Here is a 144,179-nt window from a genome sequence, read left to right as displayed (position 1 = left end):
GATCTCTGAATGCATAATAATCTGGCCACTCAGTGTATATCCTATATAATAAAATGCTAGGGAGAAACCAAGATGGAGGCAGAGGTAAACACCTAAACAGCTGCCTTGCACAACAATTTCAAAACTACAACTAAAAGACAAAACGGACATCATCCAGAACCACAGGAAAGCTGGCTGAGTGGAAGTTCTACAACTAGAAGGAAAGAGAAAAGCACACGGAGACTCAGAGCTGCAAAAGGCTGAGGTACGGAAACGTGCGTGCGTGGAGAGGATGGGCAGCTGAGTGCCTGGCTGGCTTTCTCAAGCGAGAGGGAGACAGAAGCTCCCAGCTGCACTGAACCCCAGTTCCGGGCCAGACCCTGGGGACCAAGACTCATACGGGGGAAGTCTGGACTCTCAGGAAAAGAGAAAAGCATACAGAGACTCAGGGGAGCTGCAAAAGGCAGAGGTCCAGAGACACTTGCGCTCGCACCAGCAGAGAGGATTGACTACTGACTGTGCCACTGGCTTTCTCAAGTGGGAGGGATATGGAAGATCCCAACTGCGCTGAACTCCAGTTCTGGGTGAGAATCTGGGAACCCAGACTCATTTGGGGAGAAACTGGACTGTCTGGCAGTGGGCAAAACTTGAGGGCAGCTTTCTCTCAGAGGTGCTTGCGGTGATTACAGAGGGACACGGAGACCCAGGGGCCAAATAGGGCAGGACAGACGGGAAGCCAAGGCTGTCTGCTCAGCCCTGAGACTCTGCCCCATCCAAGCTGAGCACAGAGGCTTTTGCAATTTTCAAGTCTTGTCTCATAAGGGCGTCTCCAGCACAGAAGTTCTCCCAGCATAGACACAGCTGATCCTCACAGTCAATTGGCCTGGAGGTCAATTCTTCGCAGTGATACCAACAACAATCAAGGCTTAACTACAACAAGACTGTGCACACAGCCTACAAAGGGGTGCACCAAGAGTGTCCACCTCAGGTAACTGGGGAGGCTGAGCCACTGGGCCCTATAGGACACCTAGCACACAAAGCTACTCTACCAACTCAGGAAAGCAGCGAAAATGTGGAGACAAAGAAACAGATCACAAATGAAAGAAATGGAGGAAAACAAACGACTGGATATAGAGTTCAAAACCATGGTTATAAGGTTTTTCAAGAATGTTCTAGAAAAGGCTGATAATTCAGTGAGACCCTCGAGAATATGAAAAAGGACCAACTAGAAATTAAACATACACTGACTGAAATAAAAAATATTATACAGAGACCCAACAGCAGACTAGAGGACCGCAAGAATCAAGTCAAAGATTTGAAATACAAAGAAGCAAAAAACACTCAACCAGAAAAGCATAAAGAAAAAAGAATCCAAAAATTTGAAGATAGTGTAAGGATCCTCTGGGACAACTTCAAGTGTACCAACATCAGAATTATGGGGGTGCCAGGAGAAGAGTGAGAGCAAGATACTGAAAACCTATTTGAAGAAATAATGACTGAAAACATCCCCCACCTGGTGAAAGAAATAGACTTACAAGTCCAGGAAGCACAGAGAACCCCAAACAAAAGGAATCCAAAGAGGACCACACCAAGACACATCATAATTAAAATGCCAAGAGCAAAAGACAAAGAGAGAATATTAAAAGCAGCAAGATAAAAACAGTTATTTACCTACAAGGGAGCACCCATACGACTGTCAGCTGATTTCTCAACAGAAACTATGCAGGCCAGACAGGAGTGGCAAGAAATATTCAAAGTGATGAATAGCAAGAACCTACAACCAAGATTACTCTACCCAGCAAAGCTATCATTCAGAATTGAAGGTCAGATAAAGAGCTTCACAGATAAGAAAAAGCTAAAGGAGTTCATCACCACCAAACCAGTATTATATGAAATGCTGAACAGTATTCTTTAAGAAGAGGAAGAAGAAGAAAAAGGTAAAGATAAAAATTATGAACAACAAGTACATATCTATCAACAAGTGAATCTAAAAATCAAGTGAATTAAAAATCTGATGAACAGAATAATCTGGTGAATATAATAGAACCAGGGGCATAGAAAGGGAGTGAACTGACAATTCTCAAGGGTAAATGGTTGTGGGGGGTGCGGGAAGAGACTGGACAAAAATTGTACACCTATGGATGAGGACAATGGAGGGGAGGTAAGGGCAGAGGGTGGGGTGGGAACCGGGTGGAGGGGAGCTAAGGGGGGAAAAAGAAGAACAATTGTAATAATCTGAACAATAAAGTTTTATTAAATAAAAAAAATAAAAACCTTAATCCCTGCTTTAAGGGAATATGATAATATATAAATTATATAAAATAAAAATAAAAAGCTAATATGAAAATTTTCCCCTCAACCAGGAGTTCAACCAGCAGGCAGGCCGTCCAACCATCCATGTCCTCTCCCCCTGGCCAGGCTGGCCGGACCCTACCCATGCACGAATTCATGAACTGGGCCTCTAATATGTATATATTTACACTGATTGGCCAGATTATTATGCATTCAGAGATCATAGTAATCTGGCCACTCAGTGTACATGTAGCATTGAAATGGATAATCTACCTTATAATGATCTGTTAAGAATCATGACAGCCGAAACCGGTTTGGCTCAGTGGATAGAGCGTCGGCCTGCGGACTGAGGGGTCCCGGGTTCGATTCCGGTCAGGGGCATGTACATTGGTTGCGGGCACATCCCCACTGGGGGGTGTGCAGGAGGCAGCTGATCGATGTTTCTCTCTCATCGATGTTTCTAGCTCTCTATCCCTCTCCCTTCCTCTCTGTGAAATATCAATAAAATGTGTTTAAAAAAAAAAAAAAAAAGAAGAAGAATCATGACAGATGCCTCAGTGTTTGAGGGTTCCCACTTGAAACATCATTGTAGTCATATTTTGGCTCCAAAATTGTCTCTGTTTTTATTGATAAACTAGAGGCCTGATGCACGAAATTCGTGCAAGGAGCTCGGCCCCTGCCAATGCAGTGGCTGCCTCTGCCTCAGCCCCCGCCTGCTGTGGCTTTGTTCGGAAGGTCATCCTGAAGGACACCTGGTCTAATTAGAATATTATGCTTTTATTATTATAGATTGACTAGAGGCCCAGTGCACAAAATGCATGCACGGGGGTGTGTGTCCCTCAGCCCAGCCTACACCCTCTCTAATCTGGAACCCCTCAAGGGATGTCCGACTGCCCATTTAGGCCCGATCCAGATAGGATTGAGCCTAAATGGGCAGTCGGACATCCCTCTCACAATACAGGACTGCTGGCTCCCAACTGCTTGCCTGCTTGCCTTCTTGATTGCCCCTAACCACTTCTGCCTGCCAGGCTGATCACCCTCTCACCACTCCCCTGACAGCCTGATTGATGCCTGACTGCTCCCCTGCCAGTCTGTTTGTCCCTAACTGCCCTCCCCTGCAGGCCTGTTCATTCTTAACTGCCCTCCCCTGCCAGCCTGGTCCCCCCCAACTGCTCTCCCCTGCAGGCATGGGTCCCCCCCAACTGCCCTCCCCTGCAGGCCCGGTCGCCCCCAACTTCCCTCTTCTGCCGTCCTGGTCACCCCTAACTGCCCTCTCCAGCAGGCTTGATCACCCCCAACTGCCCTCCCTTGCAGGCCTGGTACCTCCCAGCTGCCCTCCCCTGCTGGCCATCTTGTGGTGGCCATCTTGTGTCCACATGGGGGCACCCATCTTGTGTGTTGGAGTGATGGTCAATCTGCATATTACTCTTTTATTAGATAGGATTGAAGAGCACTTTTATTTTCTCAGCTGCTTCGTGGAGTAAAGACAATGATGGCAAAATTATCCTAGAAGCATAAAAGATTTGACTCTTTGGTATTTTTTTTAAATATATTTTATTGATATTTTACAGAGAGGAAGGGAGAGGGATAGAGAGCTAGAAACATCGATGAGAGAGAAACATCGATCAGCTGCCTCCTGCACACCTCCCACCGGGGATGTGCCCGCAACCAAGGTACATGCCTTTGACCAGAATCGAATTCAGGACCCTTCAGTCCGCAAGCCGACGCTCTATCCACTGAGCCAAACCGGTTTCGGCGACTCTTTGGTATTTTTAATCTTCTACCATCAACAGAGATAAACAAGTAAGCAAGCCCTTTTCAAATTGATGCTTTTGATACAAACTTAGAAAAAAAGTTAAGTTAACACTTAATAAAGACTAGAAAAATTAACATTATTTTCACAAAAGTTACAAATTATTGATGAGATTATTTGTGGGTATTGCATGGCATTAAATGCAAAAAGATAGACTGAGTTTGGAAGGTCAAGTTCAAAATTCTGGTGGAGGTTGTACACACAGAAATAAACATTTATACTTTCAGGGAGACAACCATAGGATCCTCATGAACTGCACATGGTTGTTTTACAATAAACTGAGTAATGTTTTGATGTCATGGAGATAAAGACACTGTGAAGGTTAAACTAGTTTATTCAGATTTGAATGTAGGCAATGGACAGAGCAATGGAATTGAGTTGGTGAAAGGAATATGATGAAACAAATTTGTTACACATATCCATTTTCCCTTTTTTTCCTCTCCTATTCTATATTGACACAAAGAGCATTAACAATTTCTCATTTGTTTTAATAAAGCCTGTGTTTTTTTCTTTCTGCCTTTTAAAATAAATGAACTGCAATTTACTTAGCAGGAAAAATTGCTTGATTATATTACTCTATCCTTGTGTTGCCTCTTATTTTTTTTAGGGAAAATACTAAAATGTAAAGAACGATTTACAGTAATGCACACATCTTTGCTTTCAGACAACTGGAAGATGTTGGTTTTTAATTCATCCTAGTTAGATTTATTAATGAACAATTATAAGATCACATATCTCTGTTGAACACTTACTCTTTTTTTTCCTTTTCATTTGTGCATTAGTTCCACAGATGACTAAGCATATACTTCAGTTCTTCACAAAACATCCTCATATTTTCTTGCATGCTTTCTTTCTTGCTTTATTTTCTTATTTACTTCTTTATCCGTAATCCCATTTCCATTGCTGTCTATTAGTGAGCAGTTACTTCAACACTGAACAAACATGAGGGCTTGAAAACTGAGGTCTTGTAAACAATATATTACTTACTTTATGTTGGTTGTTTTTTGTTTTTGTTTGTTTTTTTGTCTCATCCAGAGGCATGATGGGTGAACCCATGTTTTGGCAGCACAAAGTTGATTTTATTATATAGTATATGAGGATTCAATATGGCATTATTATTGTGGCCATTTAATTGTCCCAACTTCATCTATTATTTTTATATCCAGTTAGCTATCACTTGCTATGGTTAAATCTTGTAAAGTATACCAAAGTAGAAAATAGCTGCATACACCACACACACACACACACACACACACACACACACACACACACACACAATCACCCTTACTTGTATCTATGGGTTTTTGCCCTCTGAATAATTTTTTTCATTTAAACTCTGCACTTTATTACATAATCCATGTACTATCTCTCACAAGTGATTCTAGACATTTTTTAACTTTTTATTTTAAAATAATTTTAAAGCCACAGGAAGCTACAAAAACTGTAAAGGATGTTCTATGTACCACCCACCCAGTTTCTTCTAATGGTTACATCTTACACACCAGTAGTGCAAAATCGAAACAAGGAAATTGGCATTGGTACAATGGGTCTGTATAGTTATTTGCCATTTGTCAGATATGTCAATTAATACAACTATGGCTATAATCAAGATACAGAACTATTTTTAATATGTTCTTATTGATTTGAGATAGAGAGTAAGAGAGAGGAGAGAGAGAGAGAGAGAGAGAGAGAGAGAGAGAGAGAGAGAGAGAGAGAGAGAGAGAAATGTGAGAGAAATGTGATATAGAGAAACATCAATTGGTTACCTCCTGCCCAAACCCCAACAGGAGACCAAACCCAAAACCTGGACATGTTCCCTGACTTGGAATTGAACCAGCGACCTTTTGGTGCATGGGATGATGCTCAATCAACTGAGCAACACTGGCCAGGGCAAGATACAGAACTATTTCATTATCACAAGGATTTTCCTGTCTATTCCTTTATGGTCACACCCACCACTATCCCCTCCACCATTCCTAACCCCGACAACCACTGATGTGTTTTCCATCTCTATAATTTTGTTACTTCTAGAATGTTATACATGAATCAGACTAGATGACTTTTTAAGGTTGTCTTTTTTTTACTAAGCATAGCATCTTTCAGATTGAGCCAACATGTGTATCAATAGTTTATTTATTTTATAAAGTCAGATCCCATGATATGGATATGCCATGATTTGTGAACTATTCACCTACTATAGAACATTTTTAGTGTTTCTAGTTTGGGGCCATTACAAATAAGCTGATATGAAAAATCATGTGCAGGTTTTTGTATGGATTTAAATTTATTTCTGTGAAATAAATGATAAGGAGTGAAATTTTTGGGGCCATATGGTAAATATTTATTACAACTTTAATGTTTATTTATCTTAGGTTTATCCCATTTTTCTTTATGTGAAATTCTGTTTAAATCCCTTCTTATTTATGGATTAATTTCATGGGATAATCTAATGTGGGCACATGAAAAATAAAAAAGAAAAAAGCTTGATCAATACGATTTGCAAACATAAAGTCCACAATATTTGCCTTGGAATTTAAGATCATCCATAATTATTTCTTCTAATTTGGGAAAACTGGATTCCAGTCTTAGCCCCACCCCCTAGTTCTTTGGTTGACTAACTTGATAGTTTATCTTGCTAATATACATATTACTACTCTATTTTTTAACTCTTTATTGTTTAAAGTATTACATAAGTCTCCATTTCCCCCCCCCGCATTGACCTCTCCCTGGCCGCCCCCACCTCCCAGCACATGCTCTCACCTCCTTACTGTCTGTGTCCATTGGTTATACTCATATGCATGCACACAAGTCCTATGGTCGATCTCTTACCCCCTTACCCCCACTCCCCCTCCCCGCTTTACCTCATAGGTTCGACAGTCTATTCAATGCTTCTATGACTCTGGTTCTATTTTTTTTCATCAGTTTATGTTGTTAATTATAATCCACAAATGAGTGAGATAATGTGATATTTATATTTCTCTGACTGGCTCATTTTGTTTAGCATAATGCTCTCCAGTTCCATCCATGCTGTTGCAAATGGTAAGAATTCCTTCTTTTTTATAGCAGCATAGTATTCCATTGTGTAGCTGTACCACAGTTTAATCCACTCATCTGCTGATGGGCACTTAGGCTGTTTCCAAATCTTAGCTACTGTAAAGTGTGCTGCTATGATCATAGGGGTGCATATATCCTTTCTGATTGCTGTTTCTGTTTTCTTGGGATGTATTCCTATAAGTGGAGTTACTGGGTCAAATGGAAGTTCCATTTTTAATTTTTTGAGGAAACGCCATACTGTTCTCCACAGTGGCTGCACCAGTCTGCATTCCCACCAGCAGTGCCCAAGGGTTCTTTTTTCTCGGCATCCTCTCCAGCACTTGTTGTTTGTTGATTTGTTGATGATAGCCATTCTGATAGGTGTGAGATGGTACCTCATTGTTGTTTTGATTTGCATCTCTTGGATGATTAGTGACTTTGAGCAGGTTTTCATATGTCTCTTGGCCTTCTGTATGTCCTCTTTCTATTCTAGTCTATTTTCTAAATCTTGACTTAGTCTTTCATGAATTATTCTCCCTCTTTCTTCCAGATTTGGCATCATATCTGTTACTTTTGATTTCTAAAATTAAGCTAATACTCAAAATTCTGGTTTGACTGGCTCCAAAAGTTCCATTCTCAATTCAAACTAACTTAGAAAAGCAAACTTGTAAATTATTCTCTCAAAGTCAGTTCTGGGGATATGAGTCATGTCCCAGAAAGTTAAGGCAGCATAAGATTCTGTATCACCTCAAGCAATTTAGCTAATATTTCTGGACTTCAATTTCCTCATCTGTATGTGGTCTCTTCAGTTAAAGTTAATCTATTATTTTTTCATTAAAAGTTACCAAAAGACTAAGAGATTTTGTGATTATTTCTCACCCAAATCTTAGTCCAGACTGTTTTTTTTTAATTTATTTTTTTGAACAAAAACTATCTCTGCCTTGGTACCCAGTAGAATTGATTCAGCCTATTTTCTGTGTGTTTTCCTCCTATACACTTTGCTTATATAATCTTTCTATTCTACATGGATTCTCATCAGTCCTCAGAGTGTTTAACCACTATCTAAAATCATCACATCAATTTCTTCATGCAATGCCATAACAAGAATTAATCATTATGCTTTATCAAGCTCTCTGCAGTTATAGTGCTTTTTTGAACTCTAAATTTTCATTTTTTTTTACCTACCAGCATTACATGTGCACCTAGTGACACATAGCTGCATATGCATTCCCAAGTTGCACTGAGTTCTTTAGGAAACCAATATAGAAAAAAAAGCTTTCTGGGTGATGAAAATGCATGAAGCAATGGAATGATATGTGGAGTATTTGTGAAGGTGATTATTATGGTTATATAATACTTTATAAAAATTTCACTCAAACTTAGTGATTTAGGACAATATTCATCAAGAATTCAGGAGCAGCTAAACTGAATGTTTCTTGTTCAGGGTATCTCAAAAAGTTGAGGTCAGATAGTGGCTATGACTAGAGTCATCTTGCAGGCTTCTTTACATCTGTGGTTAGTGAGTGGGACAGCTGGGATGGGAAAAGTTGGGGCTTCTCAGCTATCTCTATGTAATTTCTATGGATTATCTGTATAACATGGTGATTTCAGGGTAGTTGACACTTTTACCTATTGGTTTAGGGTCCCCAAAGCAGAGAGAGATAGATATAGAGATAGGAGGAGGAGGAGGAGGAGGAGGAGGAGGAGGAGGAGGAGGAGGAGGAGGAGGAGGAGGAGGGAAAGGTGGTTGGGGGAGGCGGAGAGGTTAGGGGACCAGGCAGAAGCCACATATCCTTTTATGACCTAGCCTTGCAATTCATGCATCATCACTTTTGCCAAATTTTATTGAACTAGGCAGTTATAATAGTCAACATAGGTTCATGGGGAGAAAAACACTCTACCTTTTGATGAAGGAATGTTGACTTCAAATTATAAGAAGAGCATTTAGGATGAGATAATAGCCATATTTGAAAAGTACAATTTGCTAATAAGGTGGCATTTAGATTAGGTATTGCAGGATGATGTGGAGGTGATTTTTAAAAATTCTTTCTGGACTTTGGTTACCTTTCACTTTGAGGAAAAAATGGCAGTATCTGGGAGAATTTTGTATATGATATTGATGATAGACAAAATGGCAGTTAAAGTAAATATGTTTGTATTTACATGTTGAATATAGAATGTTTTCTTTTAAAATTAGACTTCCTTTGAAATAAGTCTCATGCTTGAAGTTCATGGTCCAGAGGCCAGTTTACATGGGTAAAAATTTCATTTGAAGTTCTCATGTCCACATTATATAAACTCTCCATACTGAGTTCTTCATTAGTACCTAGGACTGCTTTGAAAATCAAATAAAGTTCTATGGCAAATGTTTAGTGCCACAACTAGCCCATAGAAGCAAATATATAAGATTTGGGAGAAACCAAGATGGCGGCATAGGTAAACACCTAAACTGCTGCCTCGCACAACAATTTCAAAACTACAACTAAAAGAACGGACACCATCCAGAACCACAGGAAAGCTGGCTGAGTGAAAATTCTACAACTAGAAGGAAAGAGAAAAGCTCACAGAGAATTGCAGGTACGGCAAAAGGGCTTTGTGCGCGCAGAGAGGAAGGGCGGCTGAGAGCCTGGCTGACTTTCTCTGGCGGAAGGGGGAGGGAAGCCTCCGACCGCACTGAACCCCAGTTCTGACTGCACTGAACCCCAGTTCCGGGCGAACCCCTGGGGACCCACGCCCTTACGGGGGGAGTCTGGACTCTCGGGCGGAGACTCGAGCTGGGAAAGGCAGAAGTCTGAAGGCGCACGTGGGCCAGTGCGCACAAAGGCTGCGGAGGTTGCCACAGGCTTTCCCTAGTGGAAGGGAGTCAGAGGATCCTGACTGCACTGAGCCCCAGTTCTGACTGCAGTGAACCCCAGTTCCAGGTGAGCCCCTGGGGGCCCACGCTCTTGTGGGGGGAGTCTGGACTCTTGGGCGGAGACTCGGGAGCCGGGGAAGGCGGAGGACTGAAAGTGCACACGCGCGCGCGTGCCAGTGCGCACAAAGACTGCGGAGGTTGCCACAGGCTTTCCCTAGTGGAAGGGAGTCAGAGGCTCCTGACGGCACTGAGCCCCCGTTCTGACTGCAGTGAACCCCAGTTCCAGGCGAGCCCCTGGGGACCCACGTTCTTGTGGGGGGAGTCTGGACTCTCAGGCGGAGACTCGAGCTGGGGAAGGCGGAGGACTGAAAGCGCACATGCGCGCAAGGGCAAAGCTGACAGGAAGCCAAGACTGAGACTCCACCCCATCCAAGCTGAGCACAGAGGCTATTGCAATTTGGCAAGTCTAATCCTATAAGGCTGTCTCCAGCACCGAACTTCTCCCAGCATAGACACAGCTGATCCTTACAGCCAACTGGCCCGGAGGTCAATTCTTCCCAGTGATACCAACAACAATAAAGACTTAATTACAACAAGGCTGTACACACAGTCCACAAAGGGGTGCACCAAGAGTGTCCACCTCAGGTTAACTGGGGAAGCAGACCCACTGGGCCATATTGGAAACCTAGCACAAATATCTACCTTACCAACTCAGGGAATCAATGAAAATGCGGGGTCAAAGAATCAGATCACAAACGAAAGAAATGGAGGAAAACAAACGACTGGATATAGAATTCAAAACCACGGTTATAAGACTTTTTAAGAATATCCTAGAAAAGGCCGATAAATATAACGAGACCCTCGAAGATATGAAAAAGGACCAACTAGAAATTAAACATACACTGACTGAAATAAAAAAATATTATACAGAGACCCAAAAACAGAATAGAGGAACACAAGAATCAAGTCAAAGAATTGAAATACAAAGAAGCAAAAAACACTCAACCAAAAAAGCAAAAAGCAAAAAAAAAAAAATCCAAAAAGTTGAAGATAATGTAAGAAGACTCTGGGACAACTTCAAGCGTACCAACATCAGAATTATGGGGGTGCCAGAAGAAGAGAGAGAGCAAGATACTGAAAACCTATTTGAAGAAATAATGACCAAAAACTTCCCCCACCTGGTGAAAGAAATAGACTTACAAGTCCAGGAAGCCCACAGAACCCCAAACAAAAGGAATCCAAAGAGGACCACACCAAGACACATCATAATTAAAATGCCAAGAGCAAAAGACAAAGAGAGAATATTAAAAGCAGCAAGAGAAAAACAGTTAATTACCTACAAGGGAGCACCCATACGACTGTCAGCTGACTTCTCAACAGAAACTATGCAGGCCAGACGGGAGTGGCAAGAAATTTTCAATGTGATGAATAGCAAGAACCTACAACCAAGATTACTTTACCCAGCAAAGCTATCATTCAGAATTGAAGGGCAGATAAAGAGCTTCACAGATAAGAAAAAGCTGAAGGAGTTCATCACCACCAAACCAGTATTATATGAAATGCTGAAAGGTATTCTTAAAGAAGAGGAAGAAGAAAAAAGTAAAGAGAAAAATTATGAACAACAAATACATATCTATCAACAAGCGAACCTAAAAATCAAGTGAATTAAAAACCTGAGGAACAGAATAATCTGGTGAATATAATAGAATCAGGGGCATAGAAAGGGAGTGGACTGATAATTCTCAGGGGGAAAGGGGTATGGGGGGTTCATGAAGAGAATGGACAAAAATCATACACCTATGGATGAGGACAGTGTCGGGGAGGTAAGGGCAGAAGGTGGGGTGGGAAATGGGTGGAGGGGAGCTATGGGGGGAAAAAGGAGAAATAATTGTAATAATCTGAATAAAGATTTATTTAAAAAAAAAGAAGCAAATATATAAATACTAGATGCCTGGTGCATGACATTTGTGCACTGGCTGGGGGTGGGGTGGGGGGTGTTTCTCATCCCGGCCTGTGCCCTCTTGCAGTCCATGACCCCTTGGGAGACGTCCTCCTTCAGGCTGAGGCCTGCTCCCACCACTGCCTCTGCACTCACCAGCTGTGAGCCTGGCTTGTGGTTGAGCGGCACTCCCCCTGTGGAAGTACACTGACCACCAGGGGGCAGCTCCTGCATTGAGCATCTGCCCCCTGGTGGTCAGTGCATGTCATAACAACCGGTCGTAGGATTTTATTATATAGGATTAGGTGTTATTCAGTTATTGAAATTTGTCTGAGAAAAAGTAAATGAACTATCTCAGACCCAGGAGCTTTCTGTTTATAAATTTACTAGAGGCCTGGTGCATGAAAATTCATGCACTGGAGGGGGGGTCCCTCATCCCAGCCTGCCCCCTCTCACAGTCCGGGAGCCCTCAGGGGCGGGAGGCAACCTGGCCATCAGGGGAAGGCAATGCCCCATCACACCTCTGCTGCTGCCACTGCTGGCAGCACAAGCCTCGGCCAGCCCTAGTTACCTGAGCCTCAGGCAGCCCTGGGTGGCTGGGCAGCTCCCATCCGAGGCTTGCCAGAGCCTTGGGCTGGCCCTGGGTGGCTGGGGGGCTGAGGGGCTGAGGGGACTGGGGTACTCTGGAGGCAGGTGGGTGGTGCGGCCAGGCCCACCTAGGGTTGGGCCAGGCCCCTGCCGCCTTGGCGGGACTGAGGGGACTGTGCACTGCAATCTTGTGGCTGTCGGCACTGCCATATTTGAGGGTGGGGCAGTCAATTAGCATATTCCCTCTTTATTAGATAGGATAACAACAAAGCAGTAAACAAAAGAATTCACAAACTGAAGACATAAAAAAATGACTAAAAGTTAAGCAAGGGATTCTTATTTACACATATTAGTATAAATCCTTTATAAACAGTGGGCTATGATTTTAAAGTACATTTGTAACATCCCATCTCAGATTTTTTTTGAGAAGTAGAAATTCAGTGTGATGAATGTAACATATATTTTAATTTTTATTTCCCAACTTTAGAGCACTCTGTTTATTGGATTCATTTTTTTCTGGAAAATAAATGGAATATAGAGAGTTAAGTCACAATAAACAGCTGGTCAGATTTTATTCAGAGGTCAGTTAATATGTTTTAGGCTATAAGCACTAAAAGACTATCATTTGCCATCCACTTTCACTCCTTACTACCAACATGCCACTATGAGGTATTAAAAAGTTAAACCATAAAATAAATGTATAAGTCTCTAAAAGTGTCTAACCTTTAAATGAATGACAATATTGTAATGTTAAAATATATCACATACCATATAATTTTCTAAAATTTTATTATTTTGAGGGTGCCTCTGCTTTGCAGGTATCCTCAAATACATACTTAGCCCACTGGTTATCTAACAACATTGCATTTTGTTGAGCATAGATAACTTATTCAGTTTGACTTACAGGTCACTTATAGTATTAGTTTTGTAAGCATAGAGCTTAAGTTGTACCATAAGCAAATTTTTCAATTTCATGGAGACCATTGTAAATAGATTCTGCTTTCTTATATTAGAGATATAAAACAAGTATATGTGTATGTTTATGTATATATGTATATTTATTGCTTATTAGTTCTATTACTTATTCCTTTGATTTCTTATGATAGTATGAATATATGCAGATAACAGTAAAAAACAAATATGTGAGGTCATTTTTTTTTACTTTTTATTTTACAAAAGATTAAAATAAATTAATGGCAGGAAGGCAGGAATGATGAGCTCTAATATCAAACAGCCTCAAGGGAAGCAACCTATAATAGGTAGTAAACAGACTTATCTGTTGGATTTCCTTTTTTCTACTCTAAGACTCTAGAAAAGTGAAACCTTTATTTTTTATTTTCTAAATATATTTATTTTATTGATTTCAGAGAGGAAGGGAGAGAGATAGAGAGATAGAAACATCAATGATGAGATAGAATCATTGATTGGCTGCCTCCTGCATGCCCACTACTGAGGGGGATCAAGCCTTCAACCCAGGCATGTGCCCTTGGCTGGAATCAAACCTGGGATTCATTAGTCCGCAGGTCAATGCTCTGTCCGCCTAGCCAACCCTGCCAGGGCTAGAAAAGTGAAACCTTTAAAACAACAAGTCTAAAGGCTTACCCTCATGACTAAAATTTAACTGGAGTGCCCACGGCATTAACATAATACTCAGAACCAAAACAAATTGAGCTACACAAGTCACTCTGGGGCTAGAGTAGTAGAAACAGACGTGAAAAAATCAGGCTGATATTCTAAAATGTCTTAGTAACAATAAAAACAAGAAGAAGATTTAGAGAGGTCAAGGTGAAATGATTATTGGAGCTCAGGCAAACATCAGCCTCCAGGCAATTCTGGAGAACCTTCTTTATGCAGGACTCTATTCTTTATAACAAGAAACCAATAATTTCTAAAGTTTCTTTCATTAGGATAAAAAAAAAAACTAAGGGTAAGAATTAATCACATTTTTGGCAGTTACATGCAAATACAATTACATATTTTTCTCACTCTAATTTTTGCTGTGTATGAAGCTCTTTAAGAGTTATCCTTTTGTCCCAATCACACTTCCAATGAGCTGCCAAATTAATTTCCAAAACATGATTATGATGGATGTATTAAAATGCTGAAAGAAGTGTATGGACACTTCCAGAAAAAGAGCAGATGCAAAGCAATGGCTAGTTTCAAATGAGCTTAGAGGACATAGTGCAGATAAAAGGTGATGGAAAAAAAATTAAATTAAAAACAATGATAAGCCTCCATACATGGCTACAATTTATAGCTAGGTAAATAGTACAAAAAAACACATCTGTCATAAAAATATATTGCACATGGAATTGGAATAAGTATGTTGTGCTACCAAAAAAATATAAAAAATGAGTAATTAATGTATTGATGTGTATACTTGTTTCTCAAAGGGACTGAGAATGCTTTATGTGCATGGCTTCTATAGTGCTCATAAAAAAATATTGAGTTACCTATACCCATATGGCAGGTAAAATATATAAAAAGAGAAAAACAATTAAAGGGGAAGATAGAAATGAATGGATCCCCTATGATAACCATCATCTGTATCTTTGGCTCAAGCTGGCTCTCCAAAATTAGTAACTGGATATCACTCCAAGTTTTGAGAATTGTTTGAAATAACTATGGTGATGGCAAATTGTAAAGTTAAAATAGTACTTCACTCATATATTTAAGAGGCTCAGTCTTTCTTTGAGCTTTATTGAGATAAAATTGGCATATAATATTGTATAAGTTAAAGGAGTACAACATAATGACTTGATATATGTATTTATTACAATATGATTACCACGATAAATTAACACATTCATCACTTCACATAGTTACAATTTGTTTTTGTGATGAGAATTTTTAAGATCTATTTTCTTAGCAACTTTCAATATACAGTACAGTATTATTAGAATTATGTTACATGAAAGAAGTCAGAGAAAAAAAAGACATCTTGTATCATTTTACTTATATGTGGAATCTAAAAACACCGAACTCATAGAAACTGAGAACAGATTGGTAGTTGTCAGAGGAGAGGGCAGTGTGGGTGGGGGGATAAATGAAGGTAGTCAAAAGGAGGCTCATTTTTTGGAGAGAGGTTGGAGCATTAATTAAATCACTACTTCTCATAAAATATGTAGATTTTTTATCAACATGGAGACAATCATGGAGAAACAAGTTGAGACCTAAAGGAAAAAAAATCTCAGTTTGATGTTAATTTATTGTGCCTCCTATCCCTGAACAGTGAAACTCTTGTGAAGCATTGCTTGGTGACCTTAACAGTGATTCTCAAACTTGAGTGTGTATCAGAGTCTCCTGGAGTGCTTGTTAAAACATAGATTCCTGAGCCTCAACCCTTAAGGAGTCTAATTTTGCAGATGTGTGGCTATGGAGAATTTTCTCTTTGTATAAGCCCTCAGTTGATGCTGATACTGCTAATCTGAGACAACTCTTTGGAACCATTGCTTTAGATTAAGAGCATTTCACAATATTTTCCAAGGTCCTCACATTGAAAAGAGGAACCAGCAAAATTATTAACTTCCTCCCTTCTCCATTTAACTTTTAGTATTCCTTTTATTATAAGGAAATCTACATTATCATATCAAATCTCCCAATTCTGTAATACCTCACTGCCTATGTTCCTAAGAACATCAAGAAAATTATTGTGAGACACGGACATGAATTTCTCACCAGGTCTATTGGCTGAATTTTATTCAATGCTTCTAGTTAACTATAAGATTTAGTTGTTTAAACAGATTATAAAGAAGCAATATTTTAATACTTGTATTCCTTTTTCTTTTCTTCATAGAGTGCATGTCAGGCCCATGATTCATTTTTATACTTTTATATTAATTATAGCTATGTGCCACTTAAATAAAAATAGAAAAAAAGAAAAATATATATTTAACTAATGTACAGAAAAATGTTAAACTAGTCTCAAAAATAAAGCTACATATAAATAAAGTATATATTATAAAAGGTAATAAGTAAAACACTCATTGTTTGTGTTTGAGTTCCAATGACTGCCTTTAGCTTGTCATTACTTCTATCTGTTCAAATATAGTGGTCAAAATTAACTAAATCAAACAATATTTTAATATGCCACTGATATGTTTCAGGGCTTCATGTAGCTCTCTTTTTGTTTATCTTGTCCTCCCTAACATATTTTTTTCTTTCACAGGTCAAAATAACCAGCAAAAGACTGCTGAGCAAAGATGTGGCCTAGTATAAAGATTAATGTTCATCTTACTCAAAATCCTTTCAAAAGGAATGCGGAGCATGGAGTGAAAAAACACAGAGACACTTGGGTTGTGGTTCTCATTACCAAGAGAGAAACCTGCAAGAAATAAGAATGAATATCATTTTTAGGTAAATTCTTTTGATTTTTTGAGAGATGAGAATAAACTGCAATATTCCTGAAAACAGTAGAGAGGACTTCCTCCCCAAAATAGAGACAATAAGAGTGACTATGGTTTGCCTATTTAACACTATAATAGAGACTAATACCTCTTTTAAAGCTCAGGATTTATATTTTAATTCAAGAAAGTTAGTACTGGTTATAATTTGTTTATAATTTGAAATGAAATCATTTGCCCTCACTGGTTTTGCTCAGTGGATAGAACATCGGCCTGTGGACCAAAGAGTCCCTGGTTCGATTCTGGTCAATGGCACACCCTGGTCAGGGTTCCTGCAGGAGGCACCCAATCTGTGTGTTTCTCTCGCATCAATGATTCTCTCTGTCTTTCCCTCTCTCTTCCATTCTCCCCGAAAATCAATGGAAAACTATCCTCGGCACTTGGAGATTGAAGATGACTGCCAACAAGAAGGAAGGCTGCAAGATAGTGTGTGAGTGAGAGAATGAAAGGAGAGTGTGTGGACATATGGGGAGTGTCTATTTGTGAGTGAGGGACAGCTATATTCCGAGGGACTGTAGGGGACTGCCTGACCAGGCTCCCCTGACCAGGCAGCCTACAGTGCTGCAAAAATCTCTCCCAGAGAGACCAGCTCTGTTGCAGAGACCTTGCCATCTTAAAGAAAAGAGTGGCTGTAATCAGAAGCCTAGCCTTACCTTCAATCAGGAAAAATTGGATACCTCCTGGGACCTTAAAACCACAACATCCAGGGACCAGCTGTGAACCCACAAACACCAGGTCTCAAGCAATGAGAATACACAGACTCAGACGAGCTCTGCACCTTCTCACGGAAAGGTCAGATTTCGCCCAGAGAAAGGTGAGGTCTGTGATCCAGGCTAAAGGGAGAAATGCACGCAATGGTATCTAGAGGTTCAGAGGAAGTCTGCACCCCGCAAAATGCACAGATATTGGGGCCAGCATAGTCCATGAATGTGGAAGGGGGTCTGCTGCTGACAGAGAGGAACTTTAGAAATCAACCCATAGCTGGGCTGGGCACAAAAAGTGAGCCTGAAGCTTTACCAGTAAACTGGCTGCATTGTGCCAGTGGAAAAAGACATGTACCAAAACATGAGCAGAGTAGCTCGCAGTGCCCTGGTGGAAAAGTCACAAGTTTGCACACTTACTCTGGCTCTTTTTTTCTCTTTAAATCCTTGCTTTTGATTATTAAGCCCAGTACATAGGATCACCCAATTAAAAACACTCTCAGAGACTGCAGGGCAAAGTTGTTTTTGTGGATCATGGGGATCAGAGCAGGGAGAAATGATCAGAAAACCAGCTCTTGGGCAGTCCATAACCCCAAACCAGTATTAAGTGCAGCAGGGAGAACAAATTCTAAATACTGGGTAGAGAGGACTTATAGTCCCATATGTCAATACAGAAACACTGCCACCCAGGGTTTGAATCACAAACTGACTCTTGTATAAATACAACCACAGGCAGGCTGAGTAACAAAGAAATACTGCCTGCTTGAAAACAAGATTGTGGATTATGACACAGAGGAGCTGTGGAACACAGGGAACTTCAATACTGTCCTAATTACCTGACAGGAAACAGACATGCCAAACAGAACAGTAGAGGAAGTGAATGACATTCACTACTGCACATTTTTATTTTTTATCTTTTACTTAAGAAACTAATTTTTTTTCTTACTTGATGTTACCTTTTTAATTATTATATTTTATTTTTAATCAGTCTTGTTACTACCTTTATTTTACCATTTTTAAGTTTCATTTTATTTTCTCTTTATTTTATTTTATTTTATTTTATTTTGGGATTAGTGTTCTACATTCTATTTTCATTTTTCCTTTACCATCATTTTACTCTATCTCAACTTTACCTTTATGCCAATACTCTCTTCCTCACTTTCCCCCTTTTTTTTGTCCTATTTCTCTTACCCTATACCTGCTTTACATTTTCCTTATTCCTTCTTTTTACCCCCTGTTAAAAATTCATCCTACTTATATATCTAATTTCTGATCCCCTGTAATTTATGTTTTTTTGTTTTATTTTGTATTGTTTTGCCCTTCTTTCTTTCTGTCCTATTGTTGTTGTTAGTTTGATTGTTGATTAGATTGTTTTTTTGTTTGTTTTGTGATTGTTTTTCTTTTTATTTTTGCTTCTGTTTTTCCTCTTCTTGCTAGCTATTAGTTGTTGTTTAGAGTTTGCATTCATATCAGGGTGTTAGTTGTTTGCATTTTTTTATTAGTTCTTGTTCTATTGGATTTTTCTCCCATATAAATAGTTTTTCCCCAATCTTTTTTATTCTCTTTCTTTTCTCTCTTACTTTTTCCCCTTTTTTTATTATGATTTTTGCAGTTTTTTACCCCCTAATTCTCTTTTCTCTGGTGGTTACCTTTATTTGTAGTTTTTAGTATTGTGAATACATTCGTGTTCAGTGCCTTGTGTGTTGTGCCTTGTTGTGTTGTATTTTGTACCTTTAAGTCAATGCAGGAGGGAGAGAACACATAACCAGAGACCCAGAGAGGGGAGATCATGGGGAGACAAAGAAACAGCCTGCATACTAAAGAAAAGGAAGCATCACCAGAAAAGGAAGTAAACAAAATGAAGGCAAGGAATATGTCAGAGAAAGAATTCAGAGAAATGGTCATAAGGTCGCTGAAAAGGTTGGAAGACAAATTCAACAATATGTGTAAGAACCAAGAGGAAATGAAGAAGAACCAAGAAGAAATGAAAAATGGCATCACTGCTATAAAGAACTCATAGAAAGCATCAACAGTAAACTAGAAGAAGCAGAGGACCGCATCAGTGAGCTAGAAGACATGGTAGGAAAAAAATACCCAAGCAGAACAGCATCTAGAAAAAAAAAGCTTAAAAAACAAGAGGAGAGCCTAAGAGAACTTTGAGACAACACAAAACGAAATAAGATCTGCATAATAGGGGTGCCAGAAGGAGAGGAAACTGAACAAGGAATAGAAAACCAGTTTGAAAAAATAATGACAGAAAACTTCCCTGATATAGGGAAGAAAAAAAATCACACAAGTCCAAGAAGCTCACAGAATCCCAAACAAAATTAACCCCAAAAGACCAATGCGAAGGCACATTATAATTAAATTGGCAAACACCAACAACAAGATAAGAATCTTAAAAGTGGCCAGTGAGAGACAGAAAGTTACCTACAAAGGATCCCCCATCAGAATAATGACTTATTTCTCAACAGAAACACATCAGGCAAGAAGGGAATGGAATTAAGTGTAAAAAATCATGCAAAGGAAGGGTCTGAATCTAAGAATACTGTACCCAGCAAGGCTATCAATCAAAATTGAGGGTGAAATCAGGAGTTTCACAGACAAAAAAGGACTAAGGGAGTTTATCACCACCAAACCAGCAATGCAAGAGATCTATGCTAAAGGGTCTGCTGTAAAAAGAAGAAATAGGAAGCAAAGAAGAAACACAGGCATAAAAAATAAAATTGCAACAAACAAGTACTTATCAATAATAACTTTAAATGAAAATGGATTAAATGCCCAATCAAAAGACATAGGGTAGCTCAGTGGATAACAAAACATGACCTATATATCTGCTGTCTACAGGAAACCCACTTCAGAAGATATATGCACCCCTATGTTCATAGCAGCACAATTTACAACAGCTAAGATTTGGAAACAGCCTAAATGCCCATCAGCAGAGGAGTATACATCTATACAATGGAATACTACGCTGGTATGAAAAAAGAAATTCTTACAATTTGCAGCAGCATGGATGGAAATGGAGAGCATTATGCTAAGTAAAATAAGCCAGTGAGTGAAAGAAAAATACCACATGATCTCAGTTATTTATGGATAATAAAGAACATTATAACCTGATGAACAAAAAGATTGATAAAGAGGCAGAGAAGCATCAAACAGACTGTCAAATTACAGGGGGAAGGCTGGAGAGGTGGCGGGGAGGTAAGAGATCAACCGAAGGACTTGTATGCATGCATATAAGCATAACCAATGGATGCATTGGGGGTGGGGTGAGGGCATGTGCCAGGGGCTAGGGGAGTTCTGGGGAAGGTCATTGGGGGGAAAAAACGAGACATATGTACTACTATTTATAATACTTTAAACAATAAAAAAATAAAACTATCCTCCAGTGAGAATTAAAACAAACAAATGAATAAATAAATAAATAAATAGATAAATAGATAAATAATAAAGTGAAAGGATGGAAAAATATTCCATGAAAATAGCAACAAAAAGAAACAGGGTTGACTATACTAATATCAGACAAACTAGACTTTAAATTAAAAAAAATATATATATATATATATATATATATATATATATATATATATATATATGCATGCTATCAGTGGATCTCTAGTAGACAACCATCTGCTTGAATACTAGTATAAGTAACTCCTTTACTATCTCATGAAAAAAACAACTATGTCATTGTTGAATGGCTTTAACTGACTGTTCATCATAGAAACTTTGTTTCTGAAAACTAATCAGTTTAATTATATATAGTAGTTTAGAGTCTACAGAAGTTATTCTGCAAATTTATATTGGTTAAACAGCATTTCCTAATGGTTAAGTACATTTTCATTGTCATATATAAAATTTAAGTGGAAATGTTTGATAATGGTGCCACGTTCAGAGACATTAGTGATTGGGAGGACGTTGGGAGAAGGCTTTTTGATTTACTAAAGGAATGCTCCTTGGGTGCCTTTAAAATGCAATTCTGAGAAGCCAAGGAAACTTTTTTGACTTTCTGTTGGATGAAGTAATTAGTTTTGCATCTTAAACCATGCAGCATCATTTACCTACTCCTGAGAGTGCTACACAGAACAAACTTGCTCAAAGAGGTGGCTGTTTCACAAATTTAATTCTAACTGTTATGTGCTGCCTAAATTGCCCTAGCACAGTCACAAAATAAATATGAATAGAATTTGATGAAATAATTGTTAATTTTTTATGTAATTATCTACACCAGTGGTTCTCAACCTTTCTAATGCCGCAACCCTTTAATACAGTTCCTCATGTTGTGGTGACTCCCAACCATAAAATTATTTTCGTTGCTACTTCATAACTGTAATTTTGCTACTGTTATGAATCATAATGTAAATATCTGTGTTTTCCGATGGTCTTAGGCAACCCTGCTAGCGGTTCTTAACCTGTGGGTTGCGACCCACAGGTTGAGAACCACTGCTGTAGAGCCTAAATATATATGTTCAGAATATTTTACTTATTATACTTATTATACATAAGTATATATGTTCAGAATATTTATTATACATAAGTATATATGTTCAGAATATTTTAATATATAGTATTATATTGAACCACTGGCTATAGTTTCATGTTTATTATTGAATAATTTTGTGCTGTCCAAGCAGTATATTTATTTACATGTAAATTCATGTAAATGTACATTAACTTTTTATTGGGACACCCAAATAAAAATATATTAGAAATTATGAAGACAAATTGATAAACTACATTCATAATTTCCTTTAAGTATATTTTTAAAGTATTTCTTTTCCATCCTTTATGGATATATCACATTCCTTCTGGCCACTCCAAATAAATCAATAAATTTAATTAAAAAGAAAGAAACAACAGACAAAATACAGTTGAAAGCAAATATTTTTATATAATACTTGGTAAATCAGCACAAATATCTACTTTATCCTTTCATATTGATTATGTACATGACAGATAAATTGCATTTTATATGAGTTATTTTTGTCTTTCCCAGGTGTACCTAACAATCATTTATTTCTAAAGCTCCTTTTACCATATAAGCCAATAGCAGTGAAATATGGTTTTATTGATACTTTTCATAATTGAGATTTATTTCCATTTTTAGATGAGATTATTTACATAAATATAAATTTGCTTATGATATCACATATTAGCTGATTTAAGTAACTAATAAATGCTTATTAATTAGCATCATCTTCAAAAATTAAACGACTAAATAAAATGTTTTGACCTGGGCTGCAGGGATTAGACTTATGCATTACATCGTTAATGCTTCATCAATTTAATATACTTTAAAGTTAGGTCAAATACTTTGCTTATGTAAAGTATTTAAAATATTTGCCCCCCTCTTTTAAAGAATAAAATTTTATCACTATATGGTCTTCTATCAGCTTGATGGATTGCTTAGTACAAGACTTGCTTGTTGCCGAAACCGGTTTGGCTCAGTGGATAGAGCGTCGGCCTGCGGACTGAAGGGTCCCGGGTTCGATTCCGGTCAAGGGCATGTACCTTGGTTGCGGGCACATCCCCAGTGGGAGGTGTGCAGGAGGCAGCTGATCGATGTTTCTCTCTCATCGATGTTTCTGGCTCTCTATCCCTCTCCCTTCCTCTCTGTAGAATATCAATAAAATATAAAAAAAAAAAAAAAAAAAAAAAGACTTGCTTGTTTCCTAACAGAAAACACAATGAGTTTATCTCAACTTACTAAGAGAAATGCTTCTTTGGAGAATTCACATTAAGTCCTGTGGTTTGGCTTGTCTCAATTTTGATGGATGTCCAATTGCCTACAGTCCCATAAGTAGAAGAATTAAAATAAAATGGCTATACTCGATGTTTAAGGTTATCATGGCATTAAATAGTCACTACTGGCATTTTAAAAAAGGATTAAATTACAGTTTAAAATATAATGATGTTAACTGATAATGAATGAAATAATTAAACTAAGGGAATCTATTATAACACATAACTTCTAACATGCCTCAAGATATTCAGATATTTTTAAAGTCGAGCAAAAAGGGAATATTCTGTAAAACTAGCCTATTGAACAATTAGTGTCTTATTTTGTGTGTTTGATGAAGGTATCTTACATAACAATGCTTTATGGTGAAGAAAAGTTCCTGAGTACCTAGAAGATAAAAAGCCTCTGGGGAAATTGTGATTCTAAATGTTCACTGATCCCTGTGGGGTTCTCAAGTCCAACATTTTTCAAATGTCTGTAAAGGACACACATGCCCACCCATATTAGAATTGTGATCAAGCTCTTAGTCTGTAGCAAAGATTAGTATTGTCATTTGGATGAATATGTAGCAAACATTAGTATTGTCATTTAGACCAGTGATTTTCAACCTTTTTCATCTCATGATACACATAAAGTAATTATGAAAATTTTGCAGTACACCAAGCCTCCATATATATATATATATATATATATATATATATATATATATATATATATATATATTGATGATCTGACAAAAATAGGTATAATTTTAATTCATTCACACATGACAGCTTTTATTGTGTTGGCAGTTGTCTTTTATTTTATTTGATAAATTAAGGAAATAGAGGTCAGTGCCCTCAACTAAATAGGCATTGCATGTTTAAATTTTTTATTTTTGTGGCACTCTGGTTAAAAATTGCTGATTTAGATGGATGTACTAAAATGAGAAAACACAAGTTTAGTTAAAGATTTTGTTTTCTTTAGAATCCATCCCTGGTGTGTGTGTGTGTGTGTGTGTGTGTGTGTGTGTGTGTGTGTGTCATATGAACTTGAAGGGCTTGAAGGGGGGGGATAAGTTTACTTTTTGTTTTTATGATTTGTACTAGAGTAAAGCAATATTTAAATAATTTATTGTTACTCTGATTTTTTCAATATTCTTATTTAAAGATATATTTTTCTATTTAGAATTATTTCAAATTTATTAAAGAATAAAATGAACAGAGATTATTCAATTAGGAGCAAAATAGCAAATACAGTAATTTTCATATTTCTGAAATAATTTGTATTAATATAAAGTAAAATATTTACAATGTAGAAAATAAAATATTTCATGAAGATCAAATATTTCCCCTTTAGAAAATGTCCTATATTCTACAGTACATTGCATTTAATAGTTATTAAATAAATATTTGTCATAGATGAATAAAAGCATTATCATTATATTTGGGTAGGTTTGATAGAAACCAAAGAGTTTCTTTTTCTCAAGCTGTAGTTAGGTGTAAGAAACTGTACATTAATCATTCACACCCAAACAGAAGAAAGAGTTAATTAGTTAAAACTGTGCAGCATCTGTGTGTCACTAAATAAATTGAGTGGAATCACATGAGAAAATACATTATCCAGGTAATGGGCTTATCCTAATTCAAGGGGGGGAAAATCATAACAAGAAAAACATACCACTTTACTGGAGGATATGAGGTCTACTTAAAGTGCTTGATTTCAAACTGATTTACAGGGAACACTAAGAGTATGTAGACAACTCAAGAGTTGTGATGATTGTCAAGGCTCAGTTAGATGCTCTTATTCTATATACTTTAATCAAAAGAAGTTTTCAGCATATTGGCATTAAAAGTTGATGAAACTAAAGGAAAAATAGCTAACATAAACTTGAAAAACATGGAGCAAAATGGTAGGTGGAGGCACAAGTATACATAAGTATAATTTTGCTCTACAATTTTCCGAGACAATAGATATTATATATTTTTCTGAATCAAATAAGTCTAGAACCCACTAGTGCCACATAGAGGTCCTAGATGGCTTGAGCAGCATGAAAAATAACACTAGTTAAAAATTTGGCCCCAGTTAGTTTGGCTCAGTGGATAGAGCATCAGCCCATGGGCTGAAGGGTCCCAGTTTTGATTCGGTTAAGGGCACGTACCTTGGTTGTAGACTCAATCCCCAGTCCTGGTCTGGGCACGTGTGGGAGGTAATCAATCAATGTGTCTCTCATATCAATGTTTCTCTCTGTGTCTCTTCATCTCTCCCTTCCACTCTCTCTAAAAATCAATGGAAAAACATCCTTGGGTAAGGATTAACAACAACAAAAAAAGAATTTGGCTCCACCAGTGTGGCTCAGTAGTTGAGTGACCTATGACCCAGGAGGTCATGGTTCAATTCCCGGTCAGGGCACATGTCTGGGTTGTGGGCTTAATCCCCTGTAAGAAGTGTGCAGGAGGCAGCCAATGATGATTCTCTCTCATCATCGATGTTTCTATCTCTCTCTCTCCATCTTCCTTCCTCTCTGAAATCAATAAAATTAAAAAAAAATTGTATGGAGGAGAGGAAGGAAGATGGCTGCTGATGAGAAGGCAGACTGCAAGATAGTGCGTGAGTGAGAGAACAAAGGGACAGTGTGTGGTCCCACGGGGAGTGTTTGTTTGTGAGTTGAGGGACAGCTATACTCCAGGGGACAGTGGGGGATTTCCAGATTGGGTTCCCCTGACCGAGCAGCCTCCACTGCTGCTGGATCCCTCCTGGAGTGACCAGCTATGACACAGAGACCATGCCATCTTGAAGAGGAAAGTGGATGTTGTCAGAAGACTGAAAATCCCAGGAATATACAACTGCACCCAGCGAACAGCTGAGAACCTGGGAACACTGGTCCCCAAGTGGCTTGAGCACGAGGATTCAGAGGAGCTCTGCACCTCCTCATGGAAAGGTCAGATTTTGCCTGGGATAAGGTGAGGTCTATGGTCTGGGCAGGAGAGAGAAATGTGCACTGCAGGAGCTGGAGGATCCGGGGAAGTCTGCGCCCAGAAAAGTCCACGGCCATTGAGGCTGGCGTGATCCATGAATGTGGAAGGGGATCCTCAGGGCTGCTAACAGAAGGGAACTCTAAAAAGCAACCCATAGCTGAACTGGGAGCAAAAGGGCAACCTAAAAATGTCAACAATGCGCCGGCTGCTTAGACCCAAGGAGAAAAAAGACTGCATAGACTTGTGCCTCAGCGCTGGAGTTCGCGCACTTACTCTGGCTCTTTGATCTCTTTTTTTTTTTCCTCTTTAAATCCTTGCTTTTGATTACTAAGCCCAATACATAGGATCACCCTATTTGGGGACACTCTAAGAGAGTGCAGGGAAAAGTTGTTGTTGTAAAAGCCGGGGATCAAAGTGGGGAATAATGATCAAAGAACCAGCTCTGGGGCAGCCCATTCCCCCAAACTGGTATTAAGTGCCACAGGGAAAACAAAATTTAAACACTAGCTAGAGAGGACCTATAGACCCAGAGGTCAATCCAGAAACACTGCCACCCAGGGGTTGAATCACAAATTGACTCTTGTGTAAACACAAATAAAGGAGTATAAGAAACAAAGAAGTACTGCCTGCTTGAAAATCAGGACTGTGGCTTACAACACTGAGGAGCAGTGGAACGCAGGGACCTTCAATACTGTCCTGACTAGGAAACAGGTGAACCAAACAGAACAGTAGAGGAACTGAATGACCTTCACTTTTGAACAATTTTTTTTTTTTCATCTTTTAGTTAAGAAACTAATTTTTTCCTCACTTGATTTTACCTTTTAATTATTACATTTTTATTTTTAATCAGAATTATTACTACTACTATTTTACCTTTTTCAAAAAGTGTCATTTTATTATCTCTTTATTTTATTTTGGATTAGTGTTCTACATTCTATTTTCGTTTTTCCTTTACCATCATTTTACTCTATCTCAACTTTACTTTTATGCCAACAATCTCTTCCTCACTTTTCCCCTTTTGTTGTCCTGTTTCTCTTACACTATTACTGCTTTACATTTTCCCTATTCCTTCTTTTTAGCCCCTGTTAAAATGTCACCCTACTTATATATCTAATTTCCAATCCCCAGCTCCAAGTCCATACACACCTCTCTCTTCTCTTTCTTCACTATCCATTTTTTTTCTCTCTATCCTTGTGTTGTTGTTTGCTTGATTGTTGATTATATTGGTTTTTTTATGCTTGTTTGTGAGATTGTTTCACTTTTTCTTTTTGCTTTTTTGTTTTGTTTTTGTTTAATTGTTGCTTCTGTTTCCCCTTGCCTCACTTGATATTAGTTGTTGTTTGTAGTTTGCATTCATCTCTAGGTATTCGTTGCTGGCATTTGTTGGGGATTAGTGGCTGTTCTATTAGAGTTTTCTCCCCATATAAATAGCACCGTCTCCTCTTCTTTTTTATTCTCTTTCTTCTTTCTCTTACTTTTTATTTTCCTTTTCCCAATTTCATTTTTGCACTCCTTTTTTTTCTATCTGTTTTTCTTTTCTCTTATTCTTTCTTTCTTATCCCCTAATTCTCTTTTCTCTAGTGGTCACCTTTATTTGGGGTTATTAGTATCATAAATACATTTGTGTTCAGTGCCTTGTGCATTGTGCCTTGTTGTGTTTTATTTTGTGCCTTTAAATCAGCACAGAAGAGAGAGAACTACATAACCAGACACCCAGAGAAGAGAGATCATTGGGAGACAAAGAAACAGCCTGCATATGAAAGAAAAGCAGTCACCACCAGAAAAGGAAGTAAACAAAATGGAGGCAAGCAACCAGTCAGAGAAAGAATTCAGAGAAATGGTCATAAGGTCGCTGAAAAGGTTGGAAGACAAATTCAACAATATGTGTAAGAACCAAGAGGAAATGAAGAAGAACCAAGAAGAAATGAAAAATGACATCGCTGATATAAAGAACTCAATAAAAAGCATCAACAGTAGACTAGAAGAAGCAGAGGGCAGCATCAGTGAGCTAGAAGACAAGGTAGAAAAAATACCCAAGCAGACCAGCACCTAGAAAAAAATTAAAAAGCAAGAGGAGAGCCTAAGAGAACTTTGGGACAACACCAAATGAAACAAGATCTGCATAATAGGGATGCCAGAAGGAGGGAAACCGAGCAAGGAATAGAAAACCTGTTTAAAGAAATAATGACAGAAAACTTCCCTGATATAGGGAAGAAAAAAATCACACAAATCCAAGAAGCTCATAGAGTTCCAAATAAAATTAACCCCAAAAGACCAACACCAAGGCACATTATAATTAAATTGGCAAACACCAAAAACAAAGTAAGAATCTTAAAAGAAGCCAGAGAGAGAGACAGAAAGTTACCTAGAAAGGATCCACCATCATAATAGCGACTGATTTCTCAACAGGAACACGGCAGACAAGAAGAGAATGGAATGAAATATACAAAGTCATGAAAAGGAAGGGTCTGAATCCAAGAATACTTTACACAGCAAGGCTATCACTCAAAATTGAGGGAGAAATCAGGAGCTTCACAGACAAAAAAGGACCAAAGGAGATTATCACAACCAAACCAGCAATGCAAGAAATGCTAAAGGGTCTGCTGTAAAAAGAAGAAATAGGAAGCGAAGAAGGAACACAGGAGTTAAGAATAAAAATGGTGACAAACAAGTACCTATCAACAATAACTTTAAATGTAAATGGATTAAATGCCCCAATCAAAAGACATAGGATAACTGAGTGGATAAGAAAACATAACCTATATATCTGCTGTCTACAAGAAACCCACCTCAGAAAAAAACACGCACACAGACTGATGATGAAGGGATGGAGAAAGGTTTTTCAGGCGAATGGAAATTAAAATAAAAGCTGGGGTAGCAATACTTACATCTGATAAATTAGATCTCAAAGTGAAGGACATAAAAAGAGACAAGGAAGGCCACTTCATAATGCTAAAGTGAGCAATCCAACAAGAAGAAATAACTCTGGTAAACATATATGCACCCAATATAGGAGCACCCAAAAACCTTAAAAAAACTTCAGGAGGATATCAAGGGAGAGATTCACAGCAATATAATCATAGTTAGGGGACTTTAATACCCCACTATAACCATTGGACAAATCCTCTAAACAAAAAATCAGCAAAGAAACATGAATCCTAAATGACTCACTAGATCAGATGAATTAATTAACATATTAAGTACATTTCACCAAAAAGCCACAGCATATATATTCTTCTCAAGTGCACATGGGTCATTTTCAAAGATAGACCATATATTGTGTCACAGGCAAAGTTTCTTCAAATTCAAGAAGATAGAAATCATATCAAGCATCTTCTCAGATCAAAATGGCATAAAACTGGAAATCAACTACAATAAAAACAATTCAAAAAAATCAAACACCTGGAGACTAAATAGCATGCTATTAAACAATGACTGGGTTACCAGAGAGATCAAAGAAGATATAAAAAACATCAAGGCAACAAACGACAATGAAAACACAACAATCCAAAATCTATGGGACACAGTGAAAGCAGTCTTGAGAGGGAATTTCATAGCTCTACAAGCCTACTACAAAAAAAAAAAAAAAAAAAAAAAGAAAAGAAAAGAAAAGAAAATAAACAATGTTAATAAATTACCTAACCCTACTACTCAAAGAGTTAGAAAGAGAGCAACAAGAAAAGCTCAGTGTAAGCAGGAGGAAGGAAATAATGAAGTTCATATTAGAGATAAACGACATAGAGACAAAAACAAAATAAAACAAAACAAACAAACAAACAAACAAAAAAACAATACAAAACATCAAAAAACCAAGAGCTGGTACTTTGAAAGGATAAACAAGATTAATGAATCTTTTGCCAGGCTCACCAAGAAGCAAAGAGAGAGGACCCAAAAAAACAAAATCAGAAATGAAAGAGGAGAAATAACAACAGAACCCACAGAAATACAAAGGATTGTTAAAAAATACTATGAACAACTCCATTCCAACAAACTGGACAACCAGGAGGAAATGGACATATTGAAAAATACAACCTTCGAAAACTCAATCAGGAAGAATCTAAAAATCTCAATAGGCCAATAACTATGGAAGAAATTGAAGCAGTCATCAAAAAGCTTCCAGCAAACAAAAGCACAGGGCCAGAGAGCTTCACAGGGGAGTTTTACCAAACATTCAATGAAGAACTAAAACCTATCCTCCCCTGCCTATTCCAAAATATTCAAGAGGAAGTAACACTTCCAAGCTCATGCTATGAAGCCAGCATCACCCTAATAACAAAACCAGATAAAGACACCACAAAAAAGAGAACTTTAGGGCAATAACCTTGATGAACATAGATGCCAAAATACTCAACAAAATTCTAGGAAATCGGATCCAGAAGTACATCAGAAAGATTATACACCATGACCAAGTAGGATTTATCCCAGGGATGCAAGGATGGTACCATATCCACAAATCAATAAACATGATAAATCACATAAACAAATTGAGAGATAAACACCACATCGTCATATCAATTGATGCAGAAAAAGAATTTGACAAAATCCAACACCCATTTTTGATAAAAATTCTCAGCAAGGTGAGAATAGAAGGATCATACCTCAACATAATAAAAGCCATATATGACAAACCCACCGCCAACATCATACTCAGTGGGCAAAAACTAAAACCATTTCCCCTAAGAACAGGAAAAAGACAGGGATGCCCACTCTCACCACCCCTGTTCGACATAGTAATGGAAGTATTAGCCATTGTGATCAGACAAGAAGAAGAAATAAAAGATATCCAAATTGGAAAAGAAGAAGTAAAACTGTCCTAATGTGCAGAGAACATGATGCTGTACATAGAAAACCCTAAAGACTCCAATAAAAAATTATTAGACTTAATAAATGAATTTGGCAATGTAGCAGGATACAAAATTAATGTCAAGAAATCTATGGCATTTCTATACATCAATAGTGAACTTACAGAAAGAGAGACTAAAAAAGCAATCTCATTTACCATCGCACCAAAAAAATTAAGATACCTAGGAATATACTTAACAAGGAGGTAAAAGACCTATAAGCAGAAAACTTCAAGACATTGAAAAAAGCGAGAGAGAAACACATAAACAGATGGAAGAACATACCATGTTCATGGATTGGTAGAATTGACTAATTAAAATGTCCATACTACCCAAAGCAATCTATAGATTCAATGAACTTCCCATTAAAATAGCAATGGCATATTTCACAGACCCAGAAAGAACTCTCCAAAAATTCATCTGGAATAAAAAAAGACCCTGAATAGCTGCAGCAATCCTGAGAAAGAAGAACAATGTAGGTGGAATCTCAATACCAGATTTCAAGCTGTATTACAAAGCCACTATTCTCAAAACAGCATGGTACTGGCACAGGAACAGACATATAGACCAATGGAATAGAATAGAGAACTCAGATATCAACCCAAACCACTATGCTCAATTAATATTTGACAAAGGAGGCATGAACATATAATGGAGTCAAGACAGTCTCTTTAATAAATAGTGTTGGGAAAATTGGACAGATACATGCAAAAAAAATGAAACTAGACCACCAACTTACACCATACACAAAAATAAACTCAAAATGGATCAAGGACTTAAATATATGATGGGAAACCATAAAAATACTAGAGGAATCCATAGGCAGCGAAATTTCAGACATATGCCGAAGCAATTTCTTCAATGATACTGCCCCTAGGGCAGTGGTCGGCAAACTCATTAGTCAACAGAGCCAAATATCAACATTACAATGACTGAAATTTCTTTTGAGAGCCAAATTTTTTAAACTTAAACTTCTAATGCCACTTCTTCAAAATAGACTTGCCCAGGCCATGGTATTTTATGGAAGAGCCACACTCAAGGGGCAAAAGAGCCGCATGTGGCTCGCGAGCCATAGTTTGCCTACCTCTGCCCTAGGGCAATAGAAACTAAAGAGAAAATAAACAAATGGGACTACATCAAAATAAAAAGCTTTGCACAGCAAAAGATACCATCAAGAAAACAACAAGAAATCCCACTGTATGGGAGAACATATTTGCAAATGTTATCACCGATAAAGGTTTAATCTCCAACATTTACAGGGAACTCATACAACTTAATAAAAGGAAGATAAATGATCCAATAAAAAAAGTGGGCAACGGACCTAAATAGATATTTTTCGAAAGAAGACAGAAGGAAGAGCAAGAGACATATGAAAACATGCTCAAAGTTACTAATTATCTGAGAGGTGCAAATCAAAACAACAATGTGGTACCATCTCACACCTGTCAAAATGGCAATCATCAACAAATCAACAAATGACATGTGCTGGCGAGGATGCGGAGAAAAAGGAACCCTCATTCACTGCTGGTGGGAATGCAGACTGGTGCAGCCACTGTGGAGAACAGTATGGAGTTTCCTCAAAAAACTAAAAATGGAACTCCCATTTGACCCAGTGATCCCACTTCTAGGAGTATATCCCAAGAAACTAGAATCACCAGTCAGAAAGGATATATGCACCCCTATGTTCATAGCAGCACAATTCACCATAGCTAAGATTTGGAAACAGCCTAAATGCCCATCAGCAAATGAGTGGATTAGGAAACTATGGTACATCTGCACAATTGAATACTATGCTGCTATAAAAAAGAAGGAATTCTTACCATTTGCAGCAGCATGGATGCAACTGGAGAGCATTATGTTAAGTGAAATAAGCCAGGCAATGGAAGAAAAATACCACATGATCTCACTCATTTATGGAAAATAAAGAACATTATAACATGATGAACAAAAAGATAGATACAGAGGCAGTAAAGCACAAAACAGACTGTCAAATTACAGCAAGAAGGCTGGGGAGTGTTGGGGAGAGGGGGATAGAGATCAACCAAAGGACTTGTATGCATGCATATAAGCACAACCAATTGACACAAGACACTGGGGGGGGGTGTGTTGGGATGAGGTCATGCGACAGGGGGTAGGGGAGGCTGGGGGAAGGTCAATGGGTGAAAAAAAAAGGAGATATATGTACTACTATGTGTAATACTTCAAACAACAAAAAAAATTAAAAAATTGTATGGAGAATTCTGTCTTGTGTTCAAGCTATTGTAGCCCTCCCCAGATGATTTGTGCAAGTCTTCATTAGCTATCTGCTCACTGGCAATTAGTTCCACTATTCCCTGACCACACTTGACCATTGGGAATCTTATTCTTTAAATTAAACCATATTTGATATTCATATCTCAGACATCTACCCATTATCACATTAGAAACCAGGCCACATCCTGGGTTGATTTGAAGCAGAGCACAAATGTCCTTCACCATAGTCCTCATCATGGAAGCCACAGCCACGCTTGAAACCTTCAGCCTCTTAAACTCGAAAGTTTAGTATTCTCTTACACCTTAGGGCTGAAAGAGTTTATTTTGTCTAATGATTCTAAAACATAAATTCTATTCACTGGTTGTCAGTAGGAGTGGGAATAAGGAGCTATAAGGAAAACACAGATTTCTAAAGATTTCTATTTTCCTTCTTGATGTGTAGGTAGAAAACATATTTGTTTTGCTTTCCCCTGGTAAATCTACAAGTGATATGAACCAATACAGAGGTATTTTTTTCATTCTCCTTGCATATATAGTCATTTTCATTATTTATGATAGTTATGTTCTAAAGATCTCTGCAAACACTGAATCAGTGAAGACTGAACCATAGTTCCTAGACAAAATACAGAGTTAGGTTCCTGCAAGCCTCTGCTCACTGGATTTTTGTCCATCAAACAATACAAAACTTTATTTGAACAAATATTTAACACTAGAGGCCCAGTGCACGAAATTTGTGCATGGAAGGGATCCCTCAGCTCAGCCTGCACCTTCTCCAATATGGGACCCCTTGGAGGATGTTTGACTGCAGTCATCAGTCAGACATCCCTCTCGCAATCTGGGACTACTGGCTCCTAACTGCTCACCTGCCTGCCTGCCTGATTGCTCCTAACTGCCTCTACCTGCCTGCCTGATTGCCCCTAACTGCCCTCCCCTGCTGGCCTGGTTGCCCCCAACTACCTTCCCATGCTGGCCTGATCTCACCCCCAACTGCCCTCCCCTGCTGATCTGGTCTCGCCCCCAACTGCCCTCCCCTGCTGGCCTGGTAGGCCCCAACTGTCCTCCCCTGCTGGCCTGAACTCGCCCCCAACTGCCCTCCCCTGCCAACTTGATCTCGCCCCCACTGGCCCTCCCCTGCCAGCCTGATTGCCCCCACCAGCCTCTGCTTTGGCCCCCACCACCATGGCTTTGTCCAGAAGGAAGTTGGATATCTGGAAGATGGCCGGGCTACCTGGTCTAACTAGCATATTACCCTTTTAGTAGTATATATAGATTTTATAGGATAAGATTGCTTAAATGGGGTGGGAAGCTTTTTTCATCAGGAGGAGATGCTCTTGGCAGAAAAAATACATAATTCCTATATCTGGACTTATAGCCAGCCATATGCACTATACTGCCAAACTGGTCATTAAAAAATTGAACCACTTTCTACACCTTACACCAAACAGCTGTTGCCCTTAAAATACCTCCTCAGCCCCCCCTACCCCCCCCCCCCCCGCTTAGGTTCTGCCTTCATGGTTCACCCAGATTAGGTTCTGATTGGTCTGTTTCTATGCCAGTCAGTGTCAATAGCTCCTTCTCTTAGGCAGCCATTGGCTCCTGGCACTTCATCCAGATTTGGTTCTGATTACTAGGTTTCTATGCCAGTCAGCATCTTTGGGCCTATCAACGGGCCTGATCAGAGAGGCGGGGCTGATCAGCAGCCCCAGAAGAGGCTTGAGAGAAAGAGAGGCGAGGCTGCTGGCTAGGACCCGAGAGAAAGAGAGAGGCAAGGGCTGATCAATAGCTGCCACTGAGGCTATGGATCAGACCCTGCTTCTCTCTCCAGGCCTCTCTTCGGGCCTGATCTGCAGCCCCTTCAGCAGTCAGTGCTGGGTCGAGGTGCCCGCAGCTGCAGGCAGTCAGTAGAGCCTTCAATCATTTTGGATGTTACAGACCCTGTGTTTTTATATATTAGGATTCCCTGTTCTGCACTTTACATCACCAGGACTATTCTGTAACTACTAATTTGTACTTAATCTCTTTACCTTTTTCACCCATTTCCCCAATGCCCCTCCCATATGGTAACCAACATAATGTTCTGTGTATCTATGAGTCTGTTTCTGAGGAATTTTTTAATGGTACTCTGTACATGCTCTGGGAGAGAAATATGTGATACTTTGTACATTTCATCATAGCGATAATTAATTCAAGCACATCTATACCAAGCCAAATCCTCCAACACTATTTTAGAGTGATCATGATCTCTCTCTCTCTCTCTCTCTCTCTCTCTCTCTCTCTCTCTCTCTCTCTCTCTCAGTTAATCCTTACCTGAGGATATTTTTTCCATTGATTATTAGAGATAGTGGAAAGGAGGGAGCAAGCGGGGAGAGAGAGACAAAGAGAGAAACATTGATGTGAGAGAAACACATCCATTGGTAGCCTTGGGCACAAGATCTGACTTGGCCCGAGGATCAAACCTGAAACTCAGGTATTTGCCCTTGACCAGAAATTGAACACATAACCCTTCAGTGCATGGGTCGACACTCTATCCACTGAGCCACACCGACCAGGACTAGAGTGATCATCTCTTGATAAATATCCAACTACATCCCAAGGCCATATTTTATTTTATTTTAAATTTGCATTGAATTTATTAGGGTGATATTGGTTAGTAACATTAAATAGGTTTCAGGTGTACAATTCTATAATATATCATCTGTATATTGTACCGTGTGTTAATCACTTCAAGTCAAGTCTCCTTCCACCACTATTTATCTCCCCTTTATCCTCTTCTATTTCTGCCCATCCTCCCCATTTCCCTCTGGTAATCACCATACTGTTGTCTGTGTCTATGAGTTTTATTTTGTTTTCTAAATCCCTTAACCTTTTTCACCCAGCTTCCCAACCCTCTTCCCATCTGACAGCTGTCAGTCTGTTCTCTATGAGCCTATCTCAATTTTGCTTGTTAATTTAATTTGTTCATTAGATTCCACATGTGGGTGAAATCATATGGTACTTGCCTTTCTTGGACTGGCTTAGCATAATACACTCCAGGCAAGGCATCCTACTTTAAACAATTACACATATAATCCTAAAATTGCAGAGTTTTTCTTTTTTTACTTTGATTTCAAAACATTCTTATGTAAAAATTTCTTGCCAGCCTGCTATACCTTTTACATGCTTGTGATAGCTGTCCTTCAGCAGGCACTAAAGTATTTCATTTGTGAAGAATATAAATTAAACTATTTATTGTTATTAGCTTAAATTCAACTGTTAAGAAATAATGTTTGACTCAAATATTTTAAGAGAGGTTCAAATTTGTGAAAATATTTCATAAGATATAGAGAGTAAAAGCATTTCTATTGAAAACAATGAACATGACAAAAAGCAAAATCAAAGAACTTTATTAAAATATAGTTTTGAGCTTGGGTTTAGTGATAACTTTTTAGATATAATACCATAAGCAAGATCCATAAAAGAAAAAAAAATAGTTAAACCTCATTAAAATTAAAAAAAAAAACTTATGCTCTGCAAAAGACACTGTTAAGGGAATGAAAAGGCATCTACAAACTAGGAGAAAATTTTTGCAAATCAGATATCTTACAAAGTAATTTATTCAGAATATGCAATGAATACTTTTAACTGAACAACAAAAGCATAAACTTCCCAATTTAAAAATGGGCAAAAGATCGGAACAGACACTTCCCCAAAGAAGATATATATATATATATATATATATATATATATATATATATATATATATATAACATAAACATAAGAAAAGATGCTCAACATCATATATTTTTAAAGAACTGCTAATTAAAACAACAATGAGCTATCACAGCATAGTTATTAGAGCAGCTAAAATCCAAATCAATGATAATACCAATCGTTGCTGGTGGGAGTGCAAAATGTTAGGAAGGAAGGCCTACTCTTGCACAAATTTCATGCATTGGGCCTCTAGTAGTTATTATAAATATGTATACACAGTTTTTAAAATAAAGTCATTTTGAATGGCCAGATAAGGAAATATAGATATGGAAAGTACAAAAATGACCTAAATAGAAAGTGTAGAACTAAAAATTCCAATATCTATAATGGAAATTATACTGCATAGGCAAGATGGAAGTAGAAAAGGCTATCTGTGCACTCACATACATAGTAGTAGAAATAATTCAATTAATTTTCTTACTACTGAGGAAAAATGAACTTTAGTAAGATTTAGGACAATTTTAAGTGGTTGAATATATGCATATCTGAGTCTCTTATAGAAAAGAGAGAGAAATTGGGAAGAATAAAACATTTGATGAGGTAATGGATACATTTTTTCCATATTTAGTAAAAACATGAACTTACATTTCCATGAAGCTCCATGAAATCAAAGCAGGATAAGAAAAATAATTAAGGCCAGGATGATATGGCTTAGTGGTTGAGTGTTGAGCTATCAACCAGGAGGTCACAGTTTGATTTCCTGTCAGGGCGTATGTCAGGGTTGCAGGATCAAATCACAGTGGGGGTTGTGCAGGACACAGCTGAACAATGATTCTCTCTCATCATCGATATTTATATCTGTCTTTTCCTCTCCCCTCCTCTCTAAAATCAATAAAAATATATTAAAAGTAAATAAATAGATAGGCACATAATTGCTAAACCACAGAAAACTGAAGATAAAGAGAAAATTTTGAAAGCAGTCAGAGTAAATCAAAACATTATTTACAAGGGGATAGCTTGTGATTCTCATCAGAAATAATGGAATCCAGAAAACAAGGAATTGATATATTTAAAATACTAAAAGAAAAAAAGTCTAAGGACATACATTAAATGAAGAAATGTTTATTCAAGAAAACATATTAAATCTCAGTAAGAACAGATAGACTGTGGCACTTGAGCCACAATCTGTTTCTAACTCCCCTCCAGCTCAGCACAATGGAAGCTTCCCTCTGTGGGGTGTGGCCAAGAAAACTCCTTTTTCCCTAGCTGTCTTTCAAATGCTGCAGTATCTCCCTGGCATGATAGGACATTAGTATTTCTTATCCATTGTATTCCATGATTTAAAGATGAAATCTAATATTATTGTTGTGAAGAACTCCCTTCCTCCTCTAAGCTTCCCTTGTAGGTCAAAGGCTATACCCCAGATGTGGCAAGGCAAGAATACTACATTCAGTCTATAATGCCTTGGCCCCTGCTCACTTGTGGGGCAGAAGTTCCAGGCCAGGACAGGCCACCTGAGAAAAACACTATCTACTGTTCCTGTCTAGCATCCTGTTCATAAATCAGGGTTGTCACTTCAAGAGAAGCATGCTAGTGTTCCTGCCCTAGCTGCATAACTGTCACTCATAGATTTGTCTAAGGAGAGAGGTGGGCCATAAGAACAGAGAACTCTGAAGTTGTCCCCAAAGGAGCTGGGTTTATTTGGAAGAGAGTATGGGAAAGTTCAAGCCTATGAATTATCTAAAAAACAATGGATATTTGAGTGGTAAGCAATTAAGAAAAGGCTGGTAGCTCCATAAGGGCAACTAGGTTAACTGTAGGCCAATAAATTTACCAGCAAGAGTCAGGAAAAAAGACAGCTAAGGAAAGTCCTTATTGTGAATAAAATTCAAAAAATGATACAAAAACTATCCCTGAAAAGGGACACAAATGTAATTTGATCAGATTAGTGAACAATTTATGCCCCAGGGCATTCTAGAAAACAATAGAGTGTTTAGTATACTTCTCGAGATAAACAGAACCAATAAGAGGTATACATATACAAGAAGATTTATTATGGAAAATTGGCTGACATGATTATGGAGGCTATAAGTCCCAAGATCTGGAAGGTAAATTGATAGACTGAGACCCAGAAGAGCTGATGGTATAGTTCCAGTCGAAAGACTGGTAGTAGACCTGAAACACAGGAAGTGCTGATATTTCAGTTCAAGTCCATAGTCAGGAAACAGCTGATATTTCAGTTTGACTGCAGTGAGGCAGAAAGAATTCTCTCCAGCTTGTGGCAGGATCAGCCTTTTTGTTCTATTCAGACCTTCAGCTTATTGGATGAGGTCCGTGTACATTAGGGGAGATAATATACTTTATTCAGTCTCCTAATTTTAATGTTAATCTCATTTTTAAAATTATTGCAGAAACAGAATACTATTTGACCATATATCTGGGCACCTCATGACACAGTCAAGTTGACACATAAAATTAATCATCATCAAGCAATCAAATGACAATTTGTAGAGTCTAACAACTGAATGTGATAAGGGTTGAATACAGTAACCAGAAAGGATTCAAAGAAAGCTCTGCAAAAAAACATGGTCATGTCAAGGTGGTTGTAGGCATGCTCAAGGCTAAACCCTCTAAGGAACAACATTAGAAAATTTTCAATATAGTGGAAGTAGATGTAACTAAAAATTCAGCCAAGTCACTAAACAAAGAAATTTAGCAAGACCTGTGGAGGAGATATATACAGATTTGCTACAATATTTATTTAATGTGTCCTCTTTTCAAAAAAAATTACAAGACATGCCAAGTATCAGGAAAGTATAACCTATACATAAGAGGAAAAGCAGTAAAATAAATTTCCCAGGATAGGGTCCATTTATTGAATTTAACAGACTGATTTCAAAGTGGCCATTATAAATATATTCAAAGGTCTAAATGAAATGAAACACAAAAAAATATAGGAAGTTTTGATGACAATATCTCATTGAATAGACAATATCATCATTATAGAGTTTTCAAAAAATAACCAAATGGAAATTTATGTTGTAAATAAAAATAACTGAAACGAAAAATTCACTAGGGTCTCAACAATATATTTGAACTAGGAAGAGAGAAAATCAGTGACACAGACCCAAGATTGATAGAGATTATAGAATCCTTTGGATAAAAATAAATGAATAAACAGAAATTCAGTGAAATATGGGAAACCATTAATCACACCAGCATTTGCATGATAGAAATATCAGAATTAGAAGAAGGAAAGAAACAAGCAGAAAAATATTAGAAGAAATAATGGCTGAAAACATAACAAATTTGTTGAAAACACAGGCTACACATTCAAGATCTATATATATAAAAGCCAAGCAACCAGAACGATGGAACGGCCAGAATGACTGGAACGACCAGTTGATATGACGAGCATTGCAGCAGCCAACCGGCCTGATTGGGGCCCGAATTGGCCCTCCAACCTCCCACTTCCCCGCCTCCATCCACCAGCCCAGCCTGATCAGCCCCCATCTGGGTGGGCTGACCAGACCTCACCCATGCACATATTCATGCACTGGGCCTCTAGTAGATGTATAATATGCAAACACTTTCTCCTCTTTTGTGGGTTATTTTTTCACTTTGTTTATGGGGTACATTAAATAGCAAAACTTTTTTTAAATAATTCTTTATTGTTGGAAGTATTACATATGCCCCCTTCCTTCCCCCATTGACTGCCTCCAGCCCACCCCTGCCCACCACCCCAGGCCTTCACTGCCCCATTATCTGAGTCCATGGGCCATGCATATATGCATACAAGGTCCTTGGTTGGATTACCTCCCACCCAACCTCCCTCCCCCGCCTTCCCTCTGAAATTCCACAAACTGTTCCGTGCTTCCATGTCTCTGGATCCACTCAGTTCATCAGTTTATTTTGTTACTTAGATTCTATATATGAGTGAGATCATGTGATACTTGTCTTTCTCTGACTGACTTATTTTACTTAGCATGATACTCTCCAGGTCCCTCCATGCTGTCTCAAAGGGTTAGAGATTCTTATTTTTTTATGGCTGTATAGTATTTCATGGTATAAATATGCCACAGCTTTTTTTATCCACTCATCTACTGGGCTGTTTCCACATATTAACTATTGTAAATTGCGCTGATATGAACATAAGGGTGCATAAATTCTCACTGATTGGTGCTTTGGATTTCTTATGATATATTCCTAGAAGTGGGATCACTGGGCAAATGGCAGTTCCATATTTAATTTTTTGAGGAAACGCCATACTCTTTTCCATAATGGCTGCACCAGTCTGCATTCCCACCAGCAGTACGTATACTAGGGTTCCCTTTTCTCCACATCCTCACCAGCACTTGTCATTTGTTGATGGTAGCCATTCTGACAGGTGTGAGATGATCCCTCATTGTCATTTTAATTTACATCTCTCTGATTATCAGTAGCTTTGAGAATTTTTTCATATATCTCTTGGCCTTCTTTATGTCTACTCTGGATAAGTGTCTATTTAGGTCTTTTGCCCGTTTTTTAATTGGATCGTTTGTCTTCTTTTTGCTAAGTGGTATGAGTTCCTTATATATTTTGGATATCAACCTTTTATCAGATATATCATTGCTAAATATATTCTCCCATAAAGTGTACTGCCTTTTCATTTTGTTGATGGTTTCTTTTGCTGTGCAGAAGCTTTTTATTTTGATGTAGTCTCTTTTGTTTATTTTTTCCTTAATTTCCATTGTCCTAGGAGATTTATCAGTAAACATATTGCTATAAGAGATGTCTGAGATTTTGCTGCCCACAGTTTCTTCTAGGATTTTTATGGTTTCAAGTCTTATCCATTTTGAGTTTATATACCAATAATGAATTCTCAGAAAGAGAAACTAACAAACAATCCCATTTAAATTGCAAAACTTTAATATTTATGACATATAATTTTTCTATCTTTTCTTTGCTTGTGCTTTTTGTGTCTTATGTAAGAAGGATTTGCCTTATTGAAATAAAAAATAATTTATTCATATGTGTGATGTTAGCTATGGCATCTTCATAGATGCCCTTTAACAGATTGAGAAATTTCTTTTTGTTTCTATTTTATGAGATTTTAAGAAGGGGTTTTCAATTTTTTCAAATATGATTTTTTGTTTGTTGAGATGATTATGTGACCTTTGTCCTTTTTCTAAGTTGTATTATATTAATTTATATACATTTGAATATTAAACCACCCGTGCATTTTTAGAATAAAATCTACCTGGACTTGGTGTATAATTCTTTATATATTTGCTGATTTGGCAAGTATTTTGTTGAAGTTTTTTTGTACGTATATTCATAAGATATATTGGTCTGCAGGTTGCTATTTGTGTGTGTGATGTTTTGTCCAGATTTGGTATTAAGATAATATTTGGAAGATTTTTGAAGAATCAGTATTAATTTATGTTTAAACATTTGGTAGAACTAACCAGTGAAGGAATCTAGGCCAGGGTATATCTTCGTGGGAAGTTTTTATATTTATTTTTTTCTTTATTGTTGAAAGTATTACAGATGTCCCCTTTGCTTGTTTGTTTGTTTTTCCCATTGACCCTCTCCACCCCCCACCTTCACCTACTAGGCTTTCACCACTCTATTTTCTGTGTCCATATAAGAATATAAGTTCCCTGGTTAATCATTCCCATCCACCTCCCACCTACCCCCATACCTCTGTAATTTGTTAGTCTGTTCCTTGCTTCCATGTCTCTGGATCTATTTTGTTCATCAGATGATTTTGTTCATTAGATTCCACATATGAGTAAAATCATGTGATGCTTATCTTTCTCTGACTGTCTTATTTCACTTAGAATGATACTTTCCAGGTCCAGCCATACTGTTGCAAATGGTAAGAGTTCTTTCTTTTTAATAGCTGCATAGTATTCCATTGTATAAATATACCAGGACATTTTTATCCACTCATCTGCTGATGGGAACTTGGGCTGTTTGCAAATATTAGCTATTGTAGATTGTGCTGCTATGAACATAGAGGTGCATATATTCTTTCTGGTTAGTGTTTCTAGTTTCTTGGGATATATTTCTAGAAACGAGAATACTGGGTCAAATGGGAGTTGCATTTTTAATTTTTTGAGAAAGCTCTATACTGTTTTCCACAGTGATTGCACCAGTATGCATTCCCACCAGCAGTGTACAAGGATTCCCTTTTCAACACATCCTTGCAAACACTTGTCCTTTGATTTGTTGTTGATAGTCATTCTGACAGGTTTGAGTTGATAACTCATAGTCATTTTAATTTGTAGTGTTTGTTCTTGATCTGTGAAATGTACCATTGGTATTTTAATATGGATTGCATTGAATATATAATTTTCTTTGGGTAGTATGGATATTTTAATTATATTGAGTCCACCAATCTATGAACACGTACATTCTTCCACTTGTTTATATCTTTTCTTTTTTCAAAATCCTGTTGTTTTCCAAGTACATGTCTCTTATTTCCTTGGTTAAGTTTAATTCCTAAGTATCTTGTGTGTATGTTTGTTTTTGCAATGGTAAATGGGATTTTTTTTGTTTCTCTTTCTGAGAGTTTATTATTGGTATATAAAAATGCCATTGATTTCTGGGTGTTAATTTTGTATCCTGCTACATTGTCAAATTCATTTATTAAATCTAGTAGTTTTTGATTGACTCTTTAGGGTTTTCTATGTACAATATCATGTCATAAACAAATAATGAGAGTTTTACTTCCTCCTTTCCAATTTTGGGTGCCTTTTATTTTTCTTCTTGTCTGATCACTATGGGTAGGACTTCCAGTACTATGTTGAACAAAAGTGGTGAAAGCAGATACCCCTGTATTATTCCTGTTCTTGGGTGAAATGGTTTTAGTTTTTGCCCACTAGATATTATGTAGGTTTATCCTATATTGCCTTTATTATGTTGCCTTTATTATCCTATATTGCCTTTATTATGTCCCTCTATCCCCACTTTGCAGAGAGTTTTATAAAAAATAGTGGTGGATTTCATCAAATGCAATTTCTGCAACAATTTGTATGATCATGTGATTTTGGTCTTCTAATCTGTTTATGTGATGTATCACAGATATCAATTTGAGTACATTGCACCATCTTGCACCCCCAGAATAAATCCCACTTGATCATGGTGTATAATCTTTTTAATGTATTGCTGGATTCGATTTGTTAATATTTTGTTTAGGATTTTAGCATCTACATTCATCAGGGATATTGACCTGTAATTCTCTTTCCTGGTAGTGTGTTTATCTGGCTTTGGAATGAATGTAATGCTGGCCTCCTGGAAAGGACTTGGAAGTGTCCCTTCTTAATTTTTTTGAATAGTTTGATGAGAATGGGTATTAGTTCTTCTTTGAATGTTTGGTAAAATTCCCATGTGAAGCCATCCATGCCAGGACTTTTATTTGCTGGGAGTTCTTTAATTACTGCTTCAATTTTATCAGTAGTTATCGGCCTATTCAGTTTTTCTGACTTTTTCTGGTTGAGTTTTGGAAGGTTATATTTTTTAGGAATATGAACATTTCATCCAGGTTGTCCAGTTTCTTTGAAAATAGTGTTTCATAGTATAGTTAATGATCCTTTGTATTTCCGTGGGTTCAGTTGTTACTTCGCCTCTTTCATTTCTAATTTTGTTTATTCAGGGCCTCTCAATTTTTTGTTGATGAGGTTGGGTAGAGGTGCATCAATCTTGTTCATCTTTTCAAAGAACCAGCTCTTGGTTTCATTGATCTTTTATATAGTGTGTTTTTTAGTCTCTATATCATTTATTTTTTCTCTGATCTTTATTATTTCCTTCCTTCTACTTACTCTGGGCTTTTCTTTTTGTTCTCTTTCTAGTTCTTTAAGGTGTAGGGTTAGGTATTTTATTAAAAGTTTTTATTGTTTTTGAGGTAAGCAAGAATGCTATGAACTTCCCTGTTAGGACTACTTTCATTGTGACCCATAGATTTTGGGTTGTGTGTTCATTTTTATTTATTTCCAAGATGTATTTTATGTCTTCTTTGATATATTTGGTAACCCATTCATTGTTTAATAACATGCTATTTAGCATCCATGTGTTTGAATGTTTTTGAGTGTTTTTATTGTAATTTATTTCTAATTTCATAGCATTGTGATCCAAAAAATTCTAGATATGATTTCAATCTTCTTCATCTTGTAGTGACTTAGTTTGTGTCCTAACATGTGGTCTACTTTTGAAAATGTCCCATGTGCACTTGAGAAGAATGTATATTCTGTAGCTTTGGGATGAAATATTCTGTAAATGTCAACTAAGGATGTCCAACTGCCTAAGCCATTCGTCGGACATCCCTCAAGGGTTCTCGGACTGCGATAGCGTGCAGGCCAGACTGAGGGACCCCTGCCCCTGAGTGCATGAGTTTCATTCACTGGACCTCCAGTTCACTGATAAAAAGAAATAACCTGTCAAGCCACGAAAAGACACGGAGTATCCTTAAAAATGCATATCGCTAAGTGGAAGAAGCCAATCTAAAAAGGCTACATACTATATGATCTCAACTATATGACATTCTGAAAAAGGTGAAACTATGGAAACAGTGTAAAGATCATGACTGCCAAGAATGGAAGTGGGTGAAGAATAAATGGATAAATAGTTGGATCACAAGAAAATTTTAGAGTAGGGAAACTATTCTATAATACTTTAATGGTAGATACATGTCATTACATTATACATTTCTCAAAATCTGTAGAATGAAAGTCCCAAAAAAGAAAAACTCAGGACCAGATAACCTCACTGGAGTATTCTACCACACATTTAAAGAATTAACACAAACCATCCCAAGATCTGCAACATTTGAAATGGAAGAAACACTTCAAGTTCATTCTATGAGGACAGCATTACCATGATACCAAAGCCAAAGACACTATAAGAAAAGAGAACTATACACCAATATCCCTGATGCATAATGATACAAAATCCTCAACAAAATAATGGAAAACTATATTCAACAACATATTAAAATGATCATATAACCTTATCAAGTGAATTTATTTCTGGAATGAAAGGGTGGTGTAACATACAAAAAATCAATCCATGTAATACACTATCTACATTAATAAAAGAAAAACATGCAAATTGACCATCCTTCCACTATGCCCACCAGTCAATCAGGAGCTAGTATGCAAAATTAACCCAACAAAGATGGCAGTGGCCACGGATTTGGAGCAAACAAGAGGCTTGGGTTGCCCCTGGCAACAGAGGAAGCCAAGCTTCCAGCTGGCCCTGGCCTCTGCTCAAGGAGTGGCTGGAAAAAAAAAGAGGGGCTGGGAGCCTTGGCCACTGGGGGACGTGACCAGCCTGAAAACGACCCTCAGCCCCTTACCCAGGCTGTCCAGGCACCCCAGCGGGAACCCCACCCTGAAGAGGGTGTGGCCAGCTTGAAAACAGCCCTCAGTCCCTCACCCAGGCTGTCCATGCCCCCCCCCCCCAGCAGGGACCCTCACCCCATGGGGGAGTGGCTGGCCTGCAAACCACCACAGGCCCTTTGCCCAGGCCTCCCCATGCCCCAAGGGAACCCCAACCCTGATCCAGGATACCCTTCAGGGCAAACCAGCTGGCCCCCACCCATGCACCAGGCCTCTATACTAATAAAAGGGTAATATGCTAATTAGACTGGGAGACCTTCCCTGCACCCACCAAGCCTTCACCACTCTCTTGTCTGTGTCCAGAGGTTATGCATATATGCATATGAGTTCATTGATTGATCTCTTTCCTCTCTTCCCCTGCCTTCCCTCTGAGGTTTGACAGTCTGTTCAATGTTTCTATGTCTTTGGGTCTATTTTTGTTCATCATTTCTATGTATATTTTTACAGAGATAATAAAACAAATGGAAAAAATAGAAATTATTTGCAAATCTGGATGTTATATAGCTGTGGGTTCCTTGCATTATTCTTGTAATTTTTGTACATTTGTAAAATATATGACACTTTAGACAAAATATGAATGATGGCAAAGCTGGTCATACCAAAATATATTACATGGCCTAAAATTTTGCACTAGATTTTTACATGTAAAGCATGGGGAAATTTTTAAAAATCTAGTGCAAAATTTTAGGCCATGAAAGCAAATAATAAAGAGTCATTGGAACTCAACAAAATGAAGAAGACTGGAGGAAGCAGGGGTTTGTGTGCTGGGAAGGAACTCTCTCTATTCTGGACATGTTAGATCAGGTAAAAATCAATACAGAGATCATACATTTTATTTCTTTTCATACATTTAACTTTATCTTTTCATTTTATGAATGCATTGTAGGGGCATTGAAAACATGAATTGAGGATATATCATAGGTCATCTCACAACAAATATTTTTATCTTTTATCACCTATCTCAGTACCATGCTGAAAAAATACACTTAATAAACAATTATTGGTTCATTGCTTGGTATTTCTTATTTCAATTTAAACCAGGTCATTTGTCAATGAAAGTTTTACATTTTTTAGAATATCAATCAAATAGTTAAAATTTCAGTTAGGCAATCCTTAATCTTGGTTAATAAAAATAAAGTAGTTGATGTCTTCTGAGGTAAACATGATGTGGGTAAACAATTGCATTACTACATCATCTGATACTAGTCATTGGGTCAGAATAACAATGGTGTTAAATGCTATCATGGGAAATTTGCTCTTTTTTATAGTGAGAGGAAAAGAGAATAGAGTTTGAAGCATCATCTTTGGACTATATAAACATTTGCTTGAACTTTACATGTGTTATATTTTAGTTATTTTATAAAAAATTTAAAAGTTTGTAATTATTAGTAGATATTTTTGTCTTTTAAATATTCACTACATTTGCTTCAACAAGAAAGATTAAGTAAATGAACTAATAAGAAGTATAGTCTAGAGAAACCAAGATGGCAGCATAGGTAAACACCTGAACTGCAGTCTCACACAACTTCAAAACTACAACTAAAAGACAAAACGGACATCATCCAGAACCACAGGAAGGCTGGCTGAGTGGAAATTCTACAACTAGAAGGAAAGAGAAAGCACACTGAGACTCAGAGGAGCTGCGGAAGTAAAATGCAGAGGTACAAAGGTGCGCGCACAGAGAGGGCTGGCAAGTGAGTATGTGGCTGTCTATTTCAAGCGGGAGGGAGACAAAAGCTCCCAACTACTCTGAACTCCAGTTCCAGGAGAGACTCTGGGGACCCAGACTCATTCGGGGAGAAACTGGACTGTCTAGCATCGGACAGAACTCGAGGACGGCTTTCTCTTAGAGGTGCTTGCAGTGATTATCAAGGGACACTGAGACCTGGGGGCCCCTTAGGGCAGGGCTGACTGGAAGCCATTGCTGTTTGCTCTGCCCTGAGACTCCGCCCCATCCAAGCTGTGTGCAGAGGCTTTGCATATGAATGGCCTGGTCCTTTGAAATCTAAACTTACCTAACAAACTGCAGCTGAGTCAGTGAGACCCAGAACATCTAAAAGAAGGCCCAAGGCCCCACAGCAGCTTGCATTGCTTCACAGCTGGGCCTCATCTGGGCACCTCCAAAACCCAAACAAAGAAGAGGAATCTGCAGATCTCTCCATAGCTCCTGCTGGGTGGCCTCAGGCAGAGGCTAAATTTGCACCTCCTTGGAAATCCAAGAGCCAGTGTACCCAAGGGTCAAAGTAGGACCGTCCAGATTACAGCTCCTCAGATACATAAGGGACACACTCAGGGGGCAGACTCAGTGAGCACCAAAGCCCCACTGAAGCAAGTCTTGCCTTGAAAGGGTGTCTCCAGCACAGAAGTTCTCCCAGTGTAGACACAGCTGATCCTCACAGCCAATTGACCTGGAGGTCAATTCCTCCTAGTGATACCAACAATAATCAAGGCTTAACTACAACAAGACTATGCACACGGCCCACAAAGGGGTGCACCAAGAGCGTCCACCTCAGGTAACTGGGGAGGCTGAGCCACTGGGCCCTATATGACACCTAACACACAAAACCACTCTATCAACTCAGGAAAGCAGCCAAAATGTGGAGACAAAAAACAGGTCACAAATGAAAGAAATAGAGGAAAGCAAATGACTGGATATAGAGTTCAAAACCACGGTTATAAGGTTTTTCAAGAATTTTCTAGAAAAGGCCGACAAATTTAGTGAGACCCTTGAGGATATGAAAAAGGACCAACTAGAAATTAAGCATACAGTGACTGAAATTAAAAATAATATACAGAGATCCAACAGCAGACTAGAGGATCTCAAGCATCAAGACAAAGTTTTGAATTACAAAGAAGCAAAAAACACCCAACCGGAAAAGCTAAAAGAAAAAAGAATCCAAAAATGTGAAGATAGTGTAAGGAGCCTCTGGGACAACTTCAAGCGTACCAACATCCGAATTATGGGGGTGCCAGAAGAAGAGAGAGAGCAAGATACTGAAAACCTATTTGAAGAAATAATGACTGAAAACTCCCCCCACCTGGTGAAATAAATAGACTTACAAGTCCAGGAAGCACAGAGAACCCCAAACAAAAGGAATCTAAAGAGGACCACACCAAGACACATCATAATTAAAATGCCAAGAGCAAAAGACAAAGAGAGAATATTAAAAGCAGCAAGAGCCGCCGAAACCGGTTTGGCTCAGTGGATAGAGCGTCGGCCTGCGGACTGAAGGGTCCCGGGTTCGATTCCAGTCGGGGGCACGTACCTTGGTTGCGGGCATATCCCCAGTGGGGGGTGTGCAGGAGGCAGCTGGTCGATGTTTCTCTCTCATCGATGTTTCTAGCTCTCTATCCCTCTCCCTTCCTCTCTGTAAAATATCAATAAAAATATATTTAAAAAAAAATGAAAAATAAAAGCAGCAAGAGCCGAAACCGGTTTGGCTCAGTGGATAGAGCATCAGCCTGTGGACTGAAGGGTCCCAGGTTTGATTCCGGTCAAGGGCATGTACCTTGGTTGCGGGCACATCCCCAGTAGGGGGTGTGCAGGAGGCGGCTGATCGATGTTTCTCTCTCATCGATGTTTCTAACTCTCTATCCTTCTCTCCCTTCCTCTCTGTAAAAAATCAATAAAATATATTTAAAAAAAAATAAAAGCAGCAAGAAAAAAACAGTTAGTTACCTACAAGGGATCACCCATACAATTGTCAGCTGATTTCTCGACAGAAACTATGCAGGTCAGAAGGGAATGGCAAGAAATATTCAAAATGATGGATACCAAGAACCTACAACCAAGATTACTCTACCCAGCAAAGCTATCATTCAGAATTGAAGGTCAGATAAAGAGCTTCACAGATAAGAAAAAGCTAAAGGAGTTCATCACTGCCAAACTGGTATTATATGAAATGCTGAACAGTATTCTTTAAGGAGAGGAAGAAGAAGAAAAAGGTAAAGATAAAAATTATGAACAACAAATACATGTCTATCAACAAGTGAATCTAAAAATCAAGTGAATAAAAAATCTGATGAACAGAATAATCTGGTGAATATAATAGAATCAGAGGCATAGAAAGGGAGTGGACTGACAATTCTCAGGGGGAAAGGGGTGTGGGGGGTGCGGGAAGAGACTGGATAAAACAGAATACCTATGGATGAGGACAGTGGGGGGTAAGGGCACTGGGTGGGGTGGGAACTAGGTGGAGGGGAGCTATGGGAGGAAAAAAGAGGAACAATTGTAATAATCTGAACAATAAAGATTTATTAAAAAAAAGTATAGTCTAATATCTAATGAGCTCACTTTAAGTGTTAGTAAGCCAATAAGTATTAAATCTCCTTTTGTGGTCACAATTTTGATGAAATGGACCAGCATGGAATAGGTCCCTGCTAGTCTTGAAAGAAGCAGTGCTAAAAAAAAAAATCTGTGGCAAGATTGGACACTGGGCACTGACTATGGTAGCAGGATTGGTCATCTAATTTTTCTAATAATACTTTGAGACATGACAGCTCTCCAGAATATCTTTCTAAATTAATGCCTTAAATCAGGATTCAATCACAGTAAAGCCATTCTCCAAAGGAACAAACAAACAAAAAAAGTTGCAACCATCTATAACTATTCTAAACAACTATAGTCTCACCTATAACTACAACCACAACTATTCTAACCACTGTATTCTAACCAGCTATTATTATTCTGAGGAAGGATTCTAAGGAACGTCTAGGAACTTTGCACAGGATGCTTTGAGATCACTTTGAAACACAGAAGAATGTCAATTTCTGACCATACATTTTTCTTCTCTTTCATTCCATTAATATATCACTAGTTAATAAAGTTATTGATTTTCAATTCACACATCATGAAAGATTATTTGACTTTGGGTGATTAGCACACAATGCAATGTTCAGGTCATGTATCATAGAAATGTACATTGGAAACCTATATAATTTATTAACCAATATCACCACAATAAATTTAATTAAAAATTCTAGATAAATGAAATAAACATATTTTCCATTGACTAAAATGAGTTAAATATTTCCTAAGATTTCCGAATTGCTAACTGCATAGTTAATACTTTACCACAAATCTTCTGATAGCTAGTCTTGTGTGCTTTTCAAAAGATTTAAAATTGAGTTTTTCCTCACTTAAGTCATTAATATTCTGGAATTTATATTTGTATATAGTGGAAAGTAAAACCCTATTATTCCTTAACACATATAGTCATTTTTGCCATCATCATTGTTTGGAGTATCCATAATTTTCCAATGATTTCCATGTGACTTTTGTTGTAATTTGAGCTTCCATGTGGCTTTTGGATTTGCTTACAGGTGCTTTATTCTGTTTGTTAGCAAGCATTACAACCCTTGTGCTATTGGCACATGGTTTTTATTACTATAACTTCATCATAATTCTTACTAATATTAGAATAGTATCATTTGTTATTCTCCATCAACAAATTAACTGTGGCTACTCTTAGGCATTTATTTTACCCTTATTCCATTTGGAATACATTAGTCGAGTTCCATAAACTTCTTGTTGAAATTTTAAAAGAATGAAATTACATTAAATTTAGAGTTTAACTTAGAGTTGGCCTTCTTACATTGGTGTCACAATGAACATGACATAGCATTCTCATTTAATAAGCACCTCTATTTTCCAAGTAAGCTTTCTCATAATACATAACAGACTGATCTCATTTCTACTTCAGTAATGATAATGGAAAACAATAAAATGTATATGAATGTTCAGCCAGTGTGGTTCAGTGGTTGAGCATTGACCTATAAACCAGGGTATCATAATTCGATTCCCAGTCCAGGTCAGGGCACATGCTGATTTTGGGTTTGATCCCCAGTGGGGGACATGAATGCAGGAGGCAGCCGGTCTGTGATTCTCATCATTAATGTTTTTATATCACTCTTCCTCTCTCTGAAATAAATAAAGATATAAAAAATGTATATGAATAATTTCAATGGGGTTTCTTGAAGTAAATACAACAGTTATAATTTGGCTTACTTAGAGAATATATAACTTCCTTTCTCAAATTAATGAGAATCAATTGTTGTACTCTTGGTTATTTGTACTTAGTTCCCCAATCCTTTTGATACTTAGTGATAATTTTTATTAAAATAGGACATGATTTTCCCTGAATATGTGGACTTTATATTTCCCAAACTAAAATATCATTTATGGAATATATATTTTATATATAATTTATCTTCAAAATACCCCACAGATTTTATATACAGGTGCATGTGTATGTCTCTCTCTCTCTCTCATATATAAATATATATATATTTAATCACCAATAAACAGTTAAGAGTACTTATTAGGAAAACACAATTATAGAAAAAAATCACATCTTATATACTTTCAGAGATAGACTTTGACATTAAAGTGATTGTCCCTTATATCTGTACCATATTTTCTATAGATTTATCATTTAGACTGTATCATCATGATATCACCAACCTGAGAATCCTGTAGAAAATATCATTTCCAAGCATCACACAATAAAGCAAACCATCCTTCAATTATAATGCATGATTTTCTATTAAGACATACTCATAACTGTTTTTTATTTGTTTTCTTGGATGCTTTTAATGTTTAGATTGCTAAGTTATATTCATTAACTTCTTTAATCAATAAAAATGATATGAGGCATTATTCCAATTATGTAAATAAAAATTTTGGGCTTAATGATTAAGTAAGTAGCCCAAGGCAATACAGCTAATAAGTAGAAGACACTAGAAAACTTTTATGTCTGACATTAAAGTTTTAAATATTTTTCTATACCTTTGCAAGAATAATGAGGTAAAAATAATCCTAATAAATCTATGGCTAAATGCTGACTGTGTACTTACTGATTTTAGAGACTATTTGAAGCTTAAATTGACATTTTAGTTGCTTGCATGAGTCTGTTCACTGACACTGAAAGACCTTGACAAAACTTGAGGCTTTCAGAGCCATCACTATCCATGCATTTCTTAAACCAATGTTCACAGGTGTGGAGAGAGAAAATATCCCAACAGACAAGTAAAAATTTATGAAACCAGAAATATTTAAAACTAATGACCTCAATGTGAGTAACATACTTGAGTGTCTTTGAGTTAAGCATACTTTGGAGCATTTCAATTATTATGTTTTTATATAGAGAAGGAAGACTTAAAATATATTTCATTAGTTATGGAACATAATGTGAGTAGGTAGACTTAAAGGTCATAATTCTTACACAAGAAGAATCCATCAATTTAATTACAGACTGAAGTAAGGATACAATAATTCTAGTTATTCCTGAAGAATTAGAAGTAATTACTAAAACTAATTACATTTGTCTGGCCTGAGGTTAACAGCTGGCAATGAGTGACACTTGGCTCTCTACAAAAGACAAGCAATTATAAATGTTTGCTTGAACTCATTGTGGATGGAATTTATGAAAATCAAACTTAAATTAATATGCACAGAGTTCTGAGTACTAACTTCAATGGATAATATGTGAAAGTTTAGGATCAGGGTATCAGATGTGTTATGGATTGGTAGGAACCAAAATCATACCTCCCCACAGAATAAAAGGTCAACTTTCCAATTTAAGTTTTTCATGGTACAAAATCTTATCAGATGTGAAGTGGTAGCTTAGGGTAGAAGCAGATGCAGCAATTTTCAGCATAATTTATCTTGGTCCCCAGAGTCCCTAACAAGAGGAACACAGATGCTTGTGACATGGACTATGCAAGGTAAGATCAATTCATGTTATCAAACTGCCCCTTTGACTCAAGTCTTCAGTAACCAGACAGAAATAACTTCAACAAATGAAGCACTTCCATTTAAGGAAATTTTTATTAACCTTGTACTCTCCCTGTTCTTGGATCAAATTCAGCATCAGAAAAGGAAAATACAGTTGACCCTTGAACAACATGGATTTGAACTGCATGGGTCAGCTTATACACAGATTTTTAAAGTAAATACATACAGTACTGTAAATGTATTTTCCATATGAAGTTCATCTAGACATTTTCTTTTCTCTAGCTTGTTTTATTGTAATAATACAGAATATAATACATATAACATACAAAATATCTGTTAAGAGACTGATTATTTACATTATCTATAAGGCTTCATGTCAACAACAGGCAATTAGTAGTTAAGTTTTTGGAGGGTCAAAAGTTATACATGGATTTTTGACTGCACAATGGGATAAGGGCCCCAAACCCCTGTGTTGTTCAAAATCAACTGTTCTTTTCTAAAGGAAGAAAGCAGACTTTCCCTGAGCAATATTCCTAACCTCAGCTTTCCAGTGTTCAAAAGCCTAGCTTTCTAATGTTGAACACCTTTCCTATCTTATTGGCCTCTCTTGTATATTTTTTTTGAGAAATGTCCATTCATATCCTTTGCAATTTTTAAATTGCCCAGTTTGTCTTTATTATTAATGAGTTACATGGGGTTTTTATATAGTCTGTACTTATGTTATTTATGTTTTTAGAATATTGTTTCCATTCTGTGGGTTGCCTTTTCACTGTCTTGATGATGTCCTTTGGAGTATAAAAGTTTTTAATTTTTATGCTTATTAAAATTTCTATGAATAATATCTTGTAATTTAGAGGATACAAGTTTTATACTTTTTGTTAAAGTTATTCCTGCATATTTTATTATTTTGATGCTATTATAAATGAATTTTTTTGAGAAATTCATTTTTATTTTTAATTGATTTGTGCTAGCATTTCTACTTCACTTGGTGTAACTCCAGAGAACTCCAAACTTCTAAGAGTCATGTTAGTAGCAAGTTAGTACTTTTTCCAGGGTCCTTCCTATGGTGTTAAATTCCATACTCTAGAAAACATATTCTTTCTTATTCAAGTTTATGTCCATATCTCCTATTTTCTTCATCCAGGACATTCAGGATCCTATTCAAGAAGTGCTTTTTTTTGCCTCTTGCTGGTATATTTTGGCTAGATCATGCAACCATGCAGCTCCTTTGGGATATGCTCTCTTTCTTGTTGAGGAGGCCCAACATTTCTCTGGCCAGGTCATAATGAAACTTAACACCAGTTTTTGAAATAATGTCTAGGAAGAGTGGTAGAGATAAATTCTAAAGGAGATATCTGTTGCTTTCAAGGCAGAGACCTTTGTATCATCTTCAAGGAAAGTGGGACTGCTAGACTTTAACAGGAAAGAGTGGGCCTCTTCTGCAAGCCCAAAGGATTCAGAAGAATATGGAAGTTCAACATTCTCCAGTGCATCAGTTTAGATGTCTTCCATATCATACTCAGAGTCCAACTTTTTCCAATAGGGAAATGACCCTGACATGACAACATGCTTTGGTTAAGAATTAAAATGTATCTCAAGCTCTGTTACTCTGGGCCCTGGGCTTGATCCTCAATTTCTTCTGCCTTCCTCTAGCAGAAAATGAAACACTTTTTATGCTGCTAATTGCGCCCTTTTAGTTTCACACTTATCCTTCATTTGTGATTACTCTGTTTTTCATTGTCTTTTTCAAGAATTTTTGTTGCCAGAAATAAACATCTAAGACCATTATCACTAGTATTTCCCCAATACTTATCATATGCCCGGTATATTACCCTAGCTAGTGCAAGTCCTTCCATGGTACACTATTCCAGTTCACCATGGGTGAAAGTTTTAAATATTGGCATTCCATCATGTGCTTTCAGGGCTCCATCTTCCTCAGATAGTGAAGTTCTCATTGCTAGCTGACCCACAGGTGATTATTTCCAAAGTGTCATCTTAATATCTGCTTTCTGGAAACAATCCAGATACTTACTGTTGCAATTAAGGTGCCCTAGAGAGAAAACTCTGAGCTGGAGATTACTACTCAGGAACTACTTTTAATATCATCACTTGTAGAGGGTTAAAGAAAGTAGCATTTAGCAGATGAAAAAGATGGGCTGTGATGAAGTCACAACAAAGGACAGCCAATTTCACAAGGAACTCTGAGATTTAGGATGATCCTGTAGGGTAGCTCCAAACTTGGAACATAAACCAGGCATTTACTGTATATTTTGCATTGATCAGTCATTGAATTTGGGTGTGACCTCAGACTAGGCAACACTCTTCATTTCAGGGCAATAATAAGGAGAAGGTCTGCAAGCTGTTACCTACAATATTCCCAACAGCTGGGGAATGAGGGTTTCAATACCGGCATACCTTGTTTTATTGCACATGGCTTTATTGCACTTCACATGTGCGTATTTCTACAAAATAAAGGCAAGAACCCTCCACCAGCAAAAAATATGACTTGCTTTATTGGGTTGGTCAGGAACCAAACCCACAAAATATCTGAGGTACGCTTGCATTGTAGACGAAGGATCTGGTGGAAGCACCCAGTATCCACTAAAATACACATTCACAATTGTTATATTTTCCTAGAAAGTTTTATTCTCAAAGGTTATTGTATTTATATACCCACAACAGCTTTTTGGGTGAGCAATATCTTACTATATCTTTATTTTTAAACATGCAAACTCTTCATTCTCTTTGGGTTATTTGTGTCTCTTTTAAATAACATACTTTTAAAAATGACCTCCCTTGCTGGGCCTGCTTGGCTCAGTGGTGGACCCTCTACCTATGAACCAGGAGGTTATGGTTTGATTCCTGGTCAGGAAACATGCCCAGGTTGCAGGTTCAATCCCCAGTCTGGGGCATGTGGGAGGCAGCCAATCAATGATTCTCTTTCATCATTGATGTGTCTATCTCTCTCTCCCTCTCCCTCTCTGAAATCAATACAAAAATATTTTTAAAAACTGATCTCCCTTAAAAGCTAAGAATTTTCTTGTGTTCTTTACTCACCTCTCATACTGATACTATTTTAATATTTTATAAATTTTAAGGCTGATTTTTAAAATATATACTGTCTCTTTTTTCTTAGGTATGTACATATGTATATTTTTATTTCTTTATTTTTAAATACACAACTTTATCAAGATACTTGTTCAAAAGTACTGCTATATGTCATGCAGTATTACCTGGAGATTTTTTCCCCTTCTTCATATTTGAATAATTTACTAAAAATTTGTTTTGTTTTATGGGGGTTTTACATGGCAAATTTTCTATGGACTTGTGATTCCTAATAATAATTTATTATCTTATGTTTTAATGATAATTTCATTGAAAATTACAAATTTCATGTTCAAAAATATGTATCCTTTAAATAATTAAAAATTATACTCTATTCCATCTTGCTCTGTATGAGAAATATTATTTTTCACTAAAAGATAGTTATAAAATTTCCTTTGTCTTGGATATTCTTTTTTTCTATATAATATAATGCAGATATCCATTTGCTTTTTTTTCCTAAAACACTCACTAGAAAAAAATAAAGTGGTGCTCTGTGGGCAGAGAGAGAATTCAGGGACAATTAAGGAGGTGAATTCTGAATACAATAGACTTTGATATCATATAAATGTTTAACATATAAGCTTTAAAACATTTAAGACAATCTATAAAATTGAAAAATAAAATCTGAAATGAATGAACCTAATTGCCTTGATTAGCAGCACCTGAAAGGAAGTGGGGGGGAGGGGAAGAAATCCATATTACATCCACATCAGTTTCATTTAGCATGTGGTTAATTAAATGCTTTAGGATACATGTTCACATATAAAATGATTTGTTTACTAAGAAAAAGGAGGAAATGTTTGTTTTCTTTATTTGCTGCCAAGTGCTAAAATTCATTTTTACTTAAACATCTTTATATATAAAAGCCTAAGCGACCAGTCAATCAGACGACCAGCTAACCAGCCGGTAGCTATGATGCACACTGACCACCAGGGGGCAGACACTCAACACAGGAGTAGAAAGCAAAAGCATGGAAACATGGAACAGAGTGATGAATCTCAGAAGGAAGAGGGGAGGGAGAGGGTGGAAAGAGATTAACTAAAGATAGTATATGCATACTAGAGGCCAGTGCATGGATTTGTGCACCAGTGGGGTCCCTCGGCCTGGCATGTGGAGATCAGGCCGAAACCAGCTTTCTGACAACCCCCAAGGGATCCTGGAATGCAAGAGGGGACAAGCCAGGCCTAGGGACCCCACCAGTGCACGAATCCATGCACTGGGTCTCTAGTATCAATAATAATAAAAGGGTAATATGCTAATTAGACTGGATGCCATTCTGAATGTTCTTCCTAACGAAGCCGGGGCCAGAGGGTAGCCAGCTCAGATCCCAGTTGCCTGCAGGTGGCCTGAGGGAAGCAGCCCAAGTCCCGGGTTCCTGCCAGCAGCTGGAGGAGGGAAGCCTGGGTCCTAAGTGCCTGAGGTAAGCCAGTGCTGGCACCTGAGTCCCAGGTGCTGGAGGGAAGCCAGTGCCGGCAGCTGGGGGAAGGAATACCTACTCTTGCATGAATTTTCATGCATCGGGCCTCTAGTCTATATATAAAAGCCTAAGCAATTGGCCAACCAACCAACTGGCTGGTAGCTATGACACACAATGACCACCAGGGGCAGATACTCAATGCAGGAGCTGCTGAGTGACAGCAACTTTACAGAGTGCCCTCTCACACTCCGGGACCCCTCGGGAGATGTCGGACTGCCGGTTTCAACCTGATCTCCCACAGGCCAAGGGACCCCACCTGCCAGAGGCACCCCACTTACTCTGCAGATGCCCTTCAAGCCCTGGTGCCACCCCAGGTGTGACTGGCTTGGGAATACCATGGGAGGTTGGCTCCAGGACATGTCCAACCTGTCTTGCACAGTCCCACCTCACCAGCCACCTTCTAATTAATTAACTTTCAATGTGCAGGAATCTGTACACTGAGCCTGTAGTATACTAATAATAAAATTTAGGATTTTTAATGTACAAGAATAAAAAGAAAATCACATTTAATGTTTTGCTTATTCTTAAATTTTACTAATTTTTGGTTTTCTTTATAATCTTTGTCACTCAATAAATTATTTCAATCTGACATTTTTATTGTTCCTTATGTCTATATATTTATTTCAGAATTATATTTTATGAGACATGGATCCAACATTTCTTCAAATATTTCTATTTCCACATTTTTGTATTTCTTTATCCAGGACTCCTATTACTTGGGTTTTGGAATCTCTATTTCCATCATCCATATGTTTTTAACTTTTGTTTTATAATTTTTATTCTTTTATACTTTTTCCTTCCAGGGCAGTTTCTCAGCGTAGGTGTCAAATTGACAAATGTTTCTTTAGCTGTGTACATTCTACTGTTTCTCTATCATATTGTTAATATATTTCCTAATTTCTTTTACTGCAAGTATCTTGCTGTTTGTATCCATTTTACTCCTCCAATGTTTCATTGTTTTGGATTGTGAATGATTATTATTATCAGGTGTGATAAATGGTGTAGATGAAGTGCTGAAGGATCTACAGCTCAAGCACTTCAGGAGTAGAAGACTATAGATTAACATTAAAATTATAGATACATACTTATTTTATAACATTCGCAGAAATTTCTGATTTATCTTACCAAGGATTCTAAACTTTACTGGTAGGAAGATGACTACAGATGCAGGATAATTAGCAAAGCCACTTTTGGCTTCTAGCAGAACTGAGAGGACACAGTTTCCAGTGATTCAATTGTGCAAAAGAGCATCTCACCAGATCTGGTGAACTCAATGATTATTTTTATACTAGTGTCCCAGTACATGGATTCATGCACATTGAAAGTAAATTAATTAGCCCCTCTGGTACAGGGACTAATGCAGGTGGTCTTGGGTGGTGGCTGGTGGGGCGGGACTGGGAGAGACAGGCCGTACACACCCTGGAGCCAACCTCATGTGGTCCCTCCCTGGCCGGCTGCACCTGGAGCACCTGGACTGGCACGGCGGCTCAAAAGGGCATCTGTGGAGTGAGCAGGGTCCCTCCAGCAGGTGGGGTCCCTCAGCCTGGCCTGCAGGGATCAGCTGAAACCAGCTCTCCAACATCCCCCAAGGGGTCCCGGAGTGCAAGAGGAATTGTGAGGAATTGGGCTCCCTCCTTTCTGGTTCCAGGGTGCAACACTGCTGCCAAGTGACTGCAGCTCAGTAGCTCCTGAATGTCTGTCCCCTGGTAGTCAGTGCACATCATAGCTAATGGTTGGTAGGACAGTCATTTAGCATTTTATATATATATATATATATATATATATATATATATATATATATATATATATATTGCCATTTTGTATTTAGCATGTGGATGTCCATTCAGGCAGGACTTATATGAGTAATACAGAATGTTTGTTGATAGTTGGGCTCTTCCAGGCTTGGATGCAATTTAGCATCAACAAGGGAACCTCTTTATGTGGGAAAACAGAAACTGTACCTAGATGCCCCTAAACAATATTTTATATACTGAATGCCATGAATATTAAATGGTCATTGCCCCTCAGTAGCAGTTACTAGTAATTTTTGTTATTTCTGACATTCTTAAAGTAATAAGATATTTTTATTGATCTCTGATTGTTTCTATTTAAAAGTGGTAATTTGAATGCCATTATTATTAGTTAAATTCTTAAATAACCTGATTATCTTATTTACAGAAAAAATGTAATCTTCTGTAAAAGCTATTCTTAATTAATTGTAAGAAAGAATATTTCTCATATAAAATAATAACTTACTAATAAAATGTAAATATTATTCAGCATTAAATATGAACTGTGGTTTATTGCAAAAATAATCAGCTTAAAAAATTAGGATATCTGTATAGTACAGTAGGTATTCTTTTGTTTGTTTGATAGTATTTTTTAAAAACAAATATGTAAAAACTTTATACTTAAAGGCTAAAAAGTGATCACTGTACAAAACTTTACACATATTACAGCAAAGATTCTATTCTCAAAATAATTTGTGAAATTTCTCATTTGAACATAATGGAGCAAGCCAGTAATACATTCTTTGGAAGGGGCTCAATGGTCACAAACTCTCATTTCCTGAAATTAATCTGATTCATAGAAATAACATAACAACACACAAAACTTTGCCTCCTAAAAATGTGAATGACAAAGGTAGTACAAGTCAATGATTTAGAGGGCATTTCCAATGAATTAAAAATATATTTTGAACAAAATAATTTTCTTTAGAATGGGTACAGAACCTTGAAATATGGCCTATTTGAAGTACAGAAATATATATATACCAGTGACCCAGTGCACGAAATTCATGCACATTAAAAGGGGGTTAATTAGAGGAAATTATTTAATATTGCTATTTGCCCTTTCTCTATACTAGAAGTGTCAGAGATGAAAGAAAATTAGTAAAATGTATATGAAAACTTTCCTCCTGTCAGAGTCTGGGGCGCACCATGGGACCCAGAGTCAAGTCCCCGCCCACCCACATGCACCTCAAAATCCCGTGAGACCCAGACCTGGCTGCCCCCCTCATTAGACTAGATCCAGACCCGGCAAGTCCCACCCTTGTCAAGCCCTGCCGGGCAGGGGGCATAGCCTCAGGTCCCCTGGCCTGGTGCCAGGATGGGGGGCATGGCCTGAGGTTCCCCAGCCCAGACAGGGGCGGGGGGACAGGCCTTGAGGTCCTCCATCAAGCCCCGCCAGGTGGGGGACACGGCCTGAGATCCCCTGTCAAGCCCCACCAGGCAGGTGATGTGGCCTCAGGTCCCATGGCCTGGCACTGGGGCGGGGGGGCGCAGCCTGAGGTCCCCTGTCAAGCCCTGCTGGGTGGGGGGACACATCCTGAGGTCCCCTGTCAAGCCTCACAGGGGTGGGGGAGGGTGTAGCCCAGGGGTGGGCAAACTTTTTGACTCAAGGGCCACAATGGGTTCTTAAACTGGACCAGAGGGCCGGAACAAAAGCATGGATGGAGTGTTTGTGTGAACTAATATAAATTCAAAGTAAAGGAGTGGAGGGGAGAGCAAGAGAACCCTCTGCTCTTTCGGCTCCGCGGGCCGGATAGAACAGCCGAACGGGCCGGATCCAGCCCACGGGCCATAGTTTGCCCACGGCTGGTGTAGCCTCAGGTACCTGCTGATTGCTCCTTAAGGCTCCTTATGGAACTTGGCCTCAGCTGTGGGTGCAGCCATCTTTGTGATGGATTGATGGCCAATTAGCATATTCCCTCTTTATTAGATCATATATATATATATATACACACACACACACACACACACACACACACACACACACACATACTGAGTGGCCAGATCATTATGACCACCTGACGTTTGTAGGCAAATTAGCTATAATTTCACACTGAAATTGCTAGCGGGCCAGACCATTATAAATAGGAAAGCAGGTTGTTTACCACAACGGTAGAAATGATTTTTTTCTGAAGCTATGGGTAAACAATGCGATTTAATAGCCTTTGAACGTGGGATGGAGCAAGTATCAGCAAAACAGCTGAATCTGTTAAATCAGTGGTCGGCAAACTGCGGCTCGTGAGCCACATGTGGCTCTTTGGCCCCTTGAGTGTGGCTCTTCCACAAAATACCATGGCCTGGGCGAGTCTATTTTGAAGAAGTAGCATTAGAAGAAGTTTAAGTTTAAAAATTTGGCTCTCAAAAGAAATTTCAATTGTTGTACTGTTGATATTTGGCTCTGTTGACTAATGAGTTTGCCAACCACTGTGTTAAATGTTCAAGAGCAGCTGTTGTTAAAGTGTTTAAAGACTGGACTGTCGGCTGAAAACCTGGGTCTGAACGTGCGAATTGTGGCCTTCAGCAACTAGTCAATGTTAGGGCAGAACAGAGAGTGGCAAGACTGGTACAAGACAACAGAAGTGCAACAGTGCATCAGATTACTGAAGATTTTAATCAGGGATCCTCTCAAATGATCTCTGAACACTCTGTTCGCCGTACACTGCATCGTATGGAATATGGAAGGCCTGTTCAAACACCTTTGCTATCTGCAGTTACCAAGATAAAAGTCTCCAATTCGCACAGGAACACAAGGAGTGGACAGTCAAGCATTGGAAAAAAGTCATGTGGTCCGATGAATCACGTTTCCAGTTGCATCAAGCAGATGGCAGAGTAAGAATTTCATGGAAACAGCATGAAAGCATGAATCCCACATGCATGAGTACAGCCCTTCAAGCTGGTGGGGGCAGTGTTATGGTTTGGGGCATGTTTTCCTGGCATGATTTGGGCCCTTTATTTTTAGTTATATATATATATATATATATATATATATATATATATATATATATATATAATTTTATTGATTCTTTACAGAACGGAAGGGAGAGGGATAGAGTGTTAGAAACATTGATAAGAGAGAAACATCAATCAGCTGCCCTTCTGCACACCTCCTACTGGGGATGTGCCTGCAACCAAGGTATATGCCCTTGACCAGAATTGAACCTGGGACCTTTCAGTCCACAGGCCGACGCTCTATCCACTAAACCAAACCAGTTAGGGCGATTTGGGCCCTTTAATTCGTGTGGAACAATGTCTGAATAGCACAACATACCTAAGTATCGTTGCTGATCAAGTTCATCCTATCATGTTGATGGAGGATCCCAATGGATATGGCTTCTTCCAACAAGACAATGTGCCATGCCACAGTGCTTGTATTGTGCAGGAGTGGTTTCAAGAACATGAGGGAGACTTTACCTTGCTTAGGTGGCTCCCACAATCACCAGATCTCAATCCAATTGAGCATTTGTGGGAGAAAGTTAAAAGATCCATCAAGCAGCTGGTTCCACAATCATCAAATCTCACAGAAATGGACAGTGCTATTCATCAGGCATGGTGTCAGATTCCTCACATCACTTTTCAACATCTCGTGGAGTCTATGTCAAGAAGAATCGCAGCAGTATTAAAGGCAAAAGGTGGCCTAACAAAGTACTGTGGGGCAGTGGGGTGGTCATAATAATCTGGCCAGTCAGTGTACAGATATAGATAGATAGATAGATAGATGATAGATAGATAGATAGATAGATAGATAGATAGATAGATAGATATAGATATATGTATAATTATATTTGCTTTATGTCTTTATGATTATACTTTACATATACCCAGAATGAAAAAAATAATTAAGGAAAACTGTCATTGTTTTTCTGTTCATCTGCTTGGTGTTTTTTTTTTTTCTCCTTTCTTTCTTTGGTGATCTGAATTATCCAAGTAATCTACTTGGATTTGTTCTTTTTTTTTATTAACACTGCTCAATTTTGCTAATGCAGACAAAACATAGATTTTGAAAAAGTTATTCTATTACCATTTTTTAAAAATTGAAAGAAGATGTCATACATTTAATTGATAGAGAAATAAATTGATAGAGAACCATTTTAAATTGTTTCAAGTATTTAAATTACTTGTCATCCAGGAAAATGTTATCTATTGAAATAAAATAGAATTTAATAAATGCCCTTTAAAATATCCTTATTAACATTGGTTATTTAGAAAAAAATACATATTTTACAATGTTTTATAAAATATTGATTAAGTGTACAAAAAAGATATATTATTTATCTTTAATTACAAAACATTGTGGGACTTCCAAGACAATAAGGAATGCAACCCTTCAATGAATAAATGAAATCACTTTATATGCTGGAGATTGAGACCAGATGCCTTTTATGACCTTATATTACACAATTATGATTCTGTGTTTCCATATTTTGTGAGCACCAGACCCACTAATTTCCTGAACTGAATTTATGCTTTACCATATTAGCATGGTAAAATTACATTTTCCATTAGGTATTGCTAACTATTATTTATACTGCTTATACTGCTGTTTAATAAGATATTAAGGCATGATTCAAAACAAAACAAAATTAAAGTCATCCCCAAGAAATAGAAAATAACTTTGTTTTTCCTTGGTTTAAGATTCAGAAATCATATATTCTCTATTTTATCCCTGTCTTTCAAAAAACACAAGCTTTCTATGTTTTACTCTACTCTAAAGTTCATGATGTGAATGTTGTTTTCCGTGTTCTTGATTTTGCTTTTATTTTCTTCACTTTTTTCAATTCATTATATTGATTTTCAAGTTCATTAGTTATTTTAGCCCTCCTACTGTGTAGTACTATGGGCCTTTAAGAAACTGAAAATGTTTTGCATAGCAATTGTTCTAAGGAGTCACACCATAATGTTAATAAGAAAATCAACTGCTAAATAAATGCAGAAAGTATCACTTTAATCCTGAATGATTTTCAGAAACTCTGTGCATGATTTTCAGAAACTCTGTGCATGTAAAAATTCATTTCCAAAATAAATTTTAACAAGAAAGACTATTGTGTTTCTGAAAATTTTATTTTATATCATCTTATAATTTTGATATTTTATAACACTTATTGTCCTATTTTTTTAAATTGTATCTTACAGATAGCAATTTTAAATATTTGATACTTTTTATTGAGTACTAGAGGCCTGGTGCACAAAATTCGTGCACTGGAGGGGTGTCCCTCAGCCCAGCCTGCACCCTCCCCAATCTGGGACCCCTTGGGGGATGTCCAACTGTTGATTTAGGCCTGATCCCTCTCACAATCCAGGACTGCTGGCTCCTAACCACTCGCCTGCCTGGCTACCTGATTGCTCCTAACCACTTGATCACCCCTAACTGCTCCCCTGCTGGCCTGATTGACACCTGCCTGCTCCCCTGCTGGCCCGATCACCCCCAACTGCCCTTCCCTGCAGGCCTGGTCTCCCCCCCCCAACTGCCCTCCCCTGCAGGCCTGGACTCCCCCAACTGCCCTCCCCTGCAGGCCTGGTTGCCCCCAACTGCCCTCCCCTGCAGGCCTGGTCACCCCTAACTGCCCTCCCCTGCCAGCCATCTTGTGACAATGTGGAGGCAGCCATCTTGTGATGACGTGATACATTAATGTTGACTATGATCACTAGTTGTACATTAGATGTCTAGGACTTATTTATTTACTACTTCTAAGTCTGTACCCTTAAAAAGCATTTCCCCTACCTCCCTACCCCCAGCCCCTTGTAACTATCATTCTATTCTCTTGTTTTTACGTTTGACTTTTTTAAATGTCACATTTAAATGATATCATATGGTATTTTTCTTTTAAAATGTATTTTTAATTAAATTTATTGGCCATCTTGTGACACGAGGGCATGAGGGCTAATTTGCATATTACCTCTTTATTATATAGGATTCTCTATATTCCATAATATTCTCATCAAGAAAATATTCTAGCTATAGCTGCTACTGTATCTGTTACACTCAGAGCAAATTCTGCTGAATAGAACATATTCACAATTCTGTTTTTATATTTAAATATATAAGCAATCCTATGTCAATGTTTCCAGTTATTGAATTATCACCTCAATTTAGAATATTTCTTTTAAAATATTTTACATATAAAAGTCAAACAGTTTGTGTCTATTTACAATTATTTTGAAGTTTTCCCAATTTAGATGCTGCAAACTTCTCTAATTTCCTTCCATTGCAGCACAGAATATAAATGTAACCTATTAAAAATAGATGGTTGACCAAAGGATTGATCCCACAAGTTGATATATTCCACAGCAGCATTATCAAATTTCTGATTAGATCATGGACATTTGCATCTTCATTATTTTATTTGTTCATTTCTTTCTTGCTTTAGCAAGAAGCAATACTACTAATTTTGTAAGTGTGTTTTCAATAATTTTATTATGCTTATAGGTTCAAAATATGGACTCTTTGTGATTCATTCATTGAATACTCTGATTAAAGGTTTCCAAATTATTTTGAACAAAAGGAACCTAAATTTTAAGAATACTTTTACATATTTGCATATAAGTCCACAATCACTGGAGAATACTGAAGTTGATTTTCAAAGGGTTTAAAATATCAAACATTACTTAATTCCTGTCGATACTAAGCAGCAAGGGCAGAAAATATTCCCATGCTGAATAATTTTTGAGCAGTCAACATAAATTTTTACAAAAAATTATCCCATTACTTCAATTGTGTATATAAGTAATTTCTGAATATTGACAACTGAAGATTCTATTTTGATCAGTAGAATCATTCATCTTGTTTAGACCGTTATAAATTAGGTTTATACTACTAACCATCCACCAGAATAGCTAAACTGAAAAAGAATAATAATGTTATTTTAAAATTTATTGATTTGTTGAGATATAAATGACATACAATTATATAAGTTTAGGTTGTATAACTTATTGATTTGATACATTATGTATTGCAATATGATTACCACCATCGCTTTAGCTAACACCTGTATCATGTCACATAATTACCATTTCATTTTTGTGGTAAGAACAGTTAACATCTAGTTTCTTAGGAACTTTGAAGTTTATAATACATTAATGTTGACTATCATCACTAGTTGTACATTAGATGTCTAGGACTTATTTATTTACTACTTCCAAGTCTGTACCCTTAAAAAACATTTCCCCTACCCCCCTACCCCCAGCCCCTTGTAACTATCATTCTATTCTCTTGTTTTCACTTTTGACTTTTTTAAATGTCACATTTAAATTATATCATATGGTATTTTTCTTTTAATGTATTTTAATTAAATTTATTGGTATGATATTGGTTAATGAGATCACATAGGTTTCAAGTGTATATTACTATGATACATCATCTGTATATTGCATTGTGTGCCCACCACCCATGGTCAAATAATCTTCTGCCATCACATATTTGGCTCCATTTAACCTTTACTACCCCTCGAACTCCTTCCCTCTGATAACCACCATACTGTTGGCTGTGTCTATGAGTTTCAGTTTTATAACCTACATATGAATAAAATCTTACAGTTCTTATTTTTTTCTGACTTATTTCACTTAGCATAATATTCTCAAGGTCCATCCATGCTGTTGCAAATGGAAATATTTCATCCTTTCTTTCTCTGTCTGACTTACCTTACTTAGTAGTCCCTCAATTTCAAAGTTTTTAATATTCATTTCCCTGATGACTAATGGCATTGAACATGTTTCCATATATTTATTAGCAATTTGAATGTCCTGATTTTGGAAATACCTGTTCAAATCTCTTGGCCATTTTTATACTAAGCTACATTGATTTTTAGTGGACTTTTAGGAATCTTCATGTATTTTAAATACAAGTCACTGTGTTTGATGGCATTACAAATATATATTTTTCTATTCTGTGACTTACTTCAATTCAAAGGAATAATATGTTTATTTTTAAAAAATACTATGAAAAAGTAAGTCACAGAATAGAAAAATATATATTTGTAATGCCCTCAAACACAGTGACTTGTATTTAAAATATATGAAGATTCCTAAAAGTCCACTAAAAATCAATGTAGCTTAGTATAAAAATGGCCAAGAGATTTGAACAGGTATTTCCAAAATCAGGACATTCAAATTGCTAATAAATATATGGAAATGTGTTCAATGCCATTAGTCATCAGGGAAATGAATATTAAAAACTTTGAAATTGAGGGACTACTAAGTAAGGTAAGTCAGACAGAGAAAGAAAGGATGAAATATTTCCATTTGCAACAGCATAGATGGACCTTGAGACAGTCCACAAATGGGTGCACCAAGAGTGTCCACCTCAGGTTAACTGGGGAGGCTGACCCACTGGGCCATATAGGAAACCTAGCATACAAATCTACCCTACCAACTCAGGGAAGCAATGAAAATGCAGCATCAAAGAAACAGATCACAAACGAAAGAAATGGAGGAAAACAAACGACTGGATATAGAATTCAAAACCACGGTTATAAGGCTTTTCAAGAATATCCTAGAAAAGGCCGATAAATATAACAAGACCCTCAAAGATATGAAAAAGGACTAACTAGAAATTAAACATACACTGACTGAAATAAAAAATATTATACAGAAACCCAGAAACAGAATAGAGGAACACAAGAATCAAGTCAAAGAATTGAAATACAAAGAAGCAAAAAACACTCAACCGAAAAAGCAAAATGAAAAAAAAAAAAAATCCAAAAAGTTGAAGATAGTGTAAGAAGACTCTGGGACAACTTCAAGCGTACCAACATCAGAATTATGGGGGTGCCAGAAGAAGAGAGAGAGCAAGATACTGAAAACCTATTTGAAGAAATAATGACCAAAAACTTCCCCCACCTGGTGAAAGAAATAGACTTACAAGTCCAGGAAGCGCACAGAACCCCAAACAAAAGGAATCCAAAGAGGACCACACCAAGACACATCATAATTAAAATGCCAAGAGCAAAAGACAAAGAGAGAATATTAAAAGCAGCAAGAGAAAAACAGTTAGTTACCTACAAGGGAGCACCCATACGACTGTCAGCTGATTTCTCAACAGAAACTATGCAGGCCAGAAGGGAGTGGCAAGAAATTTTCAATGTGATGAATAGCAAGAACCTACAACCAAGATTACTTTACCCAGCAAAGCTATCATTCAGAATTGAAGGACAGATAAAGAGCTTCACAGATAAGAAAAAGCTAAAGGAGTTCATCACCACCAAACCAGTATTATATGAAATGCTGAAAGGTATTCTTTAAGAAGAGGAAGAAGAAAAAAGTAAAGATAAAAATTATGAGCAACAAATACATATCTATCAACAAGTGAACCTAAAAATCAAGTGAATTAAAAACCTGAGGAACAGAATAATCTGGTGAATATAATAAAATCAGGGGCATAGAAAGGGAGTGGAATGATAATTCTCAGGGGGAAAGGGGTATGGGGGGTTCAGGAAGAGACTGGACAAAAATCATACACCTATGGATGAGGACATTGGGGAGGAAGTAAGGGCAGAAGGTGGGGTGGGAACCAGGTGGAGGGGAGCTATGGGGGGAAAAAGGAGAAACAATTGTAATAATCTGAATAAAGATTTATTAAAATAATTAATTAATTAATTAATTAAAAAATAAATAAACATATTATTAACTTTAATGTAGTCCATTTTGTGTTCTATGTTAAAAATCGTTCTACCACCAAATAAGGAAGACATCCTAATGTAGTTTTCTCTTAGAAAATTTATCTTACCTTTCCTATTTAGATGTACAATGCATCAGATATTAATTTTTGTGAATGATATGATGTAGGGATCAAGTTTATTATTTTTCCTATATGAGTATTCAACTAACAGTGTCATTTATTAAAAGCAAAAAACAAAAATTACAAATAGCATTTTCTTGTGATCTGCATAAATCTTTGTCATTAGCAAATGTTCATATGCATGTCCATGTTTTTTTCTTGACACTACATACATTCCATTGACCTACATTTTATTTTTGGACCAAGGACACACTGTATCAATTGTAGAAGCCTTGTAATAAATGTTGGTATCTTATAAAATGAATTCTCCCATATTCATTTCCATTTAGATTTTTTGTTTGTTTGTTTAGGCTTCATCCCTTGCATTTCCATATAAGATTAAGAATCAGCTTTTAAGTTTCAACAACAAAAATGTCCTTACAAATTTAATTGGGATTTCATTGAAAGTATATATAAATTTGTAAGAATTGACTTGTAGTCAGTATCAATTATTCTAATATAAAAACATAATATATCTTTCTATTTACTTATATTTATTAAAAAAAATTAGAATAGTTTAAGATTCATGTCAAAATTGAGAAGGTCCAGAGATATCCCAATATACTCTCTGTCTCCACACATGAATAGCCTCCCTTATTATCAATATCTCCCACCAGAGTGGTAAATTTGTTACAAATGATGAACCTACATTGATATATCATAATCACTCAAATTTCATATTTTACATTACATAGTTCACTCATGGTGTTGTACATTTTATGGGTTTAGACCATGTTTCTCTCATTATGATATCATATAGAGTATTTTTGCTGCCCTAAAAATACTCTGTGCTCTGCTTATTTATTCCCAGCTCCTGGGAACCACTGAGAATTTTGCTGTCTTTACAGTTTTGTTCTCTCCAAAATGTCATATGGTTAAAATCATGAAGTATTTACCCTTTTTTATATTAGTTCCTTCTACTTAATAATAAACATTTAAGTTTCTTCCATGTCTTCTTATGTCTTGAAAGCTCATTTATTTTAATTTAATATTTTAATTATTTTTTTTCAGTTTTGTTAACATAAAATTGACGATTACACTGTGTAAGTTTAAGGTATACAATCTGTTCAGTTGATATACTTATATATTACAAAATGATTCCCACCATAGCATTACCTGACACTTCAATCCCATCGCATAATAACCATTACCTTTTTATGGTGAGAACATTTAATATATACTCTCTTTTCAAGTTTCAAGTATATAATTATCTCTTATAATCACCATGCTGTACATTAGAACCCTAGGACTTACAAATCTTATAGCTGTAAGTTTGTACCCTTTGGCCAATATTTCCCCACACCTCATCCTCTGGTAACCATAATTCTACTCTGTTTCTTTGAGTGGAGCTTTTTAGATTCCAAATCCTATATAATAAAAAGCTAATATGCAAATCAACCAAACTGCTGAACAACCAATCACTATAATGTGCACTGACCACCAGGGGACAGATGCTCAATGCAGGAGCTGCCCCCTGGTGGTCAATGTGCTCCCACAGGGGGAGCGCCACTCAGCCAGAAGCCAGGGAGTGGGCCTAAGCCATCAGTTGGACATTCCCAGAGGGCTCCCAGACTGTGAGAGGGCGCAGGCTGGGCTGAGGGACACCCCCCTCCAAGTGTACAAATTTCGTGTACCGGGCCTCTGGTATAATTGATAACATACAGTATTTGTCTTTCTCTCTCTGACTTAGTTCACTTAGCATAATGTCTTCAAGGTTCACCCAGTTGTTTTGAATGCCAGGAATTCCTTCTTTCTCATGGCTGAATAATATTCCATTATATGTATTTACCATATCTTCTTTATCCATATATCTATTGAGAAACAATTTTGTTGTTTTGTGAATAATACTGCAATGAACATGGAACATATGCATTCAAGATCTTGTTTTCATTTCCTTTGGATAAATGCAAAGAAGTTGGATTGCTTAATTATATGGTAGTTCTACATTTAATTTTTTGAAGAACATTCATAGTGTTGTACATAGTGACTATACTATTTTCAGTCCCCATGGCCAATGGATAAAATTTCATTTTTCTGCATGTGATTATCCAGTTTCACAGTACCAATAATAATAATAAAAAAAACTATCATTTCCCCATGAGGTATTGTTGGCTCTCTTGTTACATATTAGTTGAATGCTCATGCAAGGGTTTATTTCTGGGCTATCAACTCTGATCCATTGGTCAATGTGGCTGTTTCTTTTTGTTTGTTTGTTTTTAAGTTCTTTATTGCTTAATGTATTACATAAGTCTCTTTTTCCCCCATTTACCTGTCCCTGTCAGAATATGCCCTCACCCCACCTCCACGCCCCCAACCCCCATCTGTGTCCATTGGTTATTCTCTGGTTCTGTTTTCTTTCATCACTTTATGTTATTCATTATATTCCACAAATGAGTGAGATCATGTGATATTTATCTTTTTCTGACTGGCTTATTTCGCTTACCATAATACTCTCCAGTTCCATCCATGCTGTTGCAAATGATAAGAATGCCTTCTTTTCTACAGCAGCATAGTATTCCATTGTATAGATGGACCACAGTTTTCTAATCCACTCATCTGCTGATGGGCATTTAGGCTTTTTCCAAATTTTAGCTATGGTGAATTGTGCTGCTATGAACATAGGGGTGCATATATCCTTTCTGATTGGTGTTTCTGATTTCTTGGAATATATTCCTAGAAGTAGGATTCCTGGATCAAGTGGAAGTTCCATTTTTAATATTTTGAGGAAACTCCATACTGTCTTCCACAGTGGCTGCACCAGTCTGCATTCCCACCAGCAGTGCAAGCAGAAAAAGTTTCTTTTTCTCCGCATCCTCTCCAGCACTTGTCCTTTGTTGATTTGTTGATGATAGCCATTCTGACAGGTTTGAGATGGTACCTCATTGTTGTTTTGATTTGCATCTCTGGGATTATTAGTGACTTTGAGCATGTTTTCATATGTCTTTTGGCCTTCTGCATGTCCTCTCTCAAAAGGTGTCTCTTTAGGTCCTTTGCCCATTTTTTGATTGGATTGTTTATCTTCCTTTGATAAGTTGTAGGTGTTCTCTATAAACTTTGGAGATTAAATGCTTATCAGAGATAACATTGGCAAATATGTTCTCCCATGCAGTGGGCTTTCTTTTGTTTTGTTGATGTTTTTTTTTTTTTTTTTTTTTTGCTGTGAAAAAGATTTTTATTTTGATGTAGTCCTATTAGTTTACTAGAGGCCCGGTGCACGAAATTCATGCACAGGGGGCTGTTTGTACCTCAGCCCAGCCTGAACCCACTCTAATATGGGACCCCTTGAAGGATCAGGCCTAAATGGGCAGTCAGACATCCCTCTCACAACCCAGGACTGCTGGCTCCCAACTACTCGCCTGCCTGCCTGCCTGCCTGATTGCCCTTAACTGCTTCTGCCTGCCAGCATGATCGATGCCTAACTGCTCCCCTGCTGGCCTGATTGCCCCTAACTGCCCTCCCCTGCCAACCTGGTCTCCCCTAATTGTTCTCCCCTGCAGGTCTGGTCACCCACAACTGCCTTCCCCTGCTGGGCTGGTCACCTCTAACTGCCCTCCCCTGCCAGCCTGGTCACCTGTAACTGTCCTCCCCTGCAGGCCTGATTGCCCCCAACTGCCCTCCCCTGAAGGCCTGGTCACCCCTAACTGTCCTCCACTGCATGCCTGGTTCCCCCCAACTGCCCTCCTCTGCTGGCCCAGTCACCCCCTAACTGCCCTCCCCTGCTGCCCTGATCGCCCACAACTGCCCTCCCCTGCTGACCATCTTGTGGCGGCCAACTTGTGTCCACATGGGGGCAGCCATCTTTGACCACATGCGGGCAGCCATGGTGTGTTGGAGTGATGGTCAATTTGCATATTACTCTTTTATTATATAGGATTTTCTCCTTAGTTTCCATTTCCCTAAGAGCTGTATTGGTAAAGATATTGCTAGGACAATTGTCTGTTATTTTGCTGCTGATGGTTTCTTCTAAGATTTTTATGGTTTCCCATCTTACATTTAAGTCCTTTATCAATTTTGAGTTTATTTTTGTGTATGATGCAAATTGGTGATCTAGTTTCATTTTTTTTTCATGTATACATCCAATTTTCCCAGCACCATTTATTGAAGAGACTGTCTTGACTCCATTGTATGCTCTTGTCTCCTTTGTCAAATATTAATTGAGCATAATGTCATGGGTTGATTTCTGGGTTCTCTGTTCTGTTCCATTGGTCTATATGTCTGTTCTTGTGCCAGTACCAGGCAGTTTTCAAAACAGTATAGCTTAATATTTGGTATTATGATTCCTCCAATTTTGTTCTTCTTTCTCAAGATTGCTGCAGCTATTCAGGGTCCTTTTTTATTCCAGATGAATTTTTGCAGAGTTTGTTCTAGATATTTCAAGTATACCATTGGTATTTTAGTAGGGATTTCATTGAATATATAATTTTCTTTAGGTAGGATGGATATTTTAATGATGTTGATTCTATCAATCCATGAATACAGTATATTCTTCCATTTGTTTATGTCTTCCTCTATCTCTTTTTTCAGCATCCTATAATTTTCTAACTACAGGTCCTTTACCTCCTTGGTTAAATTTATTGCCAGGTACCTTAATTTTTGTGTTGTAATGGTAAATGGGATTGGTTTTCTTTTAGTATCTCTTTCTGTGAGTTCATCATTGGTATATAAAAAACCCATAGATTTCTGGGTATTAATTTTGTATCCTGCTACATTGCTGAATTCATTTATTAAGTCTAGTAGTTTTTTTTTTTTTGATGGAGTATTCATGGTTTTCTAAGTACAACACAAAGTCATCTGCGAATAAGGACAATTTTACTTCTTCTTTTCCAATGTGGATGACTTTTATTTCTTCTGCTTGTCTGTTCACTGTGGCTATCATTTCAAGTACTATGTCAAACAAGACTGGTGAAAGTGGGCATCCCTGTCTTGTTCCTGTACTTAGGGGAAATGGTTTTAGTTTTTGCCCATTGAGTATGATGTTTGCTGTAGTTTTGTCATATGATGCTTTTATTACATTGAGGTATGATCCCTCTATTGCCTCTTTGCTGAGAGTTTTTATCAGGAAAGGGTGTTGGATTTTGTCAAATGCCTTTTCTGCCTCAATTGATGTGATTAAGTGATTTTTGTCTCTCAATTTGTTTATGTGATGTATCAGATTCATTGATTTGCTGATATTGTACCAGGCTTGCATCCCTGGGATAAGTCCCACTTGGTCATGGTGTCTGATCTTTCTAATGCAATGCTGGATCCGATTTGCTAGAATTTTGTTGAGGATTTTACCATCCATGTTCATCAGGATATTGGCCTATAATTCTCTTTCTTTGTAGTATCTATATCTAGTTTTTGAGATTATGGTAATGCTGTCTTCATAGGAAGAGCTATGAAATGGGCCTTCCTCTTGAATTTTTTTGAAATAGTCTGAGAAGGATAGGTTTTTCTTCGTCTTTGAATGATTTGTAAAACTCCCCTGTGAAGCTGTCTGGCCCTGGGCTTTTGTTTGCTGGAAGTTTTTTGATGACTGCTTAGATTTCCTCCTTAGTTATTGGCATGTTGAGTTTTTTAGATTCTTCTTGATTTAGTTTTGAGAGGTTGTATTTTTCTAGGAATATATCAGTTTCCTCTAGGTTCTTTAGTTTGTTGGAGTAGAGTTGTTCATAGTATTTTTTACAATCCTTTGCATTTCTGTAGGGTCTGTAGTTATTTTGCTTCTTTCATTTCTGATTTTCTTTATTTGGATCCTCTTTGCTTCTTGGTGAGCATGGCTAGAGGTTCATCAATCTCGTTTATCCTTTCAAAGAACCAGTTCATAGTTTTGTTGATCTTTTGTTTTGTTTTGTTTTTTTGTTCTCTATGCCATTTATCTCCACTCTGAGCTTTATTATTTCCTTCCTTCTGCTTATGCTGGGCTTTTCTTGTTGCTCTCTTTCTAACTCTTTGAGTTGTAGGGTTAGATAATTCATTATAATTGTTTCTTGTTTTTTGAGGTAGGCTTGTAGAGCTACGAACTTCCCTCTCAGGATTGCTTTCACTGTGTCCCATAGATTTTGGATTGTTTTGTTTTCATTGTCATTTGTTGCCATGATGCTTTTTATTTCTTCTTTGATTTCTTTGGTAACCCAATCATTGTTTAATAGCATGCTGTTTAGCCTCCAGGTGTTTGATTTTTTTCAATTGTTTTCATTGTAGTTGATTTATAATTTTATGCCATTGTGATTTGAGAAGATGCTTGATATGATTTCTATCTTCTTGAATTTGAAGAGACTTTACCTGTGACTCAATATGTGACTTATCTTTGAAAATGTCCCATGCGCACTTGAAAAGAATGCATATTCTGTATCTTTAGGATGAAATGTTCTGAAAATGTCAATTAAGTCTATCTGATCTAGTGCGTAATTTAGGATTGCTGTTTCTTTGCTGATTTTTTGTCATGAGGATTTATCCAGTGATGTCAGTGGGGTATTAAAGTCCCCTATTATGAATTTATTGCTGTCTATCTCTCCCTTGATGTCTTCCAGGACTTGTTGTGTTTTTTTTTTTTTTTTTTTTAATGTATTTGGGTGATCCTGCATTGGGTGCATGTATGTTTACCAGAGTTATATCCTCTTCTTATATCATTCCTTTTAGTATTATGAAGTGGACTTCCTTATCTCTTGTTATGGTCTTCACTTCGAGGTCTATTTTGCCAGATATAAGTATTGTTACCCCAGCTTTTTATTCATTTCCATTTGCCTGACAGATAGTTTCCATTCCTTCACTTTCAGTCTGTGTGATTATCTTGTTCTAAGTTGGGTCTCGTGTAGACAGCAAATATATGGGTCATGTTTTCTTATCCATTCAGCCATTCGATGTCTTTCGATTGCAGCATTTAGTCCATTTATGTTTAAAGTTATTATTGATAGGTACTTGTTTGTAGCCATATTTTCACGCACTCATTCAGCAAACATCTCCAGCGCTTTCTCTAGCCCTGACCACTCTTTCTGTGGGTTCCCAGGTGATGGAATTTCTACCAATGACTCCCGAGGGCCACTGTGTCTGACATGCTAGACTTGGACCTTTTCACATTGACAAAAAGATCTGCATCTCTAGACCCCCAAGTAAGACAGCCTCTACAAGGCTCCTGGGAGATCTGACAACTGCCCGTGGGGATCATGGAGAATGGACCTGTCGTCTCCTCAGACCAACAGTTGGCAGTAGTCACATGTTTCCCAATATTTAGGATCTAGGCAACACTGTGACAGGGTCCAGGGTGACTGGTGTTCGTGGTGGGCAGACCCCAGTGGCCCCAATGTCCTGCCTCATGTGAATGTTTCCTCTTGAGTGTGGGAGAGGCCATGGCTGCTCCTAACAGCCCATCCAGGGAGCTGGGATGTGGCTCCTGTGGCTCCCTGGGGCCTGTCCTGCTCTGTGGTGGCAGCCATGGAGGGAGGCCCCCTTGGGGACTGGAGAAGCCATGGCAAGGAGCCAGGGTGGCCTCTAGGACCTCAGCGGGTCTCTGTCCACAGCCAGCACGCATCTGGGCCTCTAGTCTCCAGGACGGTTCCTGCCAGCATTCCAATGAGCATGGGCCAGAAGGCTCCCCGCTCACCACAGTCTTGCATAGTGTGTAAGAGCTGGATCAGAGAGTCCACTAAGCTTCCCTCCTCTGACCACAGGACCTGTGAGACCCAGGCCTGGTGTTGGCTGGGTCCACGGGGGTTTTACTGCCCCAGCTGCTCTCTGCCACCACCTCCCCTCTCCTGCAGCAGTACTGTCTGCCTGCCCAACTCCCATGTTCCTGCACCTCTCAGTGTCCCCCCCTGTATTCCTGAATGCACCTCGCTTTCTGAAGTGCTGGCCTCACCCTCCCCACCACTTACTCTCTACTTGCTCCCTCATTGGCCACAGAGCCTCAGACCCCATTTCCCTGGGGGCCATTTTTCATCCTCCTATAACAAAAGACCACCCACATGGGCTGACAGCACTGCACACTGATGGACTTGCAGTTCTGTCAGTGGGGACACAGCAGCAGCACTGGGTGTGGCAGGTGTGTCTCTGCCCAGGGGTTCAGAGAACCACTGGCTGCGGAGCCTCTTCCTTCAGAAATAACAGCCGAGCCCCTCACACTTCCTCAGGTCCTCCTTCTGCCTCCCTCGGCCCATGCAAGGACTCCCGCGATCACAGAGGCCCAGGGACTCAGGGCACTCTCCCGCCTCAGTCAGCTGAGACACCATCACAATTACACCCATTTAGCTTTGTGTGTCGCCCTGTAACACCTGGGGACGGGATGCAAATTTCACAGCTTGTTTTCCTGCCTTCACACATTGTGGGAGCTGTAAGTTCAGACAATGGTCTGAGGCCTCTCTGAAGCCTGGGGTTCACCCTCCAGGGGATGTACACTCTCAGGAGATCCTGAAATGCACAGAATGCTTACATCTAAGGGCTCCGCTCCCCATTCGCTCCCTAGCACTGGGCACACCCTGAAGATATATTTTAAGGGGGTAAATTTAATAGTTCACAAACCACATCATAAAAATGACGGTTGGGTCCGCCTTCTTGTGAAAATGTCTCCCAGTTTAGCCTTCACAGTTCACACCCTCTTATTCTCCTCTCACAACCTGAAGGGGTTGGAGGTGCAGCTGTGATGATGAGCTGAGCAGTGAGAGTGCTAGAGCTCCTCAGAGCCAGTGCAAGGCCTGCAGGTTGGGGAGTAGAGGGCAGCTACTGCATCACAGCCCCCAGCAGCAGTCGTTTCAGGGGATCCACTGGGTGACTCCCCTGCATGCATCAATGATCTCAATGGGAGTCCCAAATTTCCTAATAAATCTCCAAACAAAATTAACTTTAATGGCTTTAATTAGCCTTAATGGACTATTTCTATTAGTATCTGCTCTTTTTGTGAGGTTGTTGAGGAAATACTTACAGAGGAACAAACCAACGGGAAATGATTGCTCCAAAATCTTTTCAAATTAATTGTCTGTGTGCTATCTACTCACATCTCCTTCTGTTTGCAGTGTGAACACTTCATCTGGAGCAAGGTGGGAGACCTGGAGGAAGCACAGGGAGAGCAGTAACCGCTGGTCACTCCTGGCACTGCTGGTGATATCCTTTCTTCCTTGTGGAGTGTCTAGGGCCAGGAAGCATCTTCAGTGCCTGAAGTCAAGTTCCAGGAGGCCAGCAGCGCTGTCAGGATCATGCTGGCGGCACTGGCCCATTGGTGACTGGCCTCTTCTCTGGAGATTGACCCTGTAGGACTACTAAGGGAGCCAGTCCCCAGTTCTGCCCTGCCTCCATCACTAATTGGAGTCTGAGGGCCGGGAGGCGGGACCAAGTGGTCTGCCTTCCACCCACCTGCTCACCTCACCAGTCTCTGCTGCCAAGGATTCATCAGTGCCTGAGGGACCCTGGTTCCCCCGTTAGCCATCCCCTGATCAATGGAGCCTAAGGGCTGGGGGATCTGGTCATCCATTCGGTCGTTACGGACCCTGGGTTTTGATATATTAGGACTAGAGGCCCGGTGCATGAAAATTAATGCACTCAAGGGGGGTCCCTCAGCTTGACCTGCCCCCTCTCAGAGTCCGGGAGCCCTCAGGGGTGGGAGGCAACCCAGCAATCAGGGGAAAGTGATGCCCCATCACACCTCTGCTGCTGCCACTGCTGGCAGCACAAGCCTCAGCCGGCCCTGGTTACCTGAGCCTTGGGCGGTCCTGGGCAGCTGGGAAGCTGCCATCCAAGGCTTGCCTGTCACTCAGCCCAGCCCTGGGCAGCTGAAGGGTCTGAGGGGACTGAGGAACTCTGGAGGCAGGTGCATGTCAAGGCCCCGGCGGGGCTGAGGGGACTGGGTGCTGCCATATTGTGGCTGTGGGCACTGCCATCTTTGAGGCTGGGGCAGTCAAATAGCATATTCCCTCCTTATTGGCTGTGGGTGCTGCCATCTTTGAGGGTGGGGCAGTAAATTAGCATATTCCTCCTTATTGGCTGTGGGTTCTGCCATCTTTGTGATGGTCTGAGGGTCAATTAGCATATTACCTCTTTATTAGATAGGATATCACTCTTTATTTCTTCTTGGTTCTTACATATGTTGTTGATTTTCTTATTCATCTGGTTTATGAACTGCATGACCCTTAGTGTGAATTCTTTTTCTGACATATTGCATGCCTCCATTTCATTTAGTTCCTTTTCTGGCGATTCTTCCTTTTCTTTCCTTTGGGGGTTATTCTTCTGTCTCCCCATTTTTGCTCTTACTGAAGGATCTAGGAGTTGAATCGTACAGGGCCTAAGGCTGCAGCGGAAGGCCTCGCAGTGATCACACAGTTGTGGGAAGTGGCTGCTCTTCTCATGGTCACAGGTCGGCAGCTGCTCCTCATGCAGTTGCAGGTGGCGGCTGCTCCTTGGGCAGCTGCAGGTGGGAGCTGCTCGTCAGGTGGTCGCGGGCAGTGGCTGCTCTCCACATGGTCACCAGCTGCTCCCAAGGGGTTTCGGGACTGCTGCTGGCTTCCTGTGCGGTTGAAGGCAGTGGCTGCTGGCTCGCTGCACATGCGCATGGTTGTGGGCATTGGCTGCTGGCTACCCACATGGTCATGGATGGCGTCTGCTGGCTATTCATGCATATGTTTGGTCTTAGGCAGTGGCTGCTGGCTTCCCATGAGGTCGCAGTCAGGGGCTGCTGGCTCCCCTCGTGGTTGCGTGCAGTCACGGGTGGCATCTGCTGGCTCCCCATGCATGTGCGTGGTCTTGGGCAGTGGCAGCTGGCTCCCTGTGAGGTTTCGGGTGATGGCTGCTGGCTCCACCTGGTCATGGGCAGCATCTCTACGTGTCTGTTTCTTCTGCCAGAACCACACTGGTTTGATGATTGTAGCTTTAGAGTGTAGTTTAAAAATTAGGAAGTGTGATACCTCTGACTTTGTTGTTATTTTTCAGGGTTGCTTTGACAAAGTCATTTTTAGTTCCACACAAATTTTAGGATTGTTTTTTCTATTTCTGTGAAAAATGCCATTGGCATTTTTATAGGAATAACATTAAATCTATAGATGATTATGGGTATTATGAACATTTTAACAATATTCATTCTTCCCATCCACAGACATAGAAAATCTTTTGATTTGTTTGTATCTTCTTACATTTATTTCACCATGTCTTGTAGTTTTCAGTGTATGGTTTTCACCACTTTGGATAAACTTATTCGTAAGTATATTATTGTTTTTTATGCTGTTTTGAATGGACTCTCTTCTGTATTTTTTCAGATGTTTTGTTGTTAGTATATAGAAATATAACTTATTTCTGTATGTTTATTTTGTATCCTGCAACTTTAGTAAATTTGTTTTTAGTTCTAAGACTTTTGGGAGGGGGTAGTCTTTTAGCTAATTTCCTTTTATCACTGAATATTTCATTTTCTGGATATACCACAGTTTATTTATCCATTTATTAGTACTTACTAAAGCACATCTTGGTTGCTTTCAAGTTTGGGCAATTATGAACCAAGATACTATAAACATCCTTGAACAGGTTTTTGTGTAGTCATGAGTTTTCAAATTTGGGGGTACCAAGGAGTGTGACTGCTGGATCATATGATAAAAGGATGTTTGGTTTTGTAAGAAACTGCCAAACTGTCTTCCAAAGTAGCTGTACCACTTTGTATTTACACTTGTTGATCCACATCCTGGACATAATTTGGTGTTGTCAGTATTCTAGATCTTGGCCATTCTTATAGGTAAGTAGTTGTATCTCATTGTTGTTTGAATTTTCATTTCCCAGGTAACATATGATATGCAGAATATTTTTCTATTATTTTCCATTTGTTTATCTTCCTTAGTGTCTGTTAAGGTCTTTGGCTCATATTTTAATTGCATTGTTTGTTTTCTTATTACTCAGTGTCAAGTGTTCATTGTATATTCTAGAAAGCAGTCTTTTATCAGATGTGCCTTTTGAAAATATTTTCTCCCATTCTGTGGCTTATCTTCTACTTCTTTTGATATTGCCTTTCACAGAACAAAAGGTTATAATTGTAATAAAGTCCAGATTATCAACTATTTATTTTATTGATTATGTCTTTGATGTTGTATCTAAAAATTCATCAGTGGACCCAAGGTTACCTGGAAGTTTTCCTGTGATATCTTCTAGAACTTTTATAGTTTTGCATTTTACATTTAGGTCTCTGACTTAATTGTTTGTAAAGGGTATAAGGTATATATCTAGATTCATTTTTTACATGCGTATGTCCAGTTTTTCCAGCACCATTTGTTAAAAATACTATCTTTATTGTGTTGCCTTTGCTCCTTTGTCAAAGACCATTTTCCTATACATATGTGTGTCTGTTTCTGAGCTCTCTATTCTGTTCCATTGATCTATATGTCTATTCTTTGCCAATAACACACTACCTTGATTACTGTAACTCTGTACTGTCTTTAAGTCTTTCCTCCAATTTTGTTCTACATCAATATTTTGTTAGTTTCTGGGTCTTCTGTCTCTCCATATAAACTTTAGAATCAATTCGTTGATATCCACTAAGTAACTGACCAGTATTTTGATTGGAATTGTGTTAATTTATAGATTAAGTTGAGATGAATTGATATCTTGATAATATTGAGTCTTCTTTATCATGAACATGGAATATTCTTCCATTTATTTAATTCTTCTTTGATTTTGTTCATCAGAGTTTTGTAATTTCCCTCATATAGATCTCTTATGTATTTTGTTTTATTTAAACCTAAATATTTTATTATTGAGGGCGTGCTAATTTAAATGATGTTGCTCTTCAAATTTCAAAATCTACTGTCATTGCTGATATAAAAGAACTGACTTCTGCATATTAACTTTGTATACTGCAACCTTCCTATAATCTCTATTAGTTCCGGGAGATGTTTTATTGTTGTTGATTATTTCAGATCTTCAACGTAGATGATGTCATTTGTGAAAAAGACACATTATTTCTTCCCAGTATATATACCTTTGCTTTGTCTTTCTTTCCCTTCCTTTCTTTTCCTTTCCTTTCCTTTCCTTTCCTTTCCTTTCCTTTCCTTTCCTTTCCTTTCCTTTCCTTTCCTTTCCTTTCCTTTCCTTTCCTTTCCTTTCCTTTCCTTTCCTTTCCTTTCCTTTCTTTTTTTTTTTCTTATTGTATTAGCTAGGACTTCCAGTACAATGTTGAACACTTTTAAGAAGGAACATCCCATCTTTCCCTTATACCTAATTTTTGTGGGAAAGCTTTGAGTTTCTCACCATGATTATGGTGCTATCTGTTCATTTTTATATTTTTAAAGCTTAATCATTTTCTGTACAAATTATGTAGACTTAAAAAATCTCTATTCACAGTTTTTCAATTTATGCATGCTATTATAAATGGTAACTTCCAATAAAATCACGAAGATATTCATATTAATCTTGCTATTAGCAACATTGCTTGAAGCTTATTTAATAACTATCTGACCTTTATTCTCTAATAAATGAAGATAAAGCAAGTGACTCAAGCTTGGATCCTGAGAGCCATTTAGCTAGTTTCATAACTAACATCCTCATTAGAACTGCAATTTCTGTGAGATCACAGCTTTGAAACAAAGCATGAATGAATCTAAAGATTACCAACTGCAATACATCATTTTGCACTGCTCTAGCTTTTCATCAATAAAATCCAAAATGTAGAATACAGCCTACAAATCCTACATGATCTGACTACTGAACACTTTTTTAGCCACATCTCTTGCTATTCTGTCCTGCAGCCCCCAACTATGCTCCAGACACATTACCAATTTTTATTTTCCCTAACATGTTTGTGCCTGACAGAGGTTTGTAATGTGTTTTTTTCCTTCAACTGGATTTCAACCTTTTTTTCACTTCTCAGTTGTGGTTATTTCCTACTACTTACGTATTTATCTAAATATTATCTTATAGCGAAGATTTTTCTTCCCTTTTAGACTTTAATAATTATCCAACATTATACTCTTAGTTTTCTCTGCTGTTTTTCTTCATAACATATTATGATTTAAAAAAATTTTTTTTGTAAAATGACTTTTGCCAAAGTGCCATGTGAATAACAGTTGTTTCTGCCCTGCTTGTTGTTGATCTTCTTGGTTTGTTCTGTATCTGGTAGCTTATGGGAATCAATGAATAGATGTCAATTTAAAGAAAATAATAATGGATTTTGAATGAATATATGAATGAATGAAAGAACATCATTTGAAGGACAAAGCTATAATGTATATTCAAGCAGAAAGTCCACTTGAGGCATAAACATGAAGAATCAAATGTAGTTTATAGAAAACAGGCTAAAACAACATGTTGAAAACGGGAGAAGTATTAGAATACATGTATCTGAGTTTGGAAAGATGTTTTATCTCCTAGAAGACAGCCACAAGTATTTTTTATAAGATACCTGCAGCTCTAGTGGTAAGAAATAAAGTAACTGGAAACCACAGATAGGACAAAGGAGCATTCAAGGAAATTAACCATGAAAGAATTAATAGAAAGTAAAAAAGAGTTCTAATGAGAGATTTCCTCAAATTCATGAATTTCCATACTTAATAAAGTTAATCATTATATCTTCTAGTCAAATAAAATTGCAAAACACCCTATCAAAGAGGAAAAACATAACATATAGTTACATACAGCTGAAATCCCCCCTGTTCTAATTTTGAAAAGTTTCTGCAGTGACTACTACTGATGCCATGTTTCAATTTATTGTCATTAGAAAATGCAATTAATGTGCCTTTTACTACTTTATGAATAGAAATGTGCTGAAATCTTATGATATGATAAAACATAAGGTCTGTTTTAGAAGATTTAGTGTCCATCAAATTTATGCTTTGCCAAATAAAAAGTATTAGCCAATTGCAATGATGAGCCTTAATGCTAACTGAGTTTCTCTTTGTGGAATTTTAAATAAAATTGTCTTATTTAACTCCTTAATTATATATTTATACAAAATTTGACATATCCAAGGAAGTATCTTTTAAAACTATAATTTTCTTATCACATAGACTTTAATGAGGAAAAAAGCCTTTACACAATATCAAGATACTAAAAGGAGTAAAAAATACAGTTTTAAATATAATAGAGGATTTCTACTTAGCAATGGGATGCATCACTGTGACAGTATTATCATATATCTGCAAATTGTATTACTCTATCTTATCTGCAATAGCAGTCTGTCTTCTGATGGTTTGGTCCAAATAAGATTATTTTGGAGCAATCTATCTATCATCTATCTATCTATCTATCTATCTATCTATCATCATCTATCATCCATTAATCTATCTATCATCTTCCAACCTATCTATTAGGAATTCCTACATCTGCTCTGTATAATGGGTATGGCAAAAATGAGAAAATTAGCAGCCCACAAGTTTTCAAGATTATGATTTTTTTTCAAGGGAGTAGGAATCCTCAGTAATTCAGACTCAAAACTAATTCAAATATCATACTCCTGGGATTTTGTCTTTTTTTCCATCAGCAAAAACTCTTAAAAAAGTAACTAACTGTGATAACAAGAGGTCTTTATAAGGTGGAAATGCAAAAGCAGGGAAAAAACATATTAATATTTACTAACATTAAAGAGTGAGGCAATAGTACCAATTTGGCCTTTTATGTTTGTTTTTCCATTATAATTTTACTGAAATTTACATACTTATTATATAATCAAGTTTTTTTCTGATGAAATTATAGTAAATGTGTTTCAGATTATTTTTATTCCACCTAGATAAAATATTGGCATGTATATTATGATATAAATTTAGCTCTGTTAAAAATATAAAACACTAAAAGGCAAGTATTTTTGATGTATCTTATATTCAAGGTATTTGTACATAGCATCTTTAACATGGAAATGTTCTTGACTTCTATATGCAGATTGACCTAAAATTTGTCTAAAAATGTGTTTTGAGTGAGATTGAGAGAGTTGCTACCTAGTCTAAACTTAGCTAAATAGGGAATTACTTAGAGGGAAAACCATGAATGCTTCTTAATTTCTTCACCTAATTTTTAAAAATGAGTGGTTGAACTAAATGCTTTCTAAGGTTGGAGGCAGTATAATTGTTAATTTTACTTCTCCCACGTGGATATTTTGGTTATGAAACATCTTTCATTGGTAACCATATGGAATCATTTTGTTATAGAGTTGTGCATTTGTCATTAGGGATGTTTATGTAATAGTCACACTATTGGTTTTTACAGTGCTCGATTATTAACATATAGGATTTTTAAAAATTTCCTTGTCCAATATATTCCTCTTTTTTCATTAATATACAAGATGTGCCAAAAATCTTTTCTCTCTTGCACTCACCTATCTCTTTCTCCCCATACCTCTCCTTCTCTCTGTCTCTATCTGCCTATCTCTCTTCATATAAATATTAAGTAATTTATATATGTATATATAATATATGTGTGTTAGTTATTATTGCATAACAACTTATAAAATGTAGTACCTTAAAAGAACCAATATTAATTACCTTTCAAGTTTCTTCATATGCTTTTCTGTTATTTTATTTAATGCCTCCTTTCACTGAGTGTAGTGAACAATGCAAATATTAGTTCTGTGATCTCAAGAATTTTCTGCTTCTATAAAACAGTATTTTTCCAAGTTAGTTATGTTTTGATGTCACCCTAAAATCAAGGAGGAAATATGTTATTAAATTGTTATATCATTAACTAGTTGGGGTATAACTGCATTTCTGGAGTATTGGAAACCTGAAGATATATTGTTTGGTTTATCGCCAAATATGGCCTGACATTTCACTGGACAATATGACTGCACATCTGGACACTTAGCTTCCTGGGGAATGTAGTCTTGCTGATGCTAAGTTTGCCTGGAGAATAAAAAGGTCCCAGGTCCCCAAAGTATGTTAATATTTCATATAAAGGGTATTTTCTTCTTTACTTCTGAATGAGAAAGAGAGAAAAAGCTACTGTAAGTAGGGCATAACCCTCTGTGGATATTATTCTACACAATCAAATGCTTGCTTTAGGGATTCTAGGAGACAAGGAAAGCTGCATTGAGGTATACTGCTTTACTTCTGCTTGGTGTGTCTTCCTTAGTTCTAAAAACGATGGTTTTCTTAGCTAACTGTATGTATGCCTGTGTGTGCACGCATGCATGTGTTCCTGGGTGTGTATGTGTGTGTGTTCATGGCAGTCAGTCTTTGCAAATCCAAAGCTCAGCAGAAATATTGAAATTGATTTTTGGAAAGGTTAATAAATCTATTAAAATAATAATCAACAATGATAATTATTCCAATAACCAGGCATTCTGGAAACTATCTCAAAAATGGTGATGTTAGAAAAGGAAACAAATAATATCCCCACAAACTATCCATTGCTTTTCTATTATCACTACTGGAAAAAAATAAACCATCTGCTTTTTCATAATGTAAAGACAAAATTAGAGTTATGACAAAAAATCTCATCTAGATGCAAGTTTGTAAAGCTCAATAATATCTGGATTATTAGAAAATAAGTGGGTTAATTATACTGGGACCTACATAGATTGAGTGAAACTCATGATTTTAAAAACGAGCTTAGCCCTGGCCAGTGTGGCTCAGTTGGTTGGAGTGTCCTCCTGAGCATCAAATGGTCACAGATTCAATTCCAGGTCAAGGTACATACCCAGTTGTAGGTTCGATCCCTGGTTGAGTGTGTACAAGAGGCAACCAATTGATGTTTCTCTCACTCTGTGTCTCTTCCTTCCCCTCTCTCTAAAATCAATAAAAACATCCTCAGGTGAGGGTTAAGAAATAATAAAATTAAAAATTAAAAAACGAGTTCACCTTTAACTCCACCCAAGGAACAGAATGGTAGTGGTTGGAAAATATGACATATTTACTTAATATTTTAATATGACATATTTACTTAATGTTTTAATAATCCTTAATTCCTGGATGGAATTGAGGTTCCTGTGAATTGCCACTATTATCATATCTTAGATAACATGAATGTCAATTTCTTTTTATTGCATTTCCATAAATCAATGTTATCATTTAGCTAGTATATTTTCATGCACCATTTTTCAAATATTCCACAATATAGTTTTTAACTTTCTCTCCTTAGAACACAATAGATTGGAAATGAAAATAAATTGACTGATAATATAAGCACAAAAAGCCAGGCTGAACTAAAATACATCATATAACGAAATAGTGGTTAAACAGAAAAATTAATATTTGAGAAAGAAAATGTTGATAGAAAAAATAATGAATAGAATTCCTATTAAGAAAATATGTCCCAGCCGAAACCGGTTTGGCTCAGTGGATAGAGCGTCGGCCTGCGGACTGAAGGGTCCCGGGTTCGATTCCGGTCAAGGGCATGTACCTTGGTTGCGGGCATATCCCCAGTGGGGAGTGTGCAGGAGGCAGCTGATCGATGTTTCTCTCTCATCGATGTTTCTAGCTCTCTATCCCTCTCCCTTCCTCTCTGTAAAATATCAATAAAATATATTAAAAAAAAAAAGAAAATATGTCCCAGTTCAAATAGTTACAAGATGATTAATTTTAAAGAGTAAGGATGGAATTAGCAATAGAATTGGAAGAGGAAGGCAGGGAAGAAAACAAAAATAAAATTACTTCAACAGTGAGGATTGTCATTCACAATAATGTTGTAAATGGCACCTGTGAAATTTAGCATTAATTATAATAAATGCACCAATTATTCCTCTTAGGCATTTTAAAAGGTCCCTGTCAGGGTAGCTAAGTTGGTCAGAGAGTCACTGATACACCAAGGTTGCAGGTTTGATCCATGATCAGGGCACATGCAAGAATCAACCAATGAATACATAAATAAGTGGAACAAGTAGATCTTTCTCTCTCTCTCTCTCTCTCTCTCTCTCTCTCTCTCTCTCTCTCTCTCTCTCTCCCTCTCTCTCTCTCTCTCTCTCTCTCTTATTATAGAAATTCATTGCCTCAGTATGGAGGCTAGAAGTGTGAAATTGAAATTTCAGCAATGCTGTGCCCTCTCTGAGGGCTCTAAGGGAGAATTCTTCCTTGCCTCTTTAAACTTCTGATGTTTGCTGGCAATCCTTGATGTCCCTTTGTTTGTAGATGCATCATTCTTGTCACTGTTTAGGCTGTCTTTTTCCTGTGTGTCTTCACATCATCATCTCCCTGTATATGATTTTGTTCACAAGGTGTTCTCTTATCTTATAAGGACACTGGTTATATTAAATTAGGAACACATCCTACTCAAATATGAGCTCATCTTAACTCTTCTGTTATGACACTATTTCCAAATAAGTTGACATTCTGAGTTACATGGGGTTAGAGTTCAACGTATCCTTTTGGGGAAACACAATTCAACTTGTTACAGTGGATTTTTCTTCTTTTGCTATTGTAGGCATTAAAATAATACAAATTCTTGTGTTTACATATTTGTGTACATGTATAGGTATTTTTTATCTAAATTTGCAAAAAAAAAAGATATTTTGGGGTCAAATGATATGTACCTACCCTAACATTTCATTAACATATTTTTAAATTGTGTTCCTAAAAGAATTCATTCATTTATCATCTCCTCAACAGTGCATGAGAGAGCCAGTTTCACCACCTCCTTAAGAACATGTACTATCATTTAAAAAAATTTGCCCTCTGGTTGGCAAAACTTTATCCTAGTAAAGAGGCTGATATAATATTTTCCTTTTTGGTCCAAGATTAATTTGAGGTAGATCACAGACCTACATGTAAAAGTTAAAATTATAAAAATTTTATGAGAAAATATAGGATTATATTTTCATGACTGAGGTATTGACAATGGTTTCTTAGAACACAGAAGAGAATAAATGTAAAATTTTTAAATAATAGAAACTTTTTAAATTAGAAAATTAAAAACCTCTATTCGTCAAAAGATACTGTTAATGAAATGATTAGACTTGGTGGAAATAGTCAGCAAGCAGATATGTCTTAAATCAGTGGTAGCCATAATATATAAAGAAGTCCTATAAATCAATAATTAAGATATATACAATAAAATTATAACATGAACAAAATATTTAAACTGACACTTCACAAAAGAAGATATATGAATGACAAAAATACACTTGAAAAAATGCTCAACATCATTAATCATTATTGTAGGATATCTTGGAAATTATTAGGTAATTAAAAATTAAATCCAAAATAGATACCACCACAAACTTAACAAAGTGACTAAAATTAAAAGGACTGGCAGTATCAAATGCAGATGAGAATGTGGAGCAACCAGAAATTTCTTACATTGCATTTGGGAGTGTGAAATGGCACACTTTTTGTAGAGTTCTGACAGTTGGTTGTTGTTTTTTTATAAAACTTAACAGATACCTACATTTGACCCAGCAGCACACATCTAGTTATTTATTCAATAAAATGAAAACAGATGATTGAAAAAGTCTAGTACTAGCATGATTATAATAGCTTTACTAATTTTAGCCTCAAAACTGGAAACAGACCAGTTGCCCATCAATAGGAGCAGGGATAAAGAAACTATAGTATATTTTTACAGTGAAATGCTACTCCACAATAAAAAAGAAACAAACCATTGGTATGATAACAACATGGATGAATCTCAAAAGCATTATGTTGAATTAAAGTAGACAGACAAAATGGTACATGCTGATGGTTCCATTTATGTAAAATTCTAGAAAGTACAAAATAATTCATAGTGACAATAATAGATTAGGGGTTGTAGAGGGAGGGATGGTTTTCAAAGTAGCATGAGGACACTTTTGTTGGTAAAAAGAATTTTCAGTATCTTGCTGCAGTAATGGAATCCCATCAGATGGCATGTTTTGAATATGCACAGATTATTGCACATATATCACATCTGAATAAACTTGTAAGAAAAATGCCAAACAAAAATTGACCTCAAATTAATAAATAATAAACATGCTGAAGAGTTTAAGAGTAAGTTGTACTGATGTCTGCAACATCCTTAAAATTGTATTATAAAAACAAGATTGATAGTTTGATAATGGCTAGATAAGTGGTAAAGTGTATAGAGAAAAATTATAATTATAGAATCTAGATGGAAGGTATATGTGTGTTCAAGATTATTTCAGGTTTTTTATATGATTGAAAAATTTCACTGTAAAAACAGAATGACTGAAAACAAACAATGATTCATTATTTTAAAATGTTAAAAGTTAAGAATTTTGGCAACCCATAAGTATGATCTATAATAACAAAAGCGTAATATGCTAATTAGACCTGATGACCTTCTGGAGGAAGCTGGGGCTGTGAGGGAAGCCCGGGTCCCAGGTGCCAGAGGGAAGCTAGTGCAGGCAGCTGGGGGAAGGAAGGCCTACTCTTGCCCAAATTTTGTGCATCAGGCCTCTAGTATTTCATAAGCTCAGAAAATCAGGCTTCTTTCTTTCATGATGTCATCTTAGGAAGGCATTGAAATATTGTTTCTTGATTGACTTGGTAATTACTTTGGCCCAAAGAAGTATTCAAGAAGATCATTCTAAGAATACATCACTGTATACTGACAGAGAACTGGAAAACATTGACATTTCAGATGAGATCAGTCATATTTAGGGTGGTATGGCCACAGACAACATTGACATTTCAAAACCTAAGACTTCAAGCACCTCCATATGCATCCTCTCTTCAAGGATAATATATTCATTAAAGGAAATGTACAAAAGGCTACAACTTGTATTGCCATCAAGATCTGTCAACTGTAGTTTCTAAGAAACCATTGTACTTTGGCTCATCTCTTCAAGCACTGTGTCTCATCTATAATAATAAAAGCTTAATATGCTAATTAGACCAGACGAAGCTGGGGCTGTAACCACGGGATTGAGGCAGCCATGGGGGCTGCGAGGGAGGGATCCAGGCAGCCACCGTGGCTGCTAAGGCCTACTCTTGCATGAATTTGGTGCATCGGGCCTCTAGTTTTCACATTAAAAAAACCTTCATTTTCACATTTAATGCTTCCACCACCTATTCTTGGCAAACACCAACTTTTTGACACAGGATCCAATCTTCCCTTGGTCATGATCTCCAGAAAAACCATTCAGACTGAACCTGGCATACAGTGGGCACTAAGTGCACATTTGTGTGTGTTTTTCTATTGCTGTGAGATTATTTATTTTTAATTTTTATTGAATTTATTGGTGTGACCTTGGTTAATAAAGTTATATAGTTTTAAAGTGTACAATTCTATAATACATTTACACAGTGGAATACTACTTGGCCATAGAAAATAAGGAAATCTTACATTTTTTTAAAATATATTTTATTGATTTTTTACAGAGAGGAAGGGAGAGGGATAGAGAGCCAGAAACATCGATGAGAGAGAAACATCGATCAGCTGCCTCCTGCACACCCCCCACTGGGGATGTGCCCGCAACCAAGGTACATGCCCTTGACCGGAATCGAACCTGGGACCCTTCAGTCCGCAGGCCGACGCTCTATCCACTGAGCAAAACCAGTCAGGGCATCAAGCATGTTTTGTTGATGACTCTTCTTCTAGGATATTCTCATTCTATGTTATTCTTCCCTCTGCTAACGTGTAAGTATTCCTGATATATTTATCTCCATGTGGCTTTATAAATATTTTTTCTTTTCTATTTTAAGAACTTGGTGTCTTATGTACACATGCCATATACAATAGTTCACCTAAACAGAAAGCATTTTTCATCTGCTGTGCCATCTGAAGGAATTTTTTAAGCCTTTGATAGGAAAAGGTTATTTTCTTATTGTGGTCTAAAATGAAATCTATAATGCCTTCAGGATGGAATGTAAACACCACCATATATTCTCTGTAAAACCAGTAACTATTTATCCCTGGCTAGAGCAGCTAAGCTCTTGCTCCTGTTTAACTATTTCTTACCTACTATTACTTAGTCAGTCATAAATTAAAAGCACCTAGCAGAATACTTATTAAATAGCAAGTAGTCAATAAATAGTATCTCTCTCTCCTCCTGCCTGTCAGCATATGGCTAGGTATATGCTAGATATAAAACTTAAGGCTTTATGCTTCATGATAATTAAAAGTTGACAAAAAAGGAGAACAAAAATCCATAATGAAAAGCATACCAATAAAAACAAAATATAGAAAATAAATGATTGTGAAATATTAACATGTCTATTATAACATTTTCTCAATAATTACAAGTATATACAAAAGTATCATGTATCTCTGCTCTACTTACAATTTAAGCAAGTCATAAGGGCTATAACATTTCAAAGGTCTTGCTTCTGTCTAAACATCCTTGATCTTGCCACAGAGTGATCTTTCTAAAATGCAGATCTTATCATTTCACTGACCTGTTTAAAATTCCTCAGTGACATCCCTTGGCCTATAGGATAAAATACAATAGAATTAGAATGACACAAGCTCCTTGACAGTATAAAATTCCCGGTATCTTCAGTATTCTTTCTAAAAGCCTTCATCATTGATCCCCCCCCCCCCCCAATTCATCCATAATGACTAGATTTGTTTTCCAGTAAGTTGATGCTTTAAATATAATTTTTTTTTCTGTTAGGTGTACCACCTGAACAAATTCTGGCTCAAGACTGAAAAAAAAAGTCTTACTTATGTTTCAAGAGTTATAACTTCACCAATTTGACTGTTCAACTATCCTTTATAGTGCCCAATTACACATAAATTGTTCACTTGTATGATAACACATAAAACAAATAACTGTAATTGAAGTGGTAGTAAATTGTAATCACTGCTTTAAACTCATACAAATATGAGGTCTGGGAAGTTTAGAAATGGTTTTCCTTCTAACAGTCATAATCATTCCCACCATGCCTCCTTTGCATATCCAGGATTACACTCTCTGTTTTGGGAGCCTCACAGCTATAATACCACTGAAAGAAATGTGTCCATATAGGCATATGAAACAGGGTTGAGCAAGTTAATCAATCATGAGTAGTTCTTATTTCAGCTGGCAAATTCAGAGAGCTGTCATGAATGGCTCTCAATAGTGATAGAAACAACGAATGTGACTATTTATCATAGGTGAGTACCTCTTCACATTTGTGTAGCTTTCTGGTACTGTAAACAATAGTGCCCAGTAGACTTTCTGCACCTAATCTCTCCCATCCTTCCTCCACCAGGTCTGATTCCTTTCTTACCAGCTCCTACACTCCTACTTAGTCTTGCTGTATAAACTACTCCTCTCTTCCCCAGCTCAGGGACCCTGCTCCAATCTCTTTCTAAAGATTAACTAGTCTAAGCTTTTGTTGATTCTTTCTCTGATCTTTTGAAGGGGTATAAACTCAAGGTTTTTCAAATATCAGGCCTTTGATTGTCAAGTTCCTTTTATCAAAGCAAGCCCCTATTTTAAAAATGCAAGTTTTGGCTTCCAAATTGATTGTCTGTGATCTAGGTGGTGTTGTTTGTTTGTCTGTTTGTTTGTTGTGTGTGTGTGTGTGTGTGTGTGTGTGTGTGTGTTTTGAGAATAAAAAATACAATTTTTATAGCAACCTTAATTTTTCTTGCAGCAATATGATTTTTTATGACTAAGAAAGAGGAACACATATCTGAAAGAGCATAGACATTAATATTTCAAATTTTCTCAGTAGCTGGTTGTTTTGTTAGATATTTTAAGAAGAAATCAACCAAAGAAATAATAGCATTCCCTTTATAAAAACAAAACAACTATTCTTATGGAAGACATAATAAAATGTATTTTTCACTGATAAACTAAAATATATACTCAGTTTCATTCAGTTTTTCAATAACCAGTGATTTAATTAAACTTCATTTCAATGACAGTACATTAAACCAGGCCTGTTATTGTAAGTCTCACTTAATGTGCTGTCTTCAAATCCCCTTCTGCTCTTCATGTTTGGACAAATCTTACAAATAGGTGAGATCCATTTATTCCCTCCAATGGTGTTAGGGTTCAGCTTCTGGGATTCAGACAGATAATTATTATCAGTGAAAATCCATTAACTTCAACCACATAATTTATTTTAGATGGGCCTTTGAGAAATTAAATGAAAAAAAAAGTTTGGTCATATTTATGTTTATTTCCAAATAATTAGACAAGAGGAATGAAACATCTTAAACCCACTGGTATTGTTGTAAACTTACATCTGTTAAACTGATGATTTAAAAAAAAACACCTCTTTTTATTATCTCCTTTACCGATTCTTAAAATAAAACTCTTGTATACTTTTGAAAGTCAATTTTGTGCCAAGTTTGAAACAGCAGTATTATCCCAAATTGGTCATACAGGCATAAATAACACCTGTATCTTTATTGTTATTTATTAATATTCATATTTACTTTTAATTATATCTTAACCATATGTGTGTTTTTTAATAGAGTGCTATAAAATTTCAGAAAATGCTTGATGAAGCTATTAAAGCATCTTTATGGTTCAGCTAATTTTACACTCAATTGTCAATATTCAACAGGTATTCTCAAATGCAAAACTATCAGGGTTATTTTTATCATGTGTACAGCAATACACGACTTGATGCTTTATTAAGAATCTGAAATTATAATTTTCATTTCAAAAGTTATAATTTTTCTCATATTAGCAAAAGACATTTGTTTATGAAAGTTTAGAGAACATGTTTAGTTCATGGATTTTATTTTATACTAACATTTAAAAGGCAAATAAAAATGCCAGGTAGAAATGTTTATAATGTCATAGCTTGCACAGAAACTCTTACTAGATTTTATTTTATTATTTAACTTAGATTTCCTAACTTTGCTATTAGTCAAAATTACAAAAAAGTCTGTTATGCTTATATATTTCAATTAATTTAAATAAAACATCAGCTGCCACTAATATCATTTTGCATCACAGTTACACTGTTAAAGTCAAGATAAATTACAAATAATGGCCAGATATTAGGGAAGTCGACAAGTATTTTCCTTAAAATTTCTTTATATTGATTACATATTCTACAGAAAAATATTGATATTTTCTTAAAAAATTATTTTTAGACCCTTTGTAAAACCTTCTCATTCCTTAAATATATTTGTGCTGAGAGTGCTGAAGAACCATTGAGTTAACTAATTTAGTAAGTATAATATCTGCTTTACTTCAGCCCATTATCCCCATGAAATTGATATTATTATGTAGGAGCTTCAATGAGTATTTTTTGGGTTGTTCTAAGAAAACATAGAACACAGAAATAACGGCTCTACGATGACTGTTTCTGCACAAAGTTCACAATATTGTCATTCATCTTATAGAAAAACCAATATTTTTGTCACTGAAAATCAAATTATTCCATTAGAAAGACTAAGAAGTCACAATGATAAGGTAAAGTTGACAGAACTAAAAAAGCCCAATACAAAAATATACTCTTTTTCTGAAACATGCCTAGCTCTTTTGATTCAAGGCAGGCACAGGCTTCATACCAGCCACATGGTGGTATGATGCCACCATGCACAAATTTTAAATTCATTCTATAGACTAACAATTTGAAATACATCAGATTCCTTCAGACTTATAAAATTTAATCTAGCAATAATGCTAGCTATTTTTTTTAATTTCTTTATTGATTAAGGTATTACATATGTGTCCTTATTCCCCCATTACCCCCCACCTCCCATTCAGGATCCCACGCCCCCTATTGTCTGTGTCCATTGATTAGGCTTATACACATGCATATAAGTCCTTTGGTTGATCTCTCCCCCTTACCCCCACCATCCCCTACCTTCCCTGAGGTTTGATGTTCTGATTGATCTTTCTCTGTCTCTGGAAATGTTTTTGTTCATCAGTTTATGTTGTTCATTACATTCCACAAATGAGTGAGATCATGTGATACTTACCTTTCTCTGACTGCCTTATTTCACTTAGCATAATGCTCTCCAGCTCCATCCATGCTGTTGAAAATGGTAGGAGTGCCTTCTTTTTTAGCGCAGCGTAGTATTCCATTGTGTAGATGTACCATATTTTTCTGATCCACTCATCTGCTGATGGGCACTTAGGCTGTTTCCAAATCTTAGCTATGGTAAACTGTGCTGCTATGAACATAGGGGTGCATATATCCTTTCTGATTGGTGTTTCTAGTTTCTTGGGATATATTCCTAGAAGTGGTATTACTGGGTCAAATGGGAGTTCCATTTTTAGTTTTTTAAGGAAACTCCATACTGTTCTCCATAGTGGCTGCACCAGTCTGCATTTCTACCAGCAGTGCGTGAAGGTTCCTTTTTCTCCGCATCCTCACCAACACTTGTCGTTTGTTGATTTGTTGATGATAGACATTCTGACAGGTATGAGATGATACCACATTGTTGTTTGGATTTGCATCTCTTAGATAATTAGTAACTTTGAGCATGTTTTCATATGCCTCTCGGCCTTCCTTCTGTCTTCTTTCGAAAAGTTTCTATTTAGGTCCATTGCCCATTTCTTGATTGGATTACTTATCTTCCTTTTGTTGAGTTGTATGAGTTCCCTGTAAATGTTGGAGATTAAACCCTTATCAGTGGTAACATTAGCAAATAAGTTCTCCCATGTAGTGGTCTTTCTTGTTGTTTTGTTGATGGTTTCTTCTGCTGTGCAAAAGCTTTTTATTTTTATGTAGTCCCATTTGTTTATTTTCTCTTTAGTTTCCATTGCCCTAGGAGCAGTATCAGTGAAGAAGTTCCTTTGGCATATGTCTGAAATTTTGCTGCCTGTGGATTCCTCTAGTATTTTTATGGTTTTCTGTCTTATGTTTAAGTCCTTTATCCATTTTGAGTTTATTTCTGTGTATGGTGTAAGTTGGTGGTCTAGTTTCATTTTTTTGCATGTATCTGTCCAATTTTCCCAACACCATTTATTGAAGAGACTGTCTTGACTCCATTGTATGTTCATGCCTCCTTTGTCGAATATTAATTGTGCATAGAGGTTTGGGTCGATTTCTGGATTCTCTATTCTATTCCATTGATCTATATGTCTGTTCTTGTGCCAGTACCAGGCTGTTTTGCGAACAGTGGCCTTGTAATACAGCTTGAAATCTGGTATTGAGATCCCACCTACTTTGTTCTTCTTTCTCAGGATTGCTGCAGCTATTCAGGGTCTTTTTTTATTCCAGATGAATTTTTGAAGAGTTCGTTTTAGGTCTGTGAAATATGCTGTTGGTATTTTAATGGGGATTGCATTGAATCTATGGATTGCTTTGGGTAGTATGGACATTTTGTTGATGTTGATTCTACCAATCCATGAACACGGTATGTTCATCCATCTGTTTATATCTTCCTCTATCTCTTTTTTCAGTGTCCTGTAGTTTTTTGCATATAGGTCTTTTACCTCTTTAGTTAAGTTTATTCCAAGGTATCTTAATTTTTTTGGTACGATGGTAGATGGGATTGCTTTTTTAGTCTCTTTCTATAAGTTCACTGTTGGTGTATAGAAATGCCATAGATTTCTTGGCATTAATTTTGTATCCTGCTACCTTGCCAAATTCATTTATTAAGTCTAATAATTTTTTGATGGAGTCTTTAGGGTATTCTATGTATAGTATCATGTCGTCTGCGAATAAGGACAGTTTTACTTCTTTTTTTCCAATTCGGATGCCTTTTATTCCTTCTCCTTGTCTGATCACAATGGCTAGTACTTCCAGTACTATGTCGAACAGGAGTGGTGAGAGAGGGCATCCCTGTCTTGTTCCTGTTCTTAGGGGAAATGCTTTTAGTTTTTGTCCATTGAGTGTGATGCTTGCTGTGGGTTTATCATATATAGCTTTTATGATGTTGCGGTATGATCCTTCTATTCCCACCTTGCTGAGAGTTTTTATCAAGAAAGGGTGTTGGATTTTGTCAAATGCTTTTCCTGCATCAATTGATATGACTATGTGATTTCCCCCCTCAATTTGTTTATGTGATGTATCATGTTTATTGATTTGTGGATATGGTACCATCCTTGCATCCCTGGGATAAATCCTACTTGGTCATGGTGTATGATCTTTCTGATGTACTGCTGGATGCGATTTGCTACAATTTTGTTGAGGATTTTGGCATCTATGTTCATGAGGGATATTGGCCTGCAATTCTCTTTCATTGTGTTGTCTTTATCTGGTTTTGGTACTAGGGTGATGCTGGCTTCATAGAATGAGTTTGGAAGTGTTCCTTCCTCTTGAATTTTTTGTAATAGTCTGAGGAGGATAGGTTTTAGTTCTTCCTTGAATGTTTGGTATAACTCTCCTGTGAAGCCGTCTGATCCTGGGCTTTTGTTTGCTGGAAGCTTTTTGATGACTGCTTCAATTTCTTCCATAGTTATTGGCCTATTGAGATTTTCAGAGTCTTCCTGATTGAGTTTTGGAAGGTTGTATTTTTCTAGGAATACGTCCATTTCCTCTAGGTTGTCTAGTTTGTTGGAATAGAGTTGTTCATAATATTTTTTAACAATCCTTTGTATTTCTGTGGGGTTTGTTGTTATTTCGCCTCTATCATTTCTGATTTTGTTTATTTGGGTCCTCTCTCTTTGCTTCTTGGTGAGCCTGGCTAGAGGTTCATCAATCTTGTTTATCTTTTCAAAGAACCAGCTCTTGGTTTCATTGATCTTTTGTATTGTTTTTTTGGTCTCTATGTCATTTATTTCTGCTCTAATCTTTATTATCTCTTTCCTTCTGCTCACTGTGGGCTTTTTTTGTTGCTCTCTTTCTAATTCTTTGAGTTGTAGCATTAGATTATTTACTACCATTTTTTCTTGTTTTTGAGGTAGGCCTGTAGAGCTATAAACTTCCCTCTCAGCACTGCTTTCAATGTGTCTCATAGGTTTTGTATTGTTGTATTTTATTGTCATTAGTTTCCAGAATGTTTTTTAATTTCTTCTTTGATCTCATTGGTAACCCAATCAATATTTAATAACATGCTATTCAGCTTCCAAATGTTTGAGTGTTTTGGATTGTTTTTATTGTAGTTTATTTCTAATATTATGCCATTGAGATCTGAAAAGATGCTTGGTATGATTTCAATATTCTTGAATTTGGGGAGACTTTGCTTGTGACCCAGTATGTGGTCTATTTTTGAAAATGTCCCATGTGCACTTGAGAAGAACATATATTCCACAGCTTTGGGTGAAATGTTCTGAAGATGTCAATTAAGTCCATTTGATCTAGTGAGTCATTTAGGATTGTTGTTTCTTTGCTGATTTTTTGTCTAGAGGATTTATCCAGTGATGTCAGTGGTGTATTAAAGTTCCCTACAATGATTGTATTGTTGTCTATATCTCTCTTGATATCTTCCAGGAGATTTTTTATGTATTTGGGTACTCCTGCATTGGGTGCATATATGTTTACCAGGGTTATATCCTCTTGTTGTATCGATCCCTTTAGTATTATGAAGTGGCCTTCCTTAACTCTTCTTATGGCCTTTACTTGGAGGTCTATTTTGTCAGATATAAGTATTGCTACCCTAGCTTTTTTTTTTTTTTCATTTCCATTTGCTTGAAATATATTTTTCCATCCCTTCACTTTCAGTCTGTGTTAGTCCCTTGTTCTGAGATGGGTCTCTCGTAGACAGCATATATATGGGTCATGTTGTTTTTTATCTATTCAGCCACTCAGTCTTTTGATTGGAGCATTTAGTCCATTTACGTTTAAAGTTATTATTGAAAGGTACTTGTTTGTAGCCATTTTTATTTTTTGAGGCTGTGTTCCTTCTTACCTTTTTGTTTCTTCTTTTTATAGCATTCCCTTTAGCATTTCTTGCATTGCTGGTTTGGTAGTGATAAACTTCCTTAGCCTTTTTTTGTCTGTGAAGCTCCTTATTTCCCCTTCAATTTTGATTGATAGTCTTGCTGGATAGAGTATTCTTGGATTGAGTCCCTTGCTTTGCATCACTTTGTATATCTCCTTCCATTCCTTTCTAGCTTGATGTGTTTCTGTTGAGAAATCATTTGATAATCTGATGGGGGATCCTTTGTAGGTAACTCTCTCTTGCAGCCTTTAAATTTCTCTCTTTGTTGATAACATTTGCCATTTTAATTATGGTGTGTCTTGGTGTGGGTCTTTTGAGATTCATCTTGTTTGGGACTCTTTGTACTTGAGTAACTTTTTTCTTCCCCATATCAGGGAAGTTTTCTGTTATTATTTCTTCAAATAAATTTTCTAATCCTTGCTGCTCTTCTTGTCCTTCTGGCAGCCCTATTATACGTATGTTATTTCATTTTGCATTGTCCTAAAGCTCCCTTAGGCTCTCTTCTTGCTTTTTAATTTTTTTCTCTAGTTGTTGTTGAGATTGGGCTTGTTTCTGTACCTGATCTTCTAAGTTGCTAATTCGGTCCTCTACTTCTTCTAGTCTACTGTTGAAGCTTTCCATGATGTTTTTGATTGTAGCTATATCATTTTTCATTTCTTCCTGATTTTTGCATAGGTTGTTGATTTTCTTGTCCATCTGGTGTATGAACTGTATGACCATTACTCTAAATTATTTTTCTGTCATGTTGCATGCTTCCGTTTCACTCATTTCCTTACTTGGCGATTCCTTCTTTTCTTTCCTCTGGGGATTGCTTCATTTTCTCCCCATTCTGATTATCACCAGAAGGTTCAGATGTCGAATTGTGGGAGCTTGGACCATTTGCAGTGGGAGTTTTGCACCCCCCAAGTGTCACTGAAGAGCTCTGATACCAAGATGTTTGGTTGCTGTGGGTTGGTGGGAACCACAATCGCCCTGGGTCAGAGTCACAGGCGCTTAGTGTGGCCTCATGTGTGCACCTAGAATCAGGGACCCTACCTGCACCACTTTGAAACAGAGAACCCACTGGCGTGTGCCAAAAATCAAAGTCCCCTATTGCGTGTCAGGAGTCAGAGGCTCCCTGTGTCCATGCCGAGAATTGAGTATCAGAGTCTCTGTTTCTTGCTGCTACCTCATACTGAGAATCAGATCCCTGTGTGCACATGCCACAAGAATTGGAGTCACTGGCTCTTAGTGTGAATGTACTGGGAATCAGGGATCTCAGCCACACATAATGAGGAATGGAGTCTAGTCACTGGTGGTCAATGCTGCCTCTTATGTAGAGATTCAGGGTCTCCGATCTGCCCAGGAGACCGGGTTGCTCAGTCTCACTGTGTTGGCAGAGGTCCACTTCTGCCCTGCAGTAAACAACCTTCTGTGTGCGCTTGCCCTAAATCAAAGTCAGGTGGCTCTGCCCCTTAGTGTGGGTGTGTGGTTTGGTCACACTGTGGAAAACAAACTCCCTGTGTCCATGTACCCAGGCTCAAATTCAGCGCTGCCTCCCTGTGTGGGCACAGGGTCTGATCGTGGGGAACAAACTCCCTGAGACCGCACATCCAGGTTCAAATTCACCACAGCCTCTCTGCTAAGGTGCAGGGTCTGGTCATGGGAAACAAACTCCCCAGGTTTGCATCCCCAGGCTCAAATTCAGTGCTGTCTCCCTGCGTGGGCATAGGATCTGGTTGCAGAAGACAATCTCCCCAAGGTCATGCACCTATGCTCAAATTCAGTACTGCCTTCCTGCCTGGGTGTGGAGACGAGTTGCGGGAAACAAATTCCCCAAGTTCACAAGTCCAGGCTCAAGTTCAGTGCTGTCTCCCTGCCCTGCATGGGTGCAGGATCTGGTTGCAGAAGACCACCTCCCTAGGGATGAGCGGCTAGGCTCGAATTCCACTCAGTCTCCCTGCCTGGGTGCAGAGACTAGTCGCAGGAAACAAACTTCCAGTGTCAGAGTCGCCACTGCTTTGTGTGTGCAGAAAGCCTTATTTTGCGCCTGGGCTCGGGTAGTTTCTATGTCGCTGCTGCGGGAGCAGCAGGGGAGGAGGGTTGGCTTTGTGACTCACAGAAATCTGTGGCCGGATGCCTGGAGTCCTGGTGTCCCTGGGTCTGCAGCTATGGTAGCAGGTCTTCTACCAGAGTGGCTGTAGGGTCCTGGTTTGCTTCTGACACCAGACTGGGTGGTTGCGAGGCTAGGATCCTAGTCTCAAGCAGTTCTGTTCTTCAAGATGGCGTGGTCTCTGTGCCACCGGTGTCCTCCCCAGAGTGTTTGCAGCGGCCGCGGGATTTTGCCGTCGAAGACTGCCCAGATTGGCAGCCCCTGGAAGAACTGCAGGGTCTAACTGTCCCTATTTCACTCACACACACACCCACACACGTCCACACACACCTCTATCGCTCCCTCACTCTCCCACACACTCTCCCTCCTTACCATCCTGCCGGTTGCCATCTTGCCTCCTAGCTATTTTCTTAATACACTAGTTCCCCCTTATCCACAGTTTCATGTTTCATACTTTTAGGGTCAACCATGGTCCAAAATATTAATGAACAATTTCAGAAATAAACAATCCATAAGTTTTAAATTGCATTCCGTTTTGAGTAGCATGATGAAATCTTGCACTATCCCACTCTTTCCTGCCTGGGATGTGAATCATCCATTTGTCCAGTGTATCCTCAATGTACATACAGTACAATAAGATACTTTGAATGAGAGGGAAACCATATTCACATATTTTTGTTACAGTACATTGTTATAATTTGTCTATTTATTATTAATTATTGTTAATCTCTTATTGTGCCTAATTTATAAATTAAACTTTATCATAAGAATGTATGTATAGGAAAAAAAAACACATTATATATAGGTTTCAGTACTATCTGCCATTTCAGGCATCCATTGGGAGTTTTATCTCTTGCAGATAAGGGTAGACTACTGTAGTGATGTAAAGCAAACTAACCCAAAACTCACTGGACAATAAAAATAAGCACTTATATCTCATGCAACTGAGGTTTCTCTGGGGATCATTTGGTCTAGTCTGGGCTTGACTGAGCTTGGCTCTCATTTTCAGGTAAGGTTAAGGCCTACCTTATATATCTCTTCTTGATCTAGAGACCTGTGCATTACAAGAAAACACCCCTAATATGTAATATGGAAACAAGGATGTGCTCACATTCAAAACAAATGGGAGACACATAATATCATCTGGTTTATAATAATTCTTAAATCCTGCTGACAAATGTTGCAAATAATTATACCTAGAGATAAGGAATGTTCTTAATGAGGTCCTTGTTATACTCCCTGGGAGTGGGTCTTCACTCCATTGTTTTCTGTGGCACTTAGCTACATCAAGATTCTCCCTCTTCCATTATCTTGGTCTGCACTGAAGAGGGCATTGAAAAATATTACCTTTTTGGCATAAAAACTTTTTTATTGACTCTATTGGAGTGGCATTGGTTCACAAAACCATATAAGTTTCAAGTATACAACCCAACAAAACATAATCTGCACACTACATCATAAGCCCATCTCCCCAAGCAAAGTCTCTTTCCATCCCCATTTATGCCCTCCTTTGCACACCTCCACCACCCCACACCCTTTCTTTCTGGCTATCAACACACTGTTATCTGTGTCTATGTGTTATATCTATATATCTATATATCTATATATCTATATATCTATATATCTATATATCTATATATCTATATATCTATATATCTATATATCTATATATCTATATATCTATATATCTATATATCTATATATCTATATATCTATATATCTATATATCTATATATCTATATATCTATATATCTATATATCTATATCTATATCTAATCTATATCTATATCTCATCTATCATCTATACACACATATATATTTTTTGCTTATTTCCTTCACCTTCTTTTATCCAGGCCCCCAGCCCCCTTCTCTCTGACTGTCAGTCTGCTCTGTGTATCCAGCATAAAAAAGTTTTTTGAGTCTCTTTACTACCAGTAGAAATTTAGATGTGCAACAATCTTTTTTGACATATGAGAGTGTGCCTAATTTGGATTTTCTTTGTATTTGTTTTATTACATGGAAACTCGATGAGTAAACTATATTCACCATAATTTTGCTTATCAAACCATCCCACTTTGCAGTTTCTAACAAGTATTTATCCCTTACTCATACATCTGTAAAATGTTTGGCATTTGGATGATTTAGGCTGATTTCATCTGAGCTTGACTCCAGACCTCAGATTGAGTTGAGATCCACTATACATGCCTGTAATTCTTGAGAGACTAGCAGATTATTTGGGCTTGCTTGGTAGGCTCTTTTCATGGAGATGTCAGAAGCTCAAGAGGGGATGATCAAATATAAAAGAACATTCCAAGCCTCTACTTTTGTCATATCCACTCAAATTACATTTGCCAAATTAAGTCACACAGCTAAAACCATTTGGAGTTTGAGAGAAGCTAACTAAAGATGGGGATCATGATGGTAGTATTTTAAAAAGTCACAATGCCCTAGTGTATTTGATTTCTGTTTCATTATTTGTTTGAACTTAAAAAGTTGAAAATTACTAAGATTCAATATTGGGCAAAGTTTAATGCACAATAATAACCCATCATACATTTATAACAATTTATCATTTATAATGAATCTGCATATATTACATGTCATATGATCATTATAACAATTTACTAAAGTAGATTAAACTGGTGCAATCATATAATTTTACAAATGAGTAACTTAGACACATATGACCAGAATATGGCAGTTAGGATTCAGGTCTTCTGAGCCACTGCTTGTCTTCTATATAGCACATTGCTTTTTCAGTAGGAATTTCCATAAAAATAACCTCCTAAGGGGATAACAATAATGGTAAATAATAGAAAGATTGCAATGGAAAAGTTTGTTTCTTCATTGCTAGTCTGTATCATCATGGCTGGTTGTCCAATTGCCTTTTCATTCTAGTTTTATTCCATAGCAGTAAGCACAATGTTGGGATTTCTATTTCATCTCTTAGAGTTATGATCACCTCTTGATTCCTAGCTTCCAATTTGTGCATTTAACCCTGATTCCATTTTGACTGTAAATCCACTTGATTTTTTTCCCACTGGAAGCCATCTATTCTTCTGCTTGGTCATAGCAAGGCTACATAGATGGACATGTACAAATTTTGGGCTTCTTAATCTGAATAAATATAGGACAGGAGAATATTGTTGTATAATGTTGACAAAGGCAAAACACCACATTTTAGATGTTTTCTATCAATTTATTTTTAAATAGGAGAATAAGATACAGCTGAAAATATCTATTTTTAATGGCCCAAACCAACAGCCCATCTGTACTAGAATAATTCATTTCACAAAGAATTATTTTTAAATTTGTTCATAGTGTTTGGGAAGCCACATTTTTACTGTCCTTGTCTTATAGAATTTACAGTTAGATTAAGAAACCATCCTGAGTCACATTATTTTATCTTTTTGCCACTTGAATAACCAGCATATTTTTCTATCAACAAAAAAGAAAAAAAAATAGTTTATATTTCACTGTACCGGAATATATTTTACTGCACATGTTCTTCTTAATGGTGTTTATATTTTCATGAAATTAAGCATTCAAGAATAAAATAATTTAAAGCAATTTATTCAACTCACTTATTAACAAAATTCTGATTGAGAGATTTTATAAGAAATAGAGGAATTGGAGAAGAACCAAAATGGTGACGTAGGCAAATGCCTGTACTCGCTGCCTCCCACAACCACATCAAAATTACAACTAAAATACAGAACAATCATCATTAAGAATGACCTGAAAGTTGGCTGAATGGAAGTCTTACAACCGGAGAAGTAAGGAGGAAAACACACTGAGACTGGTAAATTAAAAGTGAATGAAAGCACTCATACAACTTAACAAAAAGAAGATAAACAATCCAATTGAAAAATGGTCAAAGGAACTAAATAGACACTTTCTCAAAGAAGACATAGAGAAGGCCAAGAGATATATGAAAACATGCTGAAAGTCACTAATCATCCGAGAGATGCAAATCAAAACGACAATGAGGTACCATCTCACACCTGTCAGAATGGCTGTCATCAAATCAATAAATGACAAGTGCTGGCGAGGATGGGGAGAAAAAGGAAACCTCTTGCACTGCTGGTGGGAATGCAGACTGGTGCATCCACTATGGAAAACAGAATCGTGTTTCCTCAAAAAGTTAAAAATGGAACTCCCATTTGACCCAGTAATCTAACTTCTAGGACTATATCCCAAGAAACCAGAAACATCAATAGGAAAGGATATATGCACCCCTATGTTCATAGCAGCACAATTTACAATAGCTAAGATTTGGAAACAGCCTAAGGGCCCATCAGCAGATGAGTGGATTAAAAACTGTGGTACATCTACACAATGGAATACTATGCTGCTGTAAAAAAGAAGGAACTCTTACCATTTGCAACAGCATCATGCTAATAGAAATAAGTCAGTCGGAAATAAATATCACATGATCTTCCTTATTTGTGGAATATAATGAACAACATAAACTGATGAACAAAAATAGGGGCAGAGGGGAAAATATTTTAGAATATAACAGAATTAATCTTATTATTTGCATATTTTTAATATTTCCTACAACTTTTGTGATATCATACTATGTTAGTACAGTTTTGATAATATTATTATACTTAAAATCATTTTTTCTTGAAATATTAATGTTTATTGCATGTAATATATTGAAGATAGTTTTTTCTTGAATAATTGGTGTTTATTGCATGTAACATTATTATATTTAAAATAATTTTTCTAGATATATTAATGTTTATTGCATGTAACGTTTTTATATTTAAAATCATTTTTCTTGAAAAAATAAATTTTCACTTCTAAAAAAAGAGTGAATGAAAGCCACATTCCAGGTTATGAGTAATTAAAAAAAATTAGTGTCATAAAAGGTTCAGCAAGGTAAGTCACAGGATAGCAACAAATGAACATTGAGGAAATGTCTCCTTTGCTTGCCACTCTTACTCATAATAGATTTTCCTAAGTGCATCCTGAACATTTCTACTGAAGAATAAATTTAAAGAAACTTAAAATTTGTGATTGCTTGAACAGATGACTAAAAGTCACACTGTAACTTCTGAAGTCTAAGGTTAAGTAAATTTAAAGTGAGATCAGTGCTTTATGCCATTGGTTTGAGCATGATTTGAGGGGACTAGAGATAAGTGAAGCCTAAGGCTGATTTGATGAATAAATGTTTGGGAGCTGAGCCTGAAGTCAAGTGAAATACCTAAGAAATAAAACAATAAAATAGCACTGTGAAGTTATTTTATTCCCCCCAAACTATCAAAAGATAAAAGGGAAAAAAATATGTTCAAGGTGCAAGGGTTACTAGTATGCTATATAGGAAGTACATATAAATATATTGTCTCAGCCTCCTGGTCAGCTTGGTTCCAAATGTATGGAGCAATGCGTTTTCAGAACCTTTTGAAGTTGCTGTGTGCTTTTTTACTACCTATCTCAGCATTCTTCATCTAATATATACTCTTCTGCCATGCTGTTTCAAATATTTCTAAAGAATTCTTCTACTCAGAATAAAACAGAATCTGGGTTTTAAAAGATTCTCTTTTCAGAGTATACCCTTTTCCTAGACCTAGTAAGTCATATATAAATCCTTCTCAGATTGCTGACATCAGAGTAAAGTTCTTCTCAGAGAAATACGTATTAATACCTATCATATACAAAACAGTGTTCCATCTACTGCAGGGAATATAAAAATAAAATAAATGATACCTAATCACTATTAATTTACTATATATCAGAACAAATACAAAGTGTATTATTTGTAATATCAGTTAAATCTAACAACACCCCTATTTGTCAGGTACTATGATGCTTATTTTATAGTCATATTAAGAAACATAAAGTCACACCTTTTCTAAGAGATGGAGCCAAGATTAAAATCTAATCTGTTGAGGTCCAGAATCAGCACTCTTAAAGGCTTTTCAGTTTTGGTTTACAGATAGTGTGGATAGGAGATGAATAAGACAAAGAGTCATAGCACAGAATGACAAGTACAAAACATAGGCCCATTACTGAAGAAATTTCACTGCTGAATACAGTCACATTAGTATCAAATAGCCAGTTTGGCCAAGTGCTGACATGCCAATTTAGCAGGAAATTCAGCCCTTTTACAAGTATTTCCCTTTTTAAATATTTAAAAGTGTTCCTTACACTTGCCCACCCTCTGTCAGGCACCTGTTGTACCTGCCTGAAGTGTGCCAGTGGATGAGACTGCATTTTGCAGCAACTGGCTTCCTAAGGACTCCCTTCTAGGTTTCAGTTGTCTGTGCTCCTGCATAAATGTCAGCCTTGGACAGTAACAGTTTCTGATCACAATGTTGGAGACCTGACCACAACACAAAGATGAAGTTCTGACCAAATTATTCATGCCACATACCCCTTATTTCATTCACGTCCACCATTTGTCACTAGAGCATATTTCTGACGATTGTTCATAATGGAAGTTATTTGAGAAGTCACAACAGAACATACTTTTGCTCAATCAGAAGGACCCCACAGCAAAACCGGCAGTACCCCAATTGACCTAGTCCTTATTTTTAATATATTTTTGAATCTTTAAAAGACATTTTGCCCAGACAGTGTGTCTCAATGGTTGAGCATTGACCCATGAACCAGGAGGTCATGGTTCAATTCCAAGTCAGGGCACATGGCCAGGTTGCAGGCTCCATCCACAGTAGGGGGCGTGCAGGAAGCAGCCAATCAATGATTCTCTCTCACCATTCATTGAAGTTTCTATCTCTCTTTCCCTCTCCCTTCCTCTCTATAACCAATAAAATATATTTTAAAAAAGACATTTATTTATTTTTCATTGAGTTCACATGAGGAATGAAGATATCTGGGCAGGAAAAAGAAACAGCAAGATTTTCTCAGTTGGCCTCCACACCAAAGATAGCTCAGATCCCCAGCTCACTATCTAATAGAAAATATCTTCTTGAGAGTGACCACTGCCCCTTTTCATAATCGGGTTTTGAAGGATATCATGTCAACTTGTCATACATATTTAAATATTTTTACTTCTAATTTGTGGAAGAACGGTTATGACCTTAATTCACTGGTTTTAGTGGAGTGTGTCAAAGTGTGATGAGCACACCCCAGCTAAATCAAATATGAATGTTTGGTGGTGGGGGCCAGGCAACAGTGTTTTAAAGATATCCAGGAGATGCCATGTGTAGAAAAGTTTGGCAACCACAGTCTTTAACCCCATTTCCTAAGAAAACTAGTCTATGCCTATGTAAATTTGGGGGTCCAAGTGCTGATCATCTTTATGGCATATAGGGAAAATTTATATCCATTTATCTATTATCTATGTCATGTGTGGAATGGCACATAATTTCTACTATCAATAGCATCGAAGCTTCAGGGTTTGTGAAAATACCCTGTTTGATTAATAAAGAACTATAGAGAGTCCAAGAAGAAGCAAATTTCAGCCTTTTATGAAGTCAGTAAAGACTCTCTAAAGAAGAAAACAATTGAACAATTTTTTGAGATGTCTAGGATTTACATTTTGAATCACCCTAGTGAACTTTGTTGGGTTTTATTTGCTTTTTCTTTATAACCTAATGTTTATGTTAACATTTTATTTCTGATGTTAAAGCCTGGGGATTAGTAGAGGAGAACCTAACAGAACCTTGTTAATATTCCATTTTTAGAGGGCTAAGGGTTTACTAGAAGGCTGATGGATTCTCTCTCTCTCTCTCTCTCCCTCTCTCCCTCTCTCCCTCTCTCCCTCTCTCCCTCTCTCCCTCTCTCTCTCAGCAAGCCAACATAAATCAGGGACAGAGTGTTTCCTCTCAGGAAAGCAGTCAGAACAAGAGCACAATCAACATAGTTCAGCTTCCCCTAGAAACAGCAAACAGAAAACCCACTGGACTTATGAAAAGATTCTACAGGTCACATGCAAAACCTGGAGTTTTCAGAGTACTGTAAATATATTTATAAATGCACAAGACCAGTGTTATATTTTAACATAAAGGTCCTTGCTTATTAGTACTCATGATGTAGTCAATAAATATTTCTGATATACATTTGCAGCAAGATAAGAAAAGATAGATGAATGAGTGGAGGGATGGGGAGAGAGGAATGGAGAGAGAGAATTGTAGATAATATTTATTTTTCACTCACCTTTCTAGATATTCAGGTTGAGGCAGTGGTTTTCATCAATCAATTCCCAATCTCTAGTATGTTGTCTGAAATATAAAAAGGTACAAAACAACATCTCTTGAATAAATGCCTAAATAAGAATCAAGAACTATTATGAAACTAACACTCCATAATGCAAATCTTGAATATCAAGAATGATTTTATGAATGTGAAAAGTATAAGAATTTAAAAATAACATTGGACACCATGGTCTCCTCAGTTGTATTCCACTGACAGTTCACTATCCACCTAGACACCCACAGATTATTTCAGAAAATGTGATATGTACTCAGTAAAATTTTGGAACTTAATAGGTTTTCATTATGGCCACATTTATCATCAATACTGGTAAATATTTCATGGACATGTGAAAATTATGCTTAAACATCTCCTTTGAATTCCACTGAAGTTGGAATAAAACCAAGCTTGTTGCAATGACCTAGTAAGGTCTGTATGTACTGTCTCTTGCCTACCTCACAGATTGTACTCTCTTGAATGCAGACGCTGAGACAAAGTTTAATGTGCAGTATGTTTATTATGGAATGCCCTTGGGATTATCACCTGTAGGAAGGAAAAGGGAAAAACAGGATTGAGCAGAGAGGGAGAAGTGGAGCTCTGACACAGTTTAGCTTATCTATTGGGGTGCTCATGAGACTAGACTATATTCACCCATCAGAGTTGTCTTGCATTGAGCTAGATGACTGGGACTTCATACTCCTATCTTGATCTGTCATAGGAAGTGGAGCCACCTAGAGAAGGGGATGCCTTGAGAGAGGCAGCTCTCTGTAGTTGATCCCTGAAGGGACTGAGAACTAAAGGTGCCATCTTACCCCTGACTCCGTGCTTTCTCCACACGGCCTTTCTATCCAGTTTCTGCCTAAGGATCAAGTTTCTATTCATTGTATCACCCTTAATACTTTTATCATAGATCTTACAGCAAAATTTAAAATTTATTTTCTTCTTTACTTTTTGTCTCCCCAGTTTAAATGTAAGCTTCATGCAAGTACAGACCTTGTCAGTTTTAGTCACTAATTTTTTTCCCCACAGAGCAGGCACTCAATATATTTTTGTTGAATAAATAAATATTTAGTTGAGTTTTCATATTGCATTCATATATTTTATTTCTTTGATTAGATTTTGTATACTTCATAAATAAAATTTTGCAAGGAGTTTAATAAAGGCAACAACCATAATGTAGATTTGTCAGAAATTTTCCTTTTATATCTAGGAGAATTTTTTCTTGTGTATTTTACAATTATGTCCTTTGTCACATAAAAGTCTATTACTGTTATATGTAATTAACAAATCATCTTTTTTATGATGAGAAAATATCTTTTTTTTGTCATATTTTATGCATTTGGCTTTCCATTCAATATTCTTTCTGATATTGAATTGTATCTATGTTCATGATATGTCTCTGTAAATAACATACTCACTATCTGGAGGTTTATAAGATTGTCTCTCAACTTAGAACTTGAGGAGTACTTTCAAATGGAAAGCTTAACTTTTCTTTAGTTAATGGACATTTCTATTATTTTAATTTCTCATATATTCAATAAATACCCATTAACAGATGCATATGTTATGATAATGGAGACACAGATACAGACATGAAGCCAAGTATTATGATCCAGAATTATATAATTATTTAGGTTGTACTGCAAACAATAAAGATAAATTATCAGATTTGTGGTGGTTTAGGAAAAAAAAATATCACTTTGTGTCTTTCCTGATTTCATTACTCAAAAGTATATTCCAACTAGCCATAATAGGATTCAAATGAAGAATTCGAGAATGGAGAGGAAAGATGTGGTATTAAAAGAATGATGATGTGGGTATTCTTTGAACCACTAACAAAATAAGGGTGTTTATTACATTTTTGGTGGAGAAGGCATCTGTAAGCACAAAAGCAATATAAAAAAAGCTACAAAGGAAAAGACTGGTGTATATGAATAGCAGCAGTAAAAGTGTAGACTTCTGTGTTATAAAACAATAAAATCCATATGTAAAACTAGAATTTATAGCAATGAGTTCAATGTAAGTGTTGGAAGGTAAAGTTGAAGAAACATACTAAATAATGGAATAAATAGTTAATGAAATTAAAATATAAAAGGAGTACTAAACATAATAAATTACACAAAGATAGCACTTAAAATGTGCAGGCACCATTCTAAAGGCTTTTCATTATTACCCTAAAAGTTTCTCTATCCATTTAATTGAGGCTCCAAAAAAGGGAGGCAGAGACAGTTTTGAAGGAAATAACACAAGAATTTTTCTGTCACTGAAAGATATATTTTCCACCAAGTATTCAAAAACAATAGAAGAAATAACTTCCAAAGCAAAGCACAGCCATTTTATCACATTTCTTCCAGTTTTTTTTTTTTTTAAGAAATAAAGCATGATAGACTAGAAACTCCTGAATGTTCTTCTCCAAATTCATTTCTTTCCCCTCATTTCTTTCCCTTCTTTTCCCTTCTCAGAGTAAACCACTATCCGGAATTAGTGGTACAAATTTCTAGACATGATTTTATGCTATGATTAAGTAGATATTTATACCCAAGCAATCAATGTTTTTCCAATTTGTCAGTAAAGTATTTATGTCTGTAATTTTCTACAAATTCTGTTTTTATGAAATATTGTGTTCTTGTTCATCCATGTTAAAATTTTAATTTCTTGTTAATTTTAAATACTTGGGCTGAGAGCAGAATGCTCTGAAAGGTTTGTGTTAGCTTCCTCCTTATGCCTCACCAGTATCAATACTCTCCTCTCTCTCTCTTATTTTCTTTTATTGGGAGTTTTTTAAACCACTTTGATGTATAGGAGATGCTCAGTATTGTAATTCTTATGACCAATATTGATTTTCTTATAAATAGTATAAGTGGCAAAACTATGCTTACTATCTCTATGTATAAAAGTGTAAGCGACTGTTATAACCTGTCAACCAAATGACCGTTTGACCGGCCAGTAGCTATGTTGCGCACTGACCACCAGGGGCAGACACTCAACACAGGAGCTGCCCCCTGGTCATCAGTGCTCTCCCACAGCCAACCTCCCGCAGCCGGCAACCTCCCATGGTCTCTCCCCCCCGCACTGGGCGAGACAGCCCCGATTGACCTCAATTGCCCATCCACGTACGAATTCGTACACCAGGCCTCTAGTTAATTATATTAATCAACATGGTATTCAGATATGCTTCTAGATATTCAAAATCCGCTTGAGGAAATGAGCCTAAGGTTTTCCAAAGTGAGATCTGTGATAACCTGGTTCGACAGTATATTAACTAGCTTTAGTCTCATATAGGTTCTGTGATGACATGGGTTTGAGAAACACATATGTTTGAACAACATTTAATAGATTTCTCTAGGAGGGACTATTCAGAACCTTCACTGTGCTCTTATTAAATACAAACAACCTAGAAGGTTATAATATAGGATACACCGTTTCACAAACTCATCAGGAGAGAGAGATAGAAACATCAATGATGAGAAAGAGTAAGTGATCAACTGCCTCTTGTATACTTCCTACAGGGAAAGAGCCTGAAACTGAGCACATGACCTCACTGGGAATGGAACCCTGACCTCCTGGGTCATGGGTCGATGATCAACCACTGAGCAATACCAGCCAGGCATTCCTAGGTATTTTTATGCAAACTCCCTCAGCTGAGGTATTCCTTTGGAACATTAGCTGCTGCCTGTGGGAATAGTGACAGCCTTTTGTGTAGCTATGCTTTCCTACTAGTGTAAATATGACTTCTTCTGCAAATCCTTGGTTATGAGACTTCTCCTCAGTTTGTTTTCAGTTGATCATTCAAGTTGATTGTTCTATATTTTCATTGTAATTCCAATTTGGTCCTGGGAAGAGATGAATGTAACATCTACCTACTCTGCCACTATCTTAGACCTCAATAGTAACTTCACTTTGCTTCATAAAAATAAATTATTTTTTCCAGAAATAAAATGTTACAAAAGTGTAAATATGTTGATGTTGCAATATGTTTTATTTTTTTTTTTACATTCTAAAAAACTATTTTGAAAAATGTTCCACAAAGTATACTATAAAGTCATAGAGACATGTGAGTCAGGGCAACTTATTTCCTTACTAAAAATGTAAAGAAACCTGATCGATTTGCCTTGAGTAGGAATTAAAGGCCTTCTGCCTCACTTCCTGCACTTGTCTCTACTTTTCTCAGTATTAACAATATTAGTTATAACTTTATTTACTAACTCTAACTAATTATTTGGAAAAGAAATAAAAGTCATTGATTGAAGCTCAAATTTTTTAAAAAAAGAACACAAGAAATTCTGCTAATGTGAGTCCCATTACTTATATGGCTTAAGTACATTTAATAACATTCTGAAAACCTATGCTGTAATGCTTTCCTTTCTGGGGAAATTGCTCTTAATAATATAATGTTTTCTAAGTGTACTTTAAGTCCTTTTTTTATGAAAAAGAAACTCCAGAATAGATTCTGTACCAATCATCGTGCTGAGAAAAAGCAATGATGCTCTCTAACTACTCCAAGTGCCCATTTTCATTCCTTTAGTGTAACTAAATTTTAAACCTATACTCTCCCTGATATGCTCTATTCTATCGTGAACATGTTAGTTCAGAAGGAAAGAAAAGTAAAATCATGCAAGACAAACCAAATATTAGAATCATGCAGTGATGCTCATTCCTGCATAAGATAAATGAAAATTGTAACTGGTGACACTGTTGCATGTGTTTATCCAAATAAAATGGAAAATATGCATGTAGCATGGAAGATAAGGCTAATTCCCAAGAGCAATGGAACAAAATTACTTATACATTAGCAGCAAATATATATTGCATATTTCATTGATGATTCTGAACCATAATGTCAATCTATTACCAGCCATGCTTAGCTATTACTGCATGCAATGTTTGCATTTTTCTCCTCCTATTAATTCTGGAAGCCAGTGCAATGCAAGAGACATACACAACATTTCGATATGGAATTTCTGGTGAAAATATATTTCTTCCCTACTTTTATTTATAATATAAAATCATACCAGAACTTACATATATGTCAAAGGTGTTATCATGATCTATCATCTATCTATCTATCTATCATCTATCTATCTATTGTGTGTGCAAATACTAGTGCAAACAAACTATACATTTACAAACGTGTTAATGTTTATAGATATATAAGTAGAAAACTAGGTAAGTTTCTATGGATATATTACTACATTGAGGGAACATTTAAAAATATATAGTTTTCATTTTTTACCCCAAACTTTAAGCACATTAAGTTTTCAAGAATTTAATAAAACTAGGAAGAATTAAAATATTTAAATTCTTATACCAGGCTTATTTCAGGAAGGAAAAGAAAGTCCTCACCAGGTAGTTGAATAGCAAATACTTAAACAGATGGGAGGACTCAAAAATACAAACAAAACTGTGAAGTAACCCAGAGGTTTTCAACATCAGGAGGCTCTTACCCCTTCTAGAAATGGAGGGATAAAGTAAGTGAACCCTCACAAAAATGAACTCAAAATGAATTTAAGATTTAAATGTAAAACCTGTAACCATAAAACTCTTAGAAGAAAAGAGAAGGAAAATATTCCTTTACATTAGTCTTGGTAATGATTTTTTTAATATATATCACACCAAAAGTACAAGCAACAAAAGCAAAAGCCAAAATCAACAAGTGGGACTACATCAAACTTCAGATTTCTGCACAGCAATGGCAACAATCAGCAAAATTAAAAGGCGACCTATAAAATGACATAATATATTTGCAAACCGCATATCTGATAAGGGATTAATATTCAAAATATATAAATAACTCATGCAACTCAATAGCAAAAAATCAAGTAATCCAATTTAAAAATGGGCCAAGGACCTGAGTGAACATTTTTTTCAAAGAAGACATATAAATGACAACAGGGATTAAAAAAATATATTCTACATCACTACTACTCAGGGAAATGCAAGTCAAAATCACAAAACCTCAGACCTGTTAGAATGGCTATCATCATGAAGACAAGAGATAACAAGTACTGGCAAGAATGTAGTGAAAAGGGAACCCTTGTGCATATTGTTAAGAATGTAACTTGTTAAAAGCACCATGGAAAACAGTATGTAGGGTTCTCAAAAAATTTAAAATAAAACTACCATATGATTCTGCAATTCTACTTCTTGGTATATATCCTAAGAAAATAAAATTAATATATTGAATAAATATCAGGACCACCACTCCCACCATTGCAGCATTATTTACAGTAGCCAAGACATGAAAAAAACACAAATCTATTTGTCAACAGATGAATGGACAAAAAAAATGTAATCTTATATAATAAAAGGCTAATATGCAAATCAACTGAACAGGGGAACAATGGGTCACTATGAAGTGCACTGACCACCAAGGGGCAGACGCTCACTGAAGGAGCTGCCCCCTGGTGGTCAGTGTGGTCCCACAGGGGGAGCACCACTCAGCCAGAAGCGGGTTTAATGGCTGGCGAGCCCGGTGGCAGTGGCAGGAGCCTCTCCCGCCTCCACAGTAGCACAAAGGATGTCCTACAGGAGCGGGCCTAGGCTGTCAGTCGGACATCCCCCTGGACTGCTAGAGGGTGCAGGCTGGGCTGAGGGACACCTCCCCCCTGCCGAGTGTACGAATTTCATGCACTGAGCCTCTAGTGTGTGTGTGTGTGTGTGTGTGTGTGTGTATCTGCTATAAAAAGAAGAAAGTCCAGATATTTCTGACAACTTGGATAAAATATTGCTAAGTGAAATAAGTCAGACAAAAAAGATGAATATTATATGATTTAACTTATATGTGGAATATAAAACTGAAAACCTAAGTCATAGAAACAGAGTAGATTGGTCATTGCTGAGGTGGAGGCAGGAGATGGAGGAAATGTGTGACGGTGCACAAACTTTTAGTTATAGCCTGGCTGGCATGGCTCAGTGTTTGAGTGTTGACCTGTGAACCAGGAGGTCATGGTTCCAGTCCCGGTCAGGACAGGATACATGCCTGGGTTGTGGGCTCCATCCCCAGTAGGGGTCATGCAAGAGGCAGCCAATTGATGGTTCTCTCTCATCATTGATGTTTCTCTCTCTCTCTCTCTCTCTCTCTCTCTCTCTCTCTCTCTCCCCTCATTCCCTCACTCCCCCACTCCCTCACTCCACTCAGAAATCAATAAAAATATTTTCTCAAAAAAATCTTTTGGTTATAAGATGAATAAGTTTAGGATATCTAATTTATAGCCTAGTAATTATAGTTAACAGTATTATATTGTGAAAGTTGCTGAGAGTATAGATCTTATCATAGTACTAATTTTGCAATATATTTGTATATCAAATCATCACATTGTACATCTTAAACTTACAGAATGTTATATGTTAATTATATCTCAATAAAGCTGATTTTTTTAAATAAAAGGGATAAGTGTAAAACGTAGTATTAAAGTAACACAGCTGGGGCTGAGAAGTATAAGCAATAACCATGAATGAAGAGCCTTTCTTTGAAAGCTAGAATCACAGAGGAAACATGTTGTAGAAGAAGCAATTGATGTAGACACTACTTAATCAGAGAGAGGCAATAGAAATATTCTGACTTCTTTCTTCCTCCATTCTTCTAATTCCCTGCCAATACCTCTTGGTTGAATATAACAAGAATCATTTTGGCAAGGGAACCTAGTAAATATATCCTTCAGTGGTCAATACCTGCACTGCAGGACAGAGCAGGGGAAGGACAGGAATAAATCTGAGGGCAAAGAAGAGATGATTTATCCAATTCTTAAAAACATGGCAGGGGCAGGCATTCAAGAGCATATCTCAGGAGATTATAGTTGGAAAATACAGCTAACCAGAAAAGGGACCATATAATCTCTATAGATGTTCAATAAATTAGTAAAGGTATAAGCTTATAATCACAATTTGATTTCTAATAATTTTGATGTAGAGGGCATTTTTGATGTGAAAGAAAGAAATGAATGTTTTTTCTGAAAGCTTTGCCTAGAAAAGAGATATTTTAGCACTCAACTGGCAAGGTTTCCCCAGGAGAAAAATATGGCACCTGCTGAGAATTAGAATAAAAACCACAGAGTGACTAAAACCTGGGCATAATTACAGATAGCCTAGAAGAAGCATGAAAAAATGGATGAGTTAGTGAATTCCATTTATGAAGTTTACTTCTATGTCACACACCTTTGAAGGTGTTTGAGCAGACTTCTAGAAAAATCCATATACAATAAGACTACAGAATAAACTGAATATTCAGTCTAGGGAATGGAGTAATTAAAATATCCCAAAATGTGAGTTTTTTAGATTTGCTGTCAATGTACATAAAATTTGACTTTTTACTTTTGGGCAAAGAAGGCCATACATGACATAATGACAGAGCTCTCATAATTAGAATGGGAAAGGATGCCATATTCAGGGGAATAATAAGTATTCCTGGAAGTGAAGTCCTAAAACTTCTCACTAAAAATTCAACTACAAAACATTGTATGATAAAGTGATCATTGACTATAATAACATTTTACAGCAAACATGGTGGAGATACCATAGGAATCTTTCTTAACATTAACTGTAAGAGAATATGAACATGTAACCTTAAAATACATTTCATAATAGTTGTTCAAGAAACTAACTTGATGTAGTCCAACTTAATGGTTTAACTGGCCATGTCCAAAGTGTGCTCCAGGGAGTACAAACTCCATAATGTAACAAGGTATTCAAAATGCCCAGATGAGTTTGTGAAATAATGTGTCCTATATTATAACCCTCCAGGTTATTCCTATTTAATAACAGCACAGTGAAGGCTCTGGATAGTCCTTCCTAGAGAAATCTGTTAAAAGTTGTTCAAACACATGTATTTCTCAAACCTATGTTATCACAGAACCTATTTGAGACTAAAGCTAGTTAATATACTGTGGAACCAGGTTATCACAAATCTCATTTGGGGAAACTCTAGGCTCATTTGATCAAGTGAATATTGAATGTCTAGAAGTGTATATGAATACCATGTTGATTAAAATCATTAATAGTAAGCTTAGTACTGCCACTAATTCATCTCATCACAACCAGTTAAGTAGGTATTATACCTATTTAATAGATGGTGGTAAAATTTTTTGGAATACTAAAAAAATAAAAATCACTTTTTATTTGGAAATTTGAAAAAAAAAAACAAAACTGGAAAGTTTCATTGCAAGGAAAGAAATCCACCTTCTGTTCATAGATGGGAAGCATCTTCATGAAAATCCAGGAAATCCAAATTTAGGAATTCTGGCATATACCTTTGAGTTGTAAAGTGTTTTAGCAGGAAACACACAATGGTACCCTGAGAGCACTATGGGGCAAATGTTACCATCTTTGTGTCTTAACTAGGAAAAACATTACTAATGATATATTGATCCGTGTCTTTCTAATCACTTAAATTCCTGGTGATCCTCACTCAGTCACATAACCTGGTCTGCAATATGGAAACATTTATAACTCAGGGGTATTGTGAGAATTAAGTAATATGTTTTTGAGAATATTTTATTCTATAGTTTTCCCTCAGTTATATATTAAACAGCACAACAACTGAAGTTACAATGTTAAATGATAAAATGAAAATGCACAGATTGAACTATTGAGGGGCTTATAGAGGAAGGCATATATGAGGTGTTCCATGATCATTTACTCTTTTCTGCTTGCCCTTTAAAGTTCCAGACAAGATAAATAAGCTCTCAGATGGTCTCAAACCTAGGTACACATTGAAATATTCAGCAAAGATTTCAAATTAGAAAAAAATGACTAAACCTACCACAAATCATAAAAACAGGCTTTCTGGGGTAACACCTGGACACCAGTATTTATTAAAAGCTTCCCATCTGACTGTAAACAGCAGCCAAGATGGAACATTCTGAGTTAGTTGTAAACATTGTCTCAGGTAGAAGCATCAAAGGAATTGAGTTTAAAAATAAGAGATGAAGGAGATTAAAAATGGTGGCAGAGTAGGTGAATGCTGCAGGGACATGGTCCCAGGAACAAGCTGGAATTGCAACTGAGATATAGAAAGGCTTCCTAAATAATCAACGGAAAACTCACAGGAAAGAACCGATACCCGAGGGCCGAAGGTGGAGACGAGACCACATAGAGACTGGTAGGACGGGCGGAGCATGAAAGGGCTGGCCAGGCACCCACAGATCGCAACTGAAGTCCTGGAGAGATATCTCATCTGTGGAGGGGTGCCACTGAGAACTCTGGGATCTAATCCCCAAGCTGGGATCCCTAGAAAAGAGCACCAAATCTGAGGAGGGTACCCACATGATATCTAGCTGTGAAAGCAGTGGGGTGCTGTCTGCCAGAGAGTGGCAGCTGAAAGTTTGGGCACCCTCTTGAAGGGCTAACGCACAAAAATTCCCTGTGGAGCCACCCACCTTGTGCTCTGGCAGAGGAAGGGTGAAGTGGACTGGAGCTGTAAGAGCAGAACCCAGGACTGGGGACTTGGGGGACAGAGCTCAGAAGGCAGACACCCAAGTTTCCTGGGCTGAGTCATTCCTTCATGCAGCGAAGGACATCTTTCCCACATAGACATTTGCTTTGCCTGGTGGAAGACAGTTGACACACCCTATTGGAAAGAACCTTGCCCTGAGGCCACTTAAGAGATTAAAAGAAACAATTAGCCTTTAGGCAGAAGCAATGTCTCACCCTTTTGAAAAAAGAAAACTATCTCTACACCTGAGGATGATTTCCTGGGGGCAATTCAAGCTGGAATCCTATTAGTCTGTAGACAGAGGCTGTCTCTGGAGTCTGAGTCTTTCCCTGATCCAATTAGTCAGAAATAGCCTTTAACACTGTCCTGGGTAATATTATTATACTTAAAATCCTTTTTTTCCTGAAATATTAATGTTTATTGCATGTAATATTATTATTTGTAAGATAATTTTTCTTGAAAACAAATATATAATCAGCTATCGGGGAATTATGTCAATAAAATATAGTAATTTTAAGCTTTTTAAAAAAATAAATAAATAAAACATGAGATGAAAATTTACAGAATTAAATAGTAAGGAACAGTATTCAGAGATTGTGGAGGAAGTAAAGAATAAAAGTAAAGATATAATCTGTGATATTAGCATAATTTAATAGGAGATAGGCATTTAGATACTATAGGAAAAATATGTAAACATCTTTAAAATATAAATACAACAGAAATTATTACAACAGTGATTATCAAGCCTTGTTGCGTAATCGAATCTACTGGGGGAGACTGTAAAAAGCCTGATTCCCAGATTGCATTCCATTCTAAATAAATGGGAATTTCTGGAGGTGGTACATTCTGTTTTGGGGTATTAGTACATTTAAAGCTCCACAAGTTATTTCAATGTGCAGTACTGAATATTTTTCATACTTGAATGTTCATGTGAATAACTAGGGGATTCTGTTAAAATTAAGATCTGATTCTTCAGGTCTGGGTCAGGAACCAAAATTCTACATTCTGTGTATTTCCCATCTGCTGCTGTTGCTGTTCCTGCTCTAAGGAACACATTTGAAATAGTAAGAACTGGAGCACTGGCTCTCAAACTTGGATGCATATTGGAATTACCTAGGCAACTTTTAAAAAATGCTGGTGCTTTGATCTCAACCCTGGATACTCTGATCAATTTGGTATGAGTCTAAGTATGGGACAGCCACTTATTAATAGATGCTTTTGACTGCCTTTTTCCCTTCTCCACCTTGCCTTTCCCTCCTTGTGCTTCCTTAAGAGAAGCTTTCAATTCCATTACCTGCACCATATCCTGGATGTCAAAGTTGACTTTTAGGGCATCCCATGTCAAGACACTATCTTTGTGTAACAACTCATTCTGAATTGTTATTGTCTTTCTCTCTCCTTTTTTCAAGGTTCAATTTTTTTTTCATGACAATATTTGTTCTGTCCCCTTCAGTCTCATGCTCTTTCAATGTGACAGAAAAAAATAATGAAGCCCTGGCTGGTTTGGCTCAGTGGATAGAGTGTCAGCCTGGAGACTGAAGGGTCCCAGGTTCAATTCCAGTCAAGGGCACGTGCCCAGGTTACAGGCTCGATCCCCAGTAGGGGGCGTGCAGGACACAGCTGATCAATGATTCTCTCTCATCATTGATGTTTCCATCTCTCTTTCCATCTCACTTCCTCTCTGAAATAAAAATATATTTAAAAATAATGAAACAAAATAGAAACTGAGACATTCCACTGTTTTTCTATCACCTAATGACATTGCCCCAAGCATTCCCAATAAATTAAACTGTGATTTTTATTGTTATGAGTCTTGCTCTGAAACTGGTTTTAAAACCCTGTATGTTATTCTTAACAACTTTTTGCAAAGTTCAGTTCATTCTCAGTTTACATTTCATTAAATTACTCCTAGGAGTCCAGGTCCTCTAATTTGTATTCATTGTTGGTAATTTTCTTAAGAGTTCACTCACCTGACATTTGCAGCTTTCTACAATGTGAGAGAACAGGTAAATAAGGAAGGACAGTATGTGAATAAAAGTCATACAGTAGGGACTCATCCATCTATCCACCCACACATCCATACATCCATATATCCACCCATCCATCCATCCATCCATTTAATCATTCAATCAATATTTACTGAATATTTATTATGTATCAGGGAGTTATCTAAATATTGGGAAATAGAGCAAAGAAGATGACAGACATGCATTTTGACAAATGAAGATTTAGTAAAAATAAAGAAGCAAAAATATAATTTTATACTGTGCCAATTACTGTAAAGGAAATACACAGAGTGTGATAGAAGTGAAAGAGTGTGTTGGGAAGTGCAATTTTATAGACAATGGTCAGTGATGACTGTTCTGAGGAGGCAATATTTGAGCTAAATTCCAAAGGCTCATCCATTTTATTCTAGGAAAATGTTTTAGGCAAGCAGTACACCCAATAAATAAGTACAGTGGAACTTCGTTTCTAAAAGTCTCCCATCTCAAACAATTCACTTCTCAGCCTCATAACCTTATCATGCTGATGCCTGTATGATCAATCACGCATCTCTCAGGAGACAAAGGAGAGAATGTGCAAATATGAATCAGTTTACCACTGTAAAAATCTCAGGATATTGTGCTGTGAATATTTTTGTGTTTTTATTTTTGCTTTAGTTGCTGCTTATAATTATTGTTAAATTTTCATTTTTTACTGTACATTTTCTTTTTATTAAATTTTCATTTACATTTATGTCCTTTTATTTTTTAAAGTGTTTATTTATAGATTAAACAGTACAATTGACATGTACTGTATATAAAAAAGGTTAAAACAGGGAATCATTTGGGGGTCTGGAACAGATTAATTAAATTTACATTATTTTTAATTGGAAAAAATGATTCGGTTTTCAAACAGCCCTCCGGAACAAATTAAGTTTGAAAAACAATGTTCCACTGTTCAGTACAATTCTAATTGGTGAGATTCTTTGATTTACAAAACCAGAATAAATTAGATAGTGGAAAGGAGCTTCTATATACAGGTATGCTTATAATACAAATAAGATTGATAAGAATGTAAAATATCTTTATGTACCAATGCAGAAAAATGTCCAATAGGATTTAATGTTATTTTAAATGCAGAATTATATCAATTATATAATCAAATGTGTTTTAAAAAATACATACACGCATAGATAATGCTTACATTTGCTTTAGTTTAACATGTATTTGTATACTTATAAAATACTAGAGGCCTGGTACACGAAATTCATGCATGGGAGTGTGTCCCTCAGCCCAGCCTGCACCCTCTCCAATCTGGGACCCCTTGAGGGATGTCCAACCACCCATTTAGGCCTGATCCCACTGAGATTGGGCCTAAACGGGTGGTTGGATATCCCTCTCACAATCCAGGACTGCTGGCTTCCAACTGCCCTCCCCTGCAGGCATGGTCCCCCACAACTTCCCGCTCCTGATGGCCTGGTCCCCCCAACTGTCCTCCCCTTCAGGCCTTGTCCCCTCCCCAACTGCTGTCTCCTGCAGGCCTGGCCCCACACAACTGCCCTCCCCTGAAGGCCTGGTCCCCCCCCAAAGGTCCTCCCCTGCAGGCATGGTCCCCCCAAAACTGCCCTCCACTGCAAGCCTGGTCCCCCCAACTGTCCTCCCCTGCTGACCTGGTGTCCTCCAACTGCCCTCCTCTGCTGGCCTGGTCACCCCTAACTGCCCTCTCTACTGGCCTGATTGCCCACAACTACCCTCCACTGCAGGCTGGTCCCCCCCAACTGCCCTCCCCTGCAGGCCTGGTCCCCCCCAACTGCCCTCCCCTGATGGCCTGGTCACCCCTAACTTCCCACAACTGCCCTCCCCTGCAGGCCATCTTGTGGTGGCCATTTTGTGGCAGCCATCTTGTATCCACATGGCAGCAGCCATCTTTGACCACATGGGGGTGGCCATCTTGTGTCTTGGTTTGACAGTCAATTTGCATATTACTCTTTTATTAGATAGGACTAGAGGCCCAGTGCATGAAATTTGTGCATAGGAGGGAAGGGGTCCCTCAGCCAAGCCTGCACCCTCTCACAATCCAGGACCCCTTGGGGGATGTCCAATTGCTGGCAGTTGGACATACCTCTCACAATCTGGGACCACTGGCTCCTAACTGTGCACCTGCCTGCCTGCCTGATTCCCCCTAACCACTCTGCATGTCTCATCACCCCTAACCAGTTGCCTGTCTGTTTGATCACCCCTAACTGATCACCTGCTTGCCTGCCTGATCGCCCCCAACCACTCTGCCTGCCTGATGCCTTTAACTGCTCGCCTGCCTGCCTGATCACCCCTAACCAAACTGCCTGCCTGCCTGATCACTCCTGATCACTCGCCTGTCTGACTGATCACCCCTAACCACCTCTGCCTCAGCCCCCGCTGCCCTGGCTTCATCCAGAAGGATATCCAGAATGACTTCCAGAAGGTCTTTGGCTGTCCAGTCTAATTAGCATATTATGCTTTTATTATTATAGATATTTGGAAGGTTGCACAGCTAACGCCTAGAAATTTACCTTTAAAGTATGATATTGGGGAGAAAGTGGTAAGAGGATTTTGCTCAGTAATAATTTATGTCCTCTAATTTTGATTGTATATTTATTTGCTATAATATCTCTAATAATTATAAAAAAAGGGGAGATAGAAAAAGAAGAAAAAGGTGATGGTAGACACAGATAGTACAGGTAGGCAGAAATATAAAATAATTTAAAAATTTTAGAAAACAAACACAAATATGTAAAAAATAATTTTTAAAACTTAGAAAATTAAAAAAAATAATGTATCAAATGCCTTTCTACACAAATCTATGAAGCATTACTTCCTCTTTTCTTTTCTGCCTTTCTTTCTCCATTTTGACCTATAACTAAATAACCCATATCACTAGGGGTCATTATTGTTATAGGTCATTATTGAAATTCAATCAATAACCTTGATTTTCTTTTTATTTAAGAAAGAATAATTTTAGGAAGCTAATGTTACCATTTAGGAAGCTATCACAAATATTTTAAATTAGTACAGAGAGTTTGCTGTTCATGGGAATAAGTCTTCAGTATGTAGAAAATAAACTAAGAAGGAAGATCTCATTAATTGACTATTGGAATTTAGGTAAGAAACCAAAAAGGACTGAAAATTTTCCACTGTGGCCCTCACATGTTTTAGACCCTAACCATTCCTCCCTCTTTTGAAAACCACTGTGAAATAATTATTTCCAAACCAGCTGATGTCTGACTAACCCTATTGTTAAAGGTAAAGTTATATTAAAAATCTGTCTTCCTTCCTCTAAACTATAATATTCCTTCATAACCCCAATGTTGAAATAAAGGCTTAAGTTTAGAAGTGGTGTTTTTGTATTTTTTCATTATTGTTGGCACTATTACAGATGTTTTGGTTGATTTCATTTCATAGATATGTTTTACATAAAATTATTTAAATATAAAAATATAGTTTTTTATTCTACAATTTAGTAATATAATGTGGACATATAAGTAGAATGATTTAATAGTATTAAAATGTCATGAATGCTATTGTGACAATACAAATTTATTATCTCACTATTCTATAGGTCAGAGTCTTGATTGGCTCATCTGGTTTCTTGGGTCCTGGTTTCACTCCAGGATAAATTCAAGGTGTTGATTGGCTAGGCTCTTATCAGGGCCAGGAAAGACACATCCATTCCTTCTCACACTTATAATCTCTCTAACTTTCCTGTCATCCTCATCTCTCTTCTGCCTCCATCCAGAGGAAGTTCTCTGCTTTTAGGGGTTCATGTGATTATATTAGGCCCACATGAATAATCTAAAATAATCTTCCTCTTAAAGTCCGTAATATAAATGGCATGTGAAAGTCCCATTAGCCATATAAGATAACATAGTCATGAAGTTCCAGGGATAAAGGATGGACTATATTAGTTTATAAACAAAAGAAACTTCAATAGACTCCTAATAAAAAAAAAGCTATATGCATAAGTATCTATATATGTCAAGCATAGGAAAAGTATAAAAGTTATATTTTATATATGTCTCTAGTATCTAAAATTATAAAAATAAATGCATTTTATTTGCAACCAAAGAAACATTATTATGTTTTTTAATATATTTTTATTGATTTGAGAGAGGAAGCGGGTGGGAGAGACAGATAGAAACATCAATAAAGCAGAAATAAATGACAGAGCAGTTAAAAAAAACAAGAGAGAGTATCATGGATCTGCACATTCCCTACTGGGGATCAAGTCTGCAATCCAGGCATGTGCCATGTCTGGGAATCGAACCATGACCACCTGGTTGATAGGTTGATGCTCAACCACTGAGCCACCCTGTCCAGGCTATAAGCATTATTTTTAAATAAGAAAGCACAGAAAAAAGAAAAAATATTTATTATCAATTTCCAGTTGATTGAATTTTAATCCCATATTTGCAATAGTATTAGCTGCACTGTTTCCTTTTTATGACAAATGAATTAGAAACAAAGAAGTTGATTATTCAATATGTGAGATTATGATACCTAATCTAATATACTCCTTATAACTTCTTGTTGCTAAAGAATAAGGATTAGAAAGTATTACAAGACATTTATTGTCTTATAAAGTGTGAAGAATGATATGTTATACTATCACAAATGTAATCTACTATAATATCCTTATAAATACCTATTAATTTTTTGTAGATACCAAGAGAATCACATATGTTTCTTAACAAGGAAAAATAGAGTGATAATAACACTGGAGGCTCTAATTTTACATTTATAATTTTCTTACCATACCAAATACATATCTTTCCTCATAAGCATAAGGATATTTATGTACTTTGGGTGCATTGTGTTTTCAGATTTTACTAGTAGGAGTAAGGGAAATAGGTCAAAATCATTTAGAAAAAGTTCTAAAATATCTACCAATACTTAGAAAACAAAGAAAACAAAGCACTTAAAATAACTACCAATTTATATTTTAAGGCTTTTGCTGTTTGTAGATATAAATTTAGTCTTCCTTGTAAAAACACTTCACTTTTTGTTAATTCTAACAAACAACAAAAGCAGGGTTAGGTTGAAAAACAGTAATTTTCAAGGTTGATTTTACATGCTTTGGTCAAAGGCCTTTGAATATTTGCACAGCAATATTTCAAAGCATAGTGCAGAACTGAGTTTTTGACCCTGAAAATATTTAATGTTCTATTAAAAAAATCATCAAACAAACATATTGCCATGAAGATGTAACTATAATTAATAGTGACTAAAATAGTGTTGTGATTTTTAAAACAGACATATTCTATGGGGGGAGGAAATGTGTATGTCTGTAAACTCGACTTTTCCAGATTAAACATAAATTAAGTAAAGGGATCATCATGCAAATTGTGAAATAAATCTAGAAAAGCAGATTTAGATAATGAGAAAAATTATACTTTAGAGCTCTACAAATATAAATTTCCTAGGTAAAAGAGGAACAAACTAATCATGGCAATGCCTGTGGTCTAGAATAGAGTGGTACATTTCTAATAGGTGCTGAAGAACAGGCTATCCTCTAAATCAAAAAATGCTTGCTAGTGAAATTGGTTGTCCATTTAAAAAGACAATTAATTTAGATCCATTTCACATTGTACATGAAAATAGATTCTAGATGAACTAAAGGACACAATAAAAATATAACAATAGTTGAAAAAATTAAATCTCAGTTCAGAGACAGGCCTTCCTAAATACCACAGGAGCTATAAGTAAAAATATTAACATAATTAAATAAATATAATGTAAAATGGGAAGATACATATAGGAAACATTGTAAGTCATTTTATAAACAAAGATTACCATTCAGAAAATGTGTTTTTAAATATTCCATTAAAAAAAGAAAAAACTGGATTCCAAAATGGCGGCAGAGTAGGTGGAAGCTACATTGACGATCTACCAGGACCAAACTGGAACTACAACTAAAATACAGAAGAACCACCCTGAAAATTCAACTGAAGACAAGCTGGAGAGAACCTTGATAACCATGAACAGAAAGAAGAAACCACATAGAGCAGAAATGAATGACATAGAGGTTAAAAAAACAATACTAAAAAATCAATGAAATCAAGAGCTGCTTCTTTGAAATTATAAACAATATTGATGAACTGTTAGCCAGACTAATCAAGAAATAAAGAGAGCCCTAGCCAGTCTGGATCAGTAGATAGAGTGTAGGCCTGTGGACTGAAGGGTCCTGGGTTTGATTCTGGTCAAGGATACATGCCTGGGTTGCAAGCTTGATCCCCAGTAGGGGGCATGAAGAAGGCAACCGATCAATGATTCTCTTTCACCATTGTTATTTCTATCTATCTGTTCCTCTCCTTTCCTCTCTGAAATCAAATATATATATATATTCCTATATATATATTTCCATATTTCCTATATGATCTCTGAATGCATAATAATCTGGCCACTCAATATATATATTAGAGACCCGGTGCATGAATTCGTGCATGGGTGGGGTCCAGCCAGCCTGGCCAAGGTAAGGGAACATGGGCGGTTGGCCGGCCTGCCTGCTGGTCAAACTCCTGGTCGAGGAGACAATTTGCATATTAGCCATTTATTATATAGGATATACACTAAGTGGCCAGATTATTATGCGTTCAGAGATCATAATAATGTGGCTACACAGTGTATATATACTAGAGGCCCAGTGCACAAAATTTGTGTACAGAGAGGGAGTGTCCCTCAACCTGGACTGCACGTTCTCCAATCTGGGACACCTTGAGGGATGTCCAACTGCCTGTTTAGGCCCAATCCCAGTGGACAGTCGGACATCCCTCTTACAATCCAGAACTGCTGACTCCCAACAACTCACCTGCCTGGATGCTTGATTGCTCCTAACCACTCCCCTGCAGCCTGATCGACACCTAACTGCTTCCCTGCTGGCCCAATTGCCCCTAACTGCCCTCCCCTGCAGGCCTTGTCACCCCTAACTGCACTCACCTGCATGCCTCGTCCCCTCCAACTGCCCTCCCTTGCAGGCCTGGACATCCCCACTGCCCTCCCCTGCAAGCCTGGTTCCCTCCAACTGCCCTCCCCTACAGGCCTGGTCCCCCCTAACTGCCCTCTCCTGCTGGCCTGGTCTCCCCTAACTGCCCTCTCCTGATGGCCCAGTCACCCCTAATGGCCCTCCCCTGCAGACCTGGTCACCCCTAACTGCACTCCCCTACTGGCCATCTTGTGGTGGGCATCTTGTGTCCACATGGGGGTGGCCATCTTTGACCACATAGGGTGGCCATCTTGTGTGTTGGAGTGATGGTCAATTTGCATATTACCTCTTTATTAGAAAGGATAAAAGAAACAGAGAGAACCCAAATAAATAAAATCAGAAATAGAAGCAGTGAAGTAACAACTGGCACCACAGAGATACAAAGGATTATAAGAAAATACTATGAACAACTGTATGCCAATAAGCTGGATAATACAGACAAAATGGACAAATTCCTAGAAAAATGCAATCTTCCAAAACTGAATCAGGAAGATTCAGAAAACTTTAATAGGCCAATAACAACTGATGAAATAGAAGCAGTAATAAAAAAAATAAAACTCCCAGCAAACAAAAGCCCTGGTCTGGATGGCTTCTCAGGGGAGTTTTACCAAACATTCAAAAAACAACTAACACCTATATTCCTGAAATTATTCCAAAAAGCCAAAAAGAAGGAACACTTCCAAGCTCTTTTTATGAAGCCAGCATTATCCTAATTCCAAAACCAGATAAAGACACTACAAAGAAATAGAACTAAAGACCAATAATATCCCTGATGAACGTAGATCAGGGGTGGGCAAACTTTTTGACTCGAGGGCCACAATGGGTTCTTAAACTGGACCGGAGGGCCGGAACAAAAGCATGGATGGAGTGTTTGTGTGAACTAATATAAATTCAAAGTAAAGGAGCAGAGGGGAGAGCAAGAGAACCGGATAGAACAGCCGGATCTGGCCCACGGGCCGTAGTTTGCCCACGGCTGACATAGATGCTAAAATCCCCAACAAAATATTAGCAAATCAGATCCAGCAATGCATTAAAAATCCATACCCCATGACAAAGTGAGATTCATTCCAGGGATGCAAGGCTGGTACAATATTTGCAAATCAATAAATGTGGTGCAGCACATAAACAAATTGAAAGACAAAAGTTACATGATCATACCAAGAGATGCAGAAAAAGCATTTGACAAAATCCAACACTCTTTTCTATATGCTAACTAGTGGCCCGGTGCATGAAATTTGTGCATGGGAGGATGTCCCTCAGCCTGGCTTGCACCCTCCCCAATCTGGGACCCTCAGGGGATTTACTACTGCTGGTTTAGGCCTGATCCCTGTGGACATCCCTCTCACAATCCGGGACTGCTGGCTTCTAACTGCTCACCTGCCTGCCTGACTGATAGCCCCTAACCACTCTGCCTGATGGCCTGATTGCCCCCAACTGCCCTCCCAGCTGGCCTTCTCACCCCCAACTTCACCCCCCACCAGCCTGCTCGCCCCCAACTGCCCCCCCCCTGCTGGCCTGCTCACCCCAACTGCCCCTCCGCTGGTCTGATCACCCCCAACTTCCTTCCCCTCCTGGTCTGATCGCCCCTAATTGCCTCTGCCTCAGCCCCGCCACCATGGCTTTGGCCAGAAGGGTGTCTGGAAGGTCTCCTGGTCTAATTAGCATATTATCCTTTTATTAGTATAGATAGTTATATCTTTTTTATTGTTTAAAGTATTACAAATAATAGAACATATGTCTCCTTTTTCTCCTATTGACCTCCCCCCAGCCTTCCCCACCCCCCAGCACATGCCCTCACATCCCTAGTGTCTGTGTCCATTGGTTATGCTTATATGGATGCATACAAGTCAATTGGTTGATCTCTCCAACACCCTTTTTGATAAAAACTCAGTAAAGTGGGAATAGAGGGATCATACCTCAACATAATAAAGGCCATATATGACAGACCTACAGCCAACATCATACTTAATGTGCAAAAACTAAAACCATTTCCCCTAAGAACAGGAACAGGGATGTCCACTTTCACCACTCTTATTCAACATTTTACTGGAAGTCCTAACACAGCAATCAGACAAGAAGAATAAATAAAAGGCATCAAATTGGAAAGGAGGAAGGAAAATGCTCATTATTCGCAGATGACATAATATTGTACATAGAAAACCCTAAAGACTCCTTCAAAAAACTACTAGATTTAATAAATGAATTCGGCAATGTGACATGATACAAATTTAATACCAGAAATATATGGCATTTTTATATACAATAACTAATTCTCAAAAAGATAAACTAAAGAAACAATCCCATTTACCATTGCAACAAAAGTATTAAGATACTTAAGGATAGACTTCACCAAGGAGGTAAAGACTTGTACTCAGGAAAACTGAAAGGTGTTGAAAAAAGAGAGAGAGGAAGATATAAACTAGTGGAAGAATATACCATGTTCATAGATTGGTAGAATTAACATCATTAACATGTACATACTACAGAAAGCAATCTACAGATTCAATGCAATTTCTATTAAAATACCAATGGCATATTTCACAGCTCTATAGCAAATACTCAACAAATTTATATGGAACAAAAAAGACTCGGACTAGCTGCAGCAACCTGGGAGGGATCACACTACCAGACATCAAGCTATACTACAAAGCCACTGTAATCAAAACAGCCTAGTACTAGCACAAGAACAGGCATATAGATCAATGGAAAAGAATAGAGACCCCAGAAAATGACACAAGGCATTATACTCAATTAATATTTGACAAATGAGGCAAGAACATACACTGGAATCAAGGCAGTCTCTTCAACAAATCATGTTGGGAAAATTGGACAGGTACATGCAAAAAAATGAAACTAGACCACCAACTTACACCATACACAAAAATAAACTCAAAATGGATAAAATACTTAAATATAAGTAGTGAAAACATGAAAATCCTAGAAGAAACCATAGGCAGAAAAATCTCAGACATCTATCATACCAATGTGTTTACTGATATATCTCCTAAGGCAAAGGAAACTAAGGAGAAAATAAACAAATGGAACTACATCAAAATAAATAAAAGCTTCTGCACAGCAAAATAAATCATCAACAAAATGCAGAGATGCCACTGCATGGGAGAACATATTTGCCAATGATACATCTGATAAGGGGTTAATTTCAAAAATATATAAGGAACTCATACAACTCAACAAATGGAAAACAAACAATTCAATTAAAAATTGGCAAAGAGCCCTAGCTGGTTTGGCTCAGTTGATAGGGCATCAGTCTGCGGACTGAAGGGTCCCAGGTTCTATTCCAGTCAAGGGCACATGCCTGGGTTTCCAGCTGGATCCCCAGTAGGGGGCATGCAGGAGGCAGCCAATCAATGATTCTCTCTCATCATTGATGTTTCTATCTCTCTCTCCATCTCCCTTCCTCTTTGAAATTAATAAAAATACATTTTTTTTTAAATTGGCAAAGAATCCCACTTCTGGAAATATATCCTAAGAATCCTGAAACACCAGTCAGAAAGAATATATATGTCCCTATACTCATAGCAGCACAATTTGCAATAGCTAAGATCTGGAAATAGCTCATGTGACCATTAGAAGATGAATGGATAAAAAAAAGCTGTGGTACATTTACAAAATGGAATGCTATGTGGCTGTAAAAAAAGAAGGAACTGTTACCATTTGCAATGGCATGGATGGACCTGGAGAGTTTTATGCTAAACGAAATAAGCTAGTTAGATAAAGGCAAGTAACACACGATCTTACTCATATGTGGAATCTAATGAACATAATAAACTGATGAACAAAATAGATCCAGAGACATAGAAACATGGAACAGGCTGATGAATTTCAGAGAGAAGGCTGGTGTGGGATGTGGGAGGGGAGAGAATAACAGGTGAACTTATTTACAAAGCCCATGGACATGTACAATAGTGTGGTGAAGGCTTGGGAGGTACAGGTGTGGGGTTTTGGGAGTCACTGGGGGAAAAAAGGGGGACATCTATAATACTTTCAACAATAAAGATAAATTTAAAAACATTTTAATAGACTAGACTAAAAAATAACAGAGTATATTACTAATGGTAAGGATCAATATAATTTAATAAAACTATTAACTTTTATTTAAAAATATATTAGATGTCAGTGAGAATTTGGTAAATGGGCACATGAATATACTCTTATTGGAATAAATCTGTTAACCATTTTTGGAAGGTAATTTATTGGTATCTATCAGAATGTAAAAAGCCAATATTTATTTTTTTACAAATTTCACTTCTGAGAATTTATTTTATGAAAAACCTACACATGTGTTCAATATTTATTATTGAAGATGTCCATTGCACCATTAACTATGTAACCTAAATAAATAAGTGAATTCGAAACAGCCATATTAGGAGAGTGGTTAAATAAATTCAGTTACAGCTTTTTTGTGTAAGACATTGTAGTTATTTAAAAGAATGAAGCAGCCCTAGCAAATTTGGCTCAGTGGATAAAGTTCTGGTCTGTGGACCGAAGGGTCCACTCTCTCTAAAAATCAATGGGAAAATATCCTTGGGTGAGGATTTAAAAAAAAAGAAGAAATGATATGGAACTCCCATTTGATCCAGTGATCCCACTTCTAGGAATATATCCCAAGAAACTAGAAACACCAATCAGAAAGGATATATGCACCCCTATGTTCATAGCAGCAAAATGTAAGATAGCTAAGTGCCCATCAGCAGATGAGTGGATTAAAAAACTGTGGTACATCTACACAATCAATACTATGCTGTGGTATAAAAGAAGGAATTCTTACCATTTGCAACAGCATGGATGGAACTGGAGAGCATTATGCTAAGTGAAATAAGCCAGTCAGAGAAAGATAAATATCACATGATCTCACTCATTTATGGAATATAATGAACAACATAAACTGATGAACAAAAACAGACCCAGAGACAGAGAAGCATCGATCAGACTGTCAAACCTCAGAGGGAAGGTGGGGGAGGGTGGGGGTAAGGAGGAGAGATCAACCAAAGGACTTGTATGCATGCATATAAGCCTAACCAATGGACACAGACAACAGGGGGATGAGGGCATGAGTGGGGGGATGAGGGGCAATGGGGAAATAAGGACACATATGTAATACCTTAATCAATAAAGAAATTTTAAAAAAAGAAGAAGATGCACTGACTGGTTTGGTTCAGTGGATAGAGCATCAGCATGCAGACTGAAGGGTCCCAGGTTTGATTCCAGTCAAGGGCATGTACCTTGGTTGTGGGTACATCCCCAGTGGGGGTGTGCAGGAGGCAGCTGATCAATGTTTCTCTCTCATTAATGTTTCTAACTCTCTATCCCTCTCCTCTCCCTTCCTCTCTGTGAAAAATCAATAAAAGATATTTTTTAAAAAAGAAGAATGAAGCATATATTATTAGAGAATAAACATTTTCAAAATCCTTATTCTATCTAATAAAAGATAAACATGCAAATTGACAGTACCTCTACTACGCCCACCAGCCAATCAGAGTGAACATGCAAATTAACCCAAATAAGATGGCCGCCACCACCATGGAGCTGGAGTGAGCAGGAGGTTTGGGTTGCCCCCGGCAATGGAGGAAGCCAAGCTTCCCACCCGCCCTGGCCCCCGCTCAAGGCTACAAAGTTTCAATTATAGAAGATAAACAAATCCCAGATACCTGCTTCCAACCAGCCCTGGCCTATGCTTGGGTCACCAGGGGTTGTGGCCAGCCTGCAAACCACCACAGGCTCCTGGCCCAGGCTGCCCCACACCCCAAGGGAACCTCCAACCTGATCCGGGACACCCTTCAGGGCAAACCAGCCAACACCCACCCGTGCACCAGGCCTCTATCCTATCTAATAAAAGAGTAATATGCAAATTGACTGTCAGTGAAATACACAAGATGGCTCCCCGATGTGGTCAAAGATGGCTGCCCCCATGTGGACACAAGATGGCTGTCACAAGATGGCCAGCAGGGGAGGGCAGTTGGGGGTGACCAGGCCTGCAGGGGAGGGAAGTTGGGGGTGACCAGGCCTGCAGGGAAGGGCAGTTGGGGCGGACCCAAGCCTGCAGGGAAGAGCAGTTCGGGGGGGGGACCAGGCCTGCAAGGGAGAGCAGTTGAGGGGGACCCAGGACTGCAGGGGAGAGTAGTTGGGGGGGGACCAGGCTGGCAGGGGAGGCAGTTAGGGGTGACTGGGTCAGCAGTGGAGGGCAGTTGGGGGCAACCAGGTCTGCAGGGGAGGGCAGTTAGGGGTGACCTGGCCAGCAGTGGAGGGCAATTAGGAGCACTCAGGCTGGCAGGGGAGCAGTTAGGCATCAATCAGGTTGGCAGGGGAGTGGTTAGGGGGTGATCAGGTTGGCAGGCAGAAGTGGTTAGGGGCAATCAGGAAGGCAGGCAGGCTACCAGCTGGGAGCCAGCAGTCCTGGATTGTGAGAGGGATGTCTGACTGCCAGTTTAGGCCTGGTCCCAGATTGGAGAGGGTTCAGGCTGGGCTGAGGGGGTTGTGGCAGGGCCTCTAGTTCACTGGGCCTCTAGTAATATATAAGGGCCAAAATATATATGGTTGTCTTCCCACCAATATGTAAATAAATGAATGGAAATTTAAATGGGTAAGTGCTCACCAACCTGGACAAATGTGATTCTCTAAGCCAGTGGTTGGCAAACTCATTAGTCAACAGAGCCGCAAACCACAGCTTGTGAGCCGCAGTTTGCCGACCACTGCTCTAAGCAGTAGAATATAAGGAGGACTAAGAGAGGCATTTATATATCCCACTTTACACTTCTGTATCATTTGAGTATTTTACACATGTGTACGCCTGTATTACCTGTGAAAAGGAGAGAAAGAAGGGGGGTGAATGGTATACTCCTGTATAACCTGTACAATGTAAAGAGAAAGGCAGAAAGGAAGTGAGAAAGGGAGGAAATGAAAAAGGAAAGAAGAAAAGGCTTGGTGGTCTGTATTAAGGACAGAGATTTTGAGTTTTTGATTTCTGTGTTATTGTTACATTATAAGCACTCAAAAGTATTTGTTAAAAACATAACAAATGGAAAGAATAAGGAGGAAGAGAAGAACTGATTACTATAAATTCTTCTCAATATTAGGAATGTGTATAAGTAAGATAATAATAAGTTGTGGTCACTTGAATTTGTCCTTAGCTACTTGGTAGAATCTGTTTTTAATATGCACTCCTGTGGATCAAATATTTTAAACAAAGGAATATAAATACTAAATACATTAGAATCTTTGGAATCTGACACAGAAGCAATATATTAATTCACCTAGATCAGTATTTCCATTTTTAGTGGTAAAGACTATACTTCCTATAAGAAAGTTATTTGAAAAGACAATACTATTTTTGGTCAAATATTAATTTTCTGCCAACAGTGTGTATAATTGTAGTGTATATTTTCTTAGTCATAATTTTGGTCAAGCTTACAAAATACACAGAAGAGTTGAAATTTAATTAGGAATTAGGAAGTGAAAAGTGATAAAAGTAGAAAATATTTTATTAATAGGGAAAATTTTATACTATACATTCCCTTTACTTCCTCTGTTTTGTAGTTTTGTGGATTTATAAAAAGAATTACAATAAAAAAAAGAATTATAATAAAAACAATTGTAGCCTAGCACATTTTCAGTTAATCAGTATTAAATGTCATTTTATTTTAATTCTCACATATTTTGATCTTTATTCCTGATATTTCCATTGGATTTCTAGACAAATAATGTCAACATGCAGTTGTCATTGTAAAGATATAAATGCATATTTTACTTTTAATTAAGTTTCTCTATCTGTTTATTCATGTTCTCTTTTCTTTTCCTATCTCTTTATAATTACTATATATTCCTTCTATGTAAAATTCTACAAATAAAATCACATATTTATAACTATTTTATGTATTAATTAATCTAAAAAATATTTATTGAGTACTCATTACTGTTTTAGGCAGTAGGAATCTAGTAAAAAAATCATTGTCCATCATGGAGTTCTATTCTACTGGGAGGTGACAGACCACAAACATAATAAGTTAACATTAAGGTTGTAATAAGTGCTATAAAAATAATGACAGGATGAAAGTGAAGGACAAGAGTGAAAACTCTAAAATTAATAGGAAGTGAGGGAGAGAGCCAAATAGGTATACAGGCAGAGGAAACAGATGGAAATAACTGAAGCAGAAAGATATTTATTTCGTGAGATTCCTAGAAGATTAAGGAGGCCAGTGTACTGGAATAGAGTTAGATTGGTATAAAGGGATGGAAATAAGGTCACAGGAGACAGAAGTCATAGTGAGACAAGTCATATAGGCCTTTGTAAGCATTTTTACTTTTACTCTGAGAAAGATGGAAAACCATTGCAGGCTATTGAACAGAGAACTGACATAATCTCTTATGCATTTATAAAGATCTTCTTGACTGCTGTTGATGAATGGGCTTTAATGGGGAAAAGGCAGGAGCAAGGCAACAAGAGGCTGTGCTATAATCCAGAGAAATGATGGTGCTTGGACCACATTGTTTATTTGGATGCTGTGAGACCATTTCAGATTCGACACTTACTTTGAAGAATATGGGCTAGATATGGGATAAGAGGGAGAAGAATAATGATGACTCTGATGTAAGCAATAGGAATTCAATCAGTTTAACTCAGTGAAATAATTATTGTGGGGATGCACATGAGCTAAAATTAGAACTGTGCTGGTTTCATCAGAAAACATGGCAGCCCTTGGCTCTCTTTCTCCCCCTTGACATCTCTGCTTCTATTTTTTTTTAACCCAATGGCTTCCTCTGTTTCCTCTTAATTTTGCTCTGGTTATTTCAAATAACTCATGCCAGATCATAGTGGTTCCTGTCTTTTACTTTAAATCACACACCTCTCAATCTTTACATTTTATTAAATTACACAGTTCAAATGCTAACAGAAAAAATATATATCTTATCAGGCATTGCTTTGCCTTCATAATATAGCTGTCCTTGGATGGAAAAGGGGCATGGAGTAAAAATGAATGAATGGCCACCTAAATGGAGAAGGCATTAATAACATTCTCAAGTGAATCGTGCCTAACCCAGGAGTTACTTGATGATGTGTTGTTTTTTATTTCTTTTTTTACTTAATATTTAATTAGTTGCCTGAATTATAATGGATTTTAATATAAAAACAGAGATAATATTTGAAAATAAAGGACAGCAATGCACAAAAAAGGAAGAATGACAACAAAAATCTTGAAAACAGTGATCTGTACTTAGAAAATAGAGGTTAAATAGAGATAAATTCCAGCTGGTGTGGTTCAGAGGTTGAGCATAGACCTATGAACCAGGAGGTCATGGTTTGATTCCCTGTCTGGGCATATGCCGGGTTGTATGCTCAATCCCTAGTAAGGGGCATACTGGAGGCAGCCGATCAATGATTCTCTCTCTCTCTCCCTCTCCCTTCCTCTCTGAAATCAATAAAAATATTTTTTAAAAAAGAAAATAAAGCTAAAGAGCAGAAAACACAGTGAGAGAAAACAAAATAAACTTGATGGAATAGTTTTAAAACACCACTGTTACATAATATGACACTTTCCTATTTAAATACTTTTGACTCAGTAGCAGGCATAATTTACACCAAAAATGAAATGTTACACACACACACACACACACACACACACACACAAAGGAGGTTAGGTGGACTGGATATAGTGTTCTTTACCCTGAAGTGGAGTTTGTTACCTGATGCTACAAGGCCTTACCAGCCAGATATTACATTTTTTAAATCATATCACATTAGTAAGTTGAATTGATGATCTTCAGAATAATTTAGGCCAATAGCATCTTTCCCTACCTTATTGAATATTTACATCTTTATTGATTACCACTATTAATGATTATGCATTAACTCTGACACAGGGACTATCCCTAGGGCCAAGACAAGAATTATTATGATAATTACACTGAGTGGCCAGGTTATTATGATCTCTGAATGCATAATAATCTGAGCATTCAGTGTATATCCTATATAATAAAAGGTTAATATGCAAATTGTTCCCTCAACCAGGAGTTCGACCAGCAGGCAGGCCGGCCAACCACCCATGTCCCTCCCCCTGGCCAGGCTGGCTGGACCCCACCCATGCACCAATTCATGCACTGGGCCTCTAATATATATACTGAGTGGCCAGATTATTATGCATTCAGAGATCATAATAATCTGGCAACTCAGTGTACTTTACCAGATACAGCTTAAATATTTGGAAATTTTGAGGTCACACAAGCCAGTGAATTTCAAATATGTGCAACTGATGCAATGGTACGTATCTGGCATTTCTAATAATGTTACTAATATTCTCCTGATTCATTTGGGACAGAGTTGCTTTTCTTTTCACCCAAAATTTACTACTATTGTTGATAAAGTCATTTCTTTATTTTGTTGCTGATATATTCATTGTAGGAAATCTAAATTGTGCTGTAAAATTGAGTTTTATTATTCGTAGCACATCCCCTTTGGTACCACTAGTGAGTAATCAATGTTATTATAGAAATTTTAATCTCTGAAGTATAATAGATTTAAAAGCACATCCATATTCTGTATAAGAATAATATTTATATAGATTCTTGCCTAATACTTAATAATATTCACTGTATTGTTCTTTAACAAAAGTCTCTATACTGAAAGAAGTCATTTTCATATTCAAAGACAGAACCAATATTTAAAACACTAAGGATTTAAGACATAGTGAGAAATAATAAAACTTTAATGGACATAAATGTGATAAAGTATTGCATTGGGGAAAAAGTATGCTGCTGGTAATATTAATGATGATTTTAATTCTGTGATATCATTTAGGAATTTTAAAGTCATGAATGTCAAGTTGATAATAAACATTTCTAGAAGGGAGATTGAATTTCATGGAAGATGTGGGGTTTTCTCTGGCCTCTTCGATTTTGGAATAATACAAAACAACATGAGAAATGTTTGCTTTACTAAGAAAAAAAGGCTGGGATAATTGGGTGGGTAAGACCAGAACCAAGTTAGGATGATCTAGTTTTATATCATATTACCCAGGAGAACTTGGTACCAGACATACCTAGAATTGTGGTATTATCTAATAAAAGAATAATACACAAATTGACTGTCATTCCAAGACACAAGATGGCATCCTCATGTGGTCAAAGATGGCCGCCCCATGTGGACACAAGATGGCTACCACAAGATGGCCTGCAGGGGAGGGCAGTTGTGGGCAGTTTGGGGTGACCAGGCCAGCAGAGGAGGGAAGTTGGGGGTGACCAGGCCTGCAGGGGGGCAGCTGGGGGTACCAGGCCTGCAGAGGAGGGCAGTTTGGGGTGACCAGGCCAGCAGGGGAGGGTGGTTAGGGGCAATTGGGCTAGCCAGGGAGCAGTTAGGCATCGATCAGGCTGGCAGGGGAGTGGTTAGGGGGTGATCAGGCTGGCAGGCAGAAGTGGTTAGGGGCAATCAGGCAGAGGCAGGCAAGCGGTTGGGAACCAGCAGTCCTGGATTGTGAGAGGGTTGTCCGACCGCCCGTTTAGGACCAATCCCGGGATCAGGCCTAAACGAGCGGTGGGACATCCCTCAAGGGGTCCCAGATTGGAGAGGGTGCAAGCTGGGCTGAGGGACACCTCCCCCCATGCATGAATTTCATGCACCAGGCCTCTAGTATCTCATAATAACTACTGTGTTTATTGAATTAATTAAATTATGGAATGAATGAATAGAAATATGAAAATTACACTTTGAAAAATAATTTTGAATGGATAGTGAAAATGAAGATAAATAACTTAATTACCCCTGAAGATCTTTATACTTTCAAATTCTACAAGTATTATTCAGCTGGTGTGGCTCAATGACTGAGTGTCAACCTATGAACCAGGAGGTCATGGTTCAATTCCTGGTTGGGGCACATGCCCTGGTAGTGGGCTCAATCCCCAGTAGGTGGCATGCAGGAGGCAGCTGATCAATGATTCTCTTTCATTACTGATATTTCTACCTCTGTCTCCCTCTCTTTTCCTCTCTCTGAAATCAATAAAAATATATTTTAAAAAATAACACATATAGTAAAGAAATCCATTGTATGATTCTCCCAGAAAAAAAAAAAACACAAAAAAAACAACTTTGTTATTCTTTTTCTCTTATGGTCTTATTAATCAAAAAGTTTAAGTTTGCACTCTAGATAATACAGAATAAATCCATTCACCTATACATAATTTATTGAAATAAATTCTAATGTTTATTCTCTGCAAAGAATCTTAGTAGCTACCATTAAGTTATGCCACTCAAATGTTCCTTCAAAAGAAAACTTGAAAGGAAAATAGTAATTAGCTGAAAGCCTCCAGCTAACACATCCTTTGGCTCTATCTCTCCATTCTTGTGGAGGCTATACTATTTCCAGGCTGGACCCAGCCAGTGACTGAATAATGTGGGTTTACTGGAGCCAAAACATTCCTGCCCAACATAGGACTCCTCAAATGGGCATCTATGTTCTGGGATTCTTCATCCATCTGACCAAGACTTTCTCAAAGCAGCACTGCATTTTTTGGTTCTTTCTACCAAATTTCCCTTCTTTCTTTCTCCGCTTTCATCAGAGTCATACCTGCATTGCAGTTTGAAGTTTTTCCCCATCTAGTCCTGTTCTTATTTCCCTTTATCCTTCAGCAGCATCGCTCTCACAAAATATCTATGTTCAATACCTTATTGTTGTCTGCTTCATAGAGGACTCATCACACTATACAGTCTTCATTTAGATTAGCTGGGGTTGAATAAGCTAGGGTTGCTCAAAGTTCATGGATTCAAGGCACATATAATTGAGCTTCACAACTAAGCTTCTTGACTCTCAACCTAAAGTAGAGTGTACCATGCAACCTACACACACATAAAGGAGCTCAACTGCAGAGCCCCCCTGCTGGGTCTAACCTAAACTAGGTGACTCCCAGTGAATTCTAATAATAAGTGATTATTTAAACGATTACTTTGAATGGGTTAATCATTTAACACAACTATCAAATTTAGTGGTTCCATCCAATATATTATCAGTCAAAAAGTAATAGAATCAAACCTTTATAATGCAGATAGGGTGAATTTAAAAATGAAAAATATAACTGTAGCTCTATGGTATTTTCTCTAAGTTACCAAAATCAAGAGAGGCTTTAGAACAGAAAAACAAGCCTAACAGAAGAAAATTAAACAAGGGCCCAGCTATAATAGGTGTAAGCAAAATATAAGAGCAATACAACAGACAGATTTAGAGCATTAGAGGAAAATTTCAAAAATCCAGAATTCAATGTTAATGTGTTTACAAATACAATCTATTCCATGCTCAGCACCTAACAAGGTAAGATATATTGCTTTGCTCATACAAGAAGTAAATAGAATTGCTCTTTAATAGGAATTCTAAAAAGTTCTGGTAGGCAAAACCCAGCATTAGAAAAACAAGGGGAGGAAATATACACACAATGCCAACCACCAGCAGGAGGTTAATGGGGGGAAAGTGTACTAAATTTTTCTTTCCCTTTTCATTAAATATTAGGAGAAAGTTGCCTTATGGAAAGGAAATATCCTATATGATAAAATAGTAATATGCAAATTAACCATCACTCCGATACACCCACAAGCCATGCCCACCAGCCAATCAATAGCGAATATGCAAGTAAACCCA

Source organism: Plecotus auritus (assembly GCF_963455305.1).
Source record: "Plecotus auritus genome assembly, chromosome: X".
In the NCBI taxonomy this organism is placed as follows: domain Eukaryota; kingdom Metazoa; phylum Chordata; class Mammalia; order Chiroptera; family Vespertilionidae; genus Plecotus; species Plecotus auritus.
This window is presented reverse-complemented; position numbering follows the sequence as displayed.